The sequence below is a fragment of the Vicugna pacos genome, chromosome 25, assembly GCF_048564905.1.
Source record: "Vicugna pacos chromosome 25, VicPac4, whole genome shotgun sequence".
In the NCBI taxonomy this organism is placed as follows: domain Eukaryota; kingdom Metazoa; phylum Chordata; class Mammalia; order Artiodactyla; family Camelidae; genus Vicugna; species Vicugna pacos.
The window spans coordinates 26,535,237-26,666,347 of NC_133011.1; the positions used below are offsets into that span (position 1 = coordinate 26,535,237).

Here is a 131,111-nt window from a genome sequence, read left to right on the forward strand (position 1 = left end):
TAAAGCACACACAAAGTTTGAAAGATCACCGGTTCTATAGCTCAAAGAACTGGTTTAAGTGCACATTAGAAATTATGTCAGTAAATTGTGTCTTTGTTAACCTTTATGACAGACAGCTCTTGGGGCGGCTTCTGGTTCATATTTCCTTACCATGGGGGTTTTCTACAGGGATGTCTAAATTATGTGACCCTGGCCTCTGGCCAAAGCTAGGCAGGACATCAAGACCGATCCAGTTTTTGTTAGGGGGAATTTTGTAATGTCGAATGGAGAAGCACTGAGCCTGAGTGTCTTCGCGGACATTCGTCACATTAATAGCAACTATTTTAAGAATTCCTCTAAGAGCTTGCAGCAGCCCTGGTTCTCTCCATTGACTTTTGGTTGTTCTGACCATCTGTGAGGTAACTACATCCTTCCTAAAGATGCCTTAAAGGTTAAAATGAGCCAGAGCAAATTTCTATTGCTTGCAACCAAAAGAATCTTAACCAATAAAACCCATCTGTTATTAACCAAACACTATCTGATGGCTGCTCTCTCATCACTATTTACGAATAAATGTAATTTATTTTATATATACAACTTGTTTTATGTAATTACATATTAACTATATATTTTATACCCTATTTTGTATAATTTAAATATGTAAATATACGTTTATGTATAAATATGTATTTCTTGGTATTTTGTGTTTGTTCCCAGAACTACTAAGAAAACCAAATGAAAAACTCCACAAACCTTCCAGCCTTTCTACAGTCACGTTACTGACTATGCAAGGCTAAGAATACACAATCATTAATTAGATGGGTTTCAATCTCACAAACATGTCCAATATTTGAACAATTAACTATTAGCAAGCTGAAGTGAAAATTTGTTCTTTTGTAGCCTTGGAATTGAATAAAACTAACAGAAGCAACTTCTAAAAATATAATTGACATGATTTTGTAACTTTTAATTAGATGCTATTAGCTCTATCTCACTCTCCTTTCCTGAAGGGCAGGCCTCCCTTCAGAACCGCAGCCCCATGGGCCTCTGTTTTCTAATAACTTTATATCTTCCTGTTCTGCTCCTTAATCTGCTCTCCTTATCCACTGCTCATTCAGTCAAGCAATATTTATTTAGTGTCAAATACAGACCTATTAATAAGTGCTGGATCTATAATCATAAAATGAAACACACATAGTTCCTGACCTAAAAAAAGTTTGATTTTGTAACTTTTATGCTGAGAAATGAAGGATAGTAGGAGTTAGATACGCACTGGTGTGGCAGAGCATGAAAAAGACTAAGAAGCGCACATCTGATTCAGAGAAATGGCAGTTGCTGGTCTCCTTCGTAAGTGTAGTCTGAAGAAATTCCAATCATGCTTTCCACCCTGAACAAAATTTGTTTTAAAAAAGCAAAAACCATTCTCCTTCCTTTTGCTTTGAAACTTGTAGCACTCCTACTCCAAGGTGAGAAATTCCCCTTCCTATAAAATCGATTCAGAACCTCTTTCATTTCCTTCCTCATCCTCCTCTCATATGACAATCTCACCTCCTGAGGAAGACTCACCTCAATGGGAGGGACTTAAAATGGCTGCAGTTTCTCCTCATCATTGACTTATAGACAGCCATAACTCCTCCAGCTTCAGAGGCCAGAATCAAGGTGTTGGCAGGGCTGCACTCCTCTGGAGGAACGAGGGGGAACTTGGTTCCTTGCTTCATCTAGCTCCTGGTGGACTGGCTGCCAGCATTGCCTTGCTTGTGGCCACAAGACTTGAATTTCTGACTTGATGGTCACATTGCCTCTTCTTCTAAAACCTCATTCTCCCTTTCATCAGGATACATAACTGTTTTAGGGTCCACACAATCCAAAATAATCTCCGCATTGCATATCCTGAATTTAATTACATCTAAAGAAACTTTTCTTTTTCTATTTTGCCACAGAAGGAAACAATCACAGGCCCCAGGGATTAGGATGAAGATACCTTTTGGGTGGCTGTTTTTCAGCCTACCACAAGTTATAGTCAAACTATGGATTATAAAGACTGTACTCTCTTCTGCCTCCCAGTATTATTTGAAAATCATAATGTTTCCAACTGTATTCAACTCATCCCTGAAACTGGCAATTTTTTCTCTATTACTGTAAATATCTCCACCAATCCCCAGGGGCTTATTTCGACAACCATGGAATTATCTTTAGAAGGTACTGTATTACTAGGCAAGGTCTTACTAAGTTTTCCTTTACAAAAATGCCTCTGAAGTTTTTCTTTTGACTCTTCTGTCTCTAGTCTGTCACTTTTCTAGGCCATCCAAGGAAAGCTTTCAAGTCCATTTGGCCATGCCACTTGTGTGCTCAAGGACTCAGTGGCTCTTTACTTTTTCAGCTTTTACTTCCTATAAGCAACAAGTCCTGAATAAGACCCTAAGCATTAAAAATATTACTGTCCCTGAATCTTTCCATCTTTAAGATCACCTTATAGTCCAAGATAGCTTCTGGAATTCCAGTTATTTCCTCCCTCCCTCTCTCTTTCTCTATTCCATTGCAGCAAATGCAGCCATGTGACTAAGTTCTAGCCAATGAGATAGAAAGGAACGTGTGCACAATTTCTAGGAAAGGTCTTTGGAAGGTATGGGGTGAGAGCACTTTTGGCTCTCGTTGTATAAAAATAAATAAATAAATAAATAAATAAATAAATAAATAAATAAATAAATAAATAAAAAATATTGACATATTTCCCCCCAGGCAGCAGGTAAAAGGAAGCAGGTTCATTTTGTATCTCATTGGCTAGAACTTAGTCACATGGCCACATACTGCTGCAATGGAAGCCAGAAAACATCATTTTCCAGCTCAGGGCTTTGCTACAAGGAATGAGAGAATGGATATTACGAGGCAAACTAGCAATCTTTTCCTCTATCCTAATATAAAGTGCATTTTTACCCCCACAATACCTCCCATCAAGAAGTAGTTACCTTATACTCAAGTCCTAACCAAGTCCTTAAGTGAGTCTAAAATAACTTCAGTTGATTCTACAGTGCATACTTAAAAGGATCCCTGATAGAATCATTTTTTTTTTAAAGGCAAAGGGGGAGCATAACTCCTCATTCCTTAAGAATGGGCTGTACATAGTGATCTTCTGGAATACAGTACTCAAAACAGTAATTTTACAGTGGAGAAACTTGAGAAACACCACTTCTGCCAGGTGATCAAGGTCAATCAACAGTCATAACCCACACTGATCGCATGTAACCTTGATACAATCACTCTGCTTCTGTGATATTCCTCCCCCAAACCCATAGCCCCAATCATGAGAAAAAACAAATTCCGTTATCTTCTCAAACACTTGATCAGTACTCCTCAAAACTGTTAAGTCATTAGAAATATCTATTACTGGATTGTCTTTCTCTTGTTAAGTTTTAAGATATTATATTAAGTTACATAATTACAAAATTATAGAACAGATACTATCTGTAGAGGCATAAATGTTTTTAATTTTGATGATGTACCATCTATCTAATTTCTCTTTAGTTGCTAGTGGAGTTTTTTTTTTTTGATGCCATATTTAAGAAATCATCACCAAATTCAAGGCCATCAAGATTTGCCCTTGTTTCCTTCTAAAATTTCATAGTTTCAGCTCTTAAATTTAGGTCTTTACTCCATTTTGTTATTTTTGTATGTAGTATGAGGTAGAAGTTCAACCTCATTCCTTAGCATATGGATGTCACTTTCCAAGCACCATCTGTTGAAGAGACTATTCTCTCCCCACTGAATGGTCTCAGCCACTGTTGTTAGTCAACTGACCACAGATAATGTGGATTTATTTCTGAACTCTCAACTCTGTTGCACTGATCTTTATGTCTATCCCTATGCCAGTACCACACTGTTTTACTAATGTAACTTTCTGTACATTTTGGAGTAAAAAAGTGTGAGTCTTCCAACTTTCTCTTCTTTTTCAAGATTGTTTTGGCTATTCAGGGTCCCTTGCAGTTCCATTATGAATTTAGGATTAACGCTCCCATTTCTGTAAAAAAGGCCTTTAGGATTTTAATAGGTATTGCACTGAATCTACTGACTGCTTTGGGGAATACTGACATTTTAACACTGTTTCCTAATACATGAACACAAGATCTTCCAACACATGAACACAGGATCTCTTTCTGTTTATTTAGGTCTTATTTAATTTTTTCAGCAAGATTTTGAAGTTATCAGTGTACAAGTTTACACCTTCTTGGTTAAACATTCCTAGGTGTTTTATTGTCTTAGATGCTATTGTAAATGGAATTGCTTTCTTAGTTTCCTTTTTTGGATCTTTCATTGCTATTATACAGAAATATGACTGATTTTTATGTTGACTTATCTTACAGCTTTGTGGAATTTACTAGTTCTATCAAATATTTTGTGGATTCTTTAGGATTTTCTACATATAAGATCATCTGTGAATAGAGTTTTACTTTTTCCTTTCCAATTTGGATGCCTGTTTCTTTTTCTTGCCTAATAGTTTAGCCTGATTGCACTTTTAAGCAAAAAATGAGAAAGAAACATTCTAGGCTTACGAATTTCAGCATGGTTTTGGAAGTCTACATAGAAATGTAGACAAATTATTTCCCATGTCTGTAGACAGTAGGGAATGAAAGAAAAAGAAGCACATTAATCTTTGTAGCTAATGAATATAAACATTCCAGGGTCAATAGCATTTTAAATTATGCACAGTAATAAAGCAGATTTTTGTACTTGTTTTACATAGCACTATTTTTAGGACATTTAAAAAAAATGAAGACATAGAAACAAAATTGAGAAGCAATTTTCACCTTTAAAATTTATTACAGAAGGCATACATACAAAATGAAATCCTAGTTATAAGAGATGTCACTAGAGTAAGTTATAATAAACTTCAATAAAAACGAGTATGTGTGTGTGTGCATGTGAACGCAGGAATATACACATACTTAAACGTTTTCAGTTACTGGCACTGTGTGATGCATTACATAAGACAGTATCTACTAATTAAGGTAACTGAATTATGGGGTTTTAGAAGGCTTTAAATACAATATGCAGATAATCGACAACAAAAGACAGTTCAACTCAGAAATGGTATTAGAATCAGAATATCTCATATGAAATTACTAACCTCTATTCCCCTCAAAAGAAGTTTCCAACAGAAGCTATTTCACAAATTCATACTAGAATATCTCCTTAAAAATAGAAGAAAAAAAGGCGAGGAAGGGAGGGAGAAAGAATATGCATGGTGGTGAATGGTTTTATTGCTTTAAGAAATGTATTTTTGGTATCAATACAAAATTTATAATATTTATATTTATATAATTGTATATAAAAGGCATCTATAGAATACAACCTAAACACACATTTAGAAGGATATAAACAGTTTTCAAATATAAAAACTCTGTGCTATTACAAATGTTTAACAAGTAGTTACTAATATTTTGGTTGTTAAGTATAATCATAAAAGTAAACCAAAAATATTTTACATTTTTATTAACCCAAATTAGAATTATAAAAATGTTTATCTAAAAAGCATTAATTTTGACATTCAAGTACAGAATTGTGGTGCAGCCAGAAGTGAGAAGTTATTCAAGGAACCCCCTGCAAATTATGACTTGAACACTGGCTTTTAAGTGAACGGGCAAGAGGAAGCTAAAGGCAGGTGAGAAATGGGCACTAAAGAAAACAAAGATAACAAAAGGATGGCAAAGACACGATGGTCAAGTAAGTCTCTAGTCTGATAAACTATTTCTAGGAAGGATAAAATTAAAAGTGCTTAAAACAAAAAATGTCAATGTCACTAAGTACTCTTAAGTGCCATAAACATTGGTTATCAAAATAACTTTATTAAGAGTTGGCCACACATCAACTACTGATACCCACAGCAATACTATTACCACAGTGCCTTGTTTAATCAAACTTCAAATATTTATCAGTTATCTCTGTAATTTATCTTACACATGTACATAAATACCAGAAAGTTTAAATATTTTTATTTACTATTTTAATCTTTTCCTTAAAGATGCAGGATTTCATCTTGTATCAGTTATGCAAACATGACAAAGGTGAATTAAATAGGAACTGAATATAAAGAATATTTGATACCATGATTATCATGATCTGGAACAAGTGAAGTTTTCTACCTCTTGCTCCATTTTCTAGATAAAAGATAGAAGAAAAAATAAGTTTCTATATGGAAAAAATTAAAGAAACACTACCCCATTGGTGATTTTTTTTTTTGCAGTAATCAACCTTATTTCACCCATCTGATAGTGAAAACAGAAATTCTGTTCAGTATTCATGACACTTACAAGACAATATTCACTGATGGGACTTCATTATTTAAATCCCTTTGAAATGAGTCTGAGATGTGTTCATCTTACATTAAATTCAAATATTTATAATCAAGGCACTGGTGTATTTATATATATTAATACTTTATTATTTTGTAAATACTAGTATATATATATATATATATATATATATATATATATATATATATATATATATATATATATACTGTGTAGGTGTCATGGCACACTTTAGTAGGTATACTAAATACTATATATTTTATATACTAGTCGGTATACAGTAGATACCAGTAATATATATATTATACTATATAAACAGCCAATATCTATTTTTAAAACTTAGTACTCTAAGGCCCACTATTAAGCAAGATTAAGTAAAGTCAAATAGGTCTATCTTAAGTCTATCTTAAAAAGGGGCTATGTATCTTCATTAATACACAAACAAAATAGATTTTTCTACAGTTTACAGCATTCCACTGTTTATTAAAGAAACAGAAACTAATTTGTTAGATTTAAAAAAGTACAGAACTCAGTTGTACCTAAAAATAATCCATAATTGATGTATTTAAAAAAAGCCTTTAGAAGTTTTTATAATCAATTAATTTCTTATATAGATTAGTTTACCTGAATAAGTGTTGTCTTGTCATAGTCCCTGCGATGCTGATAAATACACTGGCTGATGACAGCATACAAATTTTCCAGCTGAAAAATATTGTATTCTTGACTTTTTTTAACAACAGTCTTCAAAAGATTCTAAAAGAAAACATGAATGTTTACCCATGTGAGAGAAATTTCCTAAGATAAGAATACTTTAATTTTGAAGATCTGGGGACATTTTTAGCATATAAGCCAGAGAGAAGGCAGACCAAGCCATATGATGAGACACTGCAGCCTCTGACAGTGGCTCTGACATTTAGCTGTAAGTTAACTTTATCAACATTCTATGATCCTGGCCTCTCCCCTGGATAACTCCCGTCCTAAAACCTACAGCTGAGGAAGTTGCCAATTTCAATTCTAGCCATAAATCTCTATAGACAAATTAAAAAATAATTTCAAACTACATTAGCAGGAAAAAAGGCAACTTTTTGCAGGGTATTTTATGGTACTATAAGCATATTATAATTAATTCTGTTATGTGAAACAAAAAGAGAGTACATAAATGATGAACTACCTCACCATTTCAGGGTTCTTTTCTTACTAAAAGGATTTTCTATCTGCTCAGTGTTTTTTCTCACGACTGAAATGGAATCACTGAATTTCTGTGATTCAAGTCTTGTTCTACCATAATATTCTATACCTCATAGTTAACAAAAACATGCCATTGTGGTTAAGTAAAAACCAGCTAAAATGGTTGTAAGGTTATGGTCACTAAAGCAATGTATGGGATCAGTGAATAGACAACTCTGTAAAACCTGTAATATCAACATACCAGCCTTCTCCAATCACTGCCCTTATGAAAAGTTATTCTATACCAAGTTTATCCTTTCATAAAAGATTATTATTTATTGCATGCCAAATAGATACTATGTACTACACTACAATCCCTCTTTTGGTGGGTTATGTTAGTAAACTGCACAATGAAAGCATTATGATTTCAATTTACATACTTTTAATCGCTCATGGTCCACAACAAGTGAGGGCGTAGGCTGAGAAAGAATTGCCAAAGCCTTTTCAACACTGATGAGCTGCTGTTGCTCTACTTGGGAACGTCTAGCTCGAGTCATTCGCAGAACATACATTTCTAAAATGAGAAAGTAAGTGACTATTATTTGGTTCACAGACATTTTATAATGCCTAAAATAAATATTAAGGCAGATTAAACAGGAGGACATATTTACTAAGATACAAACCCTAATCAGGTTTACCGACTCTGCTATAAGATTAAGATGCTGCCATTTACACACTCAAAAATTAAGAACATTTGATAAGTATTTTCTCAAATAGAGTATTTCAGGGAATTCTCAACAGGTAAGACTGTATTCTACTTAGGCATAAAACTCATAGAATTTAAGAGCTGGAAGGGGCCTTAGTAATCTAGGAGTTGCAAACTAGCACCCATAGGCCAAATCTGGTCTACTGCTATAAATAAAACCACACCCATTTTACATACACGTGCCTATGTGGCTTTCCAACAAGGCTGAAGAGTTATGAGTATCTGGCCCTTTACAGAAAAAGTTTGCCTATTCCTTATCTAGAACTATCTACTCACTTATAGGTGAGAAAAGTGAGGCCAAGAAAGGTGACTTTTCTAAGGTCAACATACCTAATTGTTTTAAGAGCCAGAAAAAGAACCCAAATTTCCTGACATGTAAACAGGTACCTGTTCCACAAAATAGTGTCCTTTTAAAAAAAATTAACAATAAAGGAAAAATAACAACTCAGAATCTAAACAAAACATACTAAATTATATAGCCAGAAAATTAACATTTAAAATATCCACACTGGAAAGGCTATATCCTAAGCCCATTCTGCTACGATTACTCAAACACACTAGAACTCATTTCAAAGAAGTCCATGAAAAAGACTTACCTACAGCCTATAAGCCTCTAGAGAAAGCTAGTTTCATTAACTTAGTCAAAACTTATTTTTGATCAAAATAAATTTTTAACCCTGTTACCCTTCCTTTCACTTTGTAAGATTAAATATTGTATGGCTTTTCCAAAAACCAAACAAATCTACTGCAAAAGGTCCAAGAAGATCCAGATAGAAGACAATTCTAAATGAAAAACTTTGGGAGCAGGATCTTTTGCACAAATATAAATCATCGTAAACTTAACCTACCACAGGGATAGAAGAATGATGGGGGTGAGTAACAGTTGTTCTATATCACTCAGCAAGAACCATAGGAAACTGCTTATCTTGCATAAAAATGAGAGGGTTATCCTGCCAGCTTTTAAAAATTGTATAGCCAAGCACTTTACTACCTGCTTTAGATGGATTACTTTATTCAATTCTCAGAATACCTTATTACCCAGCAACCATCCACCCCAATTTTGCAAATGAGAAAACTGAGGCTGATGGGTTAAGAACCTTGCCCAAGGTCGCAGGCTACTAAGTAGTGGACTAGAGGCTCAAATCCAGGTCTGTCTGATGCCATAGCGTGTGCTTCTAATATCAGTGATTTACTAGCTTAATAGTTATTAAATAGAATAATGCCAATTTCCCTATTAAACACTTGCACTCTGAAAGACAAGGAAAAAAGGAATAAACTGAGATAATAATCATTTAAAAAATTTGAGTGAAACATCTTTTAAAATTAAGTTGCTTAATTGAGACTTACCTTTTGCTTCATTTTCATCAGAAATATCTATTATCTGAGAGATAGAAGCATCTCCATTGCAAGTAATCCTATCTTTTCTCAATTCTATACTTGCTGTAGTCTTCTCAGATTCTTCAAGTTCATTCTCAATACAAGTACTTGAATTATTATTTCCCAATTCTATTTTGCTTTCAGAGGCATTTTGCTGCTTCTCATTTTCTTCCATTGAAGACTCCCCTGTATTTCCGGTCTCATTGTGGTCTACACTTGTATCTTGATTTTCCTCTGTATCACTCTCAATTTTGTCATCTGCAACATTCTGGCTATCATCTTTTGCCTGAGAAATCCTCCTTCGTTTCGTTATGGTGCCTATGTACCACTTTGACTTTTTGCGGATTTTTCTCTTCAACTGAGCTTCAGAGAATTTAAAGAAAAAGAACAAGAGAACATTTAACAATTTTATAAAGTCTAAGTAAGTGAGGGTAAAAATACCTCCTAAGATATTAAAAGGAGAATTTGATATACCACCATAGTTTTGTATGGTTAGACTATAGAAATAAAAGTAGAGAGTACTGTGACAAGAAGGTAGAAAGTGGGCAATGACCTATCATACTAAGGAGTTTGGATTTTATCTTGAATTATTATTCTGTTTTATGTTTCTATATATATTTATTGAAGTATATAGTTAGTTTACTTGAATTCTTTTTTAAAATCTTGAATAATTTTAAGGGAAAATAATTGAGTAATTTTAAATGAATTGTTTGGTGCATAAATTACAAAGATCACTTTGGCAGTAGTATGAGGAATGAACTGGAGGAGGGGCAAGACTAAAATAGCCTACACTTACTGAATACTTACCATATAGCAGGAATTCTAAGCCCTTTATATACGCTAACTCACTGAAATTTCACTTAAGCTCGATCAGGTTTGCTACTGTTATCAACATCATTTTACAGATGAAGAAAGTAAGGTATACAGAGTTAAACATTCTGCCTAGACTAGCCGCACTGTAACCACACTGCAACCTTATATTTGGGAGATTCATCCATACTACTGTATGTACTTGAAGTTTAAGCATTGTTACATAATAATCCATATTTTTCCATTCTACTGTTGATTGGCATTTGGGTTGCTCCCACTGTTGGGCTATTGTGAATACTGGTTCTATGAACATTCTCGTACCTGTCATTTGGTTAACATAACGTATGCAGTCCTGCTGGGTATATGGCTAGGAATGAACTGTTTTCAGGGAGTCCTTTTCCATGTCCTCAATTTCCATATACATACATACATATATATATGTGTGTGTGTGTGTATATATATATATACACACACACACACACACACACACACACACACACACTTCACACACACACTTGCTTAAAGTTGATTTGACCAAGAGCATTCTGGTAATGGAGGTTTCTTGCTGGTTCATCTTTCTTATTCTCCCTTTTCCAATTGCTTCCTTCCATTATGACAAAATAAGGGCTTATCCTACCTATCTGAAATCAATTATCCCACGATGGATAAACCTACAGTACAATAAAGGAGGGTTCCAACCCTAGCAAAACAGATACGTTCAAAATTTTTAAAAATCTGTTTAAAGCACTGGAGACCTAACAAAGCATTAAGGAATTATGGCACAAAATTCTGGGAAAACAAATGAATAGCTGAGAGGCTAAAAAGCTGAGGACAGTCTTACATTTATGGGGCTTATAGAGCAAAAATTGGAATTAAGAGCATGCCAAGGAAGAGAAGCCTCAGGAAATCCAAAGGATTTGGGTTGGTACCCAGTAGTTATATCCTAAGAATAAAGAGGAACAGGAAATAGACTAGGATTTATAGGAAGTAAAAATCAGTTTCAAATCAAGTCAATCCACAATTAAGACTCTGAACTGGAAGGTGACCTGGGACTGCAAGTTATATCTCATTATAAGCCTGGATTTATTTCAAGAATACAAAGTTGCCTTAATATTAAAAATATCAACATAATTTACAGCATCAATATAAAGGAAAGCAAGAGAAAAAGCAAATGGGGCTAGAAGAGAATAAATGCGACAATTTCGTAACTAAAAATTACCCAAGTGTACTAACCAGGAGTGCTGCAAGCCACAGGAGCACTGGGTGTCTTCAGCTTTTCATTTTGCTCTGGATCTGATCTTTTATCACCAGCAGGAGTGGAATTTTGCTTTGGCATCACATGGTAGTAAGACGGGGCATATTTGGAAGAGCTACAACCTTATAAATAGACATATGGAATATCAAATCAAATTTCCAGATTTCAAAATTACATGAAGAATTAATTAAAAGGACTCAATACACTACATCAAAAGTATCTTTTTTCTGATGCCAAATCATTTTCCTACCTCTCTTCTTTCTAGATTCCTGAATTTCTTCACAAAGTTGCTCAAAGTCTTCATCAAGTTCTTCTTTAATTATTGCATAGGCAGTATCTCTTAAAGCACAGGCTCTGTGCCTAATAAGACGGTCTAAGGAATGAATAAAGAATATAATTTAAAATTTTTCTTTTTAATAATTTAACAAAAATTAAGTCAACATGTTAGGCTAAAGTTATAGCCTTACTACTATTTTTATTTTACTTCCACCATGAATAGTGAAAGTTACTGGAACTGTGTTATTTCTGTCTTTGCTGTTAATCTAATGTTCTGGACATCTCATTCAATACGGCAGACTAAACCCAATTTCATCGCCCTGCCCTATCCAGATCCCTTTGAAATACCAGAAGAAATACAAGAAATCAATCAATAGCAAGACTACACAACAACATAATGACAACAGCAAGGAAGGTTATTAGTGTCACTAGTGAACTAGTAGAATTTCAAAGAGATAAAAAGGATGTTACTACATTGACAGGGACACAAAACAAGGACAGTGAAACAGCAACCTTACATAGGAAATACTGAAAAAAATCCTAAACTGAGTCCAAACACTGTAAACTGGAATATGCCTTGAGGTAGAAGGCAGGTAGTAAGTGAATGTTAAGTAAATTTGCTTGAACAGCTTGATGAGTCCCTCTCACAGGGTGGTAAGATACAATATTCACACCCAGTTTATAGTTGACAGCAAAAGCTACAATAACAGAAGGACTGTTGCTGGGGGCTTCTAACATGGCCTGAAGAAAGGCAGGGCAAAGTTCCTGAGGTGTGGTAGTACTAGTACCACCCAGGAACCTGTCAGAATGCACATTCTCAGGCTCTACCTTACATCTACAGAATCAGAAATTGTCAACATGGGGCCCAGAAAGCTGCATCTTAACAAGTCCTTTAGGAGATGCTGATGCCTGCTAAAGTGTGAACACCACAGGTCTAAAGTAATTTTAGACTATCACAACAGACAGAAAGAGAAGTAGCAGCAGTATGACTGCAATGAGACAAAAAAAGCTCTCTTCCTCCAGGGTAAATGCTTCCTTCTTTCTGTAGTTAAGGGGACTGTTGCCAGTTTGATAGCATGTTCCCCACTGCTTACCTCCAGAACTCTGACCTATGGGGTAAAATCTAGGGAAGGCTGGGGTAAAGGACTAGGGGTGGGAAATAACTGAGCTTTTCAATCATTGAAGAAACTCTCAATGGGTCTAATGCTAATTGATGCTAATTTATAAGCACTACAAATTTAAAAACAGCCAATGTACTGGAGGAGAGAGTTAATGCAGCAAACAGAATTATTAAAAAAAATTATCCACCAAGACAGTTAAAAACAACGCATCCATAAAACAAGAATAGGATGCTAGGAAAAAGAAGTACCTGAGAGAATACTGTTTTGGAAATGAACAAGTTTATATCAAATATGTAGATATTTGAATATATCATTAAATATATGAACAAATATGTCACTTAAAAAATCCCTTACTTTATAAATTTTATTAATAGACTCAGTAGGTGAGGTAGAATGTGTATATGCATAGAAAAGGTCTGGAAAGATATCCCCAAACTTAACAGTGTCCACCTTTGGAGAAAGGAAATGGGGGATTTAATTTTTAAAACATTATTATTAGTAAGCATTATACCATATTAATTTTGTAAATAAAAATTATAATGGCCTTAACTAAGAAAATCCTTTCAAACTTATTACAGAGAGTTTTAATTTTTCTACTTTGAGAAAGAGTATTGATAAACAAAGTAAACAAGCTAAGTTGTTATGCACTTCTGTGGTTCATTAGAGGCTGTATCATGTAATTGTTTTGGAGTGAAAGAAACCTGCACTCGAGTTCTGCCTCTGCCACTTCCTGGTAGTATGACCTTGAATAAGTTTTTTAACCTCTCTAAACTTCCATTTTCCTCAACTCTAAAATGAGGGTATTGCTGTGAGGACTGAATGGCACTGTGAATGTAAAATGTTAGTAATATAGCATCTAGTAGCAAATCACCCTTCACTAAATGTTAGCAACCCCCATTCCACCCACTAGGGAAAAAAAACCAAAAAACACTAATGCTCACCTCCAGGATCTCTGTCTGGATTGTATTCTAAAGCATTACTACAAATTAGATCAATATCACTCAAATAGTCTTTCACAGTCAGATACTTGTGGAGATCAATTTTACTGATTACAGATGAAAGGTCCATTGGTTGCTTTATTACAGTGACATAATCAGGAACCTGAAATTCAAGCAAATAATCAATTCACTAAATTAACTCTGAACACAAAAAAATATGAGTCAAAATTTTCAGGCAATATAGGGGAGAGAGAATAAATACTTAAGAGACAGTATATTAAAGTGATTAATATGAAACTGACTATTTAACCCTGGTTTTATTTTGTATTCATTCCTATTCTTGGGCTCCTGTACCTCTAGTAACACCCTATACCTCTTTTCTCATCCAAATGCCACCTATCCTTCAGTGTCAGCTTAGGAACTCAATCTTAAATGTGTGACTGTCAATAATATTATGTAGCATTAAGACGTTCTCAAATTACCTCTAGAAGGTTTGAGCTGGGCAAAGTTAATTGTCTATGCTCTACAGGAAGGGAAAATGCATTACATAGTTCTTGAAGTCTCCCTGTGCTTAGGACACTACCTGGCATGTTTCTAAATAGAAAAAAACAAGAGTGTACAGAGGGAACCACATAAACTATTCAAATGTTCTTTAATTTTGAAGCATTATAGCTCAGAACACATCTGATGCAAAGGTTAATTAATACCTCATCAGGGTCAACAGGTTTAGTAAATATTCTGAATCGCTTGTCAATGGCAAGCCGGTGTGTAACATTTCTTAAGAAAATCCTCAGTTCTCTAAACGTATCTTCTTCTTGTTCTTCTAGTCGTTTTACTTCTTCTGATGTCAATGGTCTTGGCTCAGGCGGTGGTGCTACGGGAAGTACCTCCAAAGCCTGCAGAACTTTACATGAATGGAAGATTTTAGTTACCCCTCTCCCATTATATCAAGAGTGACAAATGATTCAATGCACATAGTAGCCACACTTTCAGGGGTTATCCTCCTTATATCTGCCAGGAATCAGAAGATCTGAAATACTGAAGTGCTACCGTAATCCCAACCCCTTCATCCTCTCCAGCAATAACTGGTAATGTGTAATTTGGAATGCTAATTTCTAAGTCATCACCATTTTAAGATCATTTAAGAGGCTATTAAAAATTTGAAACTGCATATTTCCAGGACAAGAATATTCTAATTATTTTATAAAGTCTTCATTATTAGTTAATTTCTGAACTACTAAAAAATTGTGGTATGTTTCAAATATAACAAAGGCTTAATTTTATTTAATCAGATATGCACTAATAAGTACTTAGGATAAAAAAGTGAATATGAGAGTGCTGCCCCAGTAAGTTGCAATCTATTAAGTAAGAAACATAATTATAACATCACCCTAACGTCATATTAGTAGTATAAAAAAAGTACAGAGTGTCATTAAGGTAGTAAATTAATTTTGTCCAGATGTTGGGGGAGAAAAAATGAGTTACACTAAGACAAGCAGTTCCTTAGACAGAGACAGGTTGGGAATAGAAGCATTACTGACATGGAACAAGCATGAACAAAATTATGGAAAGATAGGATATGTTGTGTATGGTTTAAAGATAGAGTGCTTTGTAAGGAAAAGATGTGGGAGAGGAAAGTTCTAAAAATGGGCTTGGAAAGACAGACTGGGGCTATGCTATGAATTCTAGCTCAAATTCCACATAATTAGGGCCACACTCTGAAAAGCCTTGCATGCTTTAACAACTTTAGTCTATTTTAATGGGAAGCCCAGGGATTTTTAAGCAGTAAGAGGTGTCAACCTCAGGAATAAGGTTTTGACCTTGTGGCATTAGAAGATGGCAATGCCATTAACTGATATTTTATTCCCACTTTCTCAAAATTATTACATTTTAACTTTGATACAGGAACTAACCTGCTTTCTTTTTTGATATAGGAGGCTTAGCCGCTTGCTTTAGAATTAAATCTTCAAAAAACTGTGTCCGTTCTTCTCTACTAGGTAACTGGACATTAAAAATTTCTCCATAATCATGGATAAATAATTCTTGCACCTTAAAAAAGAAAACAAATGCATTATATATTTTTATATGTATACACACACATACTATGTATCATTCAAGACAACAGCATTTTTAATAACTATCTAAATAATATAATAAAGAAATTATCTCTTAAATCTTTTACATATGCTGGATTTATGTATAAACCATGTATGCAATACATTAGGAACTAAAAAACATGAGATCTTAAAACTCAAGACTCCAGACTATAATTCATATGGTAACTAATGTAGTGATATTTTACTTAAAGGGATTCACTGAGATCAATTAATTCACTTTCACAACCCAAAGTGAAATATGAGAATCAATGGTTCATTAGGAATAATAAGAATAAAGTCTGAAAAATTACAAGTGTTGATAAGGATGTGGAGAAATCACACCACTTGTGCTGGTAAAAATATAAAATGGTGCAGCTTTTGTGAAAAACAGTATGGTGGCTCCTCAAAAAGTTAAACACAGAATTATCACATAACCCAGTGTATATATGCAAAAATACTAGAAGGAAAAAAAAAGACTCAACAGTTACTTGTATACCAATAATCATAGCAGGATTATACATAGTACAAGGAGGTAGAGATAATCCAAATGTTCATCACCAGATAAACAGTTAAAAAAACGTTTTATGTGCATACAATGGAATATTCAACTTAAAAAGGAATGAAATTCTAACACATGCTACAATACAGATGAACACTGCAAACTTTACGCTAAGTGAAATAAGCCAGTCACAGAAGGACAAATACTTTATGTTCTACCTATATGACAATACCTAGAACAGGTAAATTCAAAGAGACAGAGGTTATTAGAGGTTTCCAACGGTTGGGAAAGGAGGGGATGGGGAGTAATTGTCTAATGGGTACAGAGTTTCTGTTTGGGATGATGAAAAAGTTCTGCAAATGGATAATGGTGATGGCTATACAAACCTGTGAACACAATATAATGTACTTGATGCCACTGAATTAAAAAATGGTTAAAATGCTAAATTGTATTTTATATATAGTTTACTGCCAAAAAAAGAATAAAGACAAAACAGATCCCAAAACGATATTCCGAAACAAACTTCTACACCTTTCCAAGTATTATTATTAGAGGATAATAATGTTCATTCCTTGTATGATGCTTGTGTACTCTGATGGAGAGAAGTTTACATTCATAGTTTTGCATTTTCTGCTTCATAGGGTCTTCCATGCTCCAAGCTTATAAAAATTATGAACATTTTCTTTTGTCCCAGCATTTTTTATTAAATAAGTCTCTACTTTAGCTAATTCATGTACTGATTTACCATGCATTCAAGAGTCTCTTAATGAACTGTACTTCATTGATTTGTTCATTCTGGCCCAAATTCATAGTTTTAATTACTAACTATGTAGTGTGCTTTACCATATTTGGTGGGCCAAGAACCCCCTCATTGCCTTTCAAAATTTTCTTGGAAACTCAAGTATTTTTTTCTTCTCCATTATATTTTAGAATCCATTTATTTTGTTGACCTTTTCCTCCCTTCTGGTGGCTGGAAGTTGTATGCTGTATTTCTTCTATTCTTCTATTGTTACAAGTTTTAATAGACTTATCTCTTGAGCTTCTTTTTCAACCAAACTTAAGGTTAATCAATGTCTACATATCAGATACAAATCTGAATGTGCTTTTTACTTCCTCATTTTTCTTCACTATTGTCCTTCCTGCCATTTTGAGTTCACACAAGATGGACTTAGATTTAGTATCACGTTCTTAAAAAAAAAGTTTCTAGCACAATTCTGTGACAAGTTTGACTGTTTTCTTCACTCACTGCTTCTAACATGCCACTTCTGCAAAATAAAAAAATCCAAGGAGAAATAATCCTTTAATAATTCTTTCAGTCGTTGTTTATAGGTAATAATTTCTTAGGCATTGTATATTCAAAAACATCTTTATTTTGCTCTGTCACTCAAATGCTAAATAGACTGGGGAGAAAATTACAGGTTCAAAATTATTTTCCTTCAAACTTTGAAAAATACTATTCAGTTGCCTCCTTAGTAGTGGGTAATATCAATGAGAACATAGAAGCAATTTGATTTTCAGTCCTTTCTAGTACTGTTTTTTCTCTTGGAAGATTTTTAGATTTTTCTTTGTACTTCTGGTGTTTTGAATTTTTATCTAGATGTGGGCCTTTTTACATCCATCAGTTAGAATACAGAGGACCTTTTAAATCTGAAGACTTTTTTCTTAATTCCATGAAGTGTTCTACTATATTGCTCTTCTACATTTCTTTTCTCTCCTATAAATCCCATTAAATAGATGTTAGACGTGAATCTATCTCCTCCACGCTCTTTAACTTTTTCCTCACTTGTCAAATCTCTGCCTTTTTGTACTATAGACTTCCTGATCTCATGATCTTCCAACTTGGCTAATTCATTTTTCATCTGTGTCTGCTTCTTTTCAGTACTGTGGGGGTTTTCATTTGGGGAGGGGTTATTTTATAATGTCTTCAACTGGTGTCTGCTGGTGATGCACTGGTGTCTGTTGGTAAACCATGATTATCCATGGAGCTGTCCTTCCTCAAATGCTTATTTATAAACTCATCTTTGCCTCTGAGATCTCTGATCATCCGAGGCTTTTTCTGCTTATTCTAGCTTCTACTTCCAGTGATTATGGAAGAAGCTAGCCTACATTGGGAACAGAATGTGCCTGTAATTTGCCTTCTGGGCAAAGGGTCTTCCCATTCCTCATATCACTACCTACAGATAAGTCACCACTCTGCCACACTAGACATTGGGCCCACCTTTACTGCTCTAGCTGAGGACAAACTCTGCTCACTGCTGCCTGGCATGGCCTGAAGTACAGAAAGCTAACTACCCCAAAGTTGTCCAAGGTCTGTTTCAATTCCCACCTAGCACTGACGCAGTTAGAAACCACTCTCAACTTTCAAAGCAGTCCTTTTATGCACATGCTTTGAAATGCAGTTACCTACACCAATCTAATCTAATTCCCACTGCTTTGTCTTTCATGGACTCATCAAAGTTTCTAATTCACTGATGACTTTCTCATTTTTCCGTACTGCTGGTTGCTAGGGTCCACTGGTGCTCATGCACACAGGCACTCTGACCGCAGTTTTGACATCGAAAAACTTTAAGGTACCTAGTAACGGTATATGCAGCAATGTATTATAGTCCAATGCTATATAGACAGTATCACAGAATCTCTAAGGACTGTATAGACTAGATGAGGCTCAAGGTGGACTTGCTTATTTGCATCCATATAGATTATTCATTTTATAAAACAAGCAATTTCTGGTCCAACGCCCATTCCACTCTACTCTACAGAGTGATACCGAGATACTTTAGCCAGGTTACAATTATATGATTATATACTTAGGCAATATTACCGTAAGAAAACAAAGAAGCTATCTTAAAAAAAAGATCTTTAAGGGCAGAATTCCCACATTCTTGATAAAGCTACCCCAGATTAAACTGATTACAGTTTATTAACCTCCCTATATCCATATAAAGTTCAGCTCATTTGCCTTACTTATTACCAAGAATATAAGTTTATCTCTGTTTCAAACTTCAAAATAATTAACAAAGTTTTAATTAACAGTGAGGACAATAAACCAATGGTATAATGTGGCTACCAAACAGCAATTCTTCATTACTCTGTTAATCAGAACACTGTTAGAGTACTTAATTTATTCTGGGTACAGCCTTTCAGAATGAATATAAAGACAAAGACATTTAGGAGAGTGACTAGAATTTTGAAGAAACTAAAAATATGTGTGATGTGTAGCAGAGCCTGCTCCCATCACAGTCCATGTTTTCTTTTTGGGGGGAAAACTGCTATATCATGTTTCCTAGTTTCCCTTGCAGTTAGGTACTGTTATGAGTTTTAGCCAACGGAATGTGAAAGGAAATGATATGTGTCACTTTCAGATCATGTACAAGAATAGGCCAACCCTTTCAGCTGGGTGGAATAAATGTAACCTGAAAAGCCATGCAATAAAAATGAGAAAGCTCTCTCAGCCCAAGCTTCTGGAATGACTACATAGGGGAGGGTAGACCTGCCAATCTAGTCATCTGCCTGGTATTGTTAAGAGCAAAGAATAAATTTCTATTGTATTTAATAACCCTAAGGAATACACCATATCATACAAGAAGAAATATTTGGTGTAAAGAAGCCTGGATCAGAGTGGGGAGACAGAAATGAACAGAAAAACATATTCAAGTATACAAAGAGTTATCAAGATGAAGACAGATCAGACAGGTTCTCTGTAACACCTGGGAAAAAAAATGGAGATTAAAAGATGGATGCCTCTCAAAATAAGCTGATTTTTCAGGAGTCAGAGCTAACAAAATGAACAGTGAAAAAAGTGTTCTCTACAAAAGAAAGACTATAAAGGAGAGTCAAAAACTAGATGATAAACTAAATTAGAATCCATTAATGACTCTTCCCACCCCGAGAATCTGTAATTAACTTAATGTTCATTTCCCAGTTTATTTATTTTTAGCTGAATAATTCACAACTACTAAAACTGCCATCAGGGACATAACTTGGTCCTTTGAAAATTCCTTGACTTCATTTCCTTCTACTCTGCCATACACTCACTCGGCTCTATTTGATATTTTCCCAACACACTTTTGCTTCAAAGCTTTTGCACTTGCTTTCCTCCGCCAGGAACCTTTGTCCCTCAGATACTCAATGGGTCACTACCTTACCTTTTCTGGGTCTTTGCTCAAATGTCATCTTCTTAGTGAGACTAACCTAGCAGATTAACACTATGACCCTAGAACACTCTTTTGGCCCTGCCTGGCTAAATTTTCCTCTATAGCAATAGGTTAGTATTATATAGTCTACTTATTTTTGTTTGTCTCTCCCTCAACTAGAATGTAAGCCCTAGGAGGATACAAATTTTTATTTGTATTGTTTGATGCTACATTTCTAGCATCTAGAACAAGGCCTAGCACAGAACACCCACTTAATAAATGTTTCTTTGATAAAGTATTGGAATTTATCTTCTAACTGATGTTCTAAAAGCTATAAACCAATTCTGTCAAACCTATGGAAAAACTTAATTCATTCATTAAAACACACACATACACACACAGAAGCCTACAATATGCTTATTAATGTACTCTGGGGATAGAGAAGTGGAAAAAAGTCCCTGACTTCTTGTACTTTATATTCTGCTACGAGAGACAGAGTCAAATAAATTAATATTTAATGTCAGACAGTGATAAAAACAAAGCAGAGTAAGGGAAGAGAGTGATGGGCAGAGGAGCTATATTGCTATCACTGAGAAACTGATCAGGGAAAACCTCTCTGAGGTGATATCTAGGCAGAGACTTGAGAAAAATAAAGGATTACACCAGGCAAATAGCTAGAAGAGTATTCAACGCAAAAACAGCATGAACTTTTGTTTGTCACTGGTAGTTGTCTAAATTGGCACAAATTTGAAAGACAGTAAATTTAGCCACTATCAAAAATGTCAAATGTGCATGCTCTTTGACTAAGATAGTTATTCCACTTTTAGGAATTGAAGTTAATGTTAGAAAAATCCAGATAGTGATGCTCATACAACTTAAAACCCAAGAATGTTCACTGCAGCAGTTCAGCAGAAAAACTGGAAAACAACTGAAATATATATTAATAAGGATTTAGGTAAATAATTATAGTACATCAGGACAACGCAAAAAGCCATGCTGCTCTTAAAAGGAATTTTAAGATTTATGTATTTAAAAATATGTAAGATATATAAAGCAAGTTATAGAATAGTATGCATCATATAATTCCACTTAGAGAAAAAAATTTATAATGTGGCTTTACTATACTCATACACATACACACACACCATCCTGCCCAACAAGCACATGTATCAAATAGTTAACAATAGTATCTTATAATAAGAAAACTTCCTTATCATTTTATTCACCTCTGTAACACCTGGAATTTTTACAATAAATTCTTACTACTTTGGTATGAATATCTCTTTTTAAAGTATAATGATTCCCCCAACAACTTACCTCTTCTGGCAGAGCGGAATGAGGTTTGTCAGAAGTTGCAAGTAATAAAACTGGAGCAAACGAGGGAATATTCTGTAATAATGTGGTAAATGTGGCTTTGAGTGTTGGTCCAACTATTTCCCACCATAAGTGAATATGAGGAACATAGACTATACTTGGTGCTGTTCTCTTAGCTTCACGAATCATCTAGTAGAGAGAGAAAAAAATTACATTCAGTTAGAGTCAGCACATTAGCAAAGTGCTTTATTAATCTGGAACAATGTTTAACTTCTCATAAAACCTTCAAGTTTTTAAAATGCTTCCCCTAACCCCACAATCTTGTTTTTAAATGTTTTATAAAATCTCATTTTTAGGAAAACGTAATTGCTTCAAGTAGTCAGAAAACTGCTCAAGAAATCTAGAAGACTTTTCTGTTATGGTAACCAAGATTAATTCTCACAACAGCCACACCAGGTAAGTACTATTATCATCTCCACTATGTAAACAGGTGAAATGAGGCACAGAGATCTAATAACCCTCCTAAGGACACATAGATATTAAGTAGTGGAAATGGGATTTAAACCCATACTCTTTAATAAGCAAGCAATTATGCTTAGTTCTATTCCGTAAACCTGAAGTTAGAAATCAGAAAGGCATAAAAACACTGCACAAAAACAATGAGGCAATTCTAGGTTTTATCTTTGGAAGACTGCTTTGTCTTACAGCTTATTTGTCTAGGCACAAATAAATTACCTGGGCACATGTTTCTTCAGGAGATGTAGCACTGACTCCAAAAAGAACAGGAATGTCTAATGTGTACACTGCAAATTTTTCCAAAGCATGGATGACAGCTGGTGCCAAATGAGAACCTTGCCCAAATCCTGGTTCTCCCACTATCAATATCCTCGGTCGAAAGGACATAGGTTGATAACAAGCATTTCTGAAAGAAATGAGTAATAACCTATATTTTAGGGAAAAAAGTTTAAATTTTCCTCCCAAATTACCAATTACAAAGTTGTGTAAGTCAAAAATTTTGACTACATGGCTGGCCAATCATAACATCATGGTTCTCATGGTTTTTAGAAACAATCAATCTCTATGGATTTTTAGAATACTTTATACGTTGTAGTTTCTACAATCATGATAAATGTAACAACAAAAGTTTTTCTATTTTAACTTTAAAAAAGGAGGTTAGTTGGCATCTTTTATCTTTTTAAACACCATTTCATTTAGTTTAAGGGAATTTACATTTCAGGAAAAAAAAAGTGTGTGGTGTGTACATATAAATTTTCAAGAGAAATATACCTATTCAAATGAAGAAAATTAAAATTTTCTTTTAGCTTATTGAAGGATTTTTGAGAAAGTCCATTTCCATATACTGATGGAACATCATCATCACTGTATGCCAAGTCACTTTCTAACAGAGGACAAGAAATATCTATAAGACAAACAAAAAGTGTGCATATTAGTAACTTTTCTGGATTACAAAGCAAATCTTTATGTAATGCTTCAATTAGCAAACCAATGGAACTTCAATGAAATCTTTTTAAGAACCAAAAATATCTGTATAGATATGTATTTGTACAGATATGAATAGCAAGTAAATTTAAAAATACATTCCAAACTTACTGCACATTAAGTCTAGGGCAATCTGCGAAGTAAATCTTCAAATATCTGGGCAAAGCATGACCAAATTCCTCTCAAGAGGCTCTTTTATAAGACACATTTCTGCGATGTACAAAACATTTAGCTTTACTGATTATGAAAACTAAACGGTCAATCAAATTTCATACCTGAATCTAATGCCTTATTTGTTCTGATTTCTGCGTGTGGAAATACTCTCTGCAGGGCTTCTAAGATCTTGTGAACGGTGCTTTGCAGGAGTGGTTTCACAATGGTGGACAGTGCCTGCCCAGGTGATGTCACAGCTCTCTGGGAGGCTGGTATCATCTTTTGCATAGCTACCTCAAAATCCTTAGCTGAGATATTAATTGAAGAGAGATCCAATTGTAGCTTCTCACTAGTGGTATAGATCTGTGGGTAGCGGCGACGCAGAGCACATAAAGCAGCCTCAGAGCATATTGACTTAATATCTGCACCACAGTATCCTATCCAAGGCAACCAAAAAAAATTTAAGTAAATTACCACCCTATTAGCATGACCATGGTTAAAAGATAATTAAACATCAGCCTAGCTATATAGTAGAAAAATATTTAGGAGTAATAAGGCTAAAATATCTTTTATTCCCCAAGTGAACTGGGGTATATATGGCAGTAATAATACTTAACAGATCAATCAACTTTTGTGAGTGAAATATGCAAGCAGTAGGTATAGCACAGGAGTCAAGAGCAGGAGTTTTGAAATCAGACAGGCTAGGTTCAAATTCCAGTTGTCATCTACTAGATGTACGATCTTTCAAAGTCATTTATGTTCTCTCAGCCATTTCTACATGTTTAAAGTGGAGACAACAAAACCTACTTCACAGGACACGATGTGAATTACCTGAAATGGTATATGTAGACTGCTTAAAAGGATACTAGGAAAATATAAAGTTAGCAAAAAAAAAAAAAAAAAAAAAAGATAGCTATTATTACTATTATTGTCTAACTTTGTTCTCAAATTCTCTGACAGCCAAAATGCCAATTATCTCTATTTAATATTTAAGACTTTGTAAGAAGAAAACATGCCACAAGTAATAGATGAGAAATATAACCCTGTATTTCTTTAAACATAACCGTGGCAAAACTACAATTTGTTCCATCTTTGAAATGCATATAAAATTTCTTTAATGCTTAAGGCAATGTTTACCAACACAGTTTTCTGCTAGTTCTTCTAGAAATATGTCCAGTGGTTTAGGATTCCAATCCTTTGTGTGAATTTTTAGAATTTCTTTTCGAGCCTACAAATAAAAAAATTGAATTTTTCTTTAATAATAAAATGCTATTCAGATGAGAATAATTTCTATTTAAAATAATTTGATTATCTAAAATTTTAAAGATATCAATACCTAATATAAACAGAAATATGAAACAGTAAAAATAAAAGATGAATTTTTAAGAGCTTAAAGAATTTATATTAAACAGATCTGCATTTGTAGTGCTCAAGTTCTATTCATCATAAATGTGAACGAGAGAAATTCAGTAACTATTGGACTATTGCTTATTCTGGTACATATTAAGAACTGTTTTTAAGACTACTGACACATCTACCCATATTTTGTTTTTCCTTTTTTAATGGTAGTACTGGGGATTGAACCCAGGACCTTGGGCATGTTAATCATGTGCTCTGCCGCTGAGCTATACCCTCCCATCTTTTTTACTTTTAACATTAAAAAATTTTTATTATTTTTTCTACCCATATTTTCTTACTTTGTTCTCAAAAGATTAAGCAGCTTTAAAATAACTGGTTAGGCCTCTTGCTCCGTTGCCTTCTGAGACAGCCTACACTCTGTGTATGGAGTATGTATGTCTCTGAATAAATCTACTTTTACTCAATAAAATAAAATAAAATAATAAAATAAAATAAAATAAAATAAACTGGGTAGGAAACAGCTGTATCCATGGAAAAGCCAAGGCTAATGAATTGGCTAAGGACTGACTGTTCTTTAGGTCGCATGTTCTGAATCAAAATAAAGTTGTATGATTAACATGTAAAGGTTGTGCTCAATTCAAAGAATTTTAAGAGTCTTTTTAGGGACACACTATTTTATTTTTATAAAAGAATAAAGAATTACCTGAGTTCTTTTTTTTAAATGACCCCTTAAAAATATATACATACGTTTAAATGTTAATCATACAACATTGCTTTAGAACATACAAAACTCAATCTTCAAATTTTCACTATACCAAGATTTGTTCATGATGAAAGTGACCAACTTGAGTGATGTTAAATTCTTACCTCTTTATCAGGTAGGCTAAAAAGGAATTCTCTGTCAAAGCGACCAGGCCTTCGTAAAGCAGGATCAATAGAATCCAGTCTGTTGGTAGCACCAATGACCACAATTTCTCCTCTGCTGTCCAATCCATCCATAAGAGCTAGCAGGGTAGAAACAATAGAACTAAATTTAAAAATAAGAGAGAAGAGATTAATTGTATGGAGGGGGAATACATCATTTCTTTTTTTCCTAAGATAAGATTTAATGTACTACATATGTGAATGAATTTTCTCAAAGCATCCCACTGCTTTCAATGAATTAAAAAAAATCTAAAATAACATACTAAATGGCACGTAGACATGAAAATCAATGGAAAACATAGTCTTAAGAAAGCCACAAATGGGTGTATAATTTCACATAGGAACTTTAATAAGTTCTCAAACAAGGAAACAACATAAAAAAGTACTAATAATATGTATCAAGCAGACAAACATTATCTAAAAATCATAACATGTTTCACTATGTACACATTATCAAAAACCCCCAAAATAAAACAGAACATACATAAGCATAGAAATATAGAATTTTTATTATGTTTTAGACTTTTTATTACGGAGAGAGAATAGTAAAACAATCTCCACATCTTCATCACCCCATTTCAACAATTATCAGTATTCCTTTTTTATGTCTTCACTCAGTAGCTCTATTTTTCAATTTTTTTTCAGGGGAAAGTGCAGGGGTCAGCACATTCGGAGTGCAATGGATAAGCCTCACCCTAGGAATACCACCTTCGTGATAATAGTGTCTCCCCTGCCAGGTACATATTCACTTAATAGCTTTAACCCGCACCCCTCCCCAATCAACCAAACAAAAAAATCTCAGATATATCATTCAATCCATAAATATTTCATGTTAAGTACTTCACGTATGTATTTCTGAGATAAGGACTTAAAAAAATTCCCACAATACTACGACACCAACATAAACGACAAGAATTCCTTGATACTACCCAATGTCCGATTTCCCTGTCTCATAATACCGTTTTACATTTGATTTGTTCAAGCCAAGATACACACACTGCACTTGGTCAAACATCCCTCAAATCCATAACAGTTCCTATTGTACTTCCTTCACTTTTTTTTCCCTTCCTCCCATACCATTTATTTGTTGAAGAAACTGGTTCACTTGTCTTGTAGAATTTCCTTCCCACATTCTGCATTAGGCTCAATGCTTCCTGATAGGGTCATTTAACTTGCCCTCTAGCTTTCCTATTAATAGATGCAGATTAAACTAATTGGGACAGCATACTTCACAGGAAGATACCATGTACTTCCTATTGTATACCTCAGGAGGCATATAATACCAATTATTCATTTAAGATTAGTGGATTGGGTTTAGCTGAGATACTATCAGCTTAATCCACAGATTATAAACCTTACCATCAACTTTTCCACCTTTCTTACTGTTTTTAGCAGCCACTAATGATTATCGCTTAGATCAGGGTTTCTCAGTCTTGGCACAACTGACATATTGGGCCAGATAATTCTTTGTTGTGGAGAGCTGTTCTGTGCGTTACAGAATATTTAACAGCGTCCAGGGTCGTCACCCACAAGATGCCAGTAGAGCATCCCCTTCCAGTGGTGACAATCAAAAATAGACCGAGACATGTGTCCCCTGGGGGGCAAAATCACTCCCAATTAAAAATCAAAGGTCTCAATACACTATTTTAGAAGGGGTTGCTAGAGGGTTATTTTTATAATTCAATAATCTCCTTTGTATTTACTGTGACTTTTCTATAGAGAACAATGTTATTTCATCAATATTATTAAATTACTCTGAATCATGGGTACAGGAAAGGAAAAAAAATGCTTGATTCATTCTCTATCAATTTTCAGAGTAATGAGTCACTGTCTCAGCAACCTCTGAAGTGACTGATTAAGTTATTTAAAGAGACAATTAAAAACTGATGATTTTTCCATATTTGATGCACTTTAATCTGTTGGATCATTATTACTTTTGATGTTCAGATTGTCCCATCTTCAGCCAATGTAAACCCCTTCAAAATTGGCTGTCATTCTGATATGAAGCCATCAGTCATTCACTTCCAGGAATTACAAGATATTCCAGGGTTGTCTTGCTATTTTCTGCCTAAGTTCTGATATCCAGCATCTCTCCTGAAGAATCCTAGTCTTTAGAGATCACATTCTGAGTGCTGTATGAATTACCACTATACTGTGATGGGTCCTAGGCCTCTTTAGTGCCCAAAGACAGGGATTACTTTTTATTTTAAAATAAAATTCATCATGAGTTCATACTGTTATTTCCAATTCAGAGTAAAGATTTGACAGTTTTAACTTATTTTATATTTGTATTCTCTTTCTCTTCAGTTAAAAATTTTATTTTCTAATGCATTAACACAATCACTTATTTACATTATCCTACGTTATTATTACTAACAATAAGATAAAGAATACAGCTATGTACACCTGAAACTAACACTGTATATCAACTACACTTCAATAAAAATAAATACAGCTTAATCATGTCCAATGTGCTAACTTCTAAAAAACAAGACTTGTACACTATATTTCTCATAAATATATATATAGCATGTGCTTACTAAAATTATTCTATAATTTTTGTTACTAAAATTTCACCAATCCTTTTTAGAACTGTTCCAAAATACAGTAAGTATTCAGTAACTTGATTGCCAAATGATATAGTATTGTTAAATATTTTTCTAATAACACAATGAATATAGTATGGCTGATGATAAATGTACTATATAAAAGTATGTATGATTACTGGTAGGGTAAGTGCAGACACAACTATTTTAACCATAACAGTAGTTAACATTTTAATGTACTCAGGGCAACAAATGAAATTTGAGAGCATCAAGTCAAAAAGGGTATCAAAATATAGTAAATAGGTGTTAGAAAAATCAAAGCCTATCTATCACTCATATTATATCTTGTTCCTCTTTCATGGTATCTGCAATAAAAAACAATACTGGCATAATGAATACATGCAAACATTTGCTTTCAGGTATCCCAAATTAAGTAAGTAATTACAGATAATTCATGAGACCATCTGAAAAGAAGCTCTGAAAAACTGAAGATGAACTAGGGCTGAAAGTAATTTAGATTCAAGCTGAGGTAGTGGCACTAATAAAAAGTGCTCCTTTGGGTAAACAGTTATCACAGAGGAGATGCAATTTTTCCATTCTGAAAATGAGGAAACTGGGCTAGTATTAGAAACTTAAACTAGTAGTCAAACCCTAAGACACGTTTTGTTTGGCCTAGGCAGCATCTTAAAAGCATCTGAATTAGTTGGCAACGTTTAAAACATTTTTAACACAAAAATTTGAATATAAAAGAAACAGAAATTTTATTTTCCAAGTATGAGTGAGCTTTTGCGCTTCAATAAAAGGCTACAGCTCAAAAAAAAAAAAGGGCTATGCTCTTATGATTAGACACTTAGCCACACTTCCCAGCCCTACTTTTATCACTGGCCTGCCTCACTTATTTGCCTTACCTCGCTGACCAGTGGGTATTTAAGTTTATATCACAAGTTAAATCTGTAACCAATACTGTGCTTGAGAACACTCTGCCATCCAGAACAGGTTCACTTTTTCTTTTTGTACTATACACTGGTTTCTACTACCAAACAACAGGTTTGTAAAGTTTTTTTCACCACTTAACATTCTATCCCTCATGCAGTATCAATATGGCTCAGAATATAGGAAGAAAAGCAGAAGTTCCATTAAGTAAGTTTTACCTGTGAATTTGATCTTGCCTGCTTGAGCGTACTGGAGCCAGACCATCAATTTCATCAAAAAAAATAATTGATGGGCGCATCTGATAGGCCTAGAAAAGCAAGTCCAGTGACTGAATGTTACCATGAAAAACTTCAACTATGCAGACTGAATATAAACCATTTTAATCCATTTTCATTCCAACTTGCTTGTAGAAATTTATACTTTTTAAATCTAAATGTAAATTTAGGAACTATGTTCTAAAGATTCAGACTACATTATAACAGCATACAGTTTAAATTTATTTGCATCTTCAACCAGAAATATTCAAAATACACACTCCACTGATTATATACCTTAGATTTCATATAGCTGTAATTATTGGGAAATAAGAAACATATAAGACCAATTGTCAAAACAAGACAAAGAATAGAAGACAGTGACATAGCCTTCCTCTATGTCAGGATGGGAAAACATTTAACAAGATGCCGTAGTTTAAAAAAAAAATCTATTTCAGTAAAGTTAAAATAAAAAAACCTCACTGAGTTCTACAAAGAGACATAAAAGCATTCGCAGCAATATGCCTCAGTAGATCAGAATGTATTATCTTACAATGTGCTGTCAATACAATCTGGGATATGAAACTGAATGCCACTCCAGGGCAGAGCTCATCTTCAGCTCACATACTGAAAAATAACTCACTATTCTGTTTCTTTAAGTATTAGGCTACCACTCTCTTTCTCGACATGAGACCTAAGATGCCGAAGAACTTAGATTCAATTATTTCTTTCTCTTACTATAAAACTGTTCATCATAAGTGGTATTATCATGGCATATGAAGGGAAATAATCTAGAAAGATTATATATTTGGTCTAATTCTTCTGAGTTTATGCCTGTGAAAGGTGATTAAATGCAATTTTTATCTAATCCTCACACTCTTACATCTACACTAATTCTACTCTATATAGGTAAATTTTCATATCATACCTGATCAAACAGCAATCGCAGCTGTCGTTCAGATTCTCCTACCCACTTACTCAGACAATCAGCACCTTTCCTCATGAAAAATGCTACTCTTTTATCCCCTTGACTGCACTCATTGGCAAGTGCTCTAGCAACTAGAGTTTTTCCAGTTCCAGGTGGACCATAAAACAAACAACCTCTGTAAAAGAATAAGTATTATTTTAGTACTACTTTAAACAGTAGACTATTTAAACAAAAGTAGAAACCAATATCATGAATGCACTCAATTAGTGAAAGTAAGTAAAACAACTGAAATATCATTTCAATCCACAAAGCACCACTTAAATGCTGGGAATTAACATTGGTATGACAAAATTAATATTAAAACTAAATAAAACCCTTTATTTGAAACACATTTTCTTTTATTCATTCATCATGCTCATCATATTCCCTTATCTTGCATAAAACTCATGATTAAAAAAACTTGACAGTTTATTCTTACAACGTATCAGGGAAAAGAATAGATAACTTTATCTATAATCTTTGGTCCTAGCGTCAGTAACACAATACCAAAAGTCTTGCAAGAAAACATGCTAGGAATGAACAGGAGAGAATGTAAGATAAAAGAAGAGAGAACTCAAAATGGTAGTTGGGTGACAGGGATAAGGACAATGTAAAAATTTAAAATAATTTTTGGTGAAATCACTACACTGTCATGGAATAATGTAGAGCTTTTCCATATATTTGCAAAGCAAAGTTATTCACTGTCTCAGGATAGAATTCTGAGAAAATAGGTTATACTCATAATCTTAGCAGAAATAATCATCAAATAACTGCTCTTGAAAAGAAACATTTAAGATACCAGAAAAACAGAAATGACAAAATATGAACGGCCAAAACAAACCAAAAACACAAGTGGTGAATAAAATCTGTTCAAAGCCAAAATTAAACCATAAAAGAAGAATAATAAGACATAATCAAGCAGCAAGAAAAAATGAAGTAACTGTTAAGAAAACAATCAGACAAATAAATGAAATAAACAATAGTGATTTCAATGTACAAAAGCCAAGACAGGAACAGATTTTTAAAATATATTTACTGAGCCAATAATCTTATTCATGAGACTATATCTTAAAGAAGGAATTAAGGACTCCCATAAAGAGGAAGTGATGTGATATTCATGACACTGACATCTGTGATAATTAAAGCAGGAGACAACAAAATAGCCAGCAGTAGCAGTCAATTAAGTAAAATGTGAGATATCTATGAAATGGAATATTATCCAGCCATTAAAATGGAAAGAGAACATACCATAGGAAAATAACAATTTAACACAATCATTTAATTTTTTTTTTGAGGGAAAATGTGCAAAAGGAGAAATGTAAGAAAGAAAAAATAAAGAGAAAAATTGGCAGGTTTGTTGTTTCTTTTAAAATTCACTAAATTACTTTAACGAGATACTTTCAACATTTCATGTAACCAGTAAATGCTATTATTTAATATTAGTATCTTTTTTAGCAGTCTTTTTAACGTTTCAAAAATTTTTGTTTTTTATTGAAGTGTAGTTGACTTACAATGTTAGTTTCAGCTGTACAGCAAAGTGATTTAGTTACTATCTTTTGGGGGGAGGATAATTAGGTTTATTTATTTATTTTTTAAAGGAGGTACTGGGGAGTTAATGTCTTTTTGATTAAAAAAATTTTTTGAATTCACTGATGTTTATAATTGATTCATGATATGTAACTTTTATAATGGAAAAGGGGAAAAAGCCTACTAATTTTACAAGGTTTACTTAAATCAGTGTTTCCAAAGAGGGTGATTTAGGGAAAAAAACTGTATAAGGAAAAGGGAATTAGGAACTAGGGTTTAAAAATGGGTTGATAAATAAGGTATAAAAACTAGAAGAAAAAGGAAGAGGATAAAGAAGTACGGTGATATAAAAAGTTCAAGAGTAGGCTTCCAGTTAAATGAGACAGACTGAACACATGGTTTTATCTGTGCATTCCTCATTAATTCTGCTAAAGCGCACAAAGCAAATAAAGCAAACAACAAAAAGATGACAATACTTGAGATATCCCAACAAAATTTTCCAAGTTAGAATGCAGATGACACCAGAGACCTGAGAAAGCTAAAAGCCTCAACTAAGAAGCACCTAATAAGTAAGCTAATTTGCAAAACCTCTCTCACAATTTAGAGGCAATTCATCTCAAGGCAGAAGTGAAGGGTGTGGGTGAAGACAGGACAGAGTAAAACATTATTAAAGAACAATGAGACCATCCTGATCCCCTCTCCCTGCCCTATGCAGGCAGCCTGCTTGGCTGGTTTACTTCCTGGTAGAGGACAAGATGAGCTGCTGCAGGAATTGAGTTTAAAACTCCATACTAAACGGTGGAAACTCCTAATCCTTGCTCAGATCCACTGCTGAAACGCTAGCAGCCAGGCTCAGACAGAAGACTGGAGGACTCATCTATGGGGGAAAAACACTCTTAAATACAGACTTTGAGAACTTCTGGTAAAAGAATCAGCCCCACCAATCACCCTAAGGTGAGGCCTAGAAGTTAGTCCTTACTAGTGAGCTTTAAAAAATATGCTTCACTTTTAAATATTAAATATTAACAGAGAGCTAAAGATTACTAGAGACTTAAGAAAACTCTCTCATATTAAGAAGACCAAACAAAATCAGAGAAAAAAGGTAAGAAAGGCAGATTAATCCAGAAGGTCCAATATTAAACTGACATGCATTGAGGGGCAAAAAGAAGAGTGAAAATACTACAAAAGAAGTAATATTAAAAAACCTTCCCAGAAATCAGAGCCATGTTTCCAGCTCAGGAGGGTATAGTGCAATGAAGGAGGAAGGGGAAAAAGACACAATAGCGTTTGGTTACATGACATTCTCAAAAACAAAATAAATAAAATAATCTCCCATGCAGTCTTTTTCTCAGGATATTCCTACAATATACTCTATTAAAACACAGCTATAAACCAAAAATGTCCTAGTTGAATCTAGGGAGCTGGGAACCCAGCACTGAGAGAAACACAAAGGAAATCCCGTGATGAAGATAGTGGGAAGTCCCAAGACTTAGCTGTGCTACAAGACTAGAGCAACCAGTCCAGATGGAAGTAAGAGAAAGGAGGCTCCAGGAACATGTGGTTAGAGAAGTAAGGAGGAGCCAGTAGATTATTTGATATGTTTAACTGTACTGCCAAGAATTTTACAGCTCTAGTAAACACTTTGTGGATGAAGTGATAAGTACATATAAAACTAATTATAACACAAACAAAAAGCAAAACAAACAAACAAAAAACCCAAGCAAATATTAAAGTTGGTGGGGAGAGGAGGGATATAAAAGAGGAAATGTAGGCATAATATATTATACATGGCTCATCTGTAAGAAACATTTATATAGTCATAAAGCAAACATGTACAGGTAAATAGCAGCTATAGGAGCTGAAAGTAATTGACTCTGGGAAATGAGAATTGAAATGGAGGAGGACAGAGAACGGACCACTACCATTTTTTTATGTAAAACTTAGAATATTATTTGACATTTGAAATTATGAACATATATGACTTTGACACTAACTTAAAACTAAATTACAAAAAGGAAAGAAAAAAAGTAAGGTGTATGTATGGGAGGAATTTTACTAAATGTAGGAAGAGCCATGGAGAATGATTTTTTTCATGGAGAATCTATTCTGAAACCTTTTTAAAAATATTAAACATTAAGAAAGTAAAAATATCCAAAGCATCCAGGACCTTGCAAGTATAACAAGTATAACAAATTACTGTAGAACTGAAAAATTTCAACAGAGAATCATGATCTTTCTAGACACAGCACAGCACAGCACAGCACAGATTTTGGCTAAAATTAAATGTATAATTAAATTACCTAGGAGGCTGAATTTTGAATTTTTCAAAGACTTCTGGATAAAGTAATGGAAACACCACCATCTCTTTTAGAGCTGCAATATGATTAGACAAGCCACCAACACTATCAAATCGTACCTGGTAATGGAAGGGAAACATTGACATTTTTAGATTTGGAGTCAAAATTAAAATCTCACTCCATTTCCAAAATATACCCAAGCCACACACAGTCAACTGAGTAACAGTATCTTAATTGTAGTTCAAAGATTAAAAAAAAGAAAGAATTACCTCCCGCCCCAACACACACAAAATAAATAAATAAATAAATTTTTTAAAAGTCTATAAAGATTGATTTTAAAAAATTGGTTTCTTTTAAAATTTTTCACTAAAACAAAAAACAATATTACAGTTCAAGAATACATCCCAAGATGGTACCCACTGAAGAATCTAGTTGCATTGGATCAACATCAGCAAGGCTTGCTCCAATTTTTATTCGATCTTTATAAATTCCTTTTAATTCATCTTTCCGAAAATTCAGTGGGAGACACCTATTTTAGAAGGTTAAAAAAAACACTCATCAACTCACTTTCCTTCCCCAAATTCCATGTTAGAATATAAGTATTTTAGAATAAAAAAATTCCAATTGGAGCAATCATGAGATTATGTATTTTAAATTCCTCATTTTCTTTAGAAGTTGAGAATTTAAATATTAGGAATATTTATATTTGAAGTTTTACTGTTAAAGATATACAATCAAATGAAAATACCAGTTTTCAAGATACCACAGCACCATAAAGTAACTCAAATAGTTGAGAATTCAGACAGTATCAATATATATTATAATGATCACATCTAACTTAGAGTGTTTACCATTTGCTGAACACTGTTTTAGTTTAGGTGCTTTGCATGTATAAATTCATTAAATCCTCACAATATTCTTATGAAGTAGATATTATTTCCCCTATTTTAAAAGAAAATTGAGGCACAGAAAGGTTAACTCAAATGCCCAAGGTCACACAACTAATAAGTAGCAGATCTAGGAATCAACCCCAAGCACAGCATGTCTTTAGACCCGCAACAACTCTGCTAATCTACCTCTTGGCAAAATATCCATAGTCCACCAGCATTTGGATCCATGTCAATCCTCTCATGCAAGAATGATTCACTACTTTCTTAATTACTTTCAAAAATAATTATAGTAGGCTACAAAAAATATACCTAGAAAAACCTGCTTGTTTTATAGACAGAAGAATGAAAATGCCTATGTTAAAGGTTAAGATACTTGTACCAGAATGTCTAAGCGAAGGATGCCTGCTGCAACTGAACACAAGTAAAAGCGCACCATTCTCACTCCAAGTGACAATATTCACTAGTCTCAAACTCCACAAGGAATTTATACTGCGAAATCCAAGACAGAAAAGTTTTTAATTGTAGCTTTTAAAAAGGTATTTCTTCACTAAGTCTTAATAGAAAAATAACTGCATAACATACAATCTACAGAATTAGATGAACATTTATATGAAATGAAGGCAAAGAAAAATCCAAGTCAACTAAGTACACAGCTTTTGGATGATCTAACTCATTGCTGTCCAATAGAAATGAAATGCAAGCCAAAATGTAATTTAAATTTTTCTATCAGCTACACTAAACAAAGAAAAATTAATTTTAATATATTTTACATATCCCAATTTATCCAAATATTATTTCAATATGCAAAATCAGTATTTTAAAAATTGAGGTATTTTACATTATCTTTTTTGTAGTAAGTTTTTGAAATCCAAGGGTGTATTTTTTACAAAAACTGACAGTGAATCTCAACTCAGACTAGCTACATTTCAAGTGCTCAACAGCCACAGGAGACTAATGGCCACCATAATGAATGGGGCAGAGCTAATATGATAAAAGCCTAGAGCTTAGGATACAAAGAATGATTGGTTTGCATGTCCCTTCAATTATTATTTTCCAATGGCTTCATCAAGCATTGTTTTCTACCCTAAGAATATATTATTACAATCTAAGCACTGTATTTTTTTAAAAAAATTGAAGTATGGCTGATTTACAATGTTGTGCTAGTTTTAGGTATAAAGCAAAGTGATTCAGTTATACATTTATATACATATATTTTTTCAGATTCGTTTCCATTATAGATTATTACAAGATATTGAGATGTAGTTCCCAGTGCCCTACAGAAGGTGTTTGTTTTATATATAGTAGTGTGTATCTATTAATCTCTGACTCCTAATTTATCTCTCCCCTTGCTTTCCCCTTTATTAACCTTGTTTGTTTTCTGTCTGTGAATGTTTCTGCTTTGTAAATAAGTTCACTTAAATCATTTTTTCAGATTCCATATGTAAGTGATATCATGTGACATCTGTCTTTCACTAAGTATGATATGTCTTTCACTTAGTATGATAATCTCTAGGTCCACTTGTGCTGCTGCAAATGGCATTATTTCATCCTTTTTTATGGCTAATGGTCCACTGTGAATATACATATATCACATGTTCTTAATCCATTCATCTGTCGATGGACACTTAGGTTTGCTTCGATGTCTTAGCTGTTGTAAATAGTAAGGCTATGAACACTGGGGTACATGTATCTTTCCAAATTAGAGATTTTGTCTTTTCCAGATACATGCCCAGAAGTGGGATTGCTGGATCATATGGTAGCTCTATTTTTAGCTTTCTAAGGAGCCTCCATACTGTTCTCCAAAGTGGCTGCACCAATTCACATCCCCACCAACAGTGTAGGAGGGTACCCTTTTTTCCACACCCTCTTTAGCATTTATTATTTGTAGGCTTTTTGATGTTGGTCATTCTGACTGGTGTGAGATGGTAACTAATTCTAGTTTTGATTTGCATTTCTCTAATAATTAGCAATGTTGAGCATCTTTTTATGTACCTGCTGGTCATCTGTATGTCTTCTTTGGAGAAATGTCTATTCAAATCTTCTACCTATTTTTTGATTCAGTTGTTTGCTTTCTGACATTGAGTTGTATAAGCTGTTTGTCTATTTTGGAAATTAAGCCTCTGTCAGTTACATCGTTTGCAAATATTTTCTCCCATTCTGTAGGCTGTCTTTCAGTTTTATGGTTTCCTTTGTTGTGCAAAAGCTTGTAAGTTTGATTAGGTCCCGCTTATTTTTCCTTTTATTTCTTTTGTCTTAGGAGACTGACTTAAGAAAACATGCTACGATTTATGCCAGAGAATGTTTTGCCTATGTTTTCTTCTAGGAGTTTTATGGTGTCATGTCTTATATTTAAGTTTTTAAGCCATTTTGAGTTTATTTTTTGTGTATGGTATGAGGGAGTGTTTGAGGGAGTGTTCTAACTTCATAGATTTATACCAAGCACTTCATTATTCATCTACCCACCCACATCTGTAAAATGGAACTAACCCCTGCCCTGTCTGCGTTACATAATTATCATGAAAATCAAAACAGTAGATTCAGTATATGTGAATTTATACTATAAGGAGTTATGAAATGAGTTAACTTTCAATTTTCCTTAAGAGCTCTACAATAAGAATGTATTATTATAAACAGAAAAAAATTAATTTGAAATAAAAATAGTCATTTCCTTAAGTTAGTGTTTACCAGGCAGCAATTTTGGTTTTACAAGAACATGTATATGCTAACTTGTTATTAGTCTGAACTGCAAATATTTCACACAAGATGGTATTCTGGTTTATATATCAACCTGTTGAGTAATTTTTTAATTTAGTTAAGCTTTATCTATTCCCAAATTATTCATCATTCTTTCCACTTAAAAAAAGAGTTGACAGTTTAAAAGTAATCAATATGCACTTGCCTGTTGATAGCTCTATTACGGCTCCTTTTTCTACGCCTCTCAAAGTGTTGTTCATCTTCAGAAGAGGAAGATGATGTTGAGTCACTACTGTGGATTGCATGCCTTCGCCTAAAGAGGAAAATTGAAATCATGATAGAGGAAGGCAGGAGAAAAAAGGCATAAGATATAAACATCAGAAATACCTCATGATCCAAAAAGGTTTATTACAAAATTAATATATTTGCTGAATCAATAAAGTAAGCTTTGTTGGTTCAATCTTTTGAAGGGAATAAAAGACTTGGATAACTGAGAGGAAAGGAAAAAGAGATAGGAGGCTGTGGTTGAGCTTACCATCAAATGTTCATTAAGATAAAACCAGGCAGAGTGACTTAGTCTTAATATAAATCAGTTATACTCAAAGAGAAAGGTGGGATGAAAAGGGTATTAGATATTAGAAGCTTTGGGACTGTAATTTTAGAAAGCATTTTCAATATTATACTACATATAATTTCACATTTAGAAGGGAATCACCTATTCTGAAATGTCAAAAAGCTTTAAAAGGAGGACAATTTTTATGTAACCCAAAGGGAACCAAGAAGGGTTAAAAAAAATGCTAAGAAATAGTGAGAAATAAGATTACCTTTTATCTGTATTATATCCTTAACTCTAAATTCACAACCATTATTTGACAGTTGTGTAAATGTGGATAAGTTTCCTAATCCATATAAAGTCTCAATTTTTCTCTCACACAAAAAATAAAAAGATAAAAAAATCAAATTGTGTTCGCAGCCACCGCCGCGCCACCGCCCCTTCCAACATCAGGGCCGCCTCTAGCTTGTCGAGCTCCAGCCTAAGGAAAAGAGGGTGTAAGTAAGGAGGTCTCTATATCATTGCTCATACAAAGCCGACTGCCCACAAATCGACTGGTGATAAAGCACCTAGGAAGCAACTGGCTACAAAAGCTACATGCAAAGAGTGCGCCCTCTACTGGAGGGGTGAAGGAACTTCATCATTACAAGCCTGGTACCGTGGTACTCCGTGAAATTAAATGTCATTAGTCCACTGAACTTCTGATTCGCAAACTTCCCTTCCAGAGTCTGGTGCGGGAAATTACTCAGGACTTCAAAACAGATCTGCGCTTCCAGCGTGGAGCTATCAGTGCTTTGCAGGAAGCAAGTGAGGCCTGTCTGGTTGGACTTTTTGAAGACACCAACCTGTGTGCTATCCATGCCAAACGTGTAACAATTTTGCTAAAAGACATTCAGCTAGCACGCTGCATACGTGGAGAACGTGCTTAAGAATCCACTATGATGGGAAACATTTCATTCTTAAAAACAAAAACAAAAACAAAAACAAAAATTCTTCTTTCTGTTACTGGTAGTTCTGAACGTTAGATATTTTTTTCCCATGGTGCCAAAAGGTACCTAAATATATGATTACAAGTGGCAAAATAGGGGACAGAAACCAGGTATTGGCAGTTTTTCCATTTTAATTCACGCGTGAATTTTTAATATAAATGTGGGGACATAAAGCATTACTGCAAGTCAAAATGTTTCAGTGAACAAGTTTCAGCAGTTCAACTTAATAACAAACCTGTTAAATTTTTCTGGACAATGACAGCATTTGGATTTTTTTAAAACCAGTAAATTTCTTATTGATGGCAACTAGTTTGTAGCATTTTTAATCATACAGTAGATTCCATCCATTCACTATACTTTTCTAACTGAGTTGTCCTACATGCAGGTACATGTTTTTAATGTTGTCTGTCTTCTGTGCTGCTCCTGTAAGTTTGCTACTAAAATACATTAAACTAAAAAAAAAAAATCTTAGGCTTATTGACAGTATTAAAGAAGATGCTGAGTGCTGCAGATATTCACAAAAATTTTAAATCACTTCCACATTTGCAGAATTGCAAAAGACACATAGGATAAAAACAAAGAATCTGGCTGGGAAAACCTTTAATCATTCTATTGGCTCAGAGTCTAGAGCATTTCCTAAGTCAGAGTATAATCATGGTTAAGTAGATATTTCCAAAAATATAATATATTCACAATCTATTATCTGCATAATTTAGGTCTAGAATCTTATACCTAAAAAATTCTGAAAACAAATGTTTCCATTATTCACTTAGCAGTAAAACATGATTTGAAATGTCATAAAGGTAATTCATAATCTTTATTTGTCACACTTAACTCTGACTACTCATATGTTTTGCTAGAAAATTAATACATTTGACTATGCAGTGCTGGCTCAAATATGCCTACAAATGTTAATGTTGCACATTACATATGTTGTATGCTACCTTCATAAGTACCCCCCACCCCAAAATCTGAAATCTGAAACATAAATGGCCCCAAGGGTTTTGGATAAGGGATTGTGGAAACACAGACATAAGTGAGAAAATAATCCACCATCCACCCACTCAGAAACACCCAAGACCGTTTTTGTGATCAGCCTGAAACTAAAATCTAGTACAAGTCTCCAATTTTATATGAAAAACTTATTTAATATTATTATTAATATTACAAAGAGACTATAGTTACTTATTATACATAACTGTATGTGACTTCAGTATATACTCACATAATTAAGACCAACTCAACAATAAAAAGGACTAACAATAAATGTTTCTTGTACCAGGTGGTAGACATATTATTTAATTTAATTTAATTAAAACTTTGGATAAGTACATACTAGTAGGTTCATTTTGCAGTCAGGGCCACTATGGCTCACTATTTAAATAACTTGCTCAAAGTTTCAGAATTAGTCAATGATGGTGTCAGAATTAAAACCTCTTGTCTATTTCAAAAAAACAAAACAAAACAAAAAAAAATCCACATTCAGTACACTACCATACATATGATTTCCAGTTGTTTATTTTATAAACCAATAAAGTTATAAGTAAACAACAAAACCTTGCTGACTGACATAAAGTTTCCCAAGTTTAATCTGCAAGTAGGGATTATTTTTAAACATTAAAATATAGTTACTGTAACAAACACGTAGCACTTAAAATGTGCCAGGTACTATTTTAAATATTTAACATGTTATTAACTCATCTAATTCTCACAGTACTTTGAGATATGTGCTATTGTCTCCATTCCACAGATCAAAAAACTGAAGCTTAAGAGAGGTTAAGTAACTTGCAAAAAGGTCACTAGTAAGTAGCTGAGCTGAGCTCACAAGCTAGGCAGTCCTGGTTCTTCATAGTTACCCTGTAGAAAAGCCAGTGTCTCAGTTTAAAAGATTCTAGACACATATACCCACACTCACTCATCTTTTCTTTCATTTTACTGAGAGCTTTTAAAAAAATGTAGCACGGAAAAGCACTGGACCAGCACTGTGGACCTAACCAGAGTGTCTAGAGTTGCCAGTTCTAGTTAATTGAAAACTGGTAAGATGTACTTGGGATATTAGTGAAGCAACTGTGCCGTTTATGTTACCTGCTTGCTCAAAGGGGGCTAGGCTGATGCCAGAAACTTCAGACTAAAGCTAAAAAAAAAAAGCTTAGATGACTAGAGGTTAGCAATCGTAAGGAAGAAAGGGGTAAAGCTCAGTGGTAGAACACATTCTCAGCATGCACAAGGTCCTGGGGTTCAATCCTCAGTACCTCAATTAAAAAAAATAATAAGGAAGAAAGAAAATCCTGCTTAAAGGCAGCATTCCTGAAGCTCTGCTATGTATGTATACCAAAAGACCCTTGGAAGATCCTGCACTGTGGCTGAAAATTCACTAAGAACAATGTTCAGACAATTCTTTGGATGTATGCTTTGTTTCCATGCCTAAGTAGAATATGAACTATACACAGAAGCTGGTTTCTTCAAGAAAAGTTAAAAAGGCCATGCTAAATGACTACCATTAAAGTTTTTAGAAGGAATGAGATGTTCACATCAACTTGGCAAGAAAACTTTAGAAAAAAAAGTTTTAAAGGCTACATTCAAAAGGTCAGGTAATAACAAGTGTTAGTAAAAATGTAGAGAAATGGGATTCTAGTACATTGCTTGTGGGAATGTAAAATGGAGTAGCCATTTTGGAAAACATTCTGGCATCTCCCCAAAACATGAAATATAGTTAGTAACTGATCCAGCAATTTCACTTCTAGGTCTATACCTAAGAGAAATGAAAACATCTGTCCACACAGAAAGTTGTATACAAATGTTCAAAATAGCATGCACAACAGCAAAAAAGTAGAAGCAACCCAAATGCCATCAACTGATAAAGGGATAAACAAAATAGGGATAAACAAATAGAGTGTATTTATACAATGGAATCTTATTTGGCAATAAAAAGGAATGAAGTACTGATACATCCTCCAATGTGGATGAACCTTGAAAATGTTATACCCAGTGAAAGAAGCCAGGCACAAAAAATTCCACTTATATGAAATATCCAACAAAATCCATAGAGACATAAAGCAGATCAATAGTAGCTTAAGGCTGGAGGGATTGGAGAATGATAACTAAAGAGTATAGGGTTTCTTTTGGAGGCAAGAAAAGTGTTCTAAAATTGACTGAGGTGATAGCTGTACAACTCAGTGAATATAATAAAAAGCCACCAACTGCACACTTTAAATGGGTGAACTATAGGGTATGTGAATTATAACATAATAAAATTGTTTATCAAAAGTTTAAAGGGAGTTATCAAAACCAATACCAAGGTTATTAAGTCAAATAATGTGACTCTGCATACAGCTTAAATCTCTTGGTTCGTATGTTAAGTGTATCAGAATCCTCTGCTGTCTATGAGATCCAAGGGCAGGAATTCTGGCTTAGTCATTATTTATTTATTTTTCTATTGAAGTACAGTTGACTTACAGTATTGTGTTAGTTTCAGGTATACAGCAAACAGATTCATTTTTTTTTCAGATTATTTTCCATTACAGATTATTACAAAATATTATAGCTCCCCATGCTATACAGCAAATCCCTGTTGCTTATCTATTTTATATATAATAGTATGTAACTGTTAATCTCATACTCCTAATTTATCCCCCCATCCCTCCCTGCACCATGTCCTAGTCATTTTTATATTTATAGTGCTTGGCACATGGTCGTACTCAAACATTTGTCAAACAATTGGAGGGGAAAAAAATCCTGTACCCTAGGAGCTATGCAGTATCATAGAGAAAGGGTCGATCCTGTGAACTAAATATGGGAACTCAAGCATCAAAGTGGCAAAAAAGAAATCCTACCTGCTGCAGGATACCTTGTTGGTGATGACTACAGAGGCAGTAAATCAACAAGCATGTTACTTCCAGAAATATAAACACATTAAATATGAGAGAAGGAATTAAATTTCAAAGCAACTGTCAGTCTCCCACTTCTGCTAGATCAGAGGCCTGTCTTGTGAGTTAGGCAACCAAGACATCTGCCCTAGACTTATGCTTGATGGGGACTCTGGGGAGCATGACACCTCACTCTCCTTTTCTGAAGATCGTTAAATTTCACTAACAAAATAGGGGTCTCTAACAATATCCTAAGGGGCCAGTGAAAAGCACAGACAGTATGGTCTCTTTCCACTTGCAGTGTATCCTGGCCAGCCCTGACAGGTTGCCTTTGTGATCTCTATCCTTCTGGGCTCTCATGTGAAAATGGACGATGAAACAAGAAATCTACAACGTACATATCTGACTTTGATACTCTGAAAATGAAACTGAGAGACCAAGGGACACAAGTAGTATTTCATATTCTAGGAAGAAAAGAGGAATTTGTCAGCACCTACAGAACTGTTATCTTCCACAGCTAAAACATATCAATCTGTTTCTAAACGGAGGCTTCTAAGAACTGTCTGACTAGTTGAAATCTCGTAGGACTTCAGTCTTACTTCTGAGCAGATTAATAATATTAGGAAAAAAGTACCATTTCCCAAACCGGTATCTTTTTTTCTGCCTTTTTAGTCTGCACCCTACAAGCTTCCTCATTCATGAACTACTATAATGCTACTACTACCCAGAAAGTTCTAACGCATTCAAAATCTTTTATTACTCAAGAGAATGAAGCCAGAACGAAGAAACAAGAATTACCTCTTTGGACTTAACTATGACCGAAAAGCAGTTAAGTGTCAAATTACAGAAGGAAAAGAAACTCACAAATAATTTGAACAAAGAAAATTAATGTTTCCTACTATACAAGAGAAACAAATTTGAAAAATAAATCTAAAAAAGAATGGTCAGAATCATGAGAAGTCTAGAAGCCATGTAACTCAGAATGTTTGTCTTGGTAAGAAAATATGTTTGTGAGAGTATATGAGGACAAGATTAATCTATACTCTAACTTAATGTGAAGATTAAATGAAACAGTGTACGTAAAATGCTTAACACCAAGACAGGAATACAGTCAACAATGAAACAAAGGTAGCTCTCTATTAATAGAGTGTGGAACAATGGAATAAACTACTTTACCGTGGTAGTTACTAATAATTCCTATTAGCGAAAACAAAAGCTTGTCAGTGGTAGTGGGGATTAAAGGCATAGCACTAACTCTCCCAAATATATGCAATTCTAGAATTCTATCCTTATACACCCAATCCTAAAACTCTAGAATCCTACCCTAACATAGCCACAATTACATTGTCACAAATCAATCACTCTTTCAGGACCAAACCTGTTCATTCGTTTACAATAAGGACTTCTTGGTCCCGCAGAAGATAACCGATATCTTGGTCTTGCTGGAGAAGCCGGACCACTATAAAATATGTTGGGCTTTCTCTGATGACGAGGTTCTTAAAAAAAAAAAAAAATTACATGTATATGACATATAAATATGTACAGAGAGAATTCTGCTCTTCATCTAAATACTTACAAAGGTGCTGTCTTCCATGAAAATACTAGTACATATCCACTACAGAATATTTTACTGTTCATGTTTTAAATCATTTATGTCTGCAGGGTTGCTGTTAAATATATATGTACAGCACAGACACCAACCAACCAAAACATACACTGGCCATAAACAACCATTATGATTATATTGATGCATAACAGCTGTTATCAGCCTTGCATATACATGATCATAAGTATTAAGGTATGACTTTACCATAAATCAAAAGCAGTCCTATTTATACAAATTTTACAAAATAAAGTACAAAGCTGTGAAATCTAAAGACAGACATGAAATTTCAAAAACAGTCCAATTATTTGCTTTGGTCAAGGTTAACATTTAACTTTCTTTAGAAGAAATAACTTCCTGCACACTTTAGATAAGAAAGACAATAGCCATGAGTACTCGGCACAATGAAAACATGAAAAATAAGGATAACAGAGGAAGGGCAATAAAGATAAAGGTAATATAATTACATCTTCCTCTGGGAAAAAAAATATATAGCACTTACTTTCCAATGGAGCCTGGTAGTAAACAGTAGCTTTTCTCTGTCTAAGATAATATCGTTTCTGATTATCTTCTTCTCCGTCCTCTTCATCTTCATCGTCATCATCTTCATCGTCATCATCTTCATCATCATCATCTTCATCTTCACCATCATCTTCATCTTCTTGGTCTTCACCCTCTTCAGATGATTCTACCATTAAGAAAGATTTACTTTCAGGATACTCCCCAAAATGTTAATAATTTTTAACATGGAGGATAGAAAGAGATCCTCCTTTTAAAATGTATTTACTTCTAGATTGTTCACAGAAAGAATCTGTAATTCTTTTGCAATATTAAATGAAGATGTTTAAAAATGAAGTAAAAAACTGTATAATTAAAAATGACAAGAAGAAGGAAAAAAGAAAGTTTTTAAAAGGCTACTGTCAGTAAGTACCAAACTAAAGTTTATGGTATTTCTGCTGACTTCATGAATATGGTGGACTATATACTTAAGCTTCCAAGTTAATGTAATATGTTGAGAAATCCAAGTATCTCCTCACTTAGTTTTTGCCTTTTAAACTTAAGTTTGACATTCCATCCAGCCCTCTGGCTGTCATTGAGTTACATACAGCATAACTCAAATAATCTACTTATGATAATATAATAAATCACAGCAGTAACTCCTAAACAGAATAATAAAACTTAACTTTAATCACCTTTAAACTAAAATAGAGATATGTTGTCTGTAGGTGTATTAAACAAGCAAACCAGTTTCATTTGCTTTATAACTGTTGATTTCAAATACTCTCCCGACAAAACATATTATCCTTTTATCTCACCTGCCCCCTTTTTCTCTTAAACTATAACCAACCCTTTGATTTATCCAATTACTATATATGTCACAGCTTCTAAATAAAAAGGCTACAACCTACTTAATAAAAAGTACTGAAATTCAAACCCAGAACACAGTACAAGAGAAAAGACTAACCCACACTGCCTTCTTGATTGTCAGTTGTCTCTTCATCAGTTCTTTGAATACCTTTTTGTTTTCCTCTTGTGTACATGTTAAGATTCCCCTAAAAATGTTTAAGTAAAATCCATTAACATTTAGTATATTTTTTTAAAAATCCAGTCGAATCTCCCAATATTGCTTAAAGTATAGTTTCAGCTATAAACTCTTACAACTCCAGCAATAACTAGTGACTGATCAAACAAATGCTGAACAAAATGATAAATAATTTAACAATATAGTTTCAGCTATAAACTCTTACAACTCCAGCAATAACTAGTGACTGATCAAACAAATGCTGAACAAAATGATAAATAATTTAACCAAAAAATGGATAGGTACTATAGAAAAAAGGGTAAACTGGAGATTATTAAATTATCCCCTTAATGGAAGAATATATTTACTTCTTTTGTTTGATTAAACACTCCCAAGTCTTCAAGTTCTCTCATTCGTTGTCTACGCATTTTCTTCATATCATCCATTTTTTGAAGTACAGCTTCAGCAGTGCTTAAAAAAATTGATATGAATATAAGCTAAAATTGTAAAAGAGTAGTACATTTTAAAAAACTTAATTTTTCTTCCACTGCATTCTTTGAGTGCTGGGATTTTAAATATTGCTACAAAAAGTATTGATGCATTTTTATAAAAATATTTTAAAATATTCTTTTCAAGAATTTAAATACTCATAATGATAACTCTCCTTTACAATTTACATAAGCTGAATGCATCAGGTATTTATGCTAGTCAAAATCTAGTCCCCAACAAAATTTTGCCAGGTCAGTCATCTTGATCTAAATAATTTTTACTTACTTTGTTATAAGTTTGTCAAATAGCACAGACTGGTTCACACTACCATAACGACTTCTAATCCTACAACTTCGGCGAACTTCAACATCACCATTCTCTTCATGCAAGTGTTCTGTATTTTGAACAATGTTTCTAGTCCTCAATGACCGAGTAACTGGAATCACTTTGTCTTCATAGATGTGTATATAAAAGCAAATGGAAAGATTTGAAATAACAGCATTTATAAATGTATTCTAAAATGAACAATTGAACAGCTACACTTTCATATAACAAAATTATAGTATCTTAAACTTAATTCTTAAAAATATTAGGGAGGAAAAAAAGTTACAACATATACCTACCATACAATCCAGCCATATCATTCTCAAGAGAAAAGGAAAGATATATATAATACAAAGACTCGCGCACAAATGTTCAAAGTAGTTGGTGACAGCCTCAAAATGGAAACAACCCAAAAGTCCATCAAAAGATGAATAAACAAATTGTGGGAAACAACCTAAGCATCTGTCAATAGATGATGGGTAAAGACAACGTGGAATATACACACAATAGAATATTATTCAGCCATAAGAAAGAAGAACATCCTACCATTTCCAATATGATGACTGGAAATTGAGGGCATTATGCTAAGTGAAATACAAGTCAGAGAAAGACAAACACTGAACGATATTACCTATATGTGGAATCTAGCAAAACTGAACTCATAGAAAGAGACTAGAATGATGGTTACAAAAGACTGGGTGGTGGGGTGAGAGAAAAGGGCAGATTGTTGGTCAAAAAGTACAAATTTCCAGCCATATGATAAGCAAGTCATAAAGCTCTAATATGCAGCGTAACAATTATAGTTGATAATACTGTATTGTATACTTGAAAGCTGCTAAGAAAGCCATTTCTTAAATGTTCTCAGCACAAAAAAGAAATGGTAATTATGTGACAAGATGCAGGTGTTAGCTAAAGCTATGGTAGTAATCATTCTGCAATATATACATATATATAAGTATCAAATCAACATTTGTTGTACCCCTTAAATTAACATAATATTACATGCTAATTATATCACAATAAGACTGAGGGAAGAAAAAGATGAATTGTCCTATACCCATATAATGGACTACTACTCAGCAATAAAAACCAACAACATGGATGATACTCAAAGTAATTATGTAGAGTAAAAGAACTCAGACAAAAAAGAATGCAAACTATGTAATTCCACTGATATAAAATTCTAGAAAATACTAATCTATAGTGACAAAAAGTAGATTGCTGATGGCTGCTTAGGAATCTTGGGGCATGGAGAGTATGGAGAGGAGACAGGGGAGCCAGGAGGGATTATAAAGGGGCCTGAGGAAATCTGGAGAGGTGACAGTTATCTTCATTATCTTATTGTGGTTTCACGGCACACACTTATGTCAAAACCAAACAAACTATACACTTTAAATATGGAGAGTTTATTACATGTACCTCAATATACCTGTAAAAAAAAATTAATTACATGTTAAAATGCCTTAACATTACTTACCTTCTTTGCACTCTTCTTTTTTTTTATCAGCCTGCTGTCTGGCCAATTGCCTGTATGAAAAAAATACATTAAATAATTCAAAATAGTTGACATAATTTTAAATCCTATTATCTCATAGCACTACAAACTAGGACAAAAGCTAAATCAGCTGGGAGGGTAAATACCTATAGATACCAAAAAACCTAAAAGGAAAAAAATTAGCTTGAGAATATCTATGCTTATATAAGTGATGGCTAAACAAAGGCTGAGAACTCTGCTGTGAAATTTAACGATATATGGTCATCCCTCAGTATCAGTAGGAGACTGGTTCCAGAATCCCTGGAACCCCCACTCCATGAATACCAAAATCTGAAGGTGCTCAAGTCTCATATAAAAGGGTGTCGTATTTGCATATAACCTATGCCCATCCTTGGTATACTTATAAATTCTCTCTAGGTTACTTTTAATACCTAATGCAATGCAAATGCTATATAAATAGTTGTCAGCTAGTGGTAAATTCAAGTTTTGCTTTTTGGAACTTTCTGGAATTTTTTTTGGTGGGATATTTTTGATCCATGGTTGGTTGAATCTGTGGATACAAAACCCACAGATACAGAGGGCTAACCATATGCATTAACTCTTAGCTAAACAGAATTAATCAAATCAAAGTATCTTACTTAAAATTAAGAAATGAAATCCTTAACCCAAGTATTCAGGTACAATTGAACTAGTAAGCACTGAGCAAAAACGAGACAATGTGTTTTATACTACAGGGGTATAGTGGCCCCATATCCTTGAGGAGTTTATAACTATACACAGAACTATGAACATCTCAAAGAATTTAGTGATATGTTAATTTCCTTCTAGGAACGTTTGCTGGCTACAATCTTTACATGACATGTATTATTATTCACATGTAGCAACAGTCACATTTGTGAATCAGATATCCCACCTACAAACTGACATACAGAATCTGCTGAATTGGAAAGAACACCTTCCAACACTTAAAAAAAGTAACCTTCTCTCATCTTTTCCCCAAAATCCACTGAGCAAGCAAAGCAGTATGTCTCATTAACTTATTTTTAGGAACTCAATTTTCCATACTTGGATAGGCTCTATCTATTAATCAACCTATGTATCAAGATATTTGCAAGTAGGCTGGCTGTACCCACGGAATTTCAAATGTGACACCCTAAAATAAAACAAAATCATCTTATCCAGAAGTCAACTCATCCTCATAACAATGTAAGTCATCATTAGTTCCCTACCACTATTGGAACACAGGTAAGAACCAAGAACAAAATAAAAAACCTTTCAGTAATCTATCTACAGGTCAAGGCCTAGTTTGTTCCCAGACTCACAGACATTTCTCACAGAGGAGCCCCTCCTCCCATACCATGCAGGTCTATACTTTTATTAACTAGGCCCCCTATTAGATGCTAAAAACACAAAGATTAAAGCAGTGTTCCCCCTCCTTTTTTTTTTGCCTGCAGGGGAAGCACTTTTCCCCTTGCAGGGTTTGTTAAACCTTTTCTTAAACAGCTAGATAATAAAAAATTTAGGCTTGTTAGCCATATAGTCTGTTATAACTACTCCTACAACTCTAACATTGAAGCAGGAAAACAGCCATAGACAGAATGAATGGGCATGGCTATGTTCCAATGAAACTATTTACAAAAACAGGTATCTGGACTTTTGTCAACTCCTGCAAATCTTTTCTCCCTAGAAAACTGCACATACACATACAAGTTTAAACTTTATTTCAGAAGTTTCATGTGCCCCCTGAAAACCATGATTACTAGACCCTACTTAAGAATTCTAGGGCCAAAGAAATATATATTCTGCCCTCAAGGCATAGTTACTCAAATGTTTCTGTATTATTCTACCAGTCTTGCTCCCCTGGTCTTTGAGCTCCAAACAGACTGAAAACAAGGGGGAGGTGGTGGAGTGAAAAAACACAGAAAGGAAGTAAGCAAAGAGATGACTATAGTCAGGCAAACCAGCAAAAGCAAAAAAGGTCAGCCTGATAAGAAAAACTACATAAAGCACAATTTAAAAATATGACAGGCCACTTTATGTAAGTCTTATACAAACAGGTCCTGATGCTGTCACTTTATAAAATTATAGTCTTTGTGATAATAGGGATACAGGGAGTTTTTTTTAAAGATAGGAATTCTTCTCCATAGAAGAAATACAAATGGCTGACCAGTAAATACATAAAAAGATACTTAACATTATTAGCCATCAAAGAAATGCAAATAAGAACCACAATGAGATACTTCACACCCACTAAAATGGCTAAAACTGAAGACAGACTACGACAAGTGTTGGTGAAGACATAGAGCAACTGGAACCCTCATACACTGCTGGTGGGAATGTAAAATGGTACTGTGGCTTTGGACAAATTTGGCAGTTCCTCAACATTAAAACAGAGTCATCATTTAGCCCAGCAATTCATTTCTACCCAGAAGAATCTAAAGCTTATGTCCACACAAAAATCTGTACACCACTGTTCACAGCATTATTCATATCAACCCAAAAGCGTAAACAATTCAAATGAATCAATAAACAAAATGTGATATATTCACATAATGGAATCTTACTTGGCAATAAAAAGAACGAAGTGTTGATAAATACTACAATATAGATAAACCTTCAAAACATTATACCAAGTAAAAGAAGCCAAACACAAAAGGCCATATAGTGTATGATTCCACCTATATGAAATGTCCAGAATAGGCAAATCCACAGTGATAGAAAGTAGATCATGGTTCCCAAGGGGCCAGGGGTGGGGGAATAACAGGCGTGGGGTTTCTTATTGGGGTGATGAAAATGTTCTGAAATTAGATAGCAGGGATGATTGCACAATATTGTGAATATTCTAAAACCACTGAATTACACACTTTAAAATCGTGAATTTTATGGTATGTGAATTAGATTTCAGTAAGTCATAATTTTTAAATAATTAATAAAAAGACAGGAAATCAATATATTGTAGAAGGAATCTAATTTACCAAGTCACTCATCCTTAAATCAGGATTTAAAAAGCACTTACTTTAATACAGCTCTTTACTACCTTTTGAGCATAAAGTCTAGCCAATGTTTTACAAACATGAATAACATACAGAGCCTTCTAAAGACAGACTTTGAGGACTTTCAACATTAATTTTTTTATGACTATGTATAAGCCACACTAGATATAAATTCATTTAAGTTTTATACAAATAAAACTATAAAACCAACCACCAACAAAAGTATTAACAGAATACACTGCAGGTTTTGCTGAAACAAACTAGCCATTTGCTGTGTGAATGTGGTTCAGATTGCTATCAGTTTCCCTTGAATTTGTCATGTTATATATCATTTTTATTATGTATCATGATGACAATTCATCCACTTCTTTTTATTTGAAGTGCTCCAAACCTTCATTTGAACAGCATGCCATGACATCACACCACCAAGCTTTCTCTTAGAAGCAGATGCATCGTTATGTGTTAAGGTTAGACTAGATCTTATCTAATGAACCTGAGATAACTAAAGTACTACTACTTGGTGCCAACTGTAAACATAAATGTAGGGCCTGAAATTTTACGACTATTTTTTTTATAAAGTAGCAATTTAGATCATTCAGAATGTTTATTTTCCTTCAGATCATGAAATACATTTTTTCATTCTCACAGAGAACTCATGGACCCCACACACCCCACACAAGAAGAGTTCAATTTTCAGAAATAATGGGGTAGCTTAAATCATATTTCATCAACTCTAAAAATTGTACATTCTCCCCTATTTTAACAACTTTGAAATTGGGATATCTTACAATTGACTTAGTGTTTATTTTTCTTTTTCACTGTCTCATAAAATAATGTTGTGTGTTTCAATTGTTGCTACCTTGGATTCCATGAAATACAGTAGTAGGCATGCCATAAATACTGGTTGAAGTAAAATGCAGGTTTAAATATATATATGAGACCAATTCAATAATTTTTTTAAAAAGTGATCAAAAAGTAAACTTAAAAGGGCGCCACCTCACTTATTTGGAAAATATGCTACACAAAATAAGAATCAAAATTTTATTTGAGAGTAGGAGGATTCTAGTTTTCTAAGCCATTATGAGTAAATTCTTTATGAGAAGAATTAATGTAAAAACAATTATCTCATCAAACAAATTTTATTCTAATTGGCACTCCCCTCTCTTTATGTTAAGCTCATCAAAATGGGGAAACAAGTGAATGTTTTGAGGTAATTAAAGCTGGAGTTAAATTTACCCTGGATCAAACAAACTCAAGTCCCACAAACGACATAACCAATTCATTGAAACTAACTCCTTGAGTATTAAAATGGGATTCATACCACCTATCTCTGGGTTCTTGAGAAAAGAAATTTAAATATGTATAAAGCATCTAGCCCCATTAAAGAAGTAAAAAAAAAAAAAAATCATGTTCCACCTCCTATGTGAAGACAGTTTTAGAAGTATACCAACACAGATATTCCTAAATTACTTAGAACTGATGATAGCAAGTAATTAGATATATAATTACTATTTTGAATAGTAGTAGTTAGAAAGGCTTTTTACAGACTATGAAGCAATACCACATATCATAAGCAAGTTACAGTCACAAAGTCTCTATATTACTCAAGTACTTAGAACTGATCCTGTATCAACCAATCTTGTTAGCTGCCCTCACACATATCACAGAATAATCTTTGAACAAGAAAATAAAAACAAACCTGACTATGTACACATTACATTTTTAATTAATACTCATTTGTTACAATTTCATTTCAAATAAATTACATTTTACAACCTGTACTCTTTATAACTGGTCAAGAATATACTTAAAAATTAAATGTAAATCCTAAATTACTACTTTAAATGATTCTGAATAAGCATTCAATCATCTTGTATTACCTTGTAAAATGCCTGCCATTAGCATGTTTCTCTGTTATTTCCATATTCTTGTCGAAACTAGAATCTGAAGAATTCCGTGCATTTTTTCTCAAAGATCTTAAAGCACGTGTCCGGTGGTAGGTTTCAACTTCCTTTACTGAAGACCCATCCTTTAAAAAAAAATTAAGAAAGCCATTAAATTTTTCTTCAGTCAAATCCCCAAGTTAAACTCCTCCTAAGATTTCTCTGTTATTGTAAGTTTGTAACAACTGCTTTTGGTGCAATACCATTTTGCATCTCCTCAGGAAACTATACTAGTTAATATCTAGAATGATCATTTTATGATAAACAATTACCAGCAATGTCTAGGAAGTGGCTAGTATAAGATTTATTGATGGTTTATAGTTCAATTTCATAACAAGTAGTCTGGAGAGTGAAAATTTGGATCACTGATAAAAAGTTGTAGTAGTTCATAACGGTTAAGTACTCTTTTATTTTAAAGCTACAGAAATTAGACAGATACACAGATACACCACTGTCTGTCATGCAACCACTGGCAGCAACCTTAAAATGAGTGAACAATCAGAACTGTAATTTTTGGCTTGGATGACAAAAATGAGTTACTACTATCTCAAACAGTTTCACCAAGATAATGCAACAACTTAATTTAAGAACTGTTTAGGTAATTTTTGCTCAATAGACTAGAGGCTCTCTAAGTTAGTGGGTTGCTTTTATGAGCTACAGAAGTTCTGTCATAAAGTATTCAAAATTTCATATATGCCTCTCTGAAATCACATAGAGCACACTTTTACATTAAAAAAGAAAGCACAAGTGCCTGAAAAGTCTATAATCCTATGCCTTACTACTCTAAAAATGGACAGTTTCAGAAAAACAAGCAGTGTTCTTGTTTTTTTTTTTTTTTAAATGAAATATTAGTGCACCCCTATGCCCCTTAGGCTGGCTTTATCTGGTCATTTCATTTAGTTTTATTAGGACACTGTGTTGTTTAATTCTGTTTCAGGCACAATATTTGATTAATCCACAAGTAAGGATATTTATACAACGAGGATCCGTGTAAGAATTAGACAGGTACTTCATAAGATATTAAATGATATGTATGATTTGTTACCACTTTTATCAGTGTACTACACATTTAGGTAGGTGTATTCTTTTTAAAATGAATATCTACATCTTAGATGGGTGTAGTGTAACTTAAGACTTTCCAAGGAAAACTGTAAGGGGGTCTATTTTCAGTTTCTCAACTTCCATATGTACTTTTTCTTAAAACTGATCTGTCTGAGAAAGCACCTTAATACAAGGCATCCTCTTTCATTCACCTCCCATTTTAGAAAAGAAAGTCGAGCCTCTCACTCATTCTGAATCTTACTATTGTGGACTGCTTCAAGTCATGAGAAACCTTCCTAAAGCCAAACAAAGAAAAACATTAGTGTAGGTGTTAAGAAATTGAATGGCTAAGCTAGGCAACAAATCCTTTCCTTTGTTAGGTGGTTTCCAATTCTTTGCTTTCAACAAAATTGAAAGGAGACCTAATCAAGCTAAGAGACCATTAAAAATGTTTGGCAAGTGATTTTCCAAATATAAGCCAGAAAAACTGAGTGCACTGCAACAAAACTCCTTTCATTACTATCTACTTATTTATGTGAACAATGTTTCTCAGTGCTTACATTTATTAAAACAATGAAATGGATGCCAAAACACTGTCTTCAGCAATAAGTAAGATTCATCCACAGATACATAAACTAACTGGGGTGGATGGGGGTCTTCAACCACAGGAAATTCTAACAAAGTATTACTTCCTATGTTAAATCATTTTAAATCAAAGTAGGTTTTTTTTGTTTTGCTCAGTTGAATATTAATAATTGTAATTCAATATGGAAAATTTTGATTTCTTGGAGCGTTGTCATCACAGAAAAGCAGAAAAATTTCAAATTTTGTTTTACAAGTATGAAAGGATAATGAAATGATTTTTCAGCATAAAAACATATCAAGATAAAATGCTGTGTTAAGTGAACTGGAAATACAAATTAAAAGAGGGAAAAATAGAATTAAGGTAAAATTTCTGACTGCTGAAAGAGCTTGTTCATGTATTTTTTTTTGTTTGTTTCAAGACATGTATCAAATAAGTATGGTTTCTAGACTCCAGTGGATATTTAAAGTCTGATGTAATACTTAAAAAAAAGTCAACATTAAAAGATGACAGAAATGATTTTCTTTGTAACTATTTAAACCGATGGAGGCAGAGGGAGCTTAGATGGCAGCTTAAAAATGTAAAAGATTACAGAGCTAAAAAAATTTTTAGAAACTCAGAAGAAAACAGGGGAAAACTTTCATGACATTGGATTTGGCAATGATTTCTTAGACATGACACCACAAGCACAGATATCAAAAGGAAAAATAGGTAAGCTGGACTTCATCAAAATTTAAACTTTTATGCAAAGGACGTTATCAACAGAGTGAAACAGAAACCCGTGGAATAGGAGAACATGTTTGCAAACCATATTTGTGACCAAAAATTGCTATCTATGATATACAAAGAACTCCTATGTCCTAACAACAACAACAAAAATTTTTAAATGGGCAAAGAATTTTGAGTAGAAATTTCTCCAATGAATACACACAAATGGCCAATACATATGTGAAAAGATGTTTAACATAACTAGTCATAAGGAAATACAAACCAAACCTACAATGAGATACCACTTCACTCATTAGGATGGCCACTATCAAAAAAAAAAAAAAAAAAAGAGAGAAAATAAGTGATGGCAAGGATGTGGAGAAACTGGAACCCTTGTGTGTAAAATGGTACAGACACTGTGGAAAATGATATGGCAATTCCTCAAAAAATAAAGACAGAATTACTGTAGGATCCAGCAATGCTACTTTTGGGGATATACTCAAAAGAAGTGAAAGCAGGAACTTAACAGATATCTGAATGGCCACATTCACAGGAGCATTATTCACAACAGCCAAAAGGTGGAAGCGATCTTACCATTCATCAACAAATGAATGTATAAAATGCACACATATATATATATATACACATGTACATACACATATACATAGTACATACAACAGAATACTACCCAGTCTTAAAAATAAAGGAAATTTTAACACATTGAAGTAACATGGATGAATCCTGAATATATTATGCTAAGTGAAGTAAGTCTGTCACATGAGAACAAAAATTGTTTCTTCTTATGAGGCTTCAAGAATAGTCAAATTCATAGAGATATAGGAAGTAGAATGATGGTTGCCAGGGGTTGAATGGAGGGAAAATGGGGAGTTAGTGTTTAATAGGTACAGAGTTTCAGTTTAGGAAGATGAAAATTTCTGGAGATGGAGGGTGGTAATAGCTATAGAAGAGTGTGAATGTACTTAACGTTATAAAACTGTACACTTAAAATGGTTAAAATGATAAATTTTGTTATCTATATTTTATTACAATTTAAAAAAAAGCAATGTCACCACATTCCTGGGAATAATTAAAAAAGGTTTGTTTCCATAGGAAAAAAGAAAAGAGGGGGGTGCTAAATACTGGGGAAAAAAAGATTCTCTGAGAAACTTGGAAGATTTAATCTTATAAGTGGTATAAGTATATCTTTGATTTGCATAGTGAGTGGCTTAGTTCATTCTTCCTAAATAAGCACTAGGCATCAAGAAAAGCTCTCCTTATAAAAATAAGGTCCTACTGTACAGTATAGGGAACTGTATTCAATACCTTGGAATGGCCTATAATGAAAAATATGAAAAGGAATATACATATGTATAACTGAATCACTATGCTGTACACCAAAATTAACACAATATTGTAAATTGACTATACATCAAATAAAAAAATTAATTAAAAAAAAGTTTTTAAAAAGGCTCTTCTTAAACCATGGAGAAAAAACCAAAAAACAGGTTTTTGGGGAATCACCTATATAGAGGTACATACTTGAGAATTTAAAAGTATCAATAACTTTCAAAAATGTTCCATATAAAAGCAACAAAAATTAAACCAATATGTGTACATTATAATCACATAATGAAGAAATGCACAGAGATGAAACTGTCACCCTTAATTCCAGCTACCCACAGATAACCACTATTAACATTTTGGTGCATAAACCATTCTTATGCAAACATATTCACACAATTTTAAAACTGGGATAATGCTATTTATGCTCTGTAATTTTTTACCAGTAATACAACCATTTCCCCATGTCATGAAATAATATTCCAAATATCTTTTAAAATAAATGAACAGTATTCCAGCCATTACATGAATCTATTTAACAAACTGCTTAACACATTACATTTAGGTTATCTGCCATTTTTTGTATGTATTATAAATACCTCTAGATGAACTATCTTGTGTACATCTGATTTCCTGAAGGAACCAGCAGCTATTAAAAAAGTACCATCTTAACATAGCTAATCAAAATAATTCTCAAGAGGTAAGTTAAACACCAACAATTAACAGTAATTAACAGTGGATGATTGAAACGGAGACTTTCACTATCAATTTTTCATATTTTTGCAACATGTATTACTAGAAAACATTTTCCTAGCAGGTGAAAAACAAAGAAAACATACTTAATCTGAAAACTAAACCTGGAGATATAGTGTCCTCATTTATCCTTTGGCTAAAATATACTTCAATATTGAGAGCACTGATAGTTCTTTAAAAGTGAGGATTTTAAAAAAAGAAAAAATTTATTTCATTAAATTTTAAGTCTGTTATAATCTTGCAGAATCAGTAAGTTAGTATAGGGAGCATGCAACGGTAACAAAAGGTTTTCCCCAAAGTAGACACAACTGCACAACAGAAAAACTGTTAATTTTCCACAAAAGAGCAGGGAAGCTTTAAATTCATAACAAAAAAATATGAATGGGAGTCAGCTGGCTGAGTCAATTCAAGTATCAATTCAACAAATGAGGTTAAGTAGGATTTTTAAAACCATAGTTATAATATTGACTATTCATCCAGACTTAGGGCTTCTTGAAATATAAAATATATTCATCCAGACTTAGGGCTTCTTGAAAGCTTGAACAGCAGTATACTCTAATGCACAATGGTATACATGTTACACACAGAATGGCTGTGATATCTCTCCTTAGCTTCAGCTTTAAGCACTGGTGTGGTCAATTAACTACCACAAGTTCCAGTAATTTGGTTTCTAACTCTATAGCTCTTTCAGTGGATCTAAAACTATCTCCTAATAGCTAAGTCCAATGGCCAATTCTACCTCACTGACTGCGATGAAGTTGGTCACTCCTTTCTTTGCTTTGATCTTTTGTTTACATGATACTCTTTTTAAACCTAATTCATCCTCTTCTCCCCCTTAAAATAAAGCCAATTCTCCAGATCTTAAATATTTTTGTGTTCTCCTATGTTTTCATTCACCTTCAAGAATTCAACTATCAAGTCTATATAGGTGACTCCCAAAGAAAAATAGTCCTAACTTCTCACCAAACTCTGGCATCATATTCCCAATGGTATACAGCGTACCTCTTTAGCAGGAAACACTGCCTTCCCTCCCTGTATCTGAACAACTCTCAGACCCCTTGCAGTACTTTTGGACTTTTTCTCGGTCCCTCTTAGTACCACCTTAACTTACGCTCTAGTTTTTTCTGCTTTGGTCTATTGCAATAATAGTGTTCTCAGTAAGAACTCAAACTCTTAAAGATAGACTGCCTAGGATTGATTCTTGGCATGTCACTTGGAGCTGTATAATACTGTTCAAGTTACGTAAGGTAGAGACTTTAGTTTCCATATCTGTAATAAGGATGATAATAGTAATAGTTACTTTATGGAGAAAGTGCATGTGTGCATATTAGGTACCTTGCCTGGCACCTAACAAGTATTATATAAATGGTCGCTATTAGTATTAAAATCTTTTAACTGGTCTTCCAAACTCCTGATTTGTTGACTATAATCCCTTCTAAACACCAGCTTATCAGATCCTTGTTCTAAAAGTTGCAACTTCTAAGCCTAAAATCAAAGGCCAGCCTAATACAAACCAACAAAAATAGACTATTTATTATTACTGCAAAACAAGTACTCTCAAATGCAGGGAAGCCATGTTACTCAACTCTAGGGATCAACATTTAATGCCACATGTCAAAATCCTCTATGGAGGAGACATAGAAGAGAGGAGTACCATGTCTCAAAAAGGTGTAATTCCCACTGGACATCCCAGCCTAGAAAAAAGCCTTTTCACCATACAACAATGAGCTAAGTGCCACCTGCTCAACCACCACATACCACTAATGTGGCAAGACAATTAACAAAATATTCATTACGCACTTACTATACTCAAGATTCTCTTCGAGGTGCCAAGAATTCACAGCTAAACAAAAGGTCAAAATTCAAATCTCTATAGAGTTACAATCTGATTTGGGGAGAGATTAAAAAAAAAATTTAAAAAGTAGGAAATTACAGAATATTGAGAAGGTGGTAAGTGCTGGGGAACAAAAACAGAGTAAAGGGGCCTGTCAATGAGTGGTCTGTAATTTTAAATAGGATGGTTAGGAAAGACTTGAAAGAGACTGATTCCTAGGTTCTCCCAGGTAGGACTCACAGCTCTATCAATTATTATAAAGGTGAATTTGAGCAAGGTTTAAGTCTCTGTGGCTCAGTCCTCTCACCTGCAAAGATAATCATACCTATCTTCTAAGGTTATCAGGGTTGAGTTAGTATTTGTAAAATTCTTGGAACACATTAAGCACTATGAGTTCTGAGTTTGTTTTTTTTTTAATTTAAAAAAAGGTAAAAGGTAAAGGAATGGCTCATGCAGATATCTAGGGAAAGAGTATTCCCAACAGAAGGTAGAGTAAGTGCAGACGTCTTGGGATTCAAGGAGCAGCTAGGCCAGAGTGGCTAAAGTAGACTGGGTTTTGCAAAAGGGAGAATGGAAGAGGATGTCGTCATGAGGGAAGGGGGCAAGGAAATGTAGGACTGCTCCTCAAATTTTAAATTTTACTCTTAGGGATTTTTGAGCAGAGGAGTAACCAACTGTTTCGACTTTAAAAGATCACTCTTTAAGCTATACTGAGAACTGATTTCTGGGGGGGAGGGCATTAGAGGGTGGAAAATAGGGAGGCCAGTCAAGAATCTATTTTCATAATCCAGGCAAGAGATAATGGCTTTGAAAGCAAAGCCAACAGAATTTGCTAATATGAAATGAGGAGTCATGAGTGACTGTAACATTTTTAACCTGAGGAACGGAAAAAATGGAGTGGCCATTAAAATTGACTGTGGTCTTAATAGCTGACAATGACTGAGTCCTAACCATAAGCCAAGTGATCAGGTAATTTCCTTACATGCATGATGACATTTAATCCTCACTACCCACATGGTGGGTTATCACCCCTTTCAACAAATATAGAAAGCTGCACATTATTGGAACCCTAAGGTTCAAAGCTAACAGTTCTTTATGGTACTTAACCAGTATTCAATACAACATTACAGTCACAGGATCTAACATTATTCTGAAGATAATAAACAATATTTACTGAAATAATTAGCTTTTCTGAACACAGGTTAATAATTCAAGGCACTGAGTTCACTGGAGAAGTGTCCAGCCTCCCCAGAGCTCTAACAACTTCTGCCTATGATTGAGAAACAGATCCTGAAAGGCAGGAAATTATTTGTTTTACAATTCTGAATAACAATTTCAGAGACTGGACTCTCTCATTCCCCTTAGCACGGGGCCCCTACAGAAGATACTGACAACTCATTTCACATAGTGACGACTCCCCTATCTACATTTTGTCACTCTCTCCCACCACACATACCTCTCCTTGGCCTCTCACTGTGACCTTTCAGTTCCTAAACCTCTCTCTGGCCTTATTTTCCCACCCCCACGCCTACAACAGAACTAGGCTCCTTCCTGCTGCCTTAACTTTCACTAGCGTTGCTTCCTCAATTTCTCCAGCCTTTTGTTAACGCTGTCTTCTTCACCTCTCTTTTAGCAGCTGGGGTGGGGAGGTGGAGGGACTCTCCCTCGGCGTTAAATCCGCCAAACATCCTAACGGTACTTCAGACCCAGAAGGAGAAGCACTTCTTTTAAGAAGACTATACTGCTCCACCAGCTTGGAAACCTACAGACCTTCTTCATAACTGAAGCATGACGTAAAAGGAAGGGAAAGGTGGTGGAGGCAGAGAATCCAAGTTTCAATTTAATTTTAGATCCACCACTTACTAGTTACCTTCTTGAGTCCGCTTTTCATCTGTAAGATAAATATCATAACTCTCCATTCCCATGGAGCCGTTATGATGCCCAAGTGAAGAGGATGTACGTGAAACGTTGCTCTCCATCCCTTCACATTACGCAACCTGGTAGTAGTCACTGCGCTGATTACCGAACCTCTCTGGATCGTAAATGAAGGTCAGGGAACCTGTTACAATCTTCCTATCCCCCGTGGCCCCTAAAACACTTATTACGCACACAGTAAGCGGTCAGTAAATGCCTCTAGCTTTCGATCGCTGCGAACCTAGGGCGGGAGCCTGGGCGACTGGTTAGGGAAGGGTGTGAGATGGGGGATGGGGCAGCCCCCAAGCCAAGGTTCGGCCTCCAACTGCACTTCGTCTGCGTAGGGCTTCGGTTTCCTCTCGCGTAAAAGTAGGCAGTAACGCACTGCTCAGCCCTCCTCCACTCAGCCCCATCTCGCACCCGACCCACACCCCTCTTCGGGCTCCGATCTCGAGAAGCCTTCCATTTTACTTGTCCTCCACCACACTCCGGCCAACCCGCCCCCTCCCCCGCGCCAACTGTCACCCGGACCGCCCGCCCATCCCCCGAGGCCCCACTCGGGCAACGGGCCGCGGACAGTCCCACAGGCCCGGCCCGAGGGGTCCGCCCCAGGCCGGTACTCACGCCCGCGGCGGCCGCGGTGACGGCGGACTGCTCAGCGGCGCCGGCCGAGCGAAGCCGCCTCCGGCCGATCTGCTCCAGGCTGAGGAACTCGTTGGACAGGTCCAGGGAGTCCGTGGCCGAGGCGGCGGGGTGGCTGTGCAGCTCCAGGCTGCTGCGAAGGACCACCATCTTCTCTGCCTCCTCGCCCCGGCGGCCGCGGCGGGAGACGCACCCGAGGCCGGGCAACAGCCGCTCAGGCTCTTCCGCGCTCCGAATTCTGGCGCCACAAGCTCCGCGCCGACGGCCGCAGAGCGCGCGTCTGGAATCCCTCCGCCGCCAGTCCCGCCCACGCCGCCACCCTACGACAGCGGGCTCGAAACTTTCCTCCCATCTGTACAGCGAAGGTCTTAGGGCCGAATTTGAGGAGAGCCCGCACGGACAGTGTTGAGGGCCCGAGCGGAAAGCGACGGAAGACTACTGACTCCTTTTACTTAGATAGTTCCGGCTCGCTGAGCTCGGCGGAGGGAGACGGTGAGTAGTGGCGCGAGATCCCTTTTGGAATTTTGGCGCGTGGACGCCGGCGGGGGAAGGGAGGCTCCCGCCCGCTCTGATTGGCTGGTGGGGCCTGGGGCTCCTCCCCGCCCCTTCCGACACCTGCCCTTCGCTTCCCGCCACGCTGGATTCAAATGCAAAATGCCCAGTCCTTGACTGCGGGCGGGTAAGCACTTGGCTTTTGACAGATGTTGACTTTGATTCTCAAAAACTTTTTACTGATAGTTTAACCAAAACAAGTTAACGGAAAGGGAACTAAAAGCTAGCTGGCAGAGTATCGCAGTTAAGGATGCAGTTATGTACCAAGTACTGTCGATCTTGAGCAAATGATTCACCTTTCTGGGCCTTAATTTCCTAACCTGTAAATTAATTATAATACCTAAGGTTCTAAGATATTATTATACCTAAAACCGTGTCTGCACATATAAATATTTGCTACTATTACAGAAATACAGAAAATGGCTTCTCCAAAATTAAAGCAGTTACTTGACTCATTTGAAATAGATAACAACATGCTGAATGATCAGAATGTGAGAGGAATCCTAGTAAAAGAAAAACGAAGGCTACTTGTTGATTTGTATAACTACATTTCCTTAATTCGACATTTGTTAAATGTTTACTGAGCATCTATTGAGTGTCAGATAGTATTCTAAACACTGTGAACAAAAAGCAAAAATGCCCTCATGAACTTAAGTTCTGTAAAAGGAGAAAAATAATAAACTAAATAAATACGTTTGTTAGAAGGTAGTTTAAGTGTTACAGAGATACGTAAAGTAGGGAAGGTGAAGGGAAACCTGCAACTTTAAACAGAATCATGAGGGAATGTCTCCCGAAGTATAAGCAAAGACCTAAAGGAGGTTAGGTATATCTGGGAGAAGAGACATGCAGGCAGAGGGAAGGGGAGGACACCAGGCCAGTGAGATCAAAGAGGAACAAAGCTGCCTGGAGCAGACCCTCCAAGGCCTCAGCTTTAAGGGTTTGTTTTTTTTTTTTTTTCCTTTTTGTTATAAGTGGGATGAAAAGACATCACAGGATATTGAACAGAGGAATGACTTATTCTGACTTTTTGAAAGAATCCCTCTGACTGCTGCATGGAGAATGCAACATTGGGGACATATTTATGCTGAAAATATTTGTTGTTAGTCTGAGATTCAGTTTTAACTGGGTGTCCTACATTTTTATTTGCTAACTGGCAATCCTAGTTAGAGGCCACCACAATTATCCAGGCAAGAGATGATGGTGACGTAGACCAGCATGAGAGCAGTAGAGGTAAGGAGAAATTGTTAAATTCTGGGAATATCTGGAAGAAAGAGCCACCTGAATTTGCTAATTAATTGGATTAAGTCATGAGAGAAAGAGAGGAGTCAAGGATAACTCCAATTTTTTTGTTTGTTTGTTTGGTTTTTTCTTGAGCTAATGATAAGATGAAACTGTGCTTTAGATGGAGAAGGCTCTGGCTAAAGCAAGTTTGGATGGAATATCAGGAATCCCTTTCCATGCACATTTAAGATACAGAAGTTATTGTTTATTCAACACTTAAAACTTTTAGAAGTTTTGAAAAATGTATGCACCATGATATTTACCACAGCATTACTCATGATGTCAAAAAGCTGAAAACAACTTGAATGTCCCTCAGTGGGACCTTAAGAAGAATGCTATACAGCTGCTGCCAAAACATGGCCTCTGTACCCTGCTTACCAAATTGAGACTCAAAGAAAGAGTTTTGGATGAAGTTGAAAAGGCAACCTTATTTGTTTGCCGAGCAAAGGGGGTCACAGTGGGTTAATACCTTTGAGACTGTGAGCCTGCTGGGGAGAGAAGGCAGGGAGGTTTATAGTAAAAGTTTAAGAGTTCAAGGGGCAGGGCTAGTTTCCATAGAGACTACATTCAGGGTAACAAATTGTTGCAAAGTTGTTCTTGTTTTTGTAGATGTGCAGTCCCTTCCCTTTGCTGTGTATGAAGTTCACTTCCAGCTTTGGGTCTCTTCTAATATTCTTGTACCTAGAACAAAGAATGCATAGGAAGAGGCTCTGTGGAAAAGAGAAAAACCTTTGCAGTTTAAGGTCAGGTTGATAAATGCTTTTAACCTTTCAAGCACACTTAGGCCTGGGATCTCCTGCTGGAGGCTGAAGACTGCAGCTCAAACAACAGGATACAAGGAAACCACAAGGGTTCAAGAGAAGGGCACTGGGGACAACAGCAGGGCACTGAGCATAATCCCTTCACACAGCACCATGAAGAATTTGGGCAGATCATCCAAGCGTCCCTCCTCTCCAGCCCAACCCTGGCCAGCAAGAGCATGAGAAAAACCCTTTAAACCATTATACAGTTAAGCAGTTACCAACACTATTACAGATATCAGATGGACACCAGTGATGACAATACTGGGTTACACAGTCATTAAAAATTATGATGCAACTCTGTGTTAATTTAATTATATGAAAAGTTGTGCACAATGCATTGTAACTTGTTGAGAAAGTACAAGGAAGTATCAAACAGTTCCATCTTTGTTTTTTAAAAAAAAGTATATACATGCATTGGAAAAAGTCCCAAAGAAACTACAACAAAATGTTAATGGTTAATTTCTGGATGGTAATATTATGTTGTTATGTAGTTTTGTTGTACTTTTCTCAACTTTTCTGTTTTTTTCCAATAAATAAATATGTATTATTTAATAATAGAGAAAAAGAAAAGCTTTAGGATGATTGTTTACCCAATATAAGTGAAAGTGGAAAGAACAATATTTAAACTAACATAATCTACTCTTATGATATTTTCACTTTTCTTTATGCATCTTATACCTCAATAAACATTTATAAAGAGAACTGCCACCCCAAAGTCATATGCATTTGTGAATTTGTTAGATATTACCAAATTGACCTCTACAGAAGTTATAGCTATCATTTTAGTTTTTAGATTTTTTTTAATAAGCAAAGAAATAGAAATTTTAGAACATCAAGAGGCAGAGCCAAACAGTTTTCTCTGTTCCTTTATTCTCTGTCCAACAATATTAAGAATTACCACACTTGCTTTAGCCTTTATTTGATGTAGTGGGTTGATTTATGTGCCCCAAAAGGATACATCGAAGTCCTAAATTCTGGCACCTGTAAATGTGATCTTATTTGGAAAAAGCATCTTTGCAGATGTAATTAAGGATCTTGAAATGAGATCATCCTGGATTTATGGTAGCCCCTAAATCCAATGACTGGTGTCATAAGAGAAAGGAGAGGAAGATTCAACACACAGAGACACACAGAAAAGAATGAGATGTGAGGATAGAGGCAGAGATTGGAGTGAGGCACCTACAAGCCAAGGAACACCAAGGATTGTCAGCAACACCAGAAGCTGGGAGAGAAGTATGGAAAATGCCCCCTCAGAGCCTCCAGAAGGAAACAACCCTGCTGACACCTTGGTTTCACATTTCTGGCCTCCTGAACCATTAGAACATACAGTTCTAGGTTTAAAGCCGCCTAGTTTGTAGTAATTTGTTACAGCAGGGTTAGGAAACTTAGAGTTGGTCTGGAATGGGTCTTTGGCAAGTCATACTTCTTTCTTTTGCTGAAGTCTTAGCTATTGTTGATAGGAATGACTTGATTTAGGAAAAGAGGGGCAGTAGATATGGAGGTTCTTTCCCACACCCCCTGACTTCTTAAAGAGGGTCAAGTGTGACAGAAAAGAGGGCTGAGGTAAGAGCTAATCATACTTCCATTACCTCATTTGAGATGAGGTCATAGGTGGGCCCCTTTCTGTTCTTTGGTAACAAAATTAGAAAGTGAACATCACTTAGGACAGGGCTGTCTTTCAAGAATGTTGTAAATCTGACCTTACTTAAATTTGGTAGTTAATCTTATTGACTTTGTCCAAAAGAGGAGAAAACCATTAATCACATGGAGTTTGGGGGTGGGGGTTCATTGTTGACATTTACCATTTTTTAGCTACTCTGAATTTAAACAGACACCTCTATCAGAGATTTCCTCTTTGAGTGGGTTTGGGTTAGGCAGGGCCCACCACCTTCAGTGGAAATCCTATGGGGACAGATACTTCATTTCCCTGTTAACCTGGCAACTAGGGCTCAGGCACATGACCTCACCTCAGTCAGTAGGCTGCTCCCACCTAAAATGCATTATATCTTGAAGAAGTGACCCAAAGATGCAGAGTTAGAGATTATTCATGGTGGCAGCAGCAGTGGGTCCAGAAGCAGGGACACTTCATGGTGGCCTCCTAACCTGCTGATTCTGGGATTCTTGGAGCATTATATCAGCATGACCTGGCTGGGCTTCCTCCCCTCCAAGTCCCCACCCCACCCTCTCTCCTCCCCATTCTTTCAGTAAATTTGACTTCCTGTTTAAGTTAGCCAGAGATGGTTTCTGTAGTTTGCAATCAAGGACTCTGCCTGGCGTAGAGGCTTCAGGTCAGAAAGAGGAATTTTACAAGTGGTTTCCTAGAGTGGACACTGTGAGACAGACTCCCATATCAGATTGATGAAGGGCTGGGAGAGAGGGTATGATGTGGGCATAGGAAGTGAGCCAGGAATACATGTCATAATTTTATGATGTGGTTTTCAGCCTTTCCCTCTTTGTCGGCCACCCCTGAATATACTTCAGCTTCTCATTTTCCCATGTAAGGTTTGGTCCACAGCCTTGAGTCTAATTCCACAGGCATGGGCTGGGCCATGCAGAGGGCCCTGGGAATACTGCCTCCTTCCCACATCATTCTAAGCAAGATTAGTAATAATAATTCTATACTGCACCCCAGCCCAACTCCCCATCCTCAGTGATGAGGTGCTCCCCTCCAGAGCTCATATATAGCACATTGCTGCCTTAGCATTTACTGCTTTATGTTGAAATTAACCCTTCAACATAGAAAAGTAGTAATCAGATAAATGCAAAATAAAGTAACAATAGGAATGCCAGGGTTTTTTTTTGCATATTTTTGTTTTTTAATAATGATACTCAATGTGATATTGAGGTATCAGCCCATTTCTTAAAAGCAATATTGCAACGTGTATCAAGAGACCTGGAAAATATTTAAAACCTTTGGCCAGGGAATTCCACTTCTAGGACTCCATCCAAACATAATCAGAGGTATGGATGAAGATATATGGACAAAGATACTGATTGCAGCTTTATTTATAACAGTAGGATCTAAAAACAAACTAAATGTACAACAGTAAGGGAAAAGTTAAGTGAGCAATAGTCTGTCCATGTAGCTTTTTATATTAATGTTGATTAATTTGATTTTTTTACAAATTTTTTATGAAAAGATTTGTTCTTAGAAAATAACACATGTGAAAAATTCAAGCAGTACAGAAATGTAAAAAATAAAGGTACAAGTCACTCTGTGTGAGTGCTATGAGGAAAAAGAAGTTTTCTTTCCACTAGGGTTGCCAAGCCTGGAAAATATGAATATGGGGCTGCCAGTGGCCATCCTCTCACAGCAAGAAGTGAAGTCACCTCAGAATGAAGCCGAGCACTGAGAAGCAGGCAGAGATGGTGAGCAAGAAAGCCTGGGGAAGTGAATTCTGCTTCTGGTCCCTTGAGACCCTGGTTTCTGCAGCTCATCCTTTGACTGTGATAGCCTTTTCAGTGTCCTTCCTGTTCGACAGGCTCATAAACAGCCTTTCTGCCTTGACTTTTAACTTAGCAAGTCATGAATACCACATGCTTTGTTAGAAGCAAATTATATTGTTTGTGCTATAACCGTATTTTAACAATCAATTAATTCTTCCAATAATATGAAATGAGGTCCACTTGGCATGAAGTAGGCTTGGCAAACCAGGAAGGGCCTCCAAATAATCACCTTTTTTTCATGGTCACAAGTCATACTAGGAATAGACATCAAGTTCACCAGGGTATAGTGTCTGGAATATATATGTATCTTTTTTTTTTCTTTTTATGAAACCAAAAACAGCAACTATTCATATTTAGTCTTATTTCATCTCCCTCAACATATTTTCTAAAAGATCCATAAGAAAGGCTTTGGGGTCACAATGTTGTTTTTAATGGAGACATTGGGGACTGAACCCAGAACCTCGTCATGCTAAGCATGTGCTCTACCACTGAGCTATACCCTCCCCCTGGGGTCACAATGTAAAGCTCTTTCAGTATGCTGGAATATAATTCATCTGTAATCTAAAGATTTTTAACCCATTTAAGGCAACTGGGTGCTTTTTACCACTGCACCTATCTTGGCTTTAATTTCCTCTTACTGCTTTTTTCTTTATTCTTTACAGCTTGAGGATCATTTTCTTTGATAGAGAATAGACATTAGGTATTTCTGTTTTCTTTCAGTTGTCTGATCCCATCATATCATGTGGTCTCAAGGGATTATCTCTTGCTTTTTCTTCTAGCTCTTAATATTGCGCATTAAAATACCCCCTCCCCCCCAAAACAAAAGCCCCTTTTGTTATTAAACCTTAGTGTATTGTGTGCCGTAGACTTCCTGAATCTCCCCTTTCACGTCTGTGGCCCTTTTTTATATTTTCCTTTGTTATGTGTTCCTCCTCCAAACCCCCTGCCCTTTAACATCCTGATTTCATTGGGTATTGGCTTCTCAGAGTGCATCTCTTATTTCTTCCACATCCAGATCACTGGCGTTTGTATGCCAGAATCTGATTCTATGTACTTCCTATTCCTCTGAAACCATATCCTTTTTTAGTCTTTACCGTGCAATCCTATGTATTTTTAAAATATGATCTATTTAAAAATAATTTCCGCTTATAAGACAAAGTTTAGAAGCATAAAGAAAGCACATTATGGCAGAGACTGCTGCCTCTCTTAATATTCATTCTCTCCTGCTTGAGACACTCGAAGGTTAGCTGGGCTGCCCAGAATAAACCCTACATTTCCTAATCTCCCTTACTCCTGGGTGCGACCTTGTGATTATCTTTGTCAGTGGAATGTGAGCAGAAGTGATGTGTACAACTTGTGGGTTTTGTTCTTAAACCTTCCACTACTTCCACTACTACTCCTTTTCCCTGATTTTGCTGGCCAGAATGCAATCACAGTAGATATGGTGGTGAGCATTCTTCAGCTATGTGGGCCAGAGCAACACTCTAGATATGGCCCTCCAGCAAAATCTTAGGAGCCTGGGTAACACTGTGGAGACAGTGTTATCAGCTCTGGAATGTCAACCTTCAGGCTGTTAAATAAAAAATGCTTTTGTATCTTATTTAAGCCACTACATTTCGGGGTTTTGTGTGTGTGTGTGTGATAGTAAATTCACCTGTATTCTAATAAAACAAAGCCATTAATTCAACAAAGATTTATGCCAGTCATAGTGCTTACACTGTTTACAGAGGTATACAAGGATAATAATCATAACTGCAAAATTCTGTAGTTGTTTACTACATAGGGTACTTCTGTTGCGCCAGGCACTATGCTAAGTGTTTTGCAGAGACTAGTTTATTTGGTGCTTGCTACAGCACCTTACGTACATGCTCTACTTTCATTATCCTCATTTTACAAAGAAATTGACACACAAAAAAGTTGGTGACTTGTCCAAGGTCGTATAGGATAGTAAGTGGGTGAGAGAAGATTTGAGCCAGAGTTTGACTATTATTAATTTGTCCTACCTCTCAAGACAAGATCTATGTTACGGAGCTGCTCGTGACAGAGGTAGAGACAGGCTGAGTTATTTAACATGATAATAGTATTAAAGGCATGAATAAAAAGTGAAAAAAATCACCCCACCATCCACCATCTTCTTTGGGCACATCCGCCCTCCGCCCCTCCCCTGCCCTCCAGGCTCAAAGTGCTAAACCCTTGTTTTTCACACACAAGGCCTTCTTATTTCACTTGCCCACGTGGAGTCCTCCGAGTCTCATTTGCCACAATTGGCAACGGGTTACAGGGTCTTAGACTCCTTTGAGAGACTCACGAAGCACTGTTTACCAACTCCAACCCTTCCCCAACTCCTCTCCAGAGCGGCCCTCCGCTGACCTCTTTCCTTCCCAAGCTGACGGGTACCCCGCTGTTAGCGAAGCCTCCAGCACGCCCGGCCCCGCCCCGCAACTAGGAACGCGAGCAGCCTGCACCGCCCGCCTGGTCCCACCCACCTGCCCAGGCTCCGCCCAGCAGAAACCACGCAGTCCTCCTCTCCCCGGGCTCCGCCCACTGTGAGCACGCCGCACTTACAAAGCTGGCTCCGCCCATGTAGCCCTGGCTCCACCTTCTCGGCACCCGCACAGCGAGCCTCGAGCTCCGCCCACCCCGTCCCACGCTTTGCACGCAGGGACGTCGCGCCTCTCGCCTCGCCCAGGCTCCGCCCACCAGAACGTGCACGACCAACCCAGAGCCGTCCGCACCCGCCCACTGAACCCCTGGCTCCACCCTCCCAGCTTCGGCCACGCGCGCCTCAAGTTCCGCTCTCAGGGTTGCCGCGCCGCTCGCTTGCTCAGGCTCCGCCTACCGCGTCCCAGGGCCCACCACCTGGGAACGCCTGCGGCCACCTAGGGCTGCGACTCTAGAACCCGAGCCTCTCGTGGTACGCCGGCCCCTCCCCCGGAGCCCGCCCGCCCGCTGGGCAGGTCCAGTCTATCGGCATCAGGCCCGTGACCAGGCCCGCCATGGAAGGGGATGTCCCTGCCGCCGCCGCAACCGCCCACTACCAGCCGGCCAGCCCCCCGCGGGACGCCTGTGTCTACAACAGCTGCTACTGGTGAGGGGGCGCGGGGCAGCCCCCGGCATCTCCCCGCCTCTTCCCGGCCCCTCCCGGGGAGAGCTCTGGGCCTCGACTGGCGGGTTTTCCGCTGTGGGGGGAGGAGGGAGCGGGAACGGCAGCCCTCATTTCTTGAGGTGGGCATTTGGCTACGGGTTGAAGGAAGAATTCGTCAGGAATGGTAGGGTCAGTGGTGCATTACTTATGCGCGACGCTTTTCGCCTGCACATGTCTCAGCAGATCTCAGTGCTGGAGGGCCAGAAAAGGGAGTTGGAGCGCAGAGACCCTTTGGAAATTATTCTGTTGCATCCTGTGTGGTTTCACACTGATGTGAAGGTCATTTTAATTTTGGCGGAGAAGGGAGGAACAGAGATTTTGCAGTAACATTCCCAAGGTCATCCAGCTAATAGCAGCCAGGAGTCTAATTCAGGCCCTGTTGTACCAGAAACCAGGCTCTTAACCACCATGTAGTCACTGTAATAGCAGTTAACATTTACACGTATCACTTGTTATATGCCAAGCATTGTTCTGAGACGTTTATGTAAACGAATTCATTTGAGCCCCACAATTACACTAGGAGGGCGGTACTGTTGTTATCCCCATTTTAAAGGTGAGCACATTGAAACACAGGGTGCAATTTGCCTGAGGCCACATAGCTTTTTCCTCTGTGTAACATTGGAAAAATAATAGGCAAAGTATGTCCAAACCACATGTGTATTCAGCCTACCAGTAGTTCTTGTGGTACATAGGGATTCACAAACTTTTTACATTAATTCTATGCCCACCCTTGGGATGGGGGAAGGGGAACAAATAAGGAGCACCCACTGACCTATACCTCCTCCATCTTCCTGTATCCCTCAAAATTAATGACTCCCTCGGCTGTGCTTTCTCTGTGCATCTTTTATGGGTTTCTATGATGCTCACTTATTTATGGATCTGTATGGCTCCTCTCACCATCTGTGAGCTGTGATTTATCATGATGTCCTCCAAGTACTTAGCACAGTGCTTTATACATCATAGGCTCTTGTTTATGGTCAACTCTCCAAAACGTCTACAGGCTGGACAGACAAAATGTCTTCTCAAAACTTGGTCTTAGAACATCTAGAGTAGAAAAATTTTAGCTACTACCTGATTACATGTTATATTGAAGCAGTATAATTTTGTTCCTCCATGCTACACATCCTATGGAATTAGTAGCAATCTCCTGTTGTTACCTCTACCATTTTCTTCCATAAGGTTTCTTAGATATTTTAGGGAAAAACAGAATCTCAGAAGAATACAGATGCTCAACTTTGGTACTTTAAACCTAGTTGTGTGCAGCGTTGAGACCAAAGCGAGACAGAATTGAAAGTGTCTTTCCACAAAACGGTGGTAGCCCTTGGTCGTTTGTGCCTTGTCTCATTTTCAGGTAGCATGTTGTAAATGGCTGGAAATTACGTTTTGACAAATAGAGTTACTTGTGGGATCAGAGTGTTGGTGTAGCTTATTTTGAGCAAAGGTGCTGTGTGGCTGGTTAGAAAACGGACAGGAACCCAGAGGTGAGCTGTGAATACTACAGGGGTGACTGCTTGCCTGTGCTGGAGTGTGACTGTGGCTACCAGCGTGGCTTGGTTTGATGCGCTGGGCATTGCTTTAACTTGGGCAGTTCTGACCACTGCTTCAAATAGCTAAGGTCTCTCTATGGAAGAGAAGGGTGGGGCTATAAGGAAGATAGATTTCAGTTCCATGTGAGAAAGAGCTTTCTAAAAGTCAGGACCCTCTTCGTACCAGAGGGGCTCAGGGAATCCCACTCATAAAGGGCTCTGTCCAAAAGAATTCCTGGACATAGCATGTCACTGTCACGATCCTTTCCAGGCAGGAGCCCTCCTACCCCAGACACCCATCCTGCCCGGTTCCTAAGGGAGGCAGGAAACCAATGTTAACTAAGATTTATTCAGTGTTTGTGCTAAGAATATGCCTATTTTACAGAGGAGAAAAGCAGACACACAGAGAAGTCAAGAGTCTAAAACGTCTTACTTTGTAAATGGCTGAGTTGGAATTCCAGCTGTATCTTAAGTCCCTGGACTCAAAGCTTATACAATTTTTTTTTTTTGCATTTTAGTTTTTTTTATAACTTTTTTTTATTGAGTTAAAGTCATTTTACAATGTTGTGTCAAATTCCAGTGTAGAGCACAATTTTTCAGTTATATGAACATACATATATTCATTGTCACATTTTTTTTGCTGTGAGCTACCGCAAGATCTTGTATATATTTCCCTGTGCTATACAAAACTTGTAGAATATTGATTCATTTGATCAGTTATAAAATGCCTCCACGTGCCAGCACTCTTGAGGGAGGTAGTGAGCTGTATGTCTGCAGAGGGGTCCAAACACACAGTATAGGTTGGTAACAGCTTGCTGGGGATGTTTTAGAGGACATTCAGCTGTTAGTTGGTGGATGAGATGGTGTTTAAGGTCTCTTCCAACCTTTTTCTGTCATTGTCAATCTTTTGTTCAAATTTGAAAGACACAGTGTTTGTTCTTGCTTAATTATATTGATTAAACAATTATTTTATTTCAGTGAAGAAAATATTTGGAAGCTCTGTGAATACATCAAAAACCATGACCAGTATCCTTTAGAAGAGTGTTATGCTGTTTTCATATCTAATGAGAGGAAGATGGTAAGTTGGTGAGTGATTGCAGAAAGAAACAAGAAATTTAGGATGACATTAGAAGCTAAATAGAGAGTGAGTTTTGGGTTTAGCACTGTTCTAAAATGTGCTTTGTAAAATGCAGCAACATTTTAAAGCTTTTTAAAAATTTTTACTTTTTAATTTTAACTTTTTATTTTTTTAAGAAAGGTACTAGAGATTGAACCCAGGACCTCATGCATGCTAAGCATGCACTCTACCACTGAGCTGTACCCTCCCGCTAAAGTTTGTTTTTGGATGAGATTTTTTTTCTTACCAGAACATGGTTGAGTTAGTAGTTTAGTCCCTTACTTGTAGGTAGGGAAATATGTGATGGTATGTTTATGAAAATTAAATCCCCTTTCTTTATTATTAGGTATTAGATTAGAGCTTTTTAAATTGCTTAGATTAGAGGCACATAGTCTCAGGTTTGAAGTAAAGATTTGTTTCTGGGGTTTTAATGGAACTACAGGAAACTTATATGAAGTATTAAAAGTAAGCCCTTCTTTGTAGTTTGTAAAGGACTTTTGCAGGCATCATCTCGTTTGATCCCAGTAGAAACCCTGTGAAGTAGACAAAATTCAGAGAGCTGTCTCCATTTTACAGATGAGGAAATAGAGACTCAGGGAGAACCCATGAATAATTAAATGGGAAAGCAAGACTGGAACCTGCTGGGCCTCCTGATTCCTAGTTCAGGCCTCTTGCTACTCTCCAGAGAACATCTTATAATTAATTATTGCTCCTTCATTGTTAAGGACACTTGGAAGGATTTGGATTTCTTCTTATCCATTCATTCTTTCACCTTGACTGTTGGTTGCTTAGAAATATTTTATTTTTTCTTGTCATTTCATTTCATTTCATTTCATTTCATTTCATTTCATTTCATTTCATTTCATTGTGTTGAAGAATTTAGTAGTGGTGTAACTGAAGTTGTGGCTTATGAAATTTATTGTATTTTGTAGATACCTATCTGGAAACAACAGGCAAGACCTGGAGATGGACCTGTGATCTGGGTAAGATGGTCAACACAGACAGCTCCTAATGCATCTCTGTTTTACCGAAGAGATTGGGCAGAAGAGAACGATTATGATAATTGCTAATAATTTGATCTTTTGAGAATAGATGTTATTTGGCCTAAGGTAGAAGCACTTACGGGCACGTTTTCTTTTAATTTTGAAGTTATTGTAGGAATGATTTAAAATGGCTGATGTGGCTGATATATTTCTGATCTAGACTCTCGTCTGTTTAGCACCAGAAGGGACTTTAGCAGTGTCTAGTCCAGCTGCACAGTAGAATTATCCAGAGATTTTGTTTAAAGTATAGGTTTCTTATCTAGTTGATCAGAAATTAGATTCGGTTCAGGAATTAGTGTTCTTGGCAAACTCCGGAGTGAACGTGACTGGCATGTGAAAAACATGGATCTGCTGCAACGTGTTCATTTTTCAGGCAAAGAAATAAGCCCAGAAAGGCAAAGTGAGTCTCAGGGTCATCTAGCTGGTTAGTGGCAGGACTGGGTCCTTTCCAGCTCACATCTGTACGTCACCCTAACCTGACCCCTTGAAGAATGGAATTGCTTATGCTAATAAACATGAAGATAAGGTAAAAGAAAAACTCTATTCGTGATAATGTAGTAAATCTCAAGTTTCTGATACTTATTTAAGATAAGAAAGATATCATTTGAATTGGCTTCATTCATTTATTTAACGTGTATTTATTGAGTGCGCAGTAGACTATAATCCCTGGTCTCACGGAGCAGATGCTCTTGCTTCCTTCGCCAGCAGGGGATCCGCTGCTCTAACATGAAAGCCAGCATCTCGCAGTGCTGGGTCAGGAGTGCAGGCTTGGAGTCAGGCAGACCTGGGTTAGGCTCCCGTCCTCCCATTGGAGGGGAGTCCTTGGCTCCCCATCTCTGCCATGAGGGCGATTCCGGGTTGAGGACTGCTTCCCCTCCAGCGCATCAGTCACATGGCACATAGGCATCTGGACCTGAGCTAACCAGAAGATATTCCTTGTTTATGCCTTTCCACAAGGTGTCTTGTTTCTGGAGAGCCTGCCCCTTCAGGCAGGATGCCGTGATGGCAGCCCTTCCTCAGTGAAACTCTACTTGGCACTTGGGCCCCTTTTCCCCCACCCCCTTGCTGGTTGTCTTTGAAAAAGGTCGAGCATTTACATGCGTAATCTCATTAATTCGCTCAGTCATACTATGAGGTAAACACGACAGTTATCTCTATTTTATAGAGGAGGAAACAGGCTGGTTAGTGGAGGGGCTGAGGTTGAACCCGGTGATCTGACTTCAGGCGCCCTTGCCTGCATTCCTCCCCCCACCCCACCCCACCCCCCGCACCCGTCTTACCTCATCATCTCATTTCTGCAACAGTGGACTTGCCTTCCCTGCTCCCTTCTCCAGGAACCCCTGGAGGGTAAGGACTTGTCTTTCTCATCTTGGTATTTGTATTTCAGCAGCACAGTTTCTCGCAAACAATAGGGAGTATGTACTTAAAAAAAAACGATAACACAAGGTAGAAGACGTCAAGAGAGAAACAGATCTTGGGTAAGGCAGAGGCTTCTTTTGGCGGGAGTGGGAGAAAAAAAAAGGGCTCACTGGGGAAGAAGCATTTGAGCTGGAGCTTGAGTGAGGGAGATGGCAGAGCGGCGGAGGAGGTTGCGCAGGTGGAGCGGAATAACGTGAACAAGCCCGGGGGAAGGAAATCTTTTGCTGGTGCAGGGGAGCAGCTCTTAGTTCATTTATCTGAAGGGGCGGGTGCACTAAGGGGACTACAGCGAGTAAGCATTCATTCCTGATGCCATTTCTGCTTTACTAAGACAGAATTTGAGCCAAAGGAAGCAGTTTAGGCTCTGTTGGTACCGTATCTCTAGTCTCAATTAATCACCTTCCCCGCCTCACAGGGGCAAATGAAACAATGTTTGAGGAACTGCTTTGTAAGCCCTGAAGTACTAGAAACGTAAGATGGTATTGCTAATGTGATGAACTTTTTATCTTGCAATGCTGTTCTCTGTGAGAGCGTTTTTCTCCGGAGGAATGATGAGCACCAGACCACCCTTGATAACCTCCCTGACATCCCTTCCAGCTCTTAGCTGGCTTGCGCAGTGCCCGGCACCTGGGAGTGAGCGTGAGAATTCACCTGCGCACAGGGACCCAGCTGTACGGGAGAAGCTCTCTGTATCTTCCCTTAATGGCTGCAGATTAGGGCTCGGCTGACTGGGAAACAGTGAAGTCCTTCTCCTCTCCAGGCTCACCTCAGGCCATCCCCTTTGTTAATGGTGTGGAAGAGATCCTTGCTGACGTCTCCCTCTCTGCTCATGAGCATGCATGTGTCCTTCTGAATGCACACGTCTGTCTTTATACACACATGGCTTCAAAAATAATATATAATGCATATTCTGCAGTTTGTTTTTTCTGTCCAACTGTATAACATGGACTTAATCCAATTTCCACAGACATTTACTTGATTCTTTTTTGCAGCTGTGTAGTACCCCATCTATGGCTGTATTGTGGTTTGTTCATCATTCTCCTCTTTGTGGACTTTCAGTTGTTTTTGAGTTTTCACTGTTATAAACAGTGCTGCAGAGATTTTCTTTGTATATATACATTTACATGCAGATAGCCGTATTTCTACAGAATGGATTCCTAGGGGTAAAATTGCTGAGTCAGAGGGTATACATTTATATATGTATTTTTTTTATTGAAGCATAGTCAGTTTACAATGTTGTGTCAGTTTCTGGTGTATAGCACAATGCTTCAGTCATACATGAACGTACATATATTCGTTTTCATATCCTTTTTCACCATAAGTTACTACAGGATATTGAATATAGTGTCCTGTGCTATACCATATGAACTTGTTATTTCCAAGGGTATATGTTTAATGTACAGGATATTTCCACTACTTATTTAAGATAACTGTTCCCTGTCACTGGACATTTGGTCTGTTTTCAGGGTTTTGTGTTTGCTTTGTTTTGCTGTTATGAGGAGGGCTGTAATAGTCTTGTGTCCATTTTTGTTGATGTATCTGTATTATTACTATAACCTTGGAACACACCATTGTAAGGTAACCTGGTTAACTTCAGCAACTTTTACTTCTAGGATTACCATGTTGTCTTGCTTCATGTTTCAAGTGGAGGACAGAGCTTCATCTATGATCTCGACACTGTCCTGCCATTTCCCTGCCCCTTTGATACTTACGTGGAGGATGCCTTTAAGTCTGATGAGGACATCCATCCACAGTTCAGAAGGTGAGGAAATTCAAGATGGATTTACCTACTTTCTGAAGTTAGACCTTGACAGCTGTACAGAGCTATTTTGTTTGTACATTTGTTTTTGCGAAGATCCCTTGTCTTGGCTTCACCATTGACTTGGTATTTGAGAGTGATGTGCTGCACAGAAGATTCGAGATGTTTTAAAGTTTTAAAGGCTGTCCACTGTATAAAAGGTTGGCAGTCTTTTATAGATCTGTGTGATGAGATCCAAAAACATTTTCTAAAAGTCATTTTGGGGATTCCTCTCATACTTTTGGTTTTGGGTGGGGTGGGGAGGGGGAGCTGGGTGCCTTGTGATGCCAAAATTGAGAGGGCTGTGATGGCATTACCTAAAAACTATGCCCTTTGCCCCTAATATACAATTGAATAAGTAAAGGCAGCTGGATATATTTCCATGCCTTTATAGTTTGGGATTTGAGCTGATCATTTCTCATGGTGTCTCTAACAGGTAGTAAGACTGCATGTAGCTGCATATATATTCGTGTATCACTCATAGTACAAAAATGCCTGCATAGTTTTGTGCGTGTCGTAGAGTGTGAGTCTGTGAGAATTGAGTTAAAATTTCAACTGTGACATAAATGAATGTTGATTTATATGCAGGAAATTTAGAGTAATCCGTGCAGACTCCTATTTGAAGAACTTTGCTTCAGACCGATCTCACATGAAAGATTCCAGTGGGAACTGGAGAGAACCTCCTCCGTCATATCCCTGCATTGAGACTGGAGGTAAGCCAAGGACGCGCTCCCAGAGGAGTTTCCCATCACTCTGCAGATGTGCATTTTCCCTTAACCAAGGACAAGAAGCACGTTCTTCTTTGGGTAAGACTCCCAGGGTGGTAAGGAGGTTAAGAGGGAGTTTAGTTCTGTGTATTGATCAGATTCAGAAATTGAGGCACAGAGAGCAGGACTGGAGGGCACAGGAACTTACAGGAGAGAAAAGGCGTCAGGGAGTCAAATCATGACACTTGCTGGAGTATTGGCTGTACCTGCTGCTGGCGCACTGACTGCAGCAGATCAGCATGTTTGTGTCATTTAACAGTGGAACTGCCAGCACCTTGCCATGGTAGGCTTTCATGTTATGGTAAAGGCATTCCCTGGTGCATCCATGCAGTGGGTGAAATGTCATTTCACTGGCTCTGTAATAAAATCTGCCTTAAGAGCTAACAGATTTTATTGTCCCACTCATCTCATTTATGTGCTTTCAGGAGTCAGTCCAATTAATAATTTCTTGAGATTTAAGTAGATTAAGGGTTCTTCACCCTATTACTATTGCTTGGCATTCACCTGCGTTGGAAACATTATTTATGATGGGAAGTAATTCACAACGTTGCTGTTTATTGGTGAAGTCATCTCCTCACGTGGGTGACACTGTCTGAATCACAGTGCTCTGAAAGCTGTGGAGGATGCCAGAAAAATAGGACAGTAGTGTTCGGAGTTCAGCAGGGAAGAAAGTCAAATGTGTTTCGTGTATTTGAAGGGAATGAACGCTGAAAGAAGATTCAAACCCTGATTTTTGAGACTCTATGAAAACGTCTCATGATTTTCAAGATTTATCTTGGAGTTGCTTTTGATCCAACAACCTGGTTCCCAGCCTCAGCATTAGAATTGGGTAGCTCAGGTCAGGAGAGGCTTCATGGGTCTTGTTTTCAGTCCATACACCCTGCTGCATGGTGTGTGGTATGGACAGTGCTGCTGCAGCTCATTTCTCTTTTTTTTTTTTTTTTCACACATGGGCACTAACACAGAGCCTGACACGTGGTAGGCATTCAGTGAACACCGCCTTATCAGCCCTGGCCCTCCCTGAATCACTCCTTTGGGTTTTGAGGACAGCTACACAGTAGGTGCCGTTTTGTGCCAGGCTTTGTGCCAGACACCTTCACATCTCATTTTATTTTTCTATTTTTAAATTTTTAATTTATTTTTTATTGACGTATGGTTGGTTTACAATGTGTTATTTTCTGGTGTACAGCATAGTGATTCAGTTATATATATGTATACATATTCCTTTTCATGTTCCTTTTCATTATAGACTGTTACAAGGTACTGAATATAGTTCTGTGTGCTATACGGTAGGACCTTGTAGTTTTTCTGTTCATATCTCATTTTAATGTAACCTTCACCACAACTAGGCAAGCTTTGTTTTCCTCACTTGGTAGACACGCGGACTGAAGTACACGCAGTTAAGCCCTCTGCCGCAGGCGCACGCTGAAAGGTGGCAGGGTCCCTTAGCACTCTGTGCCCGGGGAGCAGGGACAGTGGTGTCTTTTTTTGCCTCCTGTGTAGCTGGCTTATCAGGGCCTTCCTGAATTTGAGCTTGAAACTCAAAGGAATTTGCACTGAGCTGTGGGGTAAACATACTGGTTTTTCATGTAGTAATTTAACCACATGTTCTCTCCTATGGTAAATTCAAGCCCTGTATTTATCAAAGGAATGCATTTGAAGTTAGGATGAGGGGGAATTACTTTTAGCTAATTAGTAGTGTTTTATTAAAAAAAAAGTTGAAAAAGCAAAATAATGGTTCAAGAAAATGTCAAGCTTTAAATTAACTCATGTTTTAGATACTTTCATAACAGCTGTACTCAGCCTCCTGCATTTAGTTATGGAATTGACTCATAGAACTTAAAATTTAATACATTTGATATGTTACACATTATGATTAAGCTTTTACCTTGAATAATTTCGGTGGCCATGTGACTGCAGGCCCACTATTTTCGAGTCAGCATTTAGGGTATTTTAAATAAAGGAACTCCCTCCCCACTACTGCATTGAAAAGGAAACTGAGAGTCTGTCTTTTAAAAAATTAATTAATTAATTAATTAATTTTTAACTTGAAGTATAATGTGTTTACAATGTGTGAATTTCTGGTGTACAGCATAATGTTTCAGGCATACATGTACATACATTTATTCCTTTTAGTATTCTTTTTTTAGTATTTACTTTTTATTAGTATTTATAGGTTACTGCAAGATTTTGAATATAGTTCCCTGTGCTTTACAGTATAAACTTGTTGTTCATCTATTTTGTACATAGTAGTTAGTATCTGCAAATCTCATACTCCCAGTTTATCCCTTCCTACCCTCTTTCCACCTGGTAACCGTGTTTGTTTTCTACTGTCTGTGAGTATGTTTCTGATTTGTAAGTTCATTTGTGTCTTTTTTTTTTAGATTCCACATAAAAGTGGTATCATATGGTATTTTTCTTTCTCTTTCTGGCTTACTTCACTTAGTATGATGATCTCTAAGTCCATTCATGTTGTGCCAAGTGGCATTATTTTATTACTTTTATGGCTGAGTAGTATTCCATTGTGTAAATATACCGCAATTTCTTTATCCAGTCATCAGTCGTTGGACATTTAGGTTGCTTCCATGTCTTGGCTATTGTAAATAGTGCTGCTATGAACCTTGGGGTGCATGTATCTTTTCAAATTAGAGTTCCTTCTAGATATATGCCCAGGGGTGGGATTGCTGGATCATGTGGTTAGTCTATTTTTAGTTTTTTAGGAATCTCCATACTGTTTTCCATAGTGGCTGCACCAAACTACATTCCCACCAACAGCATAGGAGGGTTCCCTTTCCTCTATACTCTCTCTTCAGCATTTATTGTTTGTGGACTTTTTAATGATATCCATTCTGACTGGTGTGAGGTGATACCTCATTGTAGTTTTGATTTTCTTTTCTCTGGTAATTAGGAGATACACAGTCTTAACAGCCTTGCCCTGCAGGCTCAGTTCCAGCCCGAGCCACCAATGACTCAGTTTTTAAGGACCTTTCCCAAGTCTTGAGCTGAATTATAGAGCACACCAAATGTTTCCTCCTCTTTCTGAGCCCTTTGCTGCCTCTTGTCTGCATATACATCTCATTTTCTTGTTCTCAGATGTGTTATAGTGACACTGGCTAATTTGAGCCGAGCTGGAAGACCAGCTATGTAAATAGAAATGTTATAGTACCTGTTGGAGAGATTATAGACAAATGCTGATTTGCTATACATTGATCTTTAAAATGAAAAAAAATTTTATTTTCTTTTTATACATTGACAAGTAATGAATGCCTGCAGACAGTAATTGTTTTTAATTACATTAGAAGTCCTAGAAAATGAATACCATTGTATTTGAGAAGTTGAGGTTTCCTTTAGCAATTTATTAAAAATTGCAGCTGACTTAGATGGAGTCTGACATCCACCCTGCATGAGCAAGAACTTCCACCCCATCACTCCTGGGAGGTGCCTGTGCTTCCTTTTTTTCGGGTACTCGGTCATCCTGCATCTGTAGCTCTCTTGATGACTTCAGCAAAAGTCTTGGTTTTGCTGATTAGCTTATTTATTTTAAAGATAGGAGCGACTCTGTTTTTAGTTTTCTGTGTCTTAAGTGCTCACTTTCATTTTTGAAAGATACATTTGTTGGGCAATGTATGCTAGTTTTACATTTTTTTCTTTCAGTTTTTTGAAGATGTCTCTCTTTGATTTTCTGCTTGCTTAGTTTCTGATCAAGGAGCATGCCATTGCTCTTGTATTTGTCTCTGAATGTAGTGCACCTTTTTTTCTCTCCTCTGGCTGCTTTTTAAGGTTTTTCTCTTTATTACTTGTTTTCAGCAATTTGATTATGATGGACTGTAATGTAGTTTTCTTGAGGCTTATTCCTCCACTTGAGGTTTATTAAGATTCTTAGATTGGTGGATTTATAGTTTTCATCAAATTTGGAAACATTTGGCCATTGTTTCTTCAAATATTTTTTCTGACCTCCCTTCCCCACCTTTTTAATTCTTGTCCTTCAGCTACATGTATGTTAGATGGCTTGTTATTATTCTCTCAGGTCAGTAATGTCCAGTTTACTGTTTCCAGACTTTTCCCGTATGTGCTTCATTTTCAGATCTTTTGTCTGTAAATTCATTGATCTTTTCTTCTGCATTAGCTACTTTGTTTGTTAATCCCCTCCATTGCATTTCTTTTCATTTCACATATTTTATTTTGTCATCTTTAGAAATTCCATTTGGGCCTGATTTAATATCTCCCATTTCTCTCTTCATGCTCATGTTTTACTCTGCCTTTTGAATATAGGGAACATATTTATAATAGCTGGTCCTTATCTGCAAATTCCATTATCTCTGTCATTTCAGTCTATTTGTGTTGATTGATTTTTTCTCCTGATCTTGGGTTATATTTTCCTGTTTCTCTGTGTGATTCATAATACTTGGTGGGGTGTCGGACTGTGAATTTCACATTGTCAATTGCTAGATCTTTGAGGTACTTTTTTAACCTCAGTGTTGGATTTGATGCCAGCACGCCGTTACATCACCGAGGGTCAGCTGGGTTTTTTTAAGGCTTGCTCGTAGGCTTTTTTAGTGCAGGTTTGGAGCAGCCTTTCACCCAGTGCCAATTTAGCCCCACTACTCTGGTGTAACCCTTCTGAAGATTCCAGCAGATGTCTGTATGTTACGAGTTCTCTCCACCCTGGCTGGTGGGGGACAGTGGAATTCTGGGAATTGTTACACTGACTGTTCTCTGGTGCTTCTTTCCTAGCCTCCTGAGCTCAGTCCACAGCCAAAGACTTGAAAGTAGAGGAGTGAGTCCCCTCAGCAGATCTCTGGAACTCTCTGCAGAGTTCCCTCCTCTCCCACACTCTGCTCTCCAGATCTGGGTGCCTGGGCCCTCCAAATGCAGGTCTTTGTCTTCCCACCTCAGGGAAACTCTGATGCTCTCTGTGTTCCTCTCTCTGTGCTGTGGCCTGGAAACTAGTTCCATAGCTCCCTTGCTCATTTCTGCCTTCTCAGGGGCCAGTCCTGGGCTGCTCATTATCTGGTGTCCAAAAACAGTTGCTAAATATATTTTGTGCATTTTTCTGAGAGTTTATGGTAGAAGTGCGTTCCTGTAACAGATCTTTGATGGACAGAAGCAGAAATCTGTACACACTGGAAAAAAATTTGTAGTGTGGACACTTTAAATCATATACAGAATTAAATGGAATAGTATGTCAGACTTGCAACCGTTACCAGCTCACAGCTAACTCATTCGTTTATATCTCGTCCACTTTCCGTCTCCTTATATTGAGAAAAATCCCAGACGTTATGTCCTTTCAACGCTAAACATTTCAGTATGAATCTCTATGAAGTATAGGATTTATTTTTAAAAAATGTGACCACAATACCATTATTCCATCTAAAAAATTAACAATAATTCTTTAAAATCATCATCTTTCTCTCTAGTCAGTGTTCAGATTTAGTTATCTCATAAAGTCATGATTTTTTTAAATGTTGTTTATTTGAATCAAGTTCCAAATAAAATCCCCACATTGTGCTTGGCTGGTATGTCTCTTTAGAATCTTTTTTAATATATAGAGATTCCTAGTCCAACTTTTTTTTTTCCTTGTAATTTATTTGTTGAAGAAACTTGAGTCTGGGAGAAATGGTCTAGATTTTGCTGATTGCATCTCTTTTGCTTCCTCTGAATTCCCTATAAATTGGCAGTTGAATCCAGAAAAGTGGATTGCTTATTTATGCATTTTTTTCATTTACCTTTAACTTTAACTGCTAGAGAATTGGTACAGAGTTCCTGTATACCTTTTACTCAGATCTCTGGGGAATCTGAGAAAATTGTAGTGTAATTATCCAAACCAAGAAAATAATGCAACGGATACAATAATGGCACAGTACTGTTAACTTACAGACCTTATTTAAATTTTTAACTTTTCTTACCAATTTCTTTTTTTCTGGTCCAGAATCTAACCCAGGATACCACATTTAGTTCATGTTTCTTTATTCTCCTTCAATCTGTGACACTTTTTTTTTCTTTTGCAACTTTAACACTTTCGAAGGTCACTAGTCTGTGACTTTGTAGAGTGTCCCTCAGTTTGGTTTTGTGTGGTGTTTTGTCATGATTAGGTTGAGGTTGTGCGTTCGAGACAAGGATCCCACAGGAGTGGTACTGACCCCTTATAAAACATTTGAATACTTTTCCCTACTTTTGGTCTTCTGGGCTGTTTTACTGCTGTTAAACCAGAATTGTGCTTCTCAGTGGACATTTCTTTCGTGTATTTTTTTTTAGATTCCAAAATGAACCTGAATGATTTTATCAGTATGGATCCTGAGGTAGGCTGGGGAGCTGTCTACTCGCTGTCTGAATTTGTACATCGGTTTGGCAGTCAGAACTACTGAACCTGATGTCTGGATGGAGACACAGGAAGAGTTCTAGGACGTGAACAGTCCATCTCTTCATCTGGGACAGCAAACGTTATGGTACATTTGGCTTAGAATTATGTTCTTTTTTAAAATTCAATTGAGTTGAAACAAGTAAACAAAGAAATAAATAGAGACAGTTTTTTTTGGATATGTCAGGTTGAAATTTGATGTAGTGTATGTTTGCTCAGATATTCCTACAGCTCATTTGTTAAAACACGTGAAGACTTATGCCAGTAACTGCTTGTGTTATGATAGACATGTGGACTCTGTGTCTGTTCTGGATGTCCAGCTATACTGTAAGCTCCTTGAGGACAGGGCTTTGGCCCATTACTCTGTGAATCTTTAATGCCCATAAAAGGTGCCCATAAAATGTTTGCCAGTATTTGTGCTTCTGCTTAAAGAGGGCTGACATTGTGAGCTGAATCAGCAATAAGTATTAGTCTTTTGGGACCATTATGTTCTTAAAAAAGATTGCAGCCCTCTCAGGCTTAAGTGTTATTTGGCCTATTTATATATGTTTTTAAGTAAAGTTGACGTAAAAGTAATTTTGTTTTGAAGATTATGTGTCCCTCTTGATGTTCTGGGATACCCAAGAATGTCTCAATTGTAGATGGAAACCATTGCTTTAAAATACACTGATTAATCTTCCTTCTTGAAGGTGTTTCGGAAATTTGGCTTTCATCATATAATTCCAAATAAAAGATGTTTGGCATTAAATGAGTATTGCATGAGTTCTCATTCGTGTCTTCGAGGCTCTGTTGTAAAAATGAGCAAATTTCTTGTAACAGGGCTGTCCAAGCTTTTGATCTTAGATGAGCTTTCTGCTTGTTAAGAGACTTCCATTCAAATCCTCTGCCTTGTGCTCTGGAGGGGCGACTGCAGTGATTTCCTCAAGGATCAGTCAATCTCAGGAAATGCCATGTGTCCATTTGGTTCAGCTGACCTGGAAGATTCTTGAAGAAAGTGAATCAGCTTTGGTAAGAGGAATACAAATGCAACCCAAGTTATTTTATAATTTAGAGTTAAGTATAGACCCTGTACTTAGATAACTTGGTTGAGTTTCAGATGGTCATTCAAAAAGTTTGTGACTACAATGAAGGAAATAAATTTTGGCAGGTTGTACCATGGAAATACTTTGTCCTGGGTAAAAAATTTCAGAGGGACCAAAGGATTGTGATCTGATTTACAAATTGCATCTTTGGAGGTTTTTTTGTTTTTTGGTTTTTTTTTTGCAATCTTGTTTCCAATCTGGTATTCAAAATTATGTGTAGTGCAGACCAGTCAGACAATGTGTGTGTCTAACTTGGAACTTACCAGCCACGTTGCCTTGAAATTGAAAACACCCTACTTCTAACCAGCATGGTGAGCAAGGTTCATAGTTTTAAGCCTGTTAAAATACCCAGTGGCCGTTGTCATGACTGTTAGAAGCAATAGAGGACATTTGTTTTTCTCTGTCTACGACTCCTACAGTGCCCTTTGGGGAACTCTTCTTTGCATGTTTCATATAGCCCTGGTGGCCCAGAGGTAGAGGCATGTAGCCTAAGCTGTGCCAGGCTTGGATCCCACCCCTGGACAAGTCCAAGAATGACCTGTCGTAGTGTTCTCTAGAATTTCCATATGACATTCAGGGAGAAAAATTCTCTCTCCATCAGGACTGCTGAGCTAGGGGCCTGGGAGTTCGGGGCTGCCGGTGAGCACCTTGGCTGACACAGAAGGGCCTGACTGCAGAGTGCAGCCCAGCGCGGCTGAGAGCAGAGTCAGAGCCCCAAGGGCATCTCTGGGTGCCTGGATCTTTCTGTGCTTCAAGCCAGCCCCGCCTTTCCAACTTCCCAGTGCTACAACCCAGTGGATTTCTTTATCTCCTCAGCTTGTGTGAGTTGGAATGCTGTCACTTTTAACTGAAAGGTAGGTTTCCTTGCAAGATTTTTCTTTGAAATTGTTTGTCAGGAACTGTTACTTTTGTCTCTGTGCTTAATTTATCTTTGAGGTCAGATTTGCTTCTCACATGTGTGAGAGAACTGAGTAAATACTGATAAATGCTGCCTGGAAAGAGGAACTTTCAAGAAAAGCAGGGGACTAAAATAGAATTTGTGCTGAAAATAAGAGAAGGAGCATATCTCTGAGAATCTGATGGGGAAGCAGATATAGTGACATAAGATGGCTCCTCAGATCAGGAGAACTCACTGGACCTTATTGAAGGTATTACTGTGGCTTTGATGAACTATTGTGTCTTTGAGAAGAAAGGTTTGTTAACAGTGGAAGTAAAGACAAACCTTTCTGTATATGTGGTTTTTCTCATTTAATTTTTAATTAAATAAATAATAGATGCTACCTTCACTTTGTACAAATTCAAAAGCTATAAAAGGGTATATGGTGAAAAGTAATCTTACCCCCACTCTGTCCTTTCAATTTTCTGATTTTCCTACCCAGAAACAATTTTTTTAAGTCCATGCAAGCATATAGATATTATGTATTAAATTTATTTTTTTCTTCCCACAAGTGGTAACATTCTGAAATTATTGTTCTGCATTTTGCTTTTTAAAGTTAGCGTATTTGGATATTTTCCAGTCAGTACGAGTCAAACTTCCTCATTCTTTTTAAAGATTACATTGTATTCTGTGGTATGCACGGTCCATAATTTTGTACTCCCGAAGTTGTTTTAGTCTGAGTATGACAAAAAAAAAAAGTTGATTCAAGGAATATTTTTGGCATGTGTCTTTATAATAATTTCTGGGGTAAATTTTGAAAATGTAGACTGAATCCATCCTTCTAGAGAAGGGGATACAAATGTTCTCTCTAAAGGGCCAAATAGTAAATATTTTAGGCTTTGCAGCCCAGAAGGTCTCTGCTGAAACGTCTTAACTCGGCCCTTGTAGCAGGAAAGCAACCATAGACAGTAAGTAAATGAACAGGTGGGTGGCTGTGCTCCAGAAAAACTTTGTTTATAAAATCTGGAGGCTCAAGGATTTCACCCTTGGTCTATAGTCTGTCGTTGCTGGTTCTAGAATCATAGAGTTGAAGCCAGCCTGTGGCTGCTCTGGCCGGGACTGCATTTCCCAGTGCCCTTTGGAGCCAGGTGTGGCCACGTGACCAGGTTCTCATCATCGGAATATAAGGGGAAGGGTGTGTGTCATTTCCAGGCCTGCAGGCCCGCCTGAAAAGTGTGTTGTGGAACTGTTCCGTTAGAGACACGCTTGTGTGTTTTTTTTAAGTCACAGAGTTATTGGTGAGTCTTGATTCTGCAGTTTACCGCTCCCTAAGCAAAGCAGTGCCCTTTCAAGCACTTGTCACAGCGTATTTCCACTGAGTTGGAAATCAGACTTTGTGCTGTTCCATGTGGAACTGGAGCCTCTGTGTGTTTGCACAGGCAGCCCCTTAAGTGTCCTACAGTGTTTGTGGAATTGTCTCCCGTCCCAGGATGTTCAGGAATGCTGAAGACAGATGTCCATCCATAAAACTCTTGTTCTGCATGAGGTTCAGGAGCCTTGTGGGAAAGAAAACCGATGAACCCTGTCCCCATTTACGGCTCAGACGTGTGCAGGCCTGTCTCATGGACCTGGGTCTTCAGAGCAGCCTGAGCTAGAGGAGGGAAACAGGTTCCTGAGAGAAAACACTTGAGTGAAGGAGACATCTGGCTAGTGGACCAGACCAGGGGGCAACGGGGCCTGGCAATTAGAGGGCTGACGGTGGCGCTCTCTCTTTTTTTTTAATTGAAGTACAGACAGTTACACTGTGTCAATTTCTGGTGTACAGCACCACGTCCCGGTCATGCATATACATACATGTATTCGTTCTCTCTCACTCTCTTGAAAGCCCTGTCCTCTTGGAATGGAGGTGCCTAACATTTGCAGAGTTAGGCCCCGATGAGTAAGACAGAACTGTCCTAAGACAAGAATACACAGAGTGCCCAGGTTCAAGGGGCAGAACTTCTGTCCTTTATTGGTGTGTCTTTTGTTATCGCATTAATTACTCTCATTAGCATGTAAAGCAGAGGGCCAGCCTTCGAGGAGCCTGTTGTATAAAAATCTTTACTAAAGACTTGGCACTTAAAGATTACACTTCAAATACGTAAGCAAAAATGAAGAACTTCTCTGTTATCACATAGAAGGGCCTCCAGGGAAGAAGTGATTGTTCCCTCCCGTACAGAAGATAAAGAACCAGAAAATGTGGAAATACTTGAGGATCCCTAGGGCTGGAAAGTCCAGCCTGACCCAGAATTACTCTCTTAGTTCCCCTGGGCAGCGGTTACCCTCGGTTCTTCCAGGAGCAGGAGCTGGACACTCCTGTGAGCACCGCTGCCTCTTCTGCATGGTGGTGGCAGTGGGTGGACAGCGTGTAGTCAAGTCTTTAGACTCACTCTGGAGGCTAGTGACAGTTTCTCCAAACAAGAGTCCTTTGTCACCATCCTAGAACACTGAGTGGAAGAAGCTCTCTAGTAATGACTGCCGTGAGGTGTCCTGGCCGAGTGCTCTAACTATCACAGACCAGCTTCTGATGCTCGGAGTGGGCCAGAGCCACTGCATTGTCTCTCCATGGACGACACACAGTAGATGCCCAGTAAACGTTTGCCGAATGAATGAATCTAAATTTATGAGGTTCTCTAAGTGTGTGTCCATTAGCGCCATCAGTTATGAAGTCAGTGAGATGGTGTGTAATTGTGCACATAAAACAGCCGCAGCCAGGAGGTTAGGTTGAACTCGGTTGTGAGACAAACAACTGTGATCGCCGTTTTTTTCTCTTGGTGGAGAAATGACAGGAATGCTCTGTGGGAGGGCTTCTCTCTCGGCCTCTTCTTTTGCTTTTCATTCCAGTGTGCTCCCTCCCAACCCTCCTTCGACGTTACTGTACTATGCCGTTTCTTTTCTTTTTTTTTTTTGTTGTTGTTGTTGTTGCTTTATTCCTTTATTATTTTTTCTGTACTATGCTGTTTCTGAGAAGAGTATTCAGAAGTACCCCAACTAACAGGTACATCTTATCAGGGTGTCTCCTTTCCCGTGTGTGGCTGAGGAGCACAGAAGGAAGGAACAGCGTGTTTCTCCCTGGTGAACCCTGGAGGAAATTTAGCCCGTAGTCATAGAGCAAGGGTGCTAAGGTCTGAATATTTGTATCTGCCCACCCCCTGCCCATGCCCAGGACTCACATGGTATAATCCTAACCTCCACAGGTGATGGTGTTGGAGTGGGGGCTTTGGGAGATGGTTGGATTATGAGGGTGGAGCCTTCATAAATGGGTTTGGTGGTTTTATAAAAGAGATCCTGTAAAGCTCCCTGGCCCCTTCTGTGAGGATACAGTGAGAAGCCTTTGACCTGCAGCCTCATCTGACCATGCCGGCACCTTTATTGGACTTGCAGCCTCCAGACATGTGAGCAATGCATTTCTGTTGCTTATAAGCTACCCAGTCTCTGGTGTTTTATCATAGCCATCTGAACAGACTAAGAAAGAGTTCCTAACCTGGGGTCGTTAACACCCACTGAATGTGTACATGAGTCCTTTTTTCTGGAGAGAGGACCCATAGCTTGTATTACCTGTTTACTCCTGTAACAAGATTTATTGATGTTATTACTGTTTTTGCCTGTTGAGGGCCTTCTCGATGCCACCTTCCAGGTTAGATGCTGGTAACCTACACCAGAATAGTTCTGCTCGTAGGCTGATGATGGAGACTAACATCGATGACAGAATCACACAAGTGACTGTGCACTTGTTACTGCGAGAGTTATCAAGGAGAGGTGACAGTTCTGTGAGAACACATGATGGGGGAATTAGCTGGTGAAAGGAGGTTGGGAGGTTTCCTTTAGGAAGTGTTTCATCCAATCAACACATAGCTTGTACTGTGTGCCAAGCACTGTTCCTGCCCTGGTGGTGTAGCAATGAAGAAAACAAGCCCCTGCACTTACAGAGCTCACATCCTGGTGGAGAAGGCAGACAATGGACACATGCTACATGCAGAAGAATGGTTGCTATTTACTGAGTTGAGAAGGATTGCGGGTGGAGCAGCTTTGGGAAGAAAGATCAGGAGTTTTATTTTGGATATGTTAAGTTTCAGATGCCAGTTAGATGTCTAAGAGGCGATGTCAAGTAGGAATTGGATAAAGGAGACTGGGTGTCAGGGGAGATGTTCATGCTAGGAATAGAAGGTGGGGAGATGTCCGTTAATAGGTGGTATCTAAAGGCACAGGACTCGGTGAGATCATTGAGAGAATGTAGATAGGGAAGAGATGGGAGACCGAGCCCTGGGAGCTTTTAGGTTTAGATGTCAGGAGGTGAAGAGGCCCCAGAAGTGGGGCAGGGGGTTGCTCAACGAGGGTGGAGGAAAAAACAAGGAAAGCTCAGGGATGGAAGTGATTCAAGAGGGAGGGAGGGATCCGACACGTCAGGTGTCACTCCTCAGTTGAGTAAGCTGAGGACTGAGATGACCATTGGCTTTGGCGATGTCTTCAGAGGTTTTCAGGGCAATTTCAGTGGAGGAGGATGAAAGCCTGTTTGAAATGGGTTCAGGATAGAAAAGGAGGAAGAGGCAGAGTGGTGTGGTTCAGGGAGCAGAGAAGTGAGACAGCTTGGTGGATGGGGGACGTGGGTCAAGGGAGACTGGTCTGAGCTTGGCCGTCATCCAGCTCTTTATGATGAGCAGGTTGACCATTTCTAGACTTCCAAAGAGCCCTCTAGGGACATCAAAGATCTGTCCTCCAGGCCCGCTGGCCTCACGCATAGCAAACTCTGCCTCGTTCTTGACTAGATCCATCCCTTGGTTCATACAGCCTTCCTCAGCATCCACAGGGAGGGAAAAAAGCTGTATACCCCAGAGGGATAGTCATCCCCCAGTACCCGTGGGGGATTGGTTCCAGGACCCCTTGTGGACACCAGACTCCATGGATGCTCAAGTTCCCTTATATAAAATGGCAAAGTGTAATCAGCCCTCAGTATCTGAGGGTTCCACATCAGCAGACTCAACCAGTCGTGGATGGAAAACTCAAGATTGAAATCCACAGATGCAGAACCTATGGACAGAGAGCTGTCTGTTGCATCCAGGTCACGGAGAAGCCTTAGGAACCACCTCTAATAGACTCCCTGCTTTTTTTCTTGTCTGCTTCCCACCTTTCAGTGTCTTCTCCACAGAGCAGCCAGAGTAATCTTTTAAAGACAGAAGCCAGATCATCGCACTTCCCTGCTTTAAAACCACAGCCACCACCATCACCACTGCACACTGGCTTCAGCATACACTTAAGATAAAACCCCTCATTTTCACTTTGGCCCACAAGGCCCTGTATGGTCTGGATCAGCTGCCTCTGTGATGCCAGCTCCACCATCCATGCTCTGTCCTGCCTCCCCTGTGAAGTTTCTGTCCCTGCACAGACCCCACATTCCAGTTGCCCTGATTTGACCCTCTCCCCCACATTTTCTCCATTTTCTCTTGGCTGTCAGCACCCTGACAGGTCACCAAATCCTTCCCTGATTGCTCCTCGGAAGCCGACTGCCCCAGTCAGCGTCAGGCTACTTCACCACTTTTTTCCCTTCATAGCAGTTGTCACTAACTGAAATTATCATCATGTGCAGTTATTCATCTAGAAGTCTGTTTTCTATCACCCTTCCCTAGACTGTGAACTCTCTCTGCCTTGCCCAGTACAGCGTCTGACAGTGGAGGCACTCAGCAAATATTCCTCAAATATTTAATGAAGGAACAAGTTCTGCCACCGTGGGGGTCTGGAAGATCAGGTCCCCCTCTCCACTGGATCTCTGGATAATGCTGGAAAAATGCTGCTCAATTCTGGCTCTTTGGATTCTTCCCATTCACTGGATTCTGTTCCTTTTTTAGTTTATTCTATCCTTTTGCAGACAGTACTGTTTAGAAAGGTATATGATTCTTGTTTAGACTGTACTGTCCTTTTTCTTTTGCAACCTCTCAAGCCTCCACTCCAGGCCTTGTTATTTCACCGTTGGGTCTAGCAGGCACGTTACAAGTGACTTCCATAGACAGCAGATTATCACTAGTTAATTTAACTGGTGTCACCCTCACACTCTTGGTGGACACCTCACTCTAATCTCCTGTTGTAAATGTATATTGAAAGCACCTTGTCCTGTGTGTCTGATTGTGAAATGGGTGGTGATCACATTACATTTTCCTTCTTTCCTTCAAGCTGACCACATAGGCTGGCATCAGAGAATTAACCATCTCTTTCACCCTCTCAGTTTAAGGAGAATGTGGCTTTGGCCATGAGCTACAGCAGGTGTCTCTTCGGACCAGGCTTTTAATAACATCCATTTGTTATCAAGGGAGCAGTCGTAGCAGAATTTCACTTGCAGTCAATAGGCAGTCTTTCCTGAGGTTGCCATGGGGACCTGGAGTTTTAGAGCAATTTCTGGGAAGAACATTGGAAAGAAATTGAGGGGCAGCATGTTAATACAGTCACACTGTTCTGGCACACCCCATTTCTAGAACCATGGGAGATGGATAAGTCACTTTCCACTGAAGGCCCACTTGGGGCCAGGTGCAGAGGAGACCTAGTCCCTGCACTCAATACAGGAAGAATCAGGTTTGAGTCCTTAGTTCCCATTACAGCTGTGCTTTTGTTAGTCACTTGCTGTGTGAACTTGAGGAAGTCACTTAACCTCTCTGGGCCTTCATTGCTTCACTTAAGAAAGTTATCTTGAGGCTCACATGAGATTGTGTGTGTGTGTGTGTGGGGGAATTTTTCATACTCTGAAAGGTAAAGTGTTTTGAATAGCTAACTCTGTGCCTCGTATGTGCCAGATAGCCCTTCTAAACCCTGTATGTGTATTAACCCATTTAATCCTCTAAACAACAATGTAAGGTAGATTCTGTTATTCACCCTGTGTTACAAATGGGGAATAAAGTAATTTACCCAAAGCCATGTAGCTAGTGAGTGGCAGAGACAGGATTTGAATTCAGGTAATCCCACTCTGGGGCCAGGCTGCTGTCCACTTTACCCAGTTGCCACTTCACCCCCGCATCTCGTAAGAAATTCTAGTCCCTCGAGAAGTGTTTTCTGTTGTAGGCAGGAGTTGCCGCGGGTGGAGGGTGGGGAGGGAGTGGGGGGTTGGGGGGAGGGGGGCTTCCCCATGGCCTGGGCGAGGTGTCTTCCTCAGCTCTCCACCCAGATTAACCTATCTTGTAGTTACTGGAAAGAACGTTTATCAGCTCACTTCAAACTTTTTGAGCTTAAGATGTATTGGAGAGTTTGTTAAAAAGAACAACAGCAGCACCGTGCTCAGACCCCTCCCTCAGAGACACGATTAGGAAGCGTACCAGTCAGCCTTCAGCTGCAGACAACAGAATTCACTCTTGCTACCTGGAGCGGAAAAGAATTTGATTCAGAGTCACAGAGAGGGGAAGCAGGTGTTTGGGGAGGTGGTCATTGGGTGTAGCAGCCAGAGGTGCTTTGCTTCCATCCCTTGGTGCCTGGACCTGTGAATTCCGGCAGCACTGTCCTGGCTCACTGTGTCGCCAGGTGGCTTTTCCCAGCTGGTTCTGTGCCTCAGCGGTCAATAGACCATCTGAATTCTACTACCCAGAAGATCAGCTCCTTCTGGGTTATGGGGAGCGTGGTAAAACCAGAGGATCCTGGGGGCACCAATTCATTGATGTCCTTCTTTTGCTGCAAGCAGATTTGTGATCGGAAGTAATGTTGGCTTTGAGTAAGTCACTTCAACTCAGTGTACTTACGGGAACCTCCAATATCAAGTTCCAGAGGCAGTGACGTTCCATTTCATAGTTTCCCGTAATCTGATAGTGGTTATATTTCCAGGTAAACACTTTAGTTAATAGTCACTCTGCTTGTTCCTGTTGCCGTTGAGTGTCGAGAGAACTTAACTATTGCAGGGATTTTTATTTCAAAACTTGGAACCCAACATGCACATCTTAAATACCTAAGGCAGGAGGCATTTTTAAGGAAACAAAATTACAGAGAAGTGTTGTTCAACTTGATTATTTAATTACCTCATTACAGGAAATAATTATTTTGGTCAGTTCTAAATGATATCAATCCTCACAGGAATTAAACCAGAGTAAAGTATGTACTTGGACTCTTTACCAAGTATTGAAGGAGGAGCCAGGAGTTGTTTTATGTGAGAGTAAAACAAAAAAGATACTTATTCTGTCTTTTTTTAAAAAATGTCCCTTTTAAGTGATCCTTTCACTTTGCCATCCTCTTGGCTCTGTCACTGAAATGACGCTGCCACCTATTAAACTTCTAGACATCTTGGAAACTTTCAAAAATAAAACAATTCAGTTTGTTTTAAACTCTGTGGAAGGCATTCCAGATATTTATCTGTGAAAATGACCTATGAACCTACCTTTGGCTTAGTAATTCCCCATCCAGGAATGTATCTTACAGATACACTGCCCACATGTAAGATGTTGGAGAAACAAGGTTATTCAGTGTAACAACAAGACATTTGAAACCACCTATAGACTCATCCACTGGGGGCTGATGAAATTAATTATAATATAGATGTAGAAGAAAATATTATGTAGCTATGAAAATGCGGAAGGTAATATTTCTTACGCTGAGTGGTGGTATTTTTTTCTTTTATCTTAGGCTTATGTTATATTCTTTTGCAAGTATTAAATATTTAGTAAAATAAAGCTTAAAAAGCTAGTGAAAAAGTGTGTGTTAAAAGAGAAAAAGTTATTTATTTGCTTGTATTTGTACAGACTCTCTAAAAGAATATTCAATATCTAAAAGAAACTGATCATATTAGTGGCCTCTGGAGAGAACTGAGTGGCTGGGGTCAGAAGAGGGAGGGAAACTTTCATTGTATATCCTTTCATGTTTTTAAGAGTTGTGAGCCCTGTGGATATATTACTTATTAAAGATAAAATTAAACATTTAAAAAAATCAAATAAACCACACCTTCCCTCACTTATACATTTACCTGCATGACTTTTTTTTAAACATTGTTTTTTTTTTTTAGTTGAAGTATAGTTGATTCACAATATTGTGTTAGTTTCAGGTACTCAGCAAAGTGATTCAGTTTTATATATATGTATATATAAAATTTTTTCAGATAATTTTCCATCATAGGTTATTATAAGATATTGAGTATCGTCCCGTGTTGTACAGTAAACCCTTGTTGCTTATCTGTTTTATATATGGTAGTGTGTATCTGTTCACCACCCCCCTTTCCCCTTGGGTAACCATAAGTTTAAACAAACATGGCTTTTAACAGCTGCAGCCTCAGACGCTCTCTGCAGTGAAAGCTGCACTGACCAAAAGCAGAGAAAGCGAGGATGAGTGATGTACACATAGCGAACTTGTAGGTATTGTTCACGTGACGGGAGACTGAGGAACGAGGGAAAATGCTCCCAGTTGTTTTTCAGTTATACTGCTCTTAACCTTTCGCTCAGCAGTTCTAACCTTTGATTTGGCTGCTGTGAGTAACGGTGAGACCTTTAAACAGCTGACGAGCTGTTTGTGCGTTGCTCGGAGGTGTGTTTGGGTGCCTTACATGGCTTTGAGCTGCAGTCGGGGTGCAGAAAGGCTCAGGATGTTCATGAGCTCATGCAGAGAGAGAAAACCTTCTAGTAGACATCTCTTGATTTCTTTTAAGAATCTTAAAATAACACCTTGTGGGAGCTGGTACTGATAGCTAACATTTATCAGGCACTCATTTTGTACCAGGCACTGGTCAAAGCTACTGATTGTGAATAAGATTAATCCTTACAACAACCCTCTGAAGTCAGGATGATGATTGTCCCTGTTTTTCATGTGAGGAAACAGATGTTGGCAGTGTTCCCCAAGGATCACAGTTGACACGCAGACGAACATGATCTAAACCTGGATCTGACTCCAGAATTCCTACCTCATAAAATGAAGATCCAGTCACACTGGGATAAGTCCACAGGCAACATTAGGGCATTGCTTCTCATGCTGGTCTCGGGACTGAGGAGCAGGGTGGATTATTGAAGCGAGAACCTAGAGGAGTATGGGGGTAGCCTTGAATCACAAGATGAGATTGAGATTGAGGGTTTAATCTTGTAGGAAAAAAGGAGTTATCATGGCAAGCCTTAAAGAGGGGAAGGATGTGCGAAGACTAGCATTTTGTTGCGTGTCCTTGGGCTGTGATTGGCAGGTTGAGGCTGGTGGAGGAGAGACCAGTGGGAAGAGGCCTCTGCAGGCGAACAGGTGGGGGTCATGACTAGGGAGGCTGCTGTGGAAATGGGAGGAAGGATCTGGGAGATCTGGTTTTGAGGATTTTGTAGGGCTCATCCCAGCTGAAGGTCGAAAAGGAAGCAAGGAGATGAGAACGTGTTGAAGGTGCTCTGTCTTCTGGGGGTGGGTGAAGGCACTGCTTCCTCCTATGTTTCCATTTAGGAACCTTTAATGCTTCTGCCAGGTCCTCTGCTCAGGGCTTCCAGAGCCTCTCATTTGTCCACCAAAACAGGTCTTCTAGAAGGTGTAGCATATGCTGTCAGTCCCTCCCTCCCTGGTAGTGCCCGGCTCTCCTTACTCTTTCCCACCTAAGTGGAGCCCTTGTGCACCCGCAAAGGGCTTTCCCTGGTCCTAACACACTTGACCCTGGCCCAGGCAGGCCAGTGGAGAAGTTAACACGCCTTGCAGCAGCCTTCAGCTACGAATGTGCAGGAGCTGGTGGATAAATGCTTCTGCTTTCTTTCTCCTCGAAGGGTGCAACTCTGAGTGAGGTGCTGCCCCATCTCCCAGGGGTCCCCAGCAGGGTCAAGCCCCAGATGCCTGCAACGGCATACCTGCTTAGCACCTTCTCAGTAACCTGCTTCCTTGCCTCTCCTAACTCACTCCCCCTCTCCTTGTTCATGCTTCCTAGGAGCCCTTCTCAGATAAACATTTGTACCCCAGCCCCCATCTCCAGGTCTGCTTTGGGGGAACCCAACGTAAGGCAGCTGACAGCAGACACTGTCAGAGAGGTTATTCCACTTGTTCGAGCTCACAGATCCAAGCTGTAGTGAATTCAGGATGTTAATCCAGGTCTCCGAAATCCAGTGTTCTCCTCATGTTATTCTGTACTTGACCATGTTTTGTATCTACTCTAACGACTCCCTGGGTCTTTTTACATGCCTGGCTTTCCTACCAGAGTCTGGCCTATTAGACTCTAATATAAACTCAAAAGGCAGGAATTATGGTCTTGGTAATTTGGTACCCAAGACCAACAAGAACTGTCTTTCAGAGATGGATGCTCAGTGAGGATGTGTTGAAAGGAAGAAAGAGAGCAGGAGGATGCAGGTGGAATGGGGAGGGGCAGGCAGTTGGGGGTATGATATTGGAGCATGGATGAGAGATTCTCAGGCATCTTGACTTGGGGCCTGAGAGTGACCTGCTTTGAAGGAGACCATGATTAGAGTGTCAAAAGCAGAAGACCCAGGGGAGGCACAATGGTGAGCCGAAGAACTGGTGGAGAACTCAAAAGTCCATCTTCTGCGAAACCACTTACGAGGAAAGATAAACATAATGAAATAGTCTTTTTCAGTGTGTGTAAGGGGAGTTTGTTTTTTCTTATTTGTTTTTAGTTTTTATTATGAGATTAGTTATCTTAGCTTTGTAGAAAAAACATTGGTTGGATTCTTAACTAAGATTAAATTCTTTGCAAATCAGATACTCCAGGGCAGTATGTTTCAAACTATGCTCTGCAAGGCAGTAGGGCTTCTAAGGAACTCTTTTAGAAGCCTCTTCAAGAAGAGGTTAACAGATCATAATAATTAGTTAATACTTACTGAACTTTACTTAGACCATGGGCCAAGCCCTAGGCTATGTCTTGGTCTGCATCATCTGCGTCCTCCCAGTTACCATTTGATAGGTACTATTGTCATCCCCGCCTCACAGATGAGGAAGCTGATGTTCAAAGAGGTCACTGAGCTAGTAAGTAGCACAAGTGGGGTTTAGACCCTGGGCTGTTTGACTCTGGAGCCCATGACCTTTGTAGGCAAGGCTGTAGGTAACTTCCTTCCCACCCCTTAGCCAACCATCCTCTCCCTCCACCAGAACTGAAACTAAGCTTTTGACATCATGGAGAGTGAACTGGGGGACGGGAACTGCACAGTTGGTTGGGAGTTGGGAGAGAGTACGTAACAATGTGCCACACTTTGATCGCCTTCACTAGAAGTCTTGGACTTTTGCTTTCCCACTGTGCAGGAGAGTTTTAAAATGCTTTTTGATAAATGCGTTCTGCTCTCTTGGTACACAAGGGGGAGCATTTAGCACAGAAATGGGAATAAGATTACTACAGGGAGTGAGTGCTTGCTCTTTGCAGGAAAATGTTTCTCTCAATAGGATTTCCTAAGAACAAAGACATTTTTCTGCTTAATCACAATATTAGTATTATCGTGTCCAAGAAATTAATATTGATGACACCGTATTACCTAATACATTGTCTATATTCAGATTTCTCCAAATATTCCCAAGATGTCCTTTCTTTTTCTTTTCTCTCTCTCTCTTTTTTTTTGATCCGAATCAATTTTGTATTCTCCTAATGTTAGATAATGGTCATTTTCTGAAATACTTCGGTGCAAAATGTTCATAATTTTTATTGGCTTTTTACTATTTCATGAAGCTGTTTTGCTGTGATTTATTAATAAATTTCTCTTTGGTTATTCCTGTTATAAGAATAACATGGTGTTACATGGGACTTTTTCCTTTCTCAATTTTGGCTCAGGCACCAATTCAATAGATACCAGATTCCAAAGTGAGAGTGAGACGGGACAGTCATATATGGAATTCACCCAGTGTCACAGGTCAGCTTCCCTGGCAGAGCTACTGATGAAGATTTTCGTACGAGAGGTTTATTGGAGAGAGTTCGGCTATCAACACCTGAGGAGGAATAAAAGCAGTAGGACTGGGCAGAGGGAGTAGTTGAACTTCAATGCAGTGGCTACAAAGACCTCAGCTGACCCTTCACTAGCCCTGGAGCTGAGATGGTCGTGCAGAGTTAGCCCCCACTGGGGCAAGGAGGCTAGGTCTTTTTACCTCTACATGGACCAGTCATTGGATGCAGATTGCCCCTAAGAAGAAAATATGACCTTGGGTGAGGTAGCTAGCTTATAGCGATTTTCAGAGAGACTCAGGGTAGCAATGAGGGCCTCAGTTCTGTGGGGAGATCTGGGCAGAGACCACGGCATCTGCTACACCAGGGAAATTCTCATGAACCTGTTGTCTAAGTCTTAGACCCCCACACCCCAACTGAACACCCGAGTGGGCATTGTGGAGAGGAGAGGAGTGTGGAGAGATGCTATTGGAGAGAGCATTGCATGCTGGGACTCCTCCCTCCCTCCCCAGGGGAAAGGCCGGGACGCTACCTTCTTCCCTGAAAGTGTATGATGGGGGCTTCTGCAGGACCACATATTGAGCTTGAAATATATTTTCTACAGCCGGGGGCAGAGAGAACTGACTAGAGCAGCCTGTGGCAGTGGGACACAGAGGGTGGGGTTTGATTCTGCCCTCCCAGGGTTTGTTGGGGCAAAAGATGAGAGAATGTTTCCTGGGGCTCAAATGTGAGTCACTTGGGAGAGGGAGAACTAGGCTAGAGCTATTTTAAAAAAAACTTTCTTTTTTTTGGAAATCGTTTAAGACTCACAAGTAGTTGCAAAAATAAGAGTTCCCACGTGTTCTTTACCCAGCTTTTCCCAATGATAATATCTCATATAATCATAGTGTATTTTCAAAACTAGGGAACTGACATTGACGTTGGTAAAATGCTATGAGTGGAACTATAGACTTCTCTTGATTCTCATCAATTTTTACATGTACTTGTGTGTGTGTTACTATGAAATTTTATCGCATGTGTAGATTTGTGGATTTGTGTAATCCCTGCCACTATCAGGATACTTAGTTGCTCCATTACTACAAGAAACTGCCTCATGCTGCATACATGTACCTTTGCAGTCAGACTGTCCAGCCAACCCCTTCCCTGGCAAGCAGTGATCTAGTCTCCATTTCTATAATTTCATCATTTTGAGTGCTATATAGTGGAATCATGTGGGTTGTAAGCTTTTGAGATTGGCTTTTTTTTACTCAGCAGAAATAATATCCTTGAGTTCCAGCCACGTTGTTCTGTGTATCAGTAGTTCATTTTTAAAAAATATCTTAGTAGTATTCAATCATATACCTACACACAGTTTATCCACTCCCGGTGGGAGTCACTTAAGGCCTGCCCAGAGGACTTCCTAGGAGGGTGAGAGGAAATCAAATGATGAAGTCTGAATAAAGAAGATTGCCAAGGGAACCAGGGGCCAAGTGGGGAGCTGGGATGGAATGCTTCTCCCTTGCCCTGATGAGAATTAAAACTGGAGAGGTCCCCAGAGATGGGGACCTCTAGAGATCCCATGAAAAGTACATAAGCAAGAGGCAGTTTTTAATAGCTTCAAAGCCCAGTGAGCACGAAGTCAGCTTATGACAGTGCCAGTCACAAGCCAATTAAAGTATTTCCAGACATACCCATTTACCTCTACGCCTTCTGTCCATTTTGACACAGAACCCAAAACAGCAGCTAGTGAGTCGGGGAGGAAGTGGGAGAGGGTAGTGAAAGAGATTTTTTCCCCCCACCCTCACTGAACTGCTGGCTCTAGCTGAGAAGGGGAGGAAAGCTGTGGAATGAAAACTGAATTGTTGATTAAGATAATGAACTAATGCCGTGGATTACTCTATTAAGACCATGTTTGTGAATCGATGTGACCATGAGACTGCATTACTTGGAAGTGACCAGAGAAGGCAGGGCCCTGAGGGACAAGCTCCTTTCCCTCCCCCTCCTGTTCCCTTCCCTGCTCCTCCCACTCCCTACCAAGAAAGAATTCATTTAAAGGGATGGTGGGAGAAAAACAGCATGTTTTGATTATATCCACCAGGATAAATAACTTGGAAATAAACATCTTCTATACATAAACCTTTTTTTCTTCTTTTGTAGTGTAATTTCCTTGGAGCCAAGTCCTAGAAATGGGGTTAACAGGTCAAAGGGCATGGATATTTTTATGATTCTCAAAACATATTGCCAACTTGCTTTTTTAAAGGTTTGTACCAATTTACACTCCCACCACATGTTGTATGAACATTTGTACAGTACTGGAAAGTCATCATAAGATTGTTAATATAATGGAGTTTAAATGCTATTTCATGTTTGGAATAATTTTTAAAGTGCTTTTATAATACGACAAGTTTTTGCATTAGGTGTTTTATTAGTCTCTTTAAACTTGACATTAATATCTTGAATATAGAATATTGCTAAGTGTCTGATTTAGTAAGTTGATTACTAAAAAAGGGTTGTTGGAGACATGGTAGTTCTATTTTTAATTTTTTGAGAACCCTCCATACTGTTTTCTACAGTGGTTGCACAATTTTACAATCCCACCAACAGCACACAAGTGTTCCAATTTCTCCACGTTCTCACCAACACTTGTTATTTTCTGTTTCTTTTTTATTCTAATGACTGTGAGATGACATCTCAGTGTGGTTTTGACTTGGATTTCCCTGAAGATTAGTGATGTTAAGCATCTTTTTGTACATGTATCAGCTGCTTGTATATCATCTTTGGAAAAACATCTATTCAAGTCCTTTGTTCATTTTAAAATCAGGTTATTTGATTTTTTGTTGTTGAGTTGTATGAGTTCTTTATATATTCTGGATATTAACTCCTTATCAGATACATGATTTGCAAACATTTTCTCTCATTCCGTAGGTTGCCTTTTCACTCTGTTGATTGTATCTTTTCATGCACAAAATTTTTAAGGTTTGATATAGTAGACAAATACTTTTGCTTTTATTGCCTGTGCTTTTGGTGTCATTTCCAAGAAATCATTACCAGGTCCAACGTTATAAAGCTTCTCCCCTGTTTTCTTCTAGGAGTTTTATAGTTTTAGATCTTATATTTAGGTCTTTAATCTATTTTGAGTTAATTTTTGTGCATGGTGTAAGATAAAGGTCTAAGTTCTTTTTTTTCCCCTGCAGATATCTAGTTTTCTCAACACCATTTGTTAAAGAGACTATTCTTTCTCCTTTAATGTTAGCAACCTTGTCAATATCATCACGTTATTATTTTTAAATTGATGGAAAAGTAATAAACAGGTCACAGAATTATTTTGTAAAGCAGATTTGGGAGCATATAATGACTTTTTTTTTAAGTTAAAGTACAGTCAGTTACAATGTCTCAATTTCTGGTGTACAGCACAATGTCCAATGTGTACAGCACAATTACAGCACATGCGTAATGACTTTTTGAATGAGGTGGAGAGCTCTAAATAAAAAACACAAAAATGTGAATAAAACTTTGAGACCATTGGATGGGGGCCTAGTAACATGTTTTCTTAAGATGTCCATGCCAAGGGGCAACAGTTCATTGACAAACTAATTTACCAAATAAGTGATTATTGAGTGCCTCCTATATGGCACGAACCAGGCCAAGGGAATACAGGTGTGTGTAAGAGACAAGTCCCTGCTGTGTGCTTCTGTGTGGCGTCTCATTCTCTGTTAGCAGCATCAATAAAAATGTGTGTGCTTGCCCACCCTCTGCTAGGAATTTGGAGAAGCATGAGACTATCAGATACTGTCCATGCTCTCAGGGAACCATGTGAGCTTATTCTTACCATGACCCCAGATCCCCTTCATGCCCACTGCTCTTTGCTAAGGGTTAGTACCTGGTAAAATGGACTCCTGTAGCTTGGAGAATGAAAGGGATGAGGGCCAGATGTCTGAAGGAGTCTGTATTCCATCTAAAGCTGCTCTGCGTAGGGCTATTTCTCAGGGTCTCCCCAGACATGTCCCACTCTGGTTGAAACCAAAAGTTCTGTTGTTTCAATTACTTAAGTCCTCCATTCAAGAAACACAGAAAATAGGGTAAAAGAGATACTGCTTTTGCAAGCCACAGGCTAACAGACGTTCAATAGCGCCCTCATTGGGGATGCACAATGGCAATTGTGTACGAGTTAACATAAAGCTGTGTTTTGCAGTTATTTGGCCAGGTGTTTTATTTCTTCCGAAAGGAGTGGGTACATGTGTGAACTGGAGTCTCTTTTGCATTGACTGTTCTCTGGGTACAGCTTCTCTCAGCTCTGTATGATGAAGGGTTTTCAGTATCATTAGAGAGGAGTATCAAATTTATCTAAGAAACTCAGTTTGTAATAGTCGCTGTTGTAAACAAATTATTTATGCTTAAGTTAACTGTGCCTTAACCTGTATATCGTTCTCACTCCATAATGCAGGTCCAATCACTTTTTTTTTTAAATGAACATTTTACTTTGAAATACCTTGGACTTACAGAAAAGTTGTGGAGTTCCCGTATGTCCTTTACCCAGTTCCGATTTCCTCTGATATTAGCACATTATCTTGATACTTTTGTCACAACCAAGAAACCAACATTGGTATGTTACCATTAACTGAACTTCAGACTTTATTTGGATTTCACTAGTTTTTCCCAGTAATGTCCCTTTTCTGTTCTGTAATTCAGTTTAGGATACCACCACCGCATTTAGTCGCCAGGTCTCTTAAGTCTCCCCTGGTCTGTGAGAGTTTCTCAGTCTTTCTTTGCTTTTCATGACCTTGACAGTGTGGAGGAGAATTGGGCATGTATTTTGTAGAGTATTGGGTCTAGTCACTTAGAATGCATTATTCTGTGGTCTTCCTAGAGCCCAGAGTTAAAGCAATTCTCCAGTTATTATTAAAGTTAGTTTTCTGGGTTGGGGGGACCCGAATGCACCCTTGCAGCTCATATAGTAATTTTAAAAGTCCAGCATCCATAAGGGGCAACTGCAGGTGTGAATCACCCTGACAGAGTCCAGCCTTGACCAGTTTTATATGTTTGGTTTTACAGCCTGGCCATTCTGTTAGTCAGGGTCTTGGAAGGAAAATCTAAGGTGGGATTTTGAAGAGTTTTTCATGAAGGGACTATTTACCCAGGTAGGGCAGTGTCTTGGCTTGAGCTTCTGTAAAAAATACCACAGACGGGGTGGCTTAAAGAAGGGGAAGGGTATATAGCTCAAGTGGTGGAGCGCATGCTTAGCATGCATGAGGGCCTGGGTTCAATTCCCAGTATCTCCTCTAAAAATAAATAAAGCTAATCATCTCCCACACAAATAAAATAATTAAATAATACAATAATAAGTAAAAAAATTAAAAAATAAATGTTAAAAAGAAAGTACAGATACTTATTTCTCACAGTTCTGGGGCCTTATTGAGGACTCTCTTCCTGTTTTACAGATGACGGTCTCTAGAGTCACATTGTTGTCCTCTACCTGTGTACTTCTGCTTCCTCTTCTTATCAGGACACTAGTCACATTGGGTTAAGGGCCCACCCTACTGCAGTATGACCTCATCTTTGTTTTTTTAAATTTATTCTTGAAGTGTAGTTGACTTATAGTGTTAGTTTCAGGTGTAAAGTGGTTCAGTTATTCATAAACATACATATGTATTTTTTCTTTTCAGACTCTTTTCCGTCATATGTTATTACAAGAAACTGAATACAGTTCCCTGTGCTGTACAGTAGGTCCTGGTTGCTTATTTTATATATAGTAATATGTGTCTGTTAATTCCCAACGCCTAATTTATTCCTCCCTGCCCTTTCCCCTTTGGTAACCATATGTTTTTTTTCTATGTCTGTGAGTCTGTTTTTGACTTGTAAATAGAATTTGTATCTTTTTTTTTAAGATTCCACATATAAGTGATATATGATATTTGTCTTTTGTCTGACTTACTTTACTCAATATGATAATCTCTAAGTCTATTCATGTTGCTGCAAGTGGCATTATTTCATTCTTTTTTATGGCTGAGTAATATTCAAGTGTGTGTGTGTGTGTGTGTGTGTGTGTGTGTGTGTGTGTGTGTGTGTGTCTTCTTTATCCAGTCATCTGTTGATGGACATTTAAATTGTTTCCATGTCTTGGCTATTGTAAATAGTGCTGCTGTGAACACTGGGGTACATGTGTCTTTTTGACCTCATCTTAAATCAACTATTTGCATCTTCAGTGACTCTATTTCCTAATAAATAGGTACTAAGGTACTGGAGGTTAGGACCCAGCATATCTTTTTTTGGGACCACAATTCCATAACCATCATGCCTAGAGAACAGTTTTTTTAGCTGATGGAATAGAAGGATCATGTCAAATCTGTATTTACTGTGTTATTGTTTGATTGGGGTCTTATCCCACTCCCATCCCTGAATGGATAGCACAGGCTGTTTTCTAGAATTTTAGAATTCCTGGTAGCTGGACAGTGACTCAGAGAATTTGTGGGCAGGCAAGGGGGTGGCGGGAGAGGCAGGGAATGTGCCAACTAGCGCTAAAAAATATCCAAAGCTAAGAAACAGTGTAATCAACCCTGCCCTCCCCTGTCAGGGCAGTGAGATGACGAAAAGATGATTAATTGCCCTCTGCTGGTCACTTTCCATATATTGCCTCCTGCATTGCTTATGCCGTTAGTTTCCCAGGGCTGCCAAAACAAAGGATCACAAACTAGGTGGCTTAAAACAACAGAAATTTATTCTCTCATAGCTCCAGAGTCTAGAAGTCCGACATTAAGGCTTCAGCAGGCCACACTCCCTCTGAAGGCTCAAGGGGAGAATCCTTCCCTACCTCCTCCAGATTCTGGTGGAGAGCCTTGGTGTTCCTTGGCTTACAGTTGGGTGTCTACAATTTCTGTCTCCATTTTCACATGGCCTCTCTGTTTCTCCCTATGTCTTTTCTTCTTCTAAGGACACTAGTCATCGGATTTGGGGCCCTTCCTTATATAGTATGTGACCTTATCATAACTTGTTTACATCTGCAAAGACCCTCTTTCCAACAGAGGTGACACTCTGAAGTTGTGGGTGGACATGAATTTGGGGGGGAAGACTAGTCAACCTGCTCCACTTACTAAAATCTCTTTTTTCAGTTAAGAAGAAAGAGGCAGAAAGAGTAGTTTGCCTGGATCACAGCTAGAAAGTGGTTGAGCTGAGTATAGAGGCATATTCTTAACCATTAATTAGCCGGAACATCTTCCTTCTTTCCATTTGTCTGCCCCCTTGCCAGCTACCACCCCTGTACTTTCATTACTTCTGTTCTCCTTCAAGGACACCTTGGAGGTTACTTGATCTTAATTTCAATGGACAAAAATGACTGGGATTGTTAGCTGTTGAGTGGAGGGATGGGAAGATATGTAGGGAAAAATCTCTCAGTCTCTTTCAGATTTAGTTTTCTTTTTGTCTGTAAAATGGCGAAAATGCAGCCTTTCTTATTTGGTGGTTGTGAGTATTCAATAAATCAATGTGTGCGAAAGTGCTTGGTAAAATCTTCCAAGGCATGCATGCAATCCTGAGGAATTTTTATAGATAAATTTTCAGAGTGTAAAGAGGGGACATTACTCATCTAGGGTATTAATTAATTTATATTCTTGAATTTCTGCATTAGTGACATGTCTTCAAGTCTTAGACAAGTGAACAAGAAACAGAAGTACTGTCAGCACAGATACACAGCATTGCCCATAATTTTAGTTGACTGTTTAGCCTCTTTCAAGCAGTAAGTAATTTACTTTCATCCTTGCTGCTAAGTTACAGCAAAAGTAGATGTCATAGCTCTTACTCCTTACCAGCAGTATTACCTTGGTCATGTTACTTAACCTCATGATCTTAGGTTGTGAAGATGAAAGAAAACACACACACACACACACACACACACACACACATACACACACACACACACAGGAAAGAACACATAAACTCCTACTACAGCTCCTGGTAACATTAAAGGTGGTCAGGAAGTGAACGTCTTTTTACAAAATTTATCATGTTATTATTACTATTAATGTTATTAATGTCATTGGTGTACACAGGCACCGAATTATAAATGCTTGGTCAATTAACACTTTTTAGCTTTTAAAAAATTTTGAAATAATTTTAGACTTAAAGTTACAAAAATACTACAGAGAATTCCCATATATGTTTTACTAGCTTCCCCTAACGTTAACATCTTAACCACAGTATGATGATCAAAACCAGGAAGTGAACACTGGCACAATACTATTAAATAAACTACAGATCTTAACGGGAAATTGTTTGTTTTCATATTAACTTTCCAATTTCCTAGTGCAATCTGGTGAACTTGTTATGAGAAGGAGACTAACTTAGTCTTCTCTAACTTAGTTTTTTAATTGTGTTTTATGATCCTGACACTTGTGAAGAGAACTCATCAGTTACTTTGTGGAATGTCCTTTGAATTTGGGTTTGTCTGTGTTTTCTTTGATGAAATTGAGGTAATGCAATTTCGACAAGGATACCTGAGAAGCAGTGTTGTATCTTTCTCCATATACCATATCAGGAGGTACACAGTGTCAACATATTTTGTAACTGGTGTTGCTAACCTTGACTTCTTGGTTAAAATGGTGTCTTTCAGGTTTCTCCATCGTAATTACTGTTTTTCTTTTTGTAGCTAACAAATATCTTGGGGAGATACTTTGAGACTATGAAAATATCCAGTTTCTTGTACTTTTGCATACTGTTTTTAGTATCTATGGATGATTCTTGCCAGTAACAATGATTAATGTGATGTTTGCTTATTGAGGACTTTCTATTTCCTTCATGCCTACATTTATTAATTAGAATTCTATGAAGAAGAGTTGTTCCTTCTCTCCCATTTATTTATATTATAATGAGCTTATACATATTTATTTTATTTTGTGGGTTATAATCTAATGCTGTCATTATTTATTTTGTTGTTCAAGTTGTTCCAGCTTTGGCCACTGGGAATTTAATCAGGTTGGCTTCTGTATCCTCTCAACATGCTCCATCATTTTTTAGTGCCTTCTTACCTTATGGTACTTCCTTCTTTTTTTAGGATTATCTTGCATTTTCCTTGCCCCGAAGCCTGGAATCAAACTTTTTTTCCCCTAAAAAGCACTAATTCCATTTATTGGAGAATGTATTTAGAAACCATGATCTTGGTGGTAGGTGTGCTCATTGCTACTGGAGTGTCCTCTCCATGGACAGAACTAAAAAGTATGTGTATGTGTACTAATACACACATCTATGTTTATTTTAATATGAATCTGTATAAATATTAAAAGCCATAGTGAATACATTCATTTTAAAGAAATGTATGTGCAAGGCAGGCTTCTATTTGTCTCCCCCAGATAAAGAGAACAGGTCCATTACAATATTGCAGAGTCAAAGTACTTGTTTATGTTCGATTTTATGTTATGATATCAGATAACTGAGGTTTTAGAGAAGAGACCTGACCTCATATAATTCTGAAATCAGAAAAATAAATCATTGATATATCCAATTCATGTTTCCTAAACTGGTTTTCCATGGAATACTGTTTTGGGAGATTGTAATAGGCTTATCATGATAAAAGGGCTCTATGGTCCAAAAAATTTGGGAAACTTGTCATGGTAGATCCTTCACACTTGTGTAATACTGTCCAGGGATTATTAAAGCAGCTTAAAAAAATAAGTATTTCCCTGAAAAATTATACATTATAAACAAAATATTTATCAGACAATTTTATGGGAGCAGAAGATGTAAAAGAAGAAGAAAAAGTAAACATGTCGAATTCATATGCAATTTATATTGTATAAATTTATTTGGGTCTAAATGTTGGTCTGAACAAAATTTAAAATTTTCAATGTAAAATCAACATTTACATTGGTCTGGAATTTTAAAAGTAGGTTATGATCACATTCCTTATTAAGAGGGGCTGCTGTAAGGCATGCCTTCAAATGGCTTTTAAAACCTAGGTGTAAAATTACATTTACTTCATCGAGGGGCAAATCTATTCTTTAGAAAAAATGTGTCTGTACTCTGGCCAGTGAAGTACAGCTCAGCAGAACTTACGGAAAAGCTAGCAACAAAGACAAAATATCCAGTTTCAAAGTAGTCATTTTGTGGATGAAGGTAGAAACCTGCAATCTTTCCTCCACCAGGGCATTTCATATTTAAACCTTCTATTTTTAACCTGATGGTGGGATTCATGGCTAATGCTTATGAGATCTGTGTCTAGACAGTTGAGAAAAACAGGAAATGAGTTACATTGTTGTAGCTTAGGAGAATTTAACCTTTTGTCTTCTAGCTCCAAGCTGTGCCTGCTTTAAAAAAAAAGAAAAAAAAACATTCCTTCTCTCCTGAGAATTTTAGGGCATTTAAGGAACTATAATAATCCAGGGCCTCTTCAGGGAGCAGAGATAGCTATTTTGGTGGAAAAGGAAATGAGAACATGAGTTTACTGAGCTCAGCCCATGAAACGAACGCAGCCATTTGGAGGAACATGTTTGCTTTCTTCTTCTGGATTGTGAGCATGTGCTCGCAGCTGGCTCTGACGGTGTACTTCTAGAGGACAGGAACTCAGCCTGACTAACTCATTCTCCCTCTGTGCTGGAAGCATCGTTTGATGCTGTAGGACATACAATGACATACCCTGCCCAGAAGAACAAGTAAAGAAGAAACAGCTGGCATTTATGGAATACTTTCTGTGTGCCTGGCACTGAGCTAAGCACATCACATACATGACCTCATTTAATCTGCTCAACCACCCTCCTAAGTTGTGTTACCCTCATTTTACCCATGAAGAAATGGAAGCACAGAGATGTTAAGGAACTTTGCAAGAGTAGCAGAACCGACATTTGACTCCAAATCAATGTGATTCTAGACACTATGTTCTTACTTGATATGCTGTACTGTTGTAGGGCTGTTGTGAAGATTAGGTAAGATGATGTATATACCAAATTTATCATGGCTTCTGGCCCATAGTTTTAGAGCAGGCAGATAGCTAGATATGAGCAGAGAAAGGGGGAAACGAGCCAAATGCAGGAATTGGCAAAAAAGGAGGCAAACGGGCCAAATGCAGGAAACCATACATCATGTAAACTCCTGGGGTCCCTGGGCAGACTAAGAAAAGCAGGAACCTCTGGGCTGATAAGAAAGCACACATTTTGGCGTGACAAGTGCCCTGGAGGCTGACAAAGAAAGGTGGGAAAAGGCAGGAATCTCCAGTGTCCAAATGTAACCTTTTGCTTAGTATGCCCTCATTTCAGTAAAATTAGCCTTGCAGATTAGAAGTACCCATCATGCTCTGACACTATGACAACTTCCCATCCAGACTAAACAAGGACAAACATTCCTCCTCCCTTCGGGAAGGTGGAGTTGGGATGAAAATCAGGAAATATGACCCCAAACCCTTCCCTCCCCAATGAATATTTTATCCATTAATTTTTACACTCTATGTAATCAGCTTGTGAAAGATGCTCATGGCAGCCGCTCACCTAAGCCTGCCCGCTCTCCCCGTGAGAGTGCACTATCTATCCCTTAATGAATCCCCGCTTTACTTTCTTAACCTCTACATCTTGTCTCTGAAGTCTTTCTGCGACAAGACAAGAACCTAATCCCTGGCAACAGTAATAAGCATCGCAGTTAACTCCTGCTATTATTTACATGTTCATAAGTGAAATAATGCTATTCTCCGTTACTAAGTAGAGGATGATACTCACCCCACCCCACTCCTTGTGAGATACACAGTGTGGTGCTCCTAGGTAGCTACCAAATTGAATTGAATGGTGCTGGTGAGGATTTGTATTTAATGTGTTCATTCCCTGCAGCATTAAATGGGGCTGGAGATACAGTGATGGCAACAGCTGGTCCCTTTAGAGAGTTTGCAAACAAGTAAAGGAAACTGGCCTAGACAGCAACTAAGTCTGCAATTTTGGCTTTATTAACCGTTTCTCCTTAGAGTCTATGAAATGGCCATGTGGCACACACAACAAATATTACATTAAGGGTCTGCTTGGTTGGACTCAGAGGCAGTAGGGATACAGTATTAGGTAAGACATAATCCTTGTGCTCATGGATTTACAATCTAGTAGAGAATACATTAAAAAATTCAAGCAAATAAAATCATTATAAATTGTAATAGGTGCCACCAAGGAAATAATCGAAGGTTTGAAATATAGAATAATGGAGCTGGGATGAGGGAAGGTCAGATCCTGCTTTGCATGAGGAAGTTAAAGGAAGGCTTCCTTGAGTAGGTGGAGTTTAAGCCCTAATGTTAAGAAAGAGCCTAGTATAGCACAGGGAACTATGTAATAACCTTTAATGAAAAAGAATATATGTATGTCTATGCATGACTGGGACATTGTGCTGTACACCAGAAATTGACACATTGTAACTGACTGTACTTCAATTAAAATTTTTTTTTTAATTTTAAAAAAGTAAAAAAAGAAAGAACTTAGGAAGAGAGATCAATACAGAGACTTTGAGGTGGGGAAAGAACTTGACAAGTTCAAGGGCCTGAAAGAGGATGAGGTATGACTGGAGAATAACAAGGAGACTGGGATGGGTTGAGACTGGAAAGTTAGGTGCTGCAGACCATAGAGGGTCTTACCAGCCCTAGGTAAGAAATTGGGTTTTATTCTAAGTGAAATGGAAGCCCACCAAAGTGTCCTAAATAGATGAGTGACATGATCTGATCTGCTGCTGTATGGAGAATGAACTGGACAGGGTGAGAGTGCTGTTGGGGTTGCCTGTACAAAAGATGGTGGTGGCTGGGACCAAGCAGTCCTTATAAGAGGGGGCTGGATGGTCAGAGACAGAAAAGGAGATGTGATGGTGGAAGCAGAGGTCAGAGTGATGTGGGGCCAAGAGCCAAGGAAAGTAGGCAGCCTCTAGAAACTGGAAAAGGCAAAGGAGTGGGTTCTTCCTTGATGCCTCCCATTCTAGACTTCTGACCTACAGAACTGTAAAATAATACATCTGTGTTGCTTTAAGCCTTTTGGTTTGTGTGCACTAATTACAGCAGGGAGATGTAGGTACGGATAAATAATCTGCTTCCACCCTGCCTCGCCCTCCAGATCTCTTTGTCTTCCTTCCATTGGCTGGTTCTAACTGGAAGCTACAGGCAAGGGATCCGCAGATGCAGTTCACATGGGTCACCCTTTCGGGTGACAAAGAGGATGGAGAAGAGTGGAGAGTGGATCTAGATCAGTAAGTGGAAAATATCCAGCCCAGTGCAGGTTGGCAGGCTGAATGGTTTGCTCCTAATCTGGAGTTTATATTAAAGTAGGACATTTGGAGTGGTGCCCTTGCCTTTCTCTGCTGTCTCTTTTGTGAGTTCCCTCTGGCATAGCCTTCAAACTTCTTTGGTTTTGCCTCGTATTTTGTTAGTGCAGATAAATGATGTCAATGCACCTGTTTCTAATACTTAATTCACTCCTCAGTGCAGCATGTTTCCAAAGCAAATGATGTGAATTAAAGTGAGTCCATCATTTACTATAAGAACAAAAAGTAGGTTGACATCGCAATTATCATAAATGAATTTACTCAAACTTTTTGTTTTTCCTATTTTCCCCCAAAATAGAGGTCCCAAAGCACCTATGCTTGGACTAACTACATCCGCATTCCCATGGATGTTTTAAGATTTTACAGATTTGGGGATTTCATTCTTGGGGATTCTCATTTAATAAGCCAGGGTGAGGACTGCAAATTTGTTTTCTTTTAAAAATGTGCCCCCAGAGATTTTAATGAACCACAGCTACCTTAGATCTAGACTTTTTTTTTTTAGGGCAAACTGACTGTAGATTCATAAGTTACATACTATGTAAAAGCAGACTTTTTATTAGTCTTAAAGCTACCTTCTCCAAAAGCTACCCAGTTTTACTTCTGGTCAGCTAGACTGTGATTGGAATTAAATTCACCTAACACAGTTGGGTATGAACAGAAAATGCGTTTCATTAGTAGTAGCTACAGTGTATGTACGTAATGAACTACTGTACAGAACAGGGAAGGGCATTCCAGACAGTGGGAACAGCACGTGCCACAGGAGCACAAATGAGCTGGTTAGTTCAGGGAACTGCACGTGGTTTGGAGGAGCTAGAGAGAAAGGTGTGTATAGCTCTTGGTGACGCTTTGCGAATGCAGGGACTTTACTTAATCACCAGCCTTGCTGCCATGACACTGAGCTTAAGTGTTAGATTAGTGTTAATGGGAAACCTCGAAGTAATTTGAAAAATTATTATAAAAATGACAAAAGTAACTCTTGCCAAACTTTTGAACAACCTAGAATAACTTTATGGTTAAAGAGTGAAAACCCCCTTTCACTGCTCTCTTCTGGTTCCATCCAAATTGCAGCCCTCTCCACCCTGAGGCCACCATTGTTAATAGTCTAGGGTATCCTCACTGATCCTCGCAAATCTTATTATGTAAGTTTTCAAACCTACTACTGTGGACTGAATTGTGTCTCCGTGAAATTCACATGTTGAAGCCCTAACCCCCTTAATGTGACTGTTTTTGGAGATGGGGTCTTTAGGAGTAATTTAAGATTAAATGAGGACAGGTATCCATCATGTGTGGCCACAGAGAGAAGATAGGTGTTTGCAAGTCTGGAAGAGAGCCTTCACCAGAAACTGGACCCTGCCAGACCTTGATCTTAGTCTTTCCATCCACTGGAACTGTTAAAAAAGAAAATTATGTTATTTACAGCCCCATCTGTGTTATTTTGTTGTGGCAGTCTGAGACTAAAACACCCCAAATTAGAAAAAAAATAGCAAAAAGAATCTTCATTTATCTGTTACCAAAATTTGACAATTATCTATTGAATGATTATAAACAGCGAAGTGATATGATTAGATAGTGTGTTCTAGAAAGACCTCTTGGGCAGCAGGGTGGAAGTGTTGGAGGGGTTCAGGCTGGAGATGGGGAGACAGGTTAAGCACCTCTTGTAAATTACCAGGCAAGCGATGCTGAGGACTCTAGTCAGGGAGAGGCAGTGGAGAAGGAGAGGAGGGGCTGACCAGGGAGAGATGTAAAAGTAAAATTGATGGGCTACATGTTTCAGTTGTGAGTCTGTGTGTCATTGAGTCTAAGACACCATGGACTGTAAGATGTAGCCTGAATTCAAATATACAAAAAATGAAACAATGTTAATCTTAGGATCGATGGAATGCAATAGAATTGAAAGCTGGGACCACCAGCCCTCCATGGGAATACTGGACTTGAGCTCACAATTTAGTGTGTAAAAAAGAAGGAAGATTTTGATATGTGGAGTCCTGATGTACAGTGTAGATTAATGAACATGTCTTCTATATTTCTCAAGTTGAACTCTTCTCTTGCTGTTTCTGATTAAAAAACAGGTTTGCAGGGGGCAGGGGGCAGAGGCTATGTGGCTGGGAACTTTATAGGAGCCTCTCAATTTAACAAAATGCTACCCAGATGAGATGATATCATTTATAAGGCCACAGTCATGCTCAGTTTGGGGGCAGCCAAATTTGGTTTATTTAATAAAAAATGATGTTTTGAATAGTGGTGCTTGGGGATTTGGCCTGTTGATTCTTTTTCCTGGAGCTTTCTTGGGCTTCCAGAAAGAACTTGGATTCCACAGGCAGATGGAGCTGTTACCCATGATTTCTCTCCCCCGTGACAGGCCTGCAAGCCTGTGATTACAGAGTACCAGGATCTCTTGTTTTGGAGCTGGGAGGGTTACATAAACACTGAGAGCAAGCGTAGCTTGTCCAGGCTACACTTGAAGGACTTACATTCCCCTTTGGAGGACATGGCACCCAAATCACACTGGGCACCTGGCTGAGGGGCAGGACACAGCCTTCTGCAGGAAGAGCCAGAGGCAGGGTTCAAGGATCAGTGTGCCCCAGTCACATCAACCAGCAAACTCACGTTTCCATGTCCAGGACCCCATGATGAATTTTTGAATTTAAAATTGGATTGAAGGATTCATGCGAATGTTTTTAAAAAGTCCAGAGCCAGACTTTTTGGTTGCAAGTTATTTTAGGACTACATTTTATCGGTTGCTGTTTTGGAAAAAGTGCTTTCGCCTCTGCATTCCCGGAAGTGCCCGGCAAAATTGGCCACTCTTAACCCATTATACTCCTCAGTGAGTGCAGGCTCTGGATTTAGACAGCCTACGTTTGAATCCCAGTTCAACTGGGTGTCCCTGGGCAAGCTGCTTATCCTTCCTGTGCCTCAGTTCTACCGTCTGTAAAATGGGAATAATGAATACTACCTATTTCATAGGATCATTAAGATAATCAACCATTTAGCATGCTTAAAACAGTACCTAACTATTCAGCATAAAAATGGTAATATACAATAATGAACACTGAAACATATCCAATTTACTCTGTGCCAAGCACTTTTCTACATAAGACAGCTTATTTAATCCAACCAACCGTTCTATGAACTAGGTGCTATTATTATTCTTGCTTTGTAGATGAGGAAATTGAAACACAGAAGAGTCTATTCTAGATAAATATTATTGTGTCTCTGTGGAACCTCACGTATACCTGGTTGTAGAATATTTAAATTGTTGGTTTATTTATGTGGCTCTTCCCCATAAATAGGTGGGCTCCTCAAATATAATGATTCTAGCTGTCTTTTCTGACTCAGTAGTACCAAGCACATAGTAGGTAAATAATGTTGAATAAATTGGAACTAGATTAATGGGAAGTAGCAGTTCAGGGAATCAATATGAAAAAGAAATTTTTTTTCAGTATTGGCTCCCAACCATATGGGACTTATACTGAGGCTTCGAGGAAACAACTTCCTATGACCTTCAGGCCAAATTCTGCAGCTTTTCAGTTCCTGCTGGTTCTTAGCAGTCTCATTACAGTATCTGAGCCTCAGCCCGGTTCATTGTATAACATCTCTCTCCGCTTCCTTCCTCCGCTCTCCTCTCCTCCCCGCAGCTGTGGCCGCTGGTTTCCCCATGGCCGTTTCTCCTCCTGGAGCTTAGATGGAGGGTGGGGGGTAGGATGGTGGGGATGAGGGGTGTGCAGAGGTTTGATCTTACTTGGTTGTTGCCGCATCTCCAGCTAATTTGCGGCCGGTTCTCTCTGGGGCAGGTGCCCAAAGCTGGTTCTCCTGTGTGTGAGCCAGTCCTTTGGAGGCCCCTTTGGGAGTCTTCCCTACAGCGTTCTCTGTGTGGAGGGCTGGCCCCAGTACAGCCTCCTCCCCTGACCCCATGTCAGTCCCCATCCCTTCAGTGGCTGCTGGTGCCACTGACCTAGGGGACACCCTCTAAATGAGATGCAGAGGTGGCTAAAACCCAGCTACTTTCTTGGTGTCCACTCCACCCAAGGAAAACTTGCACATCCTTCTATGCCACTGGGGACAGTGCAGCGTACCTCGCTACCCCTCCATCTTGCAGGCCAGTGTCCTCTCCAAGTCTCTCTTCCTCTGCCCCAGTTAACAGTTGACAGCCATCCATAGGGGAATGAAATGCCCGTCTTCCAGATCACTGGAACTGCTGGGCTTTCAGAATGATTCTCCTGGACACCCTGCTGTGACTTAGGGGAGGGAATAGGCTCTTTTCATGAACACTGTCCTGCCCTCTCTTCACTCATCCTATTTCACTGTTTCAGAGGACGGAGGGAATGGAGTTGATTCTGGCTTCTCCATAAGCCCTTTAAGGAGGTGGCTGGCTCTAACTGTTGAATTTAGAATGTTCGGATACTTAGTGCCATTTGTCCTCTGCATTGAGCTTTAGCATAAGTTCTGGGACTTCACTGTAGCATTGTTCACAATAGCCAAGACATGGAAGGAAACTTAGTGTTCGTCGACAGATGAATGGATAAAGAAGATGTGATGTGTGTGTGTGTGAGAGAGAGTGTGTGTGTGTGTGTGAGAGAGAGAGAGAGAGTGTGTGTGTGTGTGTGTGTGTGTGTGTGTGTGTGTGTGTAATGGAGTATTATTCAGCCATGAAAAAGAAGGAAATCTTCCCATTGGTGACATGGATGAACCTTGAGGGCATTATGCTAAGTAAAATAAGTAGACAGAAAAAGACAAATGCTATATGATCTCCTTATATGTGGAATCTTAAAAAGCTGAACTCATGGAAACAGGCAGGGGCTGGGAGGTGGAGGAAATGGCGAGCTGTTGGTCAAAGGGTACAAACTTCCAGTTACAAGATGAATAAGCTCTGGGAATCTAATGTACAGCATGGTGACCATAGTTAACAACGTATTATCTACTTGAAAGTTGCTAAGAGTAGATTGTAAATGTTTTCACTACATACACCAAAAAATGGTAATTATGTGAGGTGACAAAGTGTTAACTACCCTAATTGTGGTATCATTTAGCAATATACACGTGTATCAAATCATCACATTGTATACCTTAACCTTACACTATGTTATATTAATTGTGACTCAGAAAAGGTGGGAAAACCCCCCCCCAAAAAAACTAGAGGCATTTCCAAACTTAAAAAAAAAAATCTTCCAGGGATAATATAGGAGGCACAACACTTTATTTCACAAGCAATTCTATGAAACAGACCACAAAGTTTAATGTATATCTTTAATGTATGTCCCTTCACACCTGTAGCCATGACTCTGTGAACTGTATATCCTGAGAAATTAAAGTGACTGGAGGTTTTTTCTCAGTTATATGCCTAGGCAACTACTCTTTTAAAATTCTTTTTATTATTTTTAAAATTATTTTTTAATAAAAAAATTTTGAATTGAGGTATAGTTGGTTTATAATGATGTGTACTTTGTGGTATAGAGCATAGTGTTTCAGTTATATATATGTATGTTATATATATACACACACATATACACACACATATATATATTCCTTTCTATATTCTTTTTCATTATAGGTTAGGCAACTACTCTTTGAGTTAAGGAATGTGGCCCATGTTAGAAGGCCTTGAAAAAGAACTTTTCGAGAACTAGGAAGTGAGATGACCTGTGATAGTTGAACTAGTTAAAATGAACACATAATGACATAATGGGAAAAAAAAACCCAAACTTCTGGGATAAGAAAAACCCACTCAACATCCTATTACAGTAATTAGCAAATTACAGAGTAGGATCCTCTATGAAGTGTTTTGGCAGATCATTACCATTTCTAATCCTTAGTTGTCTCATCTGTAGATGGGGGGGGTGAGGTCTATTAGGAATGTGGTAGAAGTGAGGCCAGATCACCTCTTGAGGTCTCTGTCAGGTTTAATGTCTTTGAATCTACGAAGTTCATGGTTTTAGGGTTGCCTGAATTCAAGGTTTCTCCCCTCTGTCCTTTGTTTTGTGTCAAGTTAAAATCACACTCGTGCTGAAGCACTCCAGAGTGATGAAATGCCCAGCCTAGAAAGAGGGGCAGACTAACTGGGAGAAGGGAGGAGGTTGTGTTCATACACGGAGGGGAATGGACACAGGGCAGTGCTGTGTATAATCTGTTCCCGCCTCCCAGTGGCGGGGCTGTGTGCACAAGCCAAGAATTCTTTCAGCCACTTGTTGGCAAGTCTTCCTCTAAAAGAAAGACCGTTTGGGTGACAAGGCTAATGAAGGGTGGTCCCAGAGGCTCCGGGGCATCTGGTGTAGGAAATACGTATTTCATAAGGACTCTTGACGAGGTGTTGTATGAGGTGCTGTGTGGGAAAGACAGCGCAGAGCCATAAAAGGACACCAGGGTTAGGGCCAGTCAGATTTGAGCTTAAAACCTACCTCTGTGGTTTGGTAACTGTGTGACCAGAGTGTGTGATAGTAAATGTTTAAAAATCAGCTCTCAGAAAAAAAAAAACAACTCTGATTTGTTGCTTTTGCTGATTTCTGGGTGTAAATATTCCCACTATGGCTGATTTTAAGTTACCAAAATGTCACTGAATGTCAGGTTGGGAAGAGATGAACCCATTCAGCTCAGCTCCCGTGAGCCGGCTACAGCCGAGCACCCTGAGTTCTCTGAGCCTCACCAGTTTCCTCATTTGTGAAGTGAGGGTAATACTGGTGTCTACCTTACAGGGTTGCTATGACAGTTAAAAAGAATAATGTTCTTGAACATGTTTGGCAAAGAGTTGGATTCAGTGTATTATTGATGTTGCCTCTGGGCTTCCTTATTTCTTATTACCTAGGAGTTCATAGAACTTAAAGGATTTTCACCCAAGGAAACTTCTAACTGGTGGAGGGTGTGTACATGCTTGTCGTGGGTGTTGGGAGCGGGTGGGGAGAGTGTTGAAGTAGAAAAACAAGAAATAAAACAAAAATACAAAAATAACATGGTTTCATCTGAACTAATGTATGATTTCCTAAAATCACAAAAGACTATTTGAGCTAAAAGGGACCTAGAGGCTAGCTAATCCAACTGCCTTCCTGTTACAGATGAGGAAACTGAGTCAGAGAGTAAGTGGCTTCCCTCAGGTTCAGCCTGGTGGTGACAGAGCCCTGTGTGGAAGCCAGGTCTGCTGACTGGCTACCCAGAGTTCATTCTGGCACCCATCTCTCTTCCACCGGGGTGTTGGCTTGAGCAGAGGTGATGGGAATCTTAAGGCTTCCATTCACACTGATCAGGAGAGTGATTTGGCTTGATCATCAGAATAGCTCCAAAGTGAGGTGCTGGAAGGAAAAAAATGAAAACTTCCATTGATTTCTCTACTAAAGAGTAGGAAGTAAAATAATTATCAATGAGGCTTCTGGCAGGAAATAATCTTGTTCGTTCCTTGGCAGGGACTACTTGGACAGGTGTGGGCAGGGTTAAGGGAACACAAAAGCTTCTGAGGCCCCCAGAGGTGAGCAACAATGAGAATGACTTTTTCCTGGTTTGGAGAGGAGCCTTGTGATGGCTGGAGCCATAAGGAGGGTTTATGTGGAGGAGGGACGTGGCTTTTGCCAGAGGCCAGGGGCCAGCCAGGAGCGAGCACGCAAGAAAGACCCTGAACTCTTTCTCTCTCGGCTCTGGTTTCTGCCAGCACCTCCCACTGGGAAAACCCAACCAGATGCCAACTGACAAGAGAGCTGGGAGATGCAGCCCTTTGTGGTCAGCCCTCAGGGCACAGAGCAGGGCAGAGACGTGGAGGATAGATCTTTGGGGACAAACAGAACAATCAGCACAAAAGCTTTGCAAACATTTAATGCCTGGATTGACAGTGGTCCTTTCCATCCATCCATCAGACGTCAGTCAGTACCCAAGGCACCTTGGCCCCAATGGGGAGTGGAGGCCAGCAGCACCCAAAGTCGATCATTTGTTTTCAGTGTGTTGTGACATATTGTAACTTCTGTATGCCTGGATAAATGGATTTATGGATTACAGTGTAACTGGTTTTAAGTAAAACAAAGTCTCACAAAATGGACAAATGCTTTATTAAAAGAAGTTTCTTAGGCTCTTGTGAAGAAACAGCAGAGTGAAGATACTATGATTGCAGACACAAAGGAACAAGAAAATTCAGGACTAACATGGCTCTTAGGAGACACTCTTCACTGGCTGCTTTAGACTAAATGATAAGATAACAAGATCTGACCAAAAATTGGCCAAGAAGTTCATAATGGTCAAAACTGTTTGCAATATGGATTTACACCCATTATTACTAACGATGATTCTCCTCATAAATGTTATGCTTTGAAATATTAGTTAATGATAGTACTGCCTGGCAGTACATCATAAATAAATACACATATATTGGGTTTATGCTTAAAAAATGTTTACTGATGGGATGGCTGGAGACCACCGGCTTAAACAATAAGCAAAGGCCTGAATTGCGGGGGTCATTGATTTAGTCATTATGTTTGTCTTTAGAGGTAGTAAGGCTACATGGTTTTCCTGCCTGGAGCACATAATGCAAAGAAAAAAAAACAAAACAAAAGGAAAGTGGGCTTGTGAGTAATAATAACAAACGTTTATCTAAAGTTTATTCTGTGTTAAGCACTGTGCTAACAACACAGACACGGAACATATCAGTCATGTGAAATGTACACAGAACATATCACTCATGTGAAATGTACCAACTCAGTTACTCTGCACAGCAGTTCCATGCTGCAGGTGCTGTCATCATCCCTATTTTGCAGATTGGGGGTGCTGAGGCGGTCAGGGTTTGGCACAGTGTCCAGTACACGCGGAAAGAGGCAGCTCGAACCCGGGCAGGTTGGCTGCAGATTCTTTGCTCTTGATCTCTGTGTCTTGCTGCCTCTCTGGAGGAAGTAGGGACTCCTTGGAATAATTTTGAAATTAAGAGCAAAACAAAATAGTGAAGTCAAATTAAAACCATTGAATGCAAGTTTAAAAAGTACAAAGAAGGGGGAGCCACTCAAATACTCTTATGTGGGTTGAGTGACTGTACCCTTGCACTCTGTGGCATCTGCCAAGTATGATTTCTCAGGATGTGGTAGCTGGCTAACTGCCTCTTGTAGCCACTAGATTCTGCTCTCTCTCTGGTTTTCTCCCTTTCTCGCTTGCCCTCTGAGGCCTCCCTTTAGACTTTCCTTGCCTTTGTTCTCTTTCTAGGAGCTTGTATGTGTTAGAATTTGCCATGGGAACAGAACCAATAGGATGTATTTCTCTCTCTCTCCATCTCTATATAGATATATATAGTACCCCCCGGATATCTATATCTATATCTATATCTATATCTAAATAGATAGATATATAGATATATAGATATATAGATTTTATTCTATAAAATCAAACATTTTGTTTTTTAAAACCTATCTGTAGAGATTTATTTGTTTTAAGGAACTGGCTTATGCAATTGTGGGGCTGGCAAGTCCAAAATCTTCAGGGCAGGCCAGCAGACTGGAGACTGGAGAAGAATCACTGCTGCAGTTTTGAGTCTAGAGGCAGAATTCCTTCCTTTGGGGAAGGGGGAACTCAGTCTTTTTCTCTCAAGGCCTTCAACTGATTGGACGAAGCCCACCCACATCATGGAGGGTCATTTTTTTTACTTAAGGTTACTGATATAATGTTAATCACATCTAAAAAATAACCTCCACAGCAGTATCTAGTTTGGCATTTGACCAAACAGATGAGTACCATGGCCTTGCCAGGCTGACACATAAAATGACTCCTGCAGGGCTCCTTGGAGGGATCTGGGGTTCATTTGGGCTTCTGTTAGTTTCCTAGAAGACTGGCAGTGAGGCTTAGGCACTGGGACCCCAGGGAACACAGAGAGCTTTTGTTCCCTCCAAAAGGAAAATCTGCCCAAACTTAAGTGGTTTTTTGTTTGTTTTTTACTTTCAAGAAACCTTTGACACCACCAAATGGGCTTGGTGGTTAAGTCTTGATCTGTGACTCTTAAGCCATGGTGCCTGGCTCTCCAATTTCAAAGGAGGAGCTCCTGTCCATACTGATCCAGGAAGAGTACATGGTAGGCTTGTGTCTTATCCTACACTGTTCTCCTTCTCAGAAGCACAAACTCAGTTCTTCCCCTCTGAACTCCCCTGATACTTTGTCCCTCACTAGAGCACTTAGAACTTTGGATCATGTGTTGTAGTTGATATCCATTCTTGTGCCCACCTAGGGACCAGGTCGGTAAAGTTCTCCAAGAGCAAGGGCTGAGCTCACACTTCTGAATGGCTGCTCCAGTGGCCAGGACACTGCCACTTCATAAACATGGCTCATTGGCGAGAATTGGAAATGCTGATTTTTTTGTGATGCTTCTTGGGCAGAGATGTGATTGGTGTCAGCCTCAGTGAAGCCCCTGTAGAACGGGAGGGAGACAAGTTTACACCTACCCCGGGCAGGCTTTGCAGAGCCACGTATCTGGGCAGCAGAATAACTCACGCTGCTGAATTAGGCATTTGCAGACAGACCCTCACTCGGGGTGGGATGGGGGACATGCACCAGAAGGGTCAGTGGGAATTTGTCTGATGGGGCAGAGGTAGAGTATCTGTCGGATTCACTGTCTTAGTTTCCTGTATGACTGTCACAAATTACCACAAATTTAGTGGCTTAAAACAACCCAGATTCAGCAGAGGTTCAGAAGTCTGACAGAGGTCTCACTGGGCCAAGGTGAAGGTATCAGCAGGGCTGTTTCTTTCTACAGGCTTTAGGGAGGATTGTTTCCTTGCCTTTCCCAGAGTATACTCATTGCTTTCATTCCTTGTTTTTTGGGGGAACTATTACTCTGCCCACCATAGTAGCTTCATGATTTCCATTTAAAATAAGCTATTAGTGTAAGATATGCTTTTTAATGAAAAGGTATAATAATTTCACTACCTTTAACAATGTTAGAGGTTTTTTTAAAAAAGGGATTTTGAGATATATTTATGTTTAATTTACTGAATTTGTAAGTTATTAATTTACTAAGGAATATCTTGCTTATTAGAGTTGATGCTTCTCTGAGCAGGTATTTGGACTGCTTATAAAAAAGCAAATGCATTAGAGTTACAACTGCCGCTTTAAAATGTTTAAAGGACTTTTATTGTTTGTAAAAGGGACTTGTTTAGTCTGTTCAATTTGAGTTTATCAAACAGTAATAAAAGGCTTTCTTATTTTGTATGAATATTTACTAGACTTACTGAGATTCGGTTGAACTTAAAAGAAACTTTAATGAACACTAGGTCTCCACATTGGTTACTTTTTTAACTACCATTAATTTTTAACCAAGAAGCTATAAATAGTTCTATGCACATGATTCTTATTCTAGTCCAGGGTAAGTCTGTGGTTATAAGTGAGCCTTTCAAAAATATTTTATGAATATATGTGTGGGTTTATTAATTCATTCAGCCCTGGCACTGTGCTAGGTACAAATAAGATTACAGTGTAACAAAGTCCATGTGCAAAAAAAGTGTTACAGAAGATGAGATTTACTCAGTTGGAGGAGGCTTCAGCCAGGAGGTGGTTCTAAGGAGCAAAAAGATGCTTACCAGGCGGAGGGGCAGGGGAAGAGCCGTTCTAGGTGGGTGGAACAGCCTGAGCAAAGAATGTATGGGATACTTAGGGAATGATGAGATTTTGTGATCTTGTTGGGAATTAAAAAAAAAATCTCTAATTATTCTCAGGTGTCTTGTATGTCACATTCTGGTGGAGACTTAGTGGCAGGATCAGGGCGTGTTCCAGAGTGCATGTGTTGAGTCAGTCAGTCACCCACAAGGTAGTCACCTGAGCAGATCACACCCAACTGGGAACGCGGCGCAATTCCTAACCGATTCTCAGGCTCTTGTTGCTCAAGGAACTGTAATTGTTAACGTTTGTTGAGCTCTTATGATGTGTCTGGCTCCAAACACCTCACCTGAACTAGTTCACTTATCCCTCACAGCCATAAGAGATAGGTTTACTATCAACATTTTGGAGTTGAGGACATTGAGACAGAGAGAGGTTAAGTAAGGTGACAAAAGTCACATGGCGGGTAAGTGGCAGAACCGTGATGTGAACCTTGCACAAGCCGTTACCTCTTTCTGGAATGCTCATGATCTCATCTTCCGAGGCCAGCTCCTTTTCACCATTCAGGTCTCAGCTTCAACATCCCTTCCTCAGAGAGCCCCTGTCCCCCACCCCCGCCTTGCTGCTCTGCATCTCAGCCCTTGTTTATTCCCTTCATAAGAGTTTATGACAAATTAACCTTGTCCCCTACTTTGTTTTCTTTCCCACAAGAATCTAGATTCCATTAAGGCAGGGACCTCATCTGTCAGGTTCACCATCCCGTGCCCAGAGCCTTGCACAGTCTAGTGTAAAATAGCTGTTCAGTAAACATCTGTTGATGAGGACATTGGTATTGACTTTAAAGTTCATTATTCCCTAATCATTCTACTTTATGAACAGTAAGTGGAAATATCTATCCCTTTTATGGACGCGTAATGCTGTATTTCTGACTCAGGTTGGTACTCAGCAGCAAGCTTATTTTTCTATGTATTCCTAGAAATTTTACAACAACGATAAGTTTCGGGGGGAAGAAATGTAAGTCTCACTCAGCAAAAGATAAACACACTCAGTTTGATAAGAAGCCAACTTGAACTGACGCACACCAAAAAATGCACCAGTGTGTGTTGTTGGAAAAACATTTTATTGCAATTCAGTGTCAAAAAAATTTTTACAAAAATATGCCACTGTCTGGTACAAACAACTATAAAAAAATCAGTTCATCATGCAAGAAGAGGGTGCAAATAATTTATACAGAAGGACTCAGCCCACACAATATTAAATAAACATCTTTGCATGTAATTGGTCTAACCTTATACTTTTAGTTACAATGTCCAACCCTCTATAGTATTTTTCATTTAAAAAAAATACATTAAAGCTTCTAAGCTTAGGATTTGGACTTTAATATATACCCCCTTTAACCAGGGTGATTGGCACTTGGTAGAATAAAGATGGCGCCAAGAGTTCTCAAGTGTAGAGCGCTGCTTAGAGCTTTCTGTTTAACAGACTTGTGTATCGTTAACAAAACAAACATTTCTATACTCAAAGACAGAAAAAGTCATATTCAACCTCCAGAAGTAAAGTTGTAGCAGATGGAGTTTCAAGAAGTTTAGAGTTTTGAAGCAGCCATCCATATTTGGCCAAATGGAGCAGGGCCTAAGTTTTGAGAGATCTCTCAGGAAGCTTTGTTTGCTGAGTTCAAGGACACTTTGAAAAATGCCTAGCAGACAAAGTCATGAATATCGTGGTCCCTTGCTCCTTGCTGCCTTGTGAAATTATCCCCCTTTGCTTGGTGAAGGTGAGGTTTAGCAGAAAGTGATCTTCTGGAAGCTCACTGGATCTCACTGCAGGTACCGGAGGACCAGTAGATGGGAGGGGTGGATTAAATGTACCTCTTAGTCTAAGGGGAGAGGAAATACCTACTTGGTTACCATCAGAACCTCAGTTTCTAGAAAGCAAGCCAGCTGCTCAGCCGTTACCTGTCTCAGGGGCTACCTTTATAATTAAAATCTAAGTACCCAGGGGAAAATGCATTTATCAAAACATGTTGCTTACTTTAGAGCAAGCAGATTGTACTCACTAGTATGCTGTACTCACAAAAGTTCTGTAAAATCATTAAGTGGCTCCTTAACTTCTCCAGGAAGAATCAGGGACTTAAATGTTTGGAAAAATTAATGGCCAGACACCTAACAGTGGATATAAACTTGCTGTCCCACAGTGAAGGTCTTGAGAAGAATCAGGTCAGGTGTCCTGGGTGTCCTGCCACAACTAAAGGTGCTGGGGCAGGGGGCACAAAGTCAAGCCTCAGAAAGTTCCAGGTTTACGCTTAGGTCCACTGCTGAGTACCAGGTGGGCTGAAGCACGTCCCCTAAATATTCTGGACCCACTACCTCATCTTGAAAGGCAGAGGAGTGCCAGACTCCAGCATCTCTAGCCTCCCTTCCAGCACTAAAGTCTGGGGGAGAAGTTTCCTTCCTTTGGAAAACCACGGAGGGTTGACTCTTCTTAATAAAACACAAAAGAAAGCATCCACAGAAAACGCTAAGTGTAAAGGAATTACAATTTTGTTTGTTGAAGACATCAGGGGCCCAAGATATATCAAAAAGCCCCATCTCTGTGTTTGCTTAGAGGTTCAGGGTGTTTCTGAGGTCTGTTTAAACACTAATAAGGTTTTAGGCCAGCATCCAGTCAGAGGGATGTTTCACAGACTTAGAGAATTGGAAACAGATTAAAAACAACAATAACAAAAAACAGCCGATGTCAACATAGAAAATGATGATAGAGTTTAGTTTAAAAAAAATTCACACATTAAATTACAGTTAAAAAAATTCACACATAAAATAGAGTGTTTGCATAGCAAGACATTATGGCCCTACAGCCTGGCAGAAAAATATAAACTCAGGTGCATATTTTATGATAAACATTGTATTGAACGCTAAGCATGATATACTGTTGAAATGACTGAACTTCTTGTAAATCACACCACTTGCTTAGACAAATGAAATTCCAAGCTCTTTCTCTTCTCCCACATAGAGACAACGGAAAACAAGGAGCCTCTGTTAATTGCAAGCTCCTCTTGAAAAATAGTTTTTCAATAGAGAACTGTGGCGATAACGCAACACACGCTCCTTACCTTCCTTCATCATTGCCAAGGAACGCCCGGTTCTTGCTGTAACAGTTTTGCAGTGTCAACCCAGCCCATCCAAAATATCTCCTCTGAGCCACCTCAACAGAAAATTGATCATCACTAAACAAAGGTCCTCTCCCAACTGACCTTTCTGAAATGGGGGATGCCTTTACCTTGTAGTTTGTGCCACCATCCTCCCACGTGACTGATCCGTCTGCACTGAGTAATAATAACGCGATCTAGTTTAAAATGTCTGGATCCTGCTATGAAGTCTGCCCTCCTAGGCTTTCGCAAAGTCTCCTTTCCGCAAATGCTGTGCCTGATTCTCAAGAAACTGTGGGATCATTGCTCAGAAACCTCTGAGTTGAACCAAGCCATGACACCCCAGTGGATCTGCTCCCACTGCCCTGGACAAAGCTCTTTGCTTCCCTGGAAGTCCAGGTTACGTTCATATTTGACATCAATTTTGAATTCTGCTTTATAGGGTTGGGGTGGGGGTAGGTAGGTACAGCAAAGAGAACAGAGTGTCCTGTCCCTTCTGGCTTTTAGGCCAGCAGTTCTGAGACAGGGATTCTTTGTTTTTGTTTTTTAGGTCAGGCTGTCCTGGAAGGGTTTACCACTAGACATTCTATAGACGATTAGTGCCCAGGGAATAAGTGTTTTCTTTTTAACTTTACTAATATGTAAGGCTCTGGCCATACTTCACAGCTACCCCATGGCACCAACTCAGATGCTCACACCCGCCGCCCTCACACAAACCATAGCGTCAAAGACACGCCCCTTCTACTCCTTCCCCGCTCCCTCTCCACCTGCCAGTTCCTTCCTCATTCTCCTCTTCTAAAGAGAGGGAACCACAATTGATGGTTTCTTCTTTTCTTTTCCTTAAACATTCTCCTTGACTCTTGTCACACACTACCTCCAATTACACCAAAGGAGATGGGGAGAGTCCGGAGGCACCATCTGGGTAAGCGTTTCAGAAAACCACCAGCCTGTCCGTTGGGTGGGGTCGTGGTGCACAGATGCTCCCGCTGCCTGGGGTGGGCTGTGCAATCCTGAGCACCGCCGGCAGTCCATGTGACACTGGTTCGCTCGTTTCATGCTGACCGTCAAAGCAGGCAACATTTCTGGGGCTGCAAACCTGAAGGTGCTGAGGAGACTCCCCTGGCTTGATCAGCACGAAGAAGCAGATGAGTTGGGGGCAAGATGTGGAGGGCCATGAAGGCCTAAAAATGCCAGAGTCAAAGGTGCCAGAGCTCTCACAGCAACGACAAAGCCAGCTCCCCCCACATCTTGCAAGAAGCTGAGACCTTTAAGAGAACATGCCTGAATTATGGAAGAATGAGCTTTTTAGTTCACAGTCTGGACTCTGCATTCTCAACATGACCTTGTTGAGGGAGGGGGTGGGGTGCAGGGAGGAAAGGGGGCAAAAAAAAAATCCCCGTTACATGTTACAGTGGTTCGTGGCCCTCCAAAACTCAACCTTACCCAACGAGATCTTATTCTTTAATATTTACTTTTTTTTCCAGAACTGAAGTTCAATTTACTTTTTTCTTCTTGGGGTGGGGGGAGGTGATAATGAAAAACGAGACCGAGGAACCCTGGAGGAGGCACAGACCTGGCAAAGCGTGAGGAATAGCGACCAACAGTCGCGTTTTCTTCCGAACGCTGGTACTTGGGTTGTGCTTTGAGGGAAGGGCATGAAGGGCTCCTACATCACTAGCTGGTCCCTTGGCTTGTTTTTGTACGTTCTTAACCATCTTTCCTGATCCAGGTCACCCCACAAGTTCAACCCCTAAGAATACACTGTTCTTCAACGTACATGTGAACTAATTTCCTATTTCTGCTTCATTTACTTGCCAAGGTCACGCAGGGTGGCCACTGTATTTACAAGAAAAAAAAAAGGAAAGCAGTTACAACTGCAAAAAATATGTACATTGTGGTAGAAAAGCAGAGTTCTATAAAAAAGTAAAAAACAAGAACATCCCCCATTCCCTCCCAGGAATATTGACTCCTTAAGTCCTGAGATTTCCATCTTCCACATAGTTACCTGCGGGTGTCTGCCGAGCAGGCTGCCCTGGGGCATGGAGCAAATTCAGGATGAACTCACGGCACCTCTGCTCCCTATCCGGCTGGAACTCCAGGCTTTACTTTATCATCCTTGCAAGAAGCCCTAGCTCGGGTTGACTAAATTTTGAAGTTAGGTGTAAAGAAAACTCCTCAACTCATCACCCAGCAAGAGGAACAGCAGCTGATACGTAAAACCTGTTTTACAAGCCTTTATCAGCACGCTGGCTCCAAACAGCCCCCAGAGATAGGCTTATCCGTGAAGATACCCAGGGACCCAGACAAGGCCAGAAGTGAAACAGGAATCAGAAAGTCTTCACAGCTATTGGGTGACTAATCCCATCTTTTCTGTGGCAGGAATTTCTCTGGGATTGTTTTTAATTGATTGGCCTTATGTTGCCCCGAATGAGCTACAACATGAAAAGGAAAAAGGCGTGTGTGCTTTGGGGTTGTTCTAGAAAAAGAGGC

General features: G+C 38.4%; 2 protein-coding genes, 2 long non-coding RNA genes and 1 pseudogene across 8 annotated transcripts; 4 read left to right on the top strand and 1 right to left on the bottom strand.

The window, feature by feature from the left end:
- Positions 1-4,763: 4,763 nt before the first annotated feature.
- ATAD2 (ATPase family AAA domain containing 2) lies at positions 4,764-62,895 on the bottom strand. 3 transcript variants are annotated; one of them, XM_072949674.1, is made up of 28 exons: positions 62,656-62,895; positions 53,795-53,943; positions 48,904-48,953; positions 47,388-47,553; positions 46,982-47,084; positions 46,557-46,644; positions 45,594-45,779; positions 44,867-44,984; positions 38,286-38,393; positions 34,917-35,025; positions 34,500-34,615; positions 30,634-30,808; positions 29,670-29,758; positions 25,916-26,075; positions 24,827-24,917; positions 23,812-24,126; positions 23,324-23,456; positions 22,772-22,958; positions 22,040-22,225; positions 15,908-16,043; positions 14,702-14,898; positions 13,998-14,157; positions 11,910-12,032; positions 11,638-11,781; positions 9,565-9,957; positions 7,892-8,025; positions 6,909-7,037; positions 4,764-5,165 (listed from the first exon to the last, which is right to left on the bottom strand). In XM_072949674.1, exons 1-28 carry the CDS (start codon positions 62,821-62,823, stop codon positions 5,154-5,156), a joined length of 4,125 nt encoding a protein of 1,374 aa, XP_072805775.1. In that variant the 5' UTR covers positions 62,824-62,895; the 3' UTR covers positions 4,764-5,153. The 3 variants fall into 3 exon arrangements, with proteins under 3 accessions (XP_072805775.1, XP_072805774.1, XP_015100913.1); XM_072949673.1 differs by having other exon boundaries at positions 4,764-6,131; XM_015245427.3 differs by lacking the exon at positions 62,656-62,895 and adding an exon at positions 62,227-62,241 and having other exon boundaries at positions 4,764-6,131.
- Positions 38,415-39,601, top strand: LOC102526570 (histone H3.3C-like; annotated as a pseudogene).
- Positions 62,652-68,817, top strand: LOC140689300 (uncharacterized). Its single transcript, XR_012064201.1, has 2 exons — positions 62,652-63,165; positions 68,568-68,817. It is a non-coding gene; the product is annotated as an uncharacterized lncRNA (long non-coding RNA).
- LOC140689299 (uncharacterized) lies at positions 63,294-65,994 on the top strand. The gene is made up of 3 exons (XR_012064200.1): positions 63,294-63,352; positions 64,389-64,455; positions 65,282-65,994. It is a non-coding gene; the product is annotated as an uncharacterized lncRNA (long non-coding RNA).
- A 2,694-nt stretch (positions 68,818-71,511) lies between the features above and the next one.
- On the top strand, positions 71,512-103,046 carry NTAQ1 (N-terminal glutamine amidase 1). 3 transcript variants are annotated; one of them, XM_072949677.1, is made up of 7 exons: positions 71,512-71,844; positions 74,406-74,505; positions 75,477-75,527; positions 78,620-78,768; positions 79,393-79,517; positions 100,601-100,679; positions 102,845-103,046. In XM_072949677.1, the coding sequence occupies exons 1-7, from the start codon at positions 71,753-71,755 to the stop codon at positions 103,014-103,016; spliced, it is 768 nt and encodes a 255-aa protein (XP_072805778.1). In that variant the 5' UTR covers positions 71,512-71,752; the 3' UTR covers positions 103,017-103,046. The 3 variants fall into 3 exon arrangements, with proteins under 3 accessions (XP_072805778.1, XP_072805779.1, XP_006211472.2); XM_072949678.1 differs by lacking the exon at positions 100,601-100,679 and having other exon boundaries at positions 102,845-102,919; XM_006211410.4 differs by lacking the exons at positions 100,601-100,679; positions 102,845-103,046 and adding an exon at positions 85,827-86,677.
- Positions 103,047-131,111: the final 28,065 nt, after the last annotated feature.

What these genes read in the sequence shown, in the direction of transcription:
- ATAD2 (XM_072949673.1), bottom strand. Translation starts at nt 62,823, where the DNA reads ATGGTGGTCCTTCGCAGCAGCCTGGAGCTGCACAGCCACCCCGCCGCC. An exon ending in ATTCCGCTCTGCCAGAAGAG is followed by an intron (nt 16,044 to 22,039) that starts GTAAGTTGTTGG and finishes TTCTTTTTTAAG; the next exon opens with GTGCAAGAATTATTTATCCA. An exon ending in TGTGGCTTGCAGCACTCCTG is followed by an intron (nt 9,958 to 11,637) that starts GTTAGTACACTT and finishes AATTCTCTGAAG; the next exon opens with CTCAGTTGAAGAGAAAAATC.
- NTAQ1 (XM_072949677.1), top strand. Translation starts at nt 71,753, where the DNA reads ATGGAAGGGGATGTCCCTGCCGCCGCCGCAACCGCCCACTACCAGCCG. An exon ending in ATCCATCCACAGTTCAGAAG is followed by an intron (nt 78,769 to 79,392) that starts GTGAGGAAATTC and finishes ATTTATATGCAG; the next exon opens with GAAATTTAGAGTAATCCGTG. An exon ending in TCCCTGCATTGAGACTGGAG is followed by an intron (nt 79,518 to 100,600) that starts GTAAGCCAAGGA and finishes ATTTTGGCTCAG; the next exon opens with GCACCAATTCAATAGATACC.